This window comes from Sarcophilus harrisii, chromosome 3, assembly GCF_902635505.1.
Source record: "Sarcophilus harrisii chromosome 3, mSarHar1.11, whole genome shotgun sequence".
NCBI classification, from domain to species: domain Eukaryota; kingdom Metazoa; phylum Chordata; class Mammalia; order Dasyuromorphia; family Dasyuridae; genus Sarcophilus; species Sarcophilus harrisii.
In genome coordinates, this window is record NC_045428.1 from 223,002,306 (window position 1) to 223,146,484 (window position 144,179).

The window sequence follows — 144,179 nt, forward strand, 5'->3', positions numbered from 1 at the left end:
CTCAGCAGGTTCTCTTATCTAACGCATACACCACATGTTTGACATTATAAAGGATAGGAAGTGAAACAAAGAACACTTTTTTTTTTAAATTTTGCAATTCTTTAATTTACCTCAATTGATGGAAGACTAATTATTAAAACTTGAAGGGTAGGATACAAGTCCATCCTTCTCATTGTCATGGATAACTGAGAGCTAATTTTATCTAACTATCACACATATAACAATTACATCTTTAGAAGAAGTGTTGGAAGAATCAGGGTAATAGAAACCCATTATACTTTGTCTCATATGAATTCAGCTATAATGTTCAAAGTACATCTTCAAAGTATAGAGAGGTATATAAGTTGTTTTCATTCATAAGAAGAGACTGCAATTTTTTTTAATAAAACTGGTTTTATTTTAGTCCCAAGTAATTTAATATTTGAAAAATCTGTGATTTTGTCAATTTGAACATTCTAACTATTGCATTTTTTTCAACATACTAATTCCTTTTTCTCAAGAGTTTCTGGGACTATATATTGACTTTGTGGACAACTTAATGATGAGTGTCTCTAAAAATAGTTGTTACTCAAACAAAAGATACACATACCATGACTGGGACTTTGAGCTTTTGTCCATCATGAGCAGTTATAGGACTTTATAGAAATGTGAACTTTACTTGAAGTCTTCATCAATTTTTATACCATCAGTCAAAAAAAAATGCTTAGTTCTATTCTGTTTTTAAAATAGAGGAAAAACTAACACATATCTTGACTTTCTCTTTTATCTTATTCATGTGTTGAACCAACAACCAAAAAGTAGAAGAGAGCTTTTCATCAATATCTCATCTGAAAGTTTTCCCCAGATGCTGCTTTCCTATCTTGAAATAATTTTATCATATTAACATGGGGAGACAAATGAATTAAGAATAATAGATGATAACCTGAAGAATGTCTCATTGTATGCAAGGATACTCCTTCAGGGATTTCTCAAAAAATGACTGAATAATGTAGATAATAAATGAGAAAAACTATGAACGGTATGATTTTCTCAAGAAAATGAAGGAAACAATCTTTCATTTCTAGATTTTTAGTGAACTTATATAAATTTAATCTCCATCTTTGGAAAACTATATTTGTTACTAAGCATCATGAGAAATTAAATGAAAATGTGATCCAAAGAAATAAAGATGACCTGACAACAATTTGTCAAGCTATTTATTGAATGAGTTTTCTTCACGAATTTGTTTAAAAAATAACTCCAGCAAAATCTTAATGTTTGCCTATAAAAAATGACATTTTACCCACAAGAGTAGATTTTTTTTTATTTAATAAACATTTAAGATTAATTTACAAAAGCTACTAGAGCAATGAATCAGTCATGAATTACTTACAAGGCAATAAAATTGAAAATAACTAATTACAGATTCTCACCACTGAAGCAAAACACACTGGCAGTAGTGAGGAGATGATATGTCTCAGATACATTTAATACATGGGCCAAGATTCTAGTGTTGTCTCTGATCCATTCTTCTGCGCTCACATCTCACTTCTTTTCTATGGTATTTATTTTGGTTAATGGGAAGAAACATGATTTTTTTTCCCCAAAATAAATTTATCCAGAGTTGTTTGTTTTAGGGAGACTATTCTGTTAGTCTAACATATGGTATATTTGTCATTAAAGTTTGTCTGCATAAATATTTTCTTATTCTATTTCTTAACATAAGTTCATGCAGTACTTTTTAATTTTAGAACAAAGTGAAAATTAACAAAGGTACTTTATTCTGTATGTGAAAGCTTATAGTTTCTTTAAAATGAGAATTATGTTTTTACAGTCTTTATGACCTGGATTTTTATCAGCTGGGAAAATTAGTATGAATTGACATTTGAAATATAAAAAACATTGTTATGTAATACTTGGAGCAGTTAAAAAATATAACTTGTCTTGTTTGTAAACTAGCAAGGCAAAACCCTGAACAGTTGGGTGCTATTCAGCATTTTCTGATCTTCCAGAATATTGTGTAGCCGCCATTGTCAACTGTCACTTCTTTGAAATATCTGAGGTTACATGTAAAAACAATCAAGGCAATATTATTTGTACATATTATTAAACATGCAAAAATTTCCTGAAAGATGTCACCCAAATATCAAAAGTATTGTAGAGCTCAAATTTCTCCTTGTTATCCGTTTGTTGGAAGTATGGCTCTCATAGGGTTTGGGAGTCCTGAAACTTATTTTGGACGAGTGGCTCCTTTAATAACTGGTTCCCTATTCAAATACGTTGCCCAGTAGACTAAGTTGAAAGTGCCAAATAGGACTGGAAAAACAATTCGGGACATTTTGTCAATCTTGCTGATGCTATTGTAAGTCTTTTTACTTTCAGGAGGCTTCTCTTCTGCAGGTTTCACAGGGACAGGAGTTGCATTTGAGACACCTGAGGGAGTTGGATCTTTGGGGATGTTTGGGGGATGGGTCATCTTTCCAGTATTATAAGCATTTGTTGATTTGTTTATGAATATTTCACGCTCTTTTTTCTGCAAAATACAGTTAAAAAAGATAAAACAGATCATGTTGCTTATAACCTATTTGAAAGCACAAGGGAAGAAAGATGTAACAGATAAAATTATCTCTTTTCTCCCATTGCCATTTCAGTTGTTAAAATGTTTTTCCAATACTACCAGATGGAGGGTTTTTTTTAAATAAAATGTTTGTTGAATGATTAAATTGAGATTATTTCATGAATACACACATATATATCACATACACATAACACACATACATTGCTCAGTATTACTAGGGACCCCAGGTTTTAATTCCTTATAAGCCATATAATTATCTAGTAATTCAGCAGAACATAATGTAATCCCCATAAATGTAACAAAAGGTAAGATCTTATGAAAAGAGGAGAGAGAGAGAGAGAGAGAGAGAGAGAGAGAGAAACAGAGAGAGAGGGAGAGACAGATAGACAGAGAGACAGAGAGAGACAAAAACAGAGAGACAGAGACACAGAGAAAGACAGACACAGACACAGATACAGACACACAGAGAGAAATAGAGAGAGAAATTGAAGGAAAGAGGAAGGGAAGGAGGGAGGGAAAGAGGAAAGGGAAAAGGAAGGGAGAGAGGGAGAGAGAGAGAGAAAGGAAGAAAAGGAGGAAAGAAGATAGTTTAGCTGTGTGAATATAAAATCCTCCAAGTTGACTCAAGCCCACGGGCTCATTACTAGCTGTCAAGGAAAATGGTAAGAGACAAAGTCCTCTTGATCATTTCTAATTTTTGCCTAACATCAGTCTTAGTATCACTGGATTGTAGATGTCAATTTAGAAGATTATATGGAAATCATGAAGTCCAACTCTCTCATTTTATAGAAAAAGAAACAGCGGGCTAGAAAGGAAATAATTAAACCCAGGACTTACAATTTCAAGTTTCATTTAAAACCCTACCACATAATGCCTTTCCATTTTAGGTCAATTTTTTCTAAGTAGATAATATATAGAATATTAATTATTTATTAAGTGCCCAGCTAATTTCAGGGAATATGTATATAAGGGGGAAAACTATAGCTCTCCTGAGGAATTTACATTCTAATGGGAAAAATTATAAGATTATAATATTGTAACTTATTATAAAATAAAACCTATAACAAAATTAACAGTATAATCAAAACAATTAGAAATGCAAAATCTCATAAAAATCTTGCTTGATAATTTATTGGTATAAAATTATCTTTTAGAAAAGAGAAGTAAAGTATTATTTTGTGATTATCATTATTAAAGAGTCAACCTATTCCCCAAAGCTTTTATATTATAGACATTTTTGTTTATTTGTGTAATCAAAAATGAATACCACACTCACCCAATATTACTCATGCAATATTTCCCTAAGTTATCCCTCTCTCCAATTATATTTTATTTTGACATGTGATGGTCTCCTTCCTCAAGTAGATAGGACTACTATCATTATAGACTTCCTTTGGATTTTAGGAACTATGTGTAATCGATTAGTTGCTTCATTAGTTTGATGTAACACACTACATAAATATATTAATTCAAGAAAATAGGGAGTTTTATGTAATTGCTAACATCTACAAGGTTGAAGAATGGAAATTCAATGGTTAGAACTAAAAAGAATCTTCCCAAGATTATTACTCTTGATCATCCCTCAAAAATGATGATGCAGGAATTTGTGAGATCCATCTCTTTATTCATAAACTTAATTTTGTCCATTAATTTTAACCTCCTCTGCTAGCATATCTTTGGTCAGGGTTGTATTAAGTAGTAGTATTAGCTCAAGCTGTATCTAAATATAATTATTAATTTGTGATACTTGAATGGTCAATCTGTCATTTTTCACTTGTTCACTTGTCTGTAAGGTTTTTCTTTTTTTCTCACTATCATGCAAATAATAAGGATCCATTTTGCCTCAAACCTGAGTTAATGTAATAACACACTAATCAGATCCAGCAGTAGATAAAACACATTTTCTTAGTAGTGAAAAGGAAAAATCAAAATAAGTACCTTGTTTTTCGCTGCTTCCTGAGCTTTTTTTCCATCCCATGCCCAGCTTCTCTTTGTAAAATAGTTCACTGTTGCAAATTCAATCAATGCAGAAAATACAAAGGCATAGCACACAGCTATGAACCAGTCCATTGCTGTTGCATAAGCAACTTTGGGCAGAGAATTTCGGGCACTGATGCTCAAGGTTGTCATTGTCAGGACGGTAGTTACTCCTTTGGTCAGAAATACCAGGCAAAGAAGGTGGGATGAAAGAAAACAGATTAATTAATTAGCATCTTGAGCCCTCTGAGAAAAAAATAAAATCCAACTACAATCAATAAATGAATTAATGTGATCCATATCCTTTTGTCACACCGAGATTACTAGGGATGTATAACATTTAGTGTTATATAAAGTTTTGAGAATGATAACAAATTTAAAGTATTATCATCAGTACCACATACAAAGGTTAGATGTGCCTATATAAAGTGGGAGAGATTAATGGCCAGTGTAACAGCACAAGTGCATTTTATTTTTAAATATCTTAAATTCAAGTTAAATCTGCATACCTATGAGGCAAAATTAGAGTGAAGATACTGATTGAACCTCAGCTTTAATCTGCCATAGCCCTTCATTTTCCCAAGAACAGAATGCTAATCTGTCAGAAGATTGACTTATTATTTATTTCTTAAATTCAAAATAAAATAAATAAAAATAAGGTTGCAAAAGGTGATACTAGACATTTCTTCCTGGTTTTGGAGGAAGATGGGTATTTAACTGTAGAGACACTGCTCGTGACAGGTGGTATTGCTCAGATTTTTTGATTCCATGAAATTGGATAGTAACCCAATAAATAACTTTTGAAGTATCCATGTATTACTGTTGACATGAAAAGGTACAAGTTCCTTCTGAAATAATCTCTCCCTTTTACATTTTTCTCTTGATAGTTTCATTAATAAATTCAAAAATTCATTAATTTAAATAGTTTCATTAATTCTCTTGAAGTATATGGCAGAGAAAGGAGAACATTGCTATACCTTCCAAAACATGGAGGAGAAAATGTCTATGCCCCTCGCTACAATAAAGGAGATCCTAGTTGCTTCAACCAATAATATTTAACCTTTAAAAAGTAAACCACACAAGAAAAAAATTCCTAAGCATTCATTCATCTTTATACATTTTTGAAAGAAAAAGCAGGCAAGAAAAATGAATTAGACCCTCATAGGAACAGCAATACACAATCCGACAACAGACTTCCTGTATCCTAGACAAAGATCCCCTGTTCCCATAGCATAAAAGGGTAGCAATATATAAACTATATTCATTTATTTGACTTTGCATCATAGTATGAGGCTATTGAAATGCAATATTTGTAATATTTCAATATGCTATGATATGCAAAAGAAGACGGACTTGAAAAAAATTGATACATTCCTAAATATGTCAAATGATGCATCTTTGGTTCCCTTTGCAGTATTTTATTAGTTTTACTGATGAATATTTAAAATGTATCTTAGAGCTGAAAAGAACTCTAAGGAACATATAGTCTAAGGACTTCATTTTACAAATGAAGAAACTGAGGCCTAAAGTAGAAAAGGACTTACCTAAAGTTGCCTGAGTTAGTTAATAAAAGAATTAAGGCTAGACTTGAAGTATTGATTCCAAATCCACTATTTTTTTTTCTACTCCTGAATCATGTTACTTTTCATTTATGAAGTACGTTTTTTAGGTGAAGATAAAATTTTTCAAATTTTGTTGTAATAGTTTTGTTGATGTGTCATTTCTGATACTTTGTAACCTTATTTGAAGTTTTCTTGGCAAATAAACTGAAGTGTTATGCGACTTTTTTCTTCACAAAAATTAAATAACAAGTAAAACTAAGACCTTACTAGTGCTAGTTCCTTTCCATGTTAATTAAGAAATTAGATTTCCAATTACCCCAAGCTTATAGAATATAGTTAAGAACTCAGTATGTGCATAATAATGGAATATAATAATTACTTAATAAATGCTTATTGGATATAACTTGTTGCTAAATTTCAAAAATAAATTGAAGCGGTCTGGGTTTTTTTGAATAATTTTCACAAATCTCTGGCATATAAATCTTATAAATCTATCCTAAAATTCCAGAGGTCTCCAATTAAGTCCTAAATGTGGAGGAGTAGAAAGAACATTAATTTAAGAGTCAGAAGATCTAGATTGTAATTCTAGATGTGCCTTTAATTACCATTGGATAAGTTATTTAATCTCATACACCTGATGTCAAGAAGACTCATTTACCTGAATTCATATCTGGCCTCAGACACTTAATAGCTGGTGACCCTGGGCAAGTGACTTAACCCTGTTTGCCTCAGTTTCCTCATCTGTAAAATGAGCTGGAGAAGGAAATGGTAAATCATTTCAGTATCTTTGCCAAGAAAACCCTATTATTATATAACATAGCTTAACATAATGTATAATATTGTATTGTATTAATTTGACATATTTTACATGTATACATGTGTCCCTATGTAGCTTTGCATATATCTATGTAGAGCTTTCATTATGAGAGTTAATATATGCACATTTATATGCATCTGTATGATTTTTATATCTGTATGATTCATGGTTTTATATGTATGTGTGTATGTGTGCGTGATTCCTATAGTTCTTTTTTAAACATTACTTTCTGGCAAAGTAACAATGGAAACGTCTATTAACTTGCTTTTTTATCTTAATAATTTTATATATCAACACTTTACTAAGATAAAATATAGCTATCATCAGTATAAAATTACAAGGTGGTTTTCTACCAGGAGCAAAGAAATTTGACAATTGAAACCAATATAAATTTGTTGATCATCCATTGTGTGAAGAGATTTATTACTTTGAAAATAATGATAAAATAGCTCTAGTTAATAAAATAGAGAACTAAGATTTAAGTTAATGTTTTGAGATGATCTAAAAATGGCATTTTCAGAATCTTCCACCTCTTTTTTTCTGCTCTACCATCTTCTTTGCAGAAGTGGGTGATAGACTAAAGGATTATTTCTTATCTGTTACTTAGCCCAAAAAATTCATCATAGTAACTATACTCCTGGGGATGTCATCTGAGATAGATACGGACTAGGATGATGCCATAATGTAAATCATGCTACTGGCCTTAGGTTGAGGATTTCAAAATAGGTAAAAATTGCTCTTGGTACAGTGGGCAAAGAATTCCCAGTGTGGCAGAACTAGTCAGGGCATCTCAAAGCTAAAATCCATTTATACCACACTCTCCTCATTGGTGATAAGATTGATTACTTGATATTCCATTCTTTATATGGATAATGAGGAAAAATTTTACACAAATAGACTTCAGAGCTTGCTAAGGTAACATTGAAATGCTAAATGGATTCTAAAGAAAATATTCTTGAACTGAATATGTTAGCACACATGCAATAAAGGTCTCTAAACTTCTCCCTCTTATAACAAACTCCACACTCATTCTTTGTTTCTTTGACCATTAACTAACTAGGAAATTTCCATTAAAGAAAAATCCCAAGGGAAAGAAAAGTGTTAAAACCTGATTAAGAATACACCATAAAACCTGTGAAAATTTAGATAATGAAAGATATATAAGAAATAACTAGTCAAAGAAATGCTGCCTAGTACCTTATAAAAACACAGACATGAAAACTTACCAAAAACAGTTCTAGCTGGAACGGATTCTCTGTTCAGCCAAAATGACACTTGGGATAGGATCACTGTCATTATGCAGGGAAGATAAGTTTGAATGACAAAGTAACCAATCTTTCTTTTCAAATGGAAATGTGCTGTCATTATTGTGTATTCACCTAAAAATAAAAATAAATAAATAAACATGTCAACAGAAATTAGTAAATCCCTTATGTAGAGGACTTTAGAAAGCATATAATTTTTTTTCAGCTGCAGTATTAGGGCAAATGACAATGGAGGTGTTTATAGGATCTATTTAATAAGCAAAGTAAAGTTCATTTTCATAGCTTTTCAGCTTCACATTAAGCAGTGTTGTTTTTTTTTTTCTTTTTAAAAAAGAGTGGGGAAAAGGAGGCATATCACAAAAAGGTTGGAGGATAATGAAAGATTATGTAAAATTTCACATTGTGAATAATGGAAAGTTCATAGCCAGAGGAGTTTATAAAAGATAGAATAAATTAAATTACATTTTGTAATAGTGAATAGATTGAGGTCCTCAGAATTAGACATATCTAATTATGTGATTCTGGGCAAGATTTTTACCATTTACATGCCTTTAGCAATCCACTAAAGCTATACATTTCTGTGATGATCAATTTTGATGTATTTTGCTTTTTTCAACAATAAGATGATTCAAGGCAACCAATGGATTTGTGATGGAAAGAACCATCCTCATCCAAAGAGAGAACTATGGAGATTGAATGTGGATCAAAGTATGTCATTTTCATCTTGTATTGTTTTTGTTGTTGCTGTTTGTTTTATTTTTCTTTCTCATGTTTTCTCTTCTTTTGATGTGATTTTTTGGGTGCAGCATGATGAATAAGGGCACATTTAGAAGAATTACACTTTTAACACATGTTGGATTATATCTAAGCAATGGGAGGAGAAAAAAAAATTGGACCACAGTGTTTTGCAAAGGCAAATGTTGAAAAAAGTCTTTGCAGGTTTTTGAAAAAATAAAAAGCTATTATAAAAAATAAAGCTATAAGTTTCATGACTTTCATTGATGAGGGTGTGTGGATAAATAGAAATGGCCTGGATTTCCTCACAGAAATATGTATATATGCAAATAAATATTCCATTTATTGCTAATATAATACATACATGTGTGAATATGTTTATATGCATGTGTGTCTGCATGCATGATGGACCCTTTTGGAATAATTGTGAAGCCTTATCAGAATACTATTTTAAATAGATAAAATTAAATATATAGGACTATAAAGGAACTAATTATATTAGTTTCAATAATTATACTGAAAAACTTATCAAAATTTTTTGAGTTGACAAATTTAGTTTAAAAACTCTTTCTCTATGGAGTTTAATGACATCAAGAAAATACTTAAGTCATTTATACAAATTATTTTTACTACTATTATTTATAATAAGATCAAGTAGGAAACAATGGCTTCAGTGTTAGAGAATGTGAAATAAAATTAAATATAAAAGTAATGGTATAGTCTTGTGATGTATATTCTTGTGACATAAGCAATGAAGAAGATGAAGAAAATAGAAGAAAGAAGTAGGGGAAGGCTTGAATGAAGTGAAGCATACTGTAGCAAGCTCAGGCATAAGGACAATATACAAAAGATCCAATAACACATATAAAGACATAAAACCAATAGAAACAAGATTAAAAGGGAAGTACAAAGCTGGAGGAAAATCTTTACAGCCAATGTTTCTGATATAGTTCTTATTTCTAAAATATGTAAAGAAGTCTGTCAGATTTATAAAAATAATAAATGGTCAGAGGCTATGAACAGATAATTTTCAGATGATGAAATAAAAGCCATCTATAGTCATATAAAAAATGTTGTAAATGACTATTGATTAGAGAAATCAAATTAAAACAACTCTGAATTATCACTTCACACCTCTCCAATTGACTAAAATGACAGAAAAGATAATGATAAAAATTATTATCATGTGGGGAAGTGGGGAAACTGGGATAATAATGCATTATTGGTGAATTTGTGAAATGATCCAACCATTCTGGAGAGCAAGTTGGACTTGTGCTCAAAAGACTATCAAACTGTGCATTCCCTTTGACCCAGCATGCCACTACTGAGTCTGTATCCCAAGGAAATCATAAAGAAGGAAAACAGATTGGTGTGCAAAAATGTTTATAGCAGCTCTTTTTGTGGTAGCAAAGAATTGGAAAAAAGATGCCCATTAATTGGAGAATGGTTACATAAGTTGTGGTATTTAAAGGTAATAGAATATTATTTTTCTATGAAAAAATGATGAACAACCTTAGAAAGGCCTGGAAAGATTTACATGAACTATTGCTAAGTAAAACAAGCAGAACCAGGAATACATGTATACAATACAACAAGAATGTGTGATGGTCAACTATGAAAAAGTTATATCTTCTCAGTGATTCAGTATCCCAAAGCAATCCCTTTAGACTTTGGACAGAAAATGCTATGTGCATCCAGAAAAAGAACTATGGAAATTGAATATAAATCAACATATGCTATGTTCATATCTTTTTTTCTGTTTTTTTGTTCTCTCCCATGGTTTTTCTCTTTTGCTCTGCTTTTTGTCTCCCAAAATGATTCACAAAGCAATTTAAAAATTAAAAAAAAATTAAAAACACATAAAAAGACAGCACTACAGGGCATTAAAATTCATATCATATTCATTGGACAATGTTCATGCTAAATCATTTAAGTTAATGCATTCTTTCTTTCTGTTTCCTGGTACACAGTAAGTGCTTAATAAATACTTGTTGAATTCTAAAGACCTATCTCCAGAGAGACTAATGAAACCTATGTGCAGATTGAGTTTTCTTATTTTATTTCTTGTCTGTAACATAGCTAGTTTGGAGATATGTTTTGTGGGACCTCATATGTATAATATACATCAAATGGCTTGTCTTCTGAAGGAGGTGTGTGGGGCAGACAAAAAGGAGGGACAGAATTTGGAAATCATAACTTTAAAAACTTAATGCTAAAAAACATACATGCGATTTGGATGTATTTAGCAAAGTAAATAAAATGCATTAAAATAAATGTTTCTTAATTGGCTTACTGACTTTTACTACTGCTAAATTATAAAAGTAAAAAATGGCATGTGCTAAGTCCCAAACACTTAGGTTGGTTTGAGTGATTATGGTAATACACTGAAGACAATATTTCTTTAAATTATTTTCACTTTGAGTATTTGTTGGAAAGTATTGATTATATCCAAGCAAAATCCCTTCATTTAAAAAAATAGAGAATGGTTAGAGGAGAGAGAAGAATAAATGGAATTCCTTAGACCATATTTCCCAAGTGACCTTGATTACTGGCCTCTGGAGAGCTTGATGAAGACCACCAAATCCATTGCTGAATAAGGCTTTCCCTGGTTAAAATCGGATTTCTGTATTTTACTAATCCCTAGTTATAATCTGTGTCTTGCTCTCTGAGCTATCCACCCTGCAATCAAAATACAGCCTACCCAGATAAAACATCAATGCAAAACATCAATGCATATATAAACTAATATATATGGGGGTTCCCTCTTTTATTAATCTAAATCCAAAGACAAGAAAGTGGATGTGGATCTAAGCACTAGATTGTGAGTGCAAATTCCCAAGGATCCTACCTAAAGTTCCAGTATTCTTCCCTAGGGAAGAAGCAGAAGAGGAAGAAAACAGAAGCAGAAAAAGTCTTCAAGAGAAGAGATTGCTCACTATCAGTGAGGGTGGGGATCTGTTTCCTTCCCATTCTGCTTCTGGTGAAGTTTCCTTGGAGATGTACCAGTATCTTCTCTGGATCTTCTTTGTTTTGTGGGATGCAAGAGGTGAACTGCCATTCATTGCTGACAATAATGCTGTCCTCACAGTGAATTGGTAAGAAATGGGATTGGTGGATACTTAAGGGGTTGAGATTGCAATCATTTATACTTAGCTATTAGAAAGGTTCAATTTTAATATTGTACTGGAACTTTACCAGAGTACCAGGAGGTATGTGTTTTAGTGATGGAATTGTGGAGGGATAATGGGCAAAGGAAAAAAATGGTACACAAAATAGAAAAGTTAGGAAGGCAGTATATTGTCTTTTTCTGAATATATTTTCAATTAGTAATTGATTGAGTGAATCCTGATTATATGATTATCTAGAAAACAGGTATGTATTCTAGACCACAAGCAGATTGTCTCAAACAGATTTTTAATAAAAGGAAAAGATAAAAATGGTTGGTCAAGGGAGACAGTGGGACTTAGTGGGAAAGAACCATGGGTTCAGAGTCCAAGGACTTAGATTTTAATACTTACTGTGCAATTTATTATCATTATTTCCTCAAGTTAATCATTTAACTCATAGGCTCAGTTCCTTATTTCTAAAACAAAGAGTTTGGATTAAATGTTATTTGAAATCTCTTTCAGCTTTAGATTCCCAAATTTTTTGAGGGGAGGGAAGCAAGTTTTTTCATCCTTCCCCCCTGATTCTTACTAACATTCAATATCATAGTCACAGAGGCAATATTTTTAATGAGCAAATAGAGTATACCCTATATGCTGGACATTTGATCTATCATAATGTAGCCAATGAGATCTTGCTTGTGCTCTTCTGCCTACAACATCATAAAAGCTCTAATTTCCTGTAGTTCAATCCCTCAACTAATGACAAGAAAGGTAAGGCCCAGAAAGATGACATGATTGAGGTAGGTTCTTCTGACTCTAGAGCCAACACACTATGCCTAATCTTGTGCCTCCTAAGAGTATCCAATCTTTGGATCAAATTCTTGCTTTGCAGTAATTATCTACGTAACTTTGGAAAAATTGCTTGAATTCTTAAAGAATCTTCCATTTTTAAATCTTTGCTCCTTCACCTGAAATTCTCCTATGATGTTTTCTAATAGAAATTGCTTAGTTACTTAAATTTAATTTTGAAGGCAATATTAAAGCAGTGACATGCCTTCCTTCAAATCCTACTGCTAGCAGAGCCATAACAAACACCATTATCCCCTAATTCAAAATTCATTCCCTTCCCCCTGACATTCTGCTGCTATAATTCTAATACATTTGAGAAGAAAAAAAAAACATTTAGTAAAAGATTAATCTGGTTAAACTTGATAAAAAGAGGACATGTAGGTACAGGATAGGAATATATGTGATTGCATAGGAGAGATATAAGGTCATGGGGTAGGGAGTTGAAGGAATAAAAGTTAATTAAGATTGTGTATTTTGGAGATGGAGTGTGTAATATGCTAGATATACTATTACTAATATTGAGGGTTGATGTAGAATACAAAGATATTAATTGACAAGATACCATAAAACCATCTTGTTACTATTAAAAAAAACTGGCATACATTATTTCACAGTTATTTTACTTCCTCATTTCTTATGGAAATATATTTCCTAATTTTTTCTCACTTTCAAGTCAACATCCTCCTGAAATGGTGAAACTTGTATTATAGGTTTAATCATACTTCTCTAGACTACCTAACAAGCAGGTTATTATTAATAGGTAACCTACAAACTAGAAGTTAAAATATTATTTCATCCATGAACATAAAGAGAATATACACACATCAATTGAAACTTTCCCCATCATCCATTTCCTTTTTTGTTCCCCTTCACATTTCAATACAGAACAGTAATAATATAATAAAAATAATAATGAGGGTTATAGCCTAAATGTATGACTAAAGGGAATTGCCAAATGAGAAAAATATCTCTACCAGAGCAGATTGGCACCTCTCCTTCAACTAAAAGAATAAGAGACTTATAATCTCAGAGAATCTAATTGATATTTCTAGGATCATAAGGCAATATTTGTCAGAGAAAAGACTTGAACCCATGTCTTCTTGGCTAACTCTCTATCCAGTATTGTCCCTACCAACAATATAAACTATCATTTTCTGGCCCTTTTTCAGGTTTGTCAAGCAATTATGTACAATATTTAATTTGAGTCTTAGGAATATTTTGTGAAATAACTCATTTTCCAGAGGAGAAAAATGAGATTTGGGGAAATAAAATGTCTGGTTTCTGGTCACACATCTAATAAGTGTTGGAGAAAACAAGTCTTCCTAATTTTAGGGCCAGGATTCTATCTTCTATTTCATGCTGCCTAAGAACAAACAATTCAAATCCTTGATTTACCCACTTAATCACCTAAATTCCTTGGACCTCAATTTCTTCATGTTAAAAGTGAAAGGCTTGAACTAAATTATTTCTAATCTCTGCTTCTTTATCTGAAAGTCTCTGATAGTTTCCTATAGAACTTGCTTAATTAATGAAACAGTTATAAAGGTAGTCTTTAACACTCTCATATTCAGTGACCAGGAAGGCTGTATTTGGTCATAAATGGTTGGAATTTTTTAGAGAATTTATGACCTTTTACCATCTATTGATCCGCATTCTCTTTTATTATAATTTAATGACTACTGTGATTAACACTTTTCCTGTAATTTAGAGATTGTTGTTTTACAAATGGGGCAGGTAACAACTTCCCTTCCACAAACTGATACATTATCTCAACCCATCCCCCTAATAATGTTCCCATTCCTAATGGATGACCCCATCTCCAGACACTCAGAATGGAAAGCTTTGAATTACTTTTTAATTTTTTTAAAATAGTACTGAATTTTTTCCCCAATTACATAAGAAGAAAATTTTTAATATTTTTACAAGATTTTGAGTTCCAGATTGTTTTTCTTTATTTCTTTTCCTTTCCCTCTTCTAAAGAAGGTCTACAGTTTGATGTAGTATAAACATGTGCTATCATATGAAATTATTTCCATATTAGTCACAGTTGTGAAAGAAGAAACAGATCAAAAGGGAAAAATTATGAAGTAGAATAAAATATAAAATGTTTCTAACTTCTTTCAGACTTCTGAATCACTCTTGAATTTTTGCCTCTTACCACCTTTGCAAAATATTCAATCATTGACAAATTGTGTCAATTTTATCTCTGTAGACTATTATGCCTCATAATGATTCCTTTCTGCCCACTTTCTTAGCCAAAGTGTTACCTCAGCTCCACATAACCTCCTCCCTAGACTATTATAATAACCTATAACTTAATAAAACAATAATTGATCAAAATTTGAACTAATTTCAAGACAAATGTATTCATAGTTTAGTTCATTCCCTCATATCAATACCATCATTCCTGTTTCATTCATCCTCATTCACTTTCTATAATATTCTCTTAACTAACCCTCTGTCTCTAGTCTTTTCCTTCTACAAGTCAAATTTCATACAACTGCAAAATAAATAAAGCTTTTTCTATTACACAAGTGTGATCAAATCAGTTCCCTGTTCAAAAATCTTCATAGATTCCTCATTTTCATTAGTATAAAATAATAGCTCATTAGTTAGGCATTTAGCATATTCCATGAAATTTCTCCAAACTACCTTTCCAAATTTATTTCATTGCAATCACTTTCATCTTTTTTAATGAAACTTCTAAACTGGACTACTTATCATTCAGTCTTTTCCTGTACACTTGGCCCTAGATGCCTCTATGAATATAAGTATCATATCACCCTTTACCAAATCTTCTAAAGGTAACCTGTTCTCCATAAATTATTTCTTGATCTTCTAGATGGGATAATTTTTTTTCCTTCCTAAAACTGTTGGGCCACTTTGACTTTCCATCAATTCTTAATAAATAAGAAGTCCACTGGCCTTATGTAACTATCTCTATATTTTCCCTGGCAAAATAGAGCTGTCCATAAATCCTCCTCACCATTAATACCTACATCAACAAATGCACAAATATGCATGTGCCAGTCTGATGTTTCATTGCTATCCTGCTATATATGAGTACCTTAATTTCCTTCTACACAGAATAAGAATCCTGAAAGTCAGCACCTTCTTGGTGGCTAATATTTCACAGCAAAGAGTGCTCTTACTTTTAGTTTCTCTCTTTTCACTAGCTTGATTTTGTCCAAGAAACTAATGCTAGCTATGTAGTTCAAACATAACTTATGTAAACTTTCTCTTGATATCTTCCATTAAAAGTGGAAATGTGTTCTGAAAGCTAGTAAGTCAGAAACATAACCTATGCCTATGCAAACTGGCATTCATGTGCCACAGTCTATATGTCTTAAGAATAATTGCCAACCTATAGTCCATATTCTTCTGTAAAAATTCCATATGTTTGCTCTCTATTTCTATTATAAAGGAATGTAGATCTTGTAAGGAGGGCAAATCCTATATGGACTGAAAAGTGTCATGGGATTTTTTTTCTTGGAATTAATTTAAAAACAAATAGTGTTTTTTCTCATACCTGTGCTGGTACTGATGTTTTCTGTTCCCACAGTCTGCCCCATCAGATGGTACTGGTTTAGGCGGGATCCATCTTCTGCTACCACCACAGATTTAGCAGTGCCATTTGTCCAGATATAAATCACTTCAGAATTAGGGTATGCATCTGCAAAGAATAATCAAAAGTGACTGTTTAAAAATATTTTAATTTCCTGTCAGGTAGAACTTAGGATATTTTAACAATAATAAAGAATAATGATTTGAGTCATCAGGTCTAGTTCTGAAGTTATTAGGTCAAAGTCCTGTGATTTAATAAATATGTAGAGTAGTCAGAATGGACCAGATGCTAATCTATAATCCTTCAGTATCCTTATAGTTTAGATAGATTAAAGTACTCAGAAACCAATGTTTTTTGATGACCTTATAAAGGTATTAGTGTGTTATTTATTCTTCTATCTATCTGTCTATCTGTCTTGGTACAATTGGACCTAATGATGGACCTATTTATGAAAATATTGAATTTAAAGTTTTGGAATCTTCCATTCCAATTTCAGGTTTTTTGTATCCATTTAGGGTAATTATTTGGCTCCCTTATTATTCACCAAATCATGAAATCAGACAATGTTATTTGAAAATGACCTTAGGGATCATCTAATCTAACCCTTTCTCCTTTTTACAGATGAGAAAACTGAGGCCTAAAGAATAACTGTCCATTGTTACATAGACAGTATGAAGCAAAATTAAGATTTTAATCCACAAGACAGCGAGATGATGCAATGGAGAGATCACTGACCCTGGAGCTAGGAGAACCTGAGTTCAGAAGTGGCTTCAGATAGATAATCCTTACTATCTGTGTGACCCTAGGAAAGTCATTTAACCCCAATTGCCTCGCAAAAAAAAAATTTTAATCCATGTCTTCTGACTTTCAATTTTAGAGATTTTTATACTTCACTTGTAAACAGGAATAAAAGTGTACCACATGACCTAAATTCTGAATCAACATAAAGATAGCTATAAAAAGACCTTCAATAACTCTAGAAGAAAGTCATTATACTGTTTCCTTGTCATACATCTCGTCCACATTGAATGGGACCAAACACTATCTATATTTGTGACATTCCAAAGGAATGTTTTTAGGATCTATCCCTTATATGAGATTCTGACTGGCAACAGTTATATAACAGTTATACATTGTAATGGTTTTTGGTCATTCAATCTGACATTGCAACTTCTCTTGAAGTTATATGGCTAAAAGGTGTCAAATGTTCTTCTTTAAAAGAGACTGGCAGAAGTCCCTTTAGTGCAAAACAACTGTATTTGCAAAATGATAACCATATAAATGAGGTTGCAGGGTACATAAATATAAAAAATACTATTGTTTAGCATGTGTTGCTACATCAAATCTTTCAGTGTGCTAAGGATTTAAGAGCACTAATGTGAGCCAGCTAAAGTACTCCTAAAACATTTTATTCTTAGATAAGACAAACTGTAATCTAAGCCACTATGCATTTACATATTCTAAATACAGGGGTCCTCAAACTTTTTAAAGAGGGGGTCATTTCACTGTCCCTCAGACTGTTGGAGGGCCGGACTATAGTAAAAACAAAAACTTTGTTTTGTGGGCCTTTAAATAAACAAACTTCATAGTTCTGGGTGAGGGGGATAAACGTCCTTAGCTGCTGCATCTGGCCTGCGGGCTGTAGTTTGAGGACCCCTGTTCTAAAATATAGCTGGTACTTCAAGTCTGCAGGTAAATAGGGAAATGTATTCAAGGGGGTGGTGTGATAAAGAGGTGTTATAGAAACTCTGAGGAACGAACCAGATTAATAAACTGAAGAAATCTGAAAATTTTAAAGCTCCATTCAAAGGCATAAATTGTGCCTTCGCTAAGGAGAAAGGGAAAAAAAATAGTACCATAAGCTTAAAAAAAAAAGCATAATGATGATACCAATTATGTTTATTAAGAGTGCTTTGTGAAACCTGGAAGACTTTAGTCATTTCCAATTGAATTATTTTGTGAAATATTGGGGGTCTAATATTATTTTGGTAGGGTAGAGGTCATGCCTTTGAATGTTGCATTTGCCAACACATAGAGATTCAATAACTTTTTAGAGATGATTGATAAAATGGTCTCCAGTAAATTGTTCTTCCCCTAAAGGTTTTTTGTTTTTGTTTTTGTTTTTTGGTAAAACAAACAGAAAAATACAAAAGTACAAAGGGGTTTTTACAAACTTGTTTGCCAGATTGTCAGGGTTCATTTTTAGAAATGATTAATAGTATTATTCTAGGAAGGTTATACCATTACCAATAAAACATCTAGTTCAGTACTAGAGAATTTTTCTAGGATTTTTGTTTTGTTTTTGGATGGATATTATATCTACATGGCATTAGGATTGATTGGCTCAGTTGGTTAGATTATTATGGCAATGAAGAAATATAGTTTGAAACAAGAATTAATATAGTTAGCATTAGTATAAAAATTATGTCCCCAGACTATATGCTTATCCTGATTCTTAACCAGCTATTTTCCATGCCAGCAACACAAAGAAGCCTAGATAATAGTGTGAACATTGCCAGAAAAATGATACCAAATGTATGGACAACTTAAAATGAATGGAAGTCAACAAAATGATTTTCAACATGTCATATTGTATCTGCCCCCATTAGACAGTGAGCTCCATAAGGAGAAGTGCTCTTTTCTCCCTTCATTACATGCCCAATGATTACCACAGTGCATTCCCAAAGTAAGTACTTTAATAAATACATTATTAAGATCCAGCATTTACAAAGCATTTCAGGATTTGTAAACATTTTTGTCCTTTGTCCTTACAGCAACCAAGAGAGATGTCCTAATAATTGTCTGAGGCCAGATTTAAATTCAAATTTAACACATAATTTATTGTACTAGCTACCTGTCTATTAGAACCAATTGTTGCTTATTCTAGATGTCTTTTGTTCATAGAAGATAATCATATAAATATTAAATATTAAAATTAACTAAATATTAAAAGTAACTACAATGGAATGATAGAAACTATGTGCAGTTATACTATGTCATATTCTGAGTAGTAATGTGTACATGCCAAGTCTGGTGATATGCTGTGTGGTATATTTGACAGACACCTAGAACTGGATTCAGAAAGACTTGAGTTCAAATCCTACCTTAGCTGTGCAGAAGTCACTTAATATTTAATTGCCTCAGTTTTTTCATTGAAATGATGTTAACATATTCCATACAGGGTTGTTTGTGAGGACCAGAGATAATATATAGAAAGATCTTTGCAAAACTTTAAGTAATATATATTTTAGGCTTCATTATCATAGTCATCATCTTCATCATCATCATACATGACTAGAAAAGGAGGTTACTCAGTCATCCAGCAAGAATAAAAGATAATAAATGAGTTGTCTAAGTACTAAAATAATGCTACCTCGATAACAAAGTATCTGATGAAGATCTTTCATGACTTGGAAAGGGAAGGACAATATTCATACATGATTGGAAGTCACAGAGTTTGTTTTCTGCAGAGATAAACGGAATACATATAGAGATGAAACTATGAAGCCAACTAAATATCACAATATTAAGGAGAAAGCACTTTAACTTGACTGGTAAGCCACTCATTCATCAATGGCAAGACCATTTTGGAGCCTATGAATATCCCACTCTGAAGAATTGATTAGAATTATGTTTAATGTTAAGTTAATTCAACATATACATCTGTCACATTGTCCTTGAGTGCAACATTTTATTTTTGCCATATGCAGAACAAAAGTTACTTGAAAACAAATAACATCTTACCTATTTCTCCATATCTGTGGAGGGTAGGCTCTTAATACAGAGAATAATGGTGTTCATGAATGTCACAGTACAATGCTAGTAACAATATTTTGTGATTAAAATTGAAGTTGCTAGCATGTTTGTTTGTTTATTTTTTAATATTTTATTAAGATATGATGTCTCTACATCTTAGGTTTCTTACAAATATGCTTCTTTACCAGGTAAAAGTTGGTGGCTGTTTCATCAAAAACGTCCTAATTTTTACTTTATTCTTTAAATTGAATCCATGATATCATTGGTATAAAGAAGTATTTACTAATGCAGATTGGTTCCAGCTCTAACATATTCCTTGAGTATTTTCTGAGGCACCAAGACTTCGGTTTTTTTCCAGGTCATATAGTCAACATGAATCAGAGACAGAATTTGACTTTCCTGCCTCTGAAGCCAACTTCTTATTCTTTACAACAAACTATACCTAAGAGTATCTGAGAGTGTCTTCCTCCAACCTAAGAAGTACAATAACTTTTCTTCTTTTGGATTAAATAATGCTAGATTTTGTGAATCCTGGTATCACAATCATCACTGTAATTTTTTTTGGTGAAATTCCACAAGGAATGGCTTGCCAATTCTGATATAAATAATATTAGATACTTTTAAATAAGATTTGTGTCATTTCTACTTTCTGTAAATTTTACAGAATCCTCCTAAATTATGTAAAACAATGATATAAAGATATGGATTGTTTCCTATCCAAAATATATGTACCAAATTCTGTCCAAAAAGATTAATAAGTATTGAGACAGCAACCATGATGCTTCTATATAGTTAAGATGAGCTTCTTTAGCTCTTGGTTTCTTCTTGATCTGCTGAATTACTCATGATTCTATGACCCTTTCCATCTGCTGTCCTGTGTTCTTTCTCTTCCAAGTTCATCTATTCAAAAATATTGACACTCAGCGAAACCTATTTTTAGAACTCCCTCTGTGGAACAAGTTAATCCTAAATAGCAGTCATTTTTAATCACAACATACCTTTCAACCAGAGACAGGCTTCCTCAAAAATAGGGAAAGCATTAGGTTCTACAAATTTCTTCTCACCCATTCTTCCAGATATAATACAGGGAATCCCTCTAATTGGCTGACAAAAATCTTACTGAACACGTGGTTTCTTCTGGGGTCCCAAAAGATAAATAAGGGAAAGGAAATACATTTCAGATTTGGGAGGAGAATTTAAATTCAAGGGCTCTAAACCCAAAGCTTCTCTTTGGACCTGAGCAGCTGACTCAGCAACTACTAGGAAGTCTAGGGGAAAATGCATTCCTTTTGTGGCAAGTCATAGCCAATACCATCTTTAATTAAAAGCAAAACAACAGCAAAAAGAAAAAAGGAAGAAAAGGAAAGAAAGAAATACCCATTTACAGTCAACTAGGATTTATGCATTGAAAACTAAGGGACTAGGGGAAGAATGGGTCACTGTTTTTTGCTGTCCAGAATGCAGTGGAGGTATGGGAAACAGAAATATTCTCTACATTTCTGCTCTTTCATTTCGCCAATGAAAAAGAAAGCAAGTTTAATATAGAAAGGGAAAGAAGGGTGTGAGATACAGAGAATTAAAAAAAATAATACTTTTTTCCATGCTCAAAAAAATCTTTCCCATTTCACTTTCTTTAGATTTGTACAGGTATTTAAAAAAATATAAACCCTTAAGTTATACCATGAAACACAATCAAAGTAAGGCACCTCTCTTCTATTTTCCTTGTTCTTTATTGCACTGACTTGTCTAGTTGACTTAGTTTGTCCCTGATTATTACACTCTGTAAGTTTCCTTTTTGGTTCCCCTGAACTGCTCTTTACACATCTGGAATTTCAGGACAGTGATTTAAAGAATACTGTTTCTTGGACCTCAAATTTTCTAATCTACTTGATTTGTTGGACATGCCTTCCAATCTTCAGCATTAAATAAATCCTTCTTTCACTGTATTCCCCCTATTTCTGAGACAGAAAAGATTTCTAGACAAAGGATGAAATTTAGTTTCATTAAAAAGTCTATCTAACCTTATCAGGACCTTCAATGCTCAGAAACACTTTTATTCGTCCCTATTTAGCCAATTACTATTGATAGAATTGGTTATTTCAGGGTAAAGTGATGATTATACTAGGTTTGTAAAGTCATCAGGAAAAGAGGAAATTATATCCTGTAGTACTATAAAAACAAACTTTTAGATATGATTGTTGAGTAACCACAAGTAGTATTAAAAAAGACTATGCATCTTCTAAGACAGTATAGGACAGAAAAAGGCCAAATTTACAAGAGAGGTATCCTGCTTTGATTATGTTTGATGGTATAATTTAAAGGGTTATTTTTTTAAATACCTGTATAAATCTATAGATCTACTTTCCTTTTGAGACTATCAATTTTATTTATGTATATATGCATATATATGTACACATGTGTACATGCACAATCATATGTGTACATGTACAAAACTGTATATATATACATATATATATAAGATTGAAATTTTTCTCCTCATTAGATTGCAAGCTACTCAAGAGAAGGGATTTTTATTTTTTCCTCATTGCTTAGTACAGTACCTAGTATGTAGTAGCATTTAAAAAATGTTAGTTGCCTGCCTGATTGAATAATGATACAACCATTTCAGATTCTCAAGCTTAGAAACTGCTTTGGTTTTCTAAATTTTTACAAATCATATGCAATAGATTGGCAAGCTTTTTAAATTCTACTCCATCAATATATCTCAAAACTAAGCCTCTTTCTATTCACATGGTTACCTCCTAATTCAGCCCCTTATTACCTCTAGCATAGATGACTATAATTATCTTACTAATTTATGAACTTATTTCTCTTCTTCACAATCTATCCTTCACATTGTTACCAAAGTCATCTGACTAATGTGACACACAGAGAATTCATTCCTTTGCTCTGTTTCTACAAGTAGGTCTGAGAGCAGATCTTGGAGTCATGAGGACCTGAGCTCAAATTTGACCTCAGAGATTTATTAGCTGTATGATCCTCATCAAGTCACTTAACCCTGTTTTGCCTCAGTTTCCTCATCTGTAATATGATCTGGAGAAGGAAATTGTAAACTGCTCCATTTTCTCTGCCAAGAAAACCTAAAATAAGTTAAAGACGAGCCATACAAGACTAAATCCCCATAAAAATAGTAAGGCCCCTCTATATTGCATACCAAAAGAAAGAAAACAAAACAAACCCCTCTTTTCCCAAAACAATCCAACAACCTGACTTTCGATATGTTTTACAAACTGGTTCCAAACTATCTTTTCACCTTTATTTTGTACTATTCATTTTCATTCATTCTAAGTTTCAGGAAGACTGAATTGTACATTATCTGATCTCTTATTCTGAAATCTCCTGATTCAGTTATTTACATAAACTATTCCAAAAACCTGGAATGAATTCCTCTCAGTTCTCTGATTATTAAAATATTTGATCTTAGTGCTACATGGAAGAAATCTACTGTGAAGATCTTTTCAGTCAACCTAACTAGAAATTATCCTTAATCCTCGAATTACAAATACTACTATACTTGACTTTTTCAATGTATTTATTAATATTCTAATTTGTATTATAACTATCCCTCTGCACATCTTATTCTTCCCCTAAGAGTATATTGTTCCTAAAAGCAGCAATAATATAATCTTTTTTCTTTTCTTTTGTAAGATCCTAGAATGTTCCTTGCACACAATAAGTGTTTAATTAATGGTAATTAAATGTGCAATTAAATTGCTGTTTTATTCCTCTCTATAGAGTGCTTGTCATTTGGTGGATCTAATTCTTCATCAACTTACTCCTTAACCATTTCCATTCTATCTTTTATGCTCATCACTCTGATGAAGTCCTCTCTGGAAGGTTATTATTGACTTTCTAATGGCCATAATCTGTGTTAATTTTTAGCACCCATTCCTTTGTCTGAAAACTCTCAATTCTTCCTTAGCTTCTACAATACCTTATCTCCTTATTCTTCTAAAGATTTTAATGTTACTTCTGCCATTTAAAAAAAAATTCCTATATTCACTAGAATACCATACTCTTAAATTTTTGTCCACCCTCATAGTCAAGGAAATGTTGGTATTGTATAGGGGGAAAAAAGAAAAAAAAATCAGGTTCTTCTCCTCAAAATGTATAAACAAGAAGGAAAAAATTTAATGTTTATAATAAAATTATATTTTTGTACTTTGATTAATGTACAATGATAGAAATAATTTATTTTATTTTTCTTCATGTAATTGGTACAGCATTACAAATGTGGTTTAAGTTTTTTCTTCAGTATTCTAGATTTTAGAAGAGGATATTCAAAAAATTTTTTTTGAAAAGTTAACCTATGATTTTATATTATACAGAGGAGCTCAGTCTCAGAGAGATGACATGCTATTATAATATAAAAAAATGAAAAATAGCAAATGACTGATAAAAAGAGAATTATGAGGAGTCATAAAAGGGCAATACTTCTCTAAGGTTTGCTCAGTTTTACACACATTATCTTATGTGATGTAATCTTACAATAAGATTACTGAGGAATCTCATTAATAATAAGATTTCTAAAAGACAGACATACCTGAAGAAAAAAAAAAACCTAGGCAAGTAATTAATGAGTAGATAAACATTCTATAAATGATAGAAATGATAAAGCTCTGAAAGAATTGAGGATTTTATTCCTAAATACAATAACAACAACAAAAGTTATGTAAGATGAGGACAAGATGAATACCACATAAGGGACAAGATTTCTCCTGGGGATATATAAATTATAATAAAAATTCTCCTGTGTAATATTAGAATCTTTTCTCTAGAATATTAAGTAGTGTATAGTTTCTTTTGACAGAAAACTAAATACTCTTGTTAGCATATTCAAGTAGCAAGGTATATGTAAAAAAAATTACATTTCCTTTAATATTCAATTTAACTTGGGAGTAGAAAATAATCTTTAATTAAAATAACATTATATTTGTTTTTCTAAAGTTCCAACTTACCTTGAAAAGCATGTTGTCTTATAGCTTCTTTCAGAATCCGAATTCTATATCTTTTAGTCTTTAAACAACTGATTTGTGATATATTCTACAGTTTCAATAGGAGTGGGGTAGATAAAATTGACCTACAGTATTGAAAATGATGTATTCCTCATGTTTTGCTGACACTATTGGCAAGAGATACCTGTGAAAATTCTAGGAGACTTTGATAAAAGCTGTTCCTTCTTTTTTTTTTTTTTTTTTTTTTTAATGATGGAATCTATGGTAATGTAATCACTGTTACCCAAAGTCTTCTCTTGAGCTATTGTAAATGTCAAATATGTTACTGTCATGAGGTATTTTAATATGAACCCTGCTAAAAAAATGATTCTACAAGATACCTCTAAGAAAGTGTTAAATTTTATTATTGAATTAAATGTCCTGATATTTTCAGCAACAATTTGAATGCACATGTGAAATTTTTAAAATTTCATGCTCCTGATAGTGTTGACAATCTTTTAATGATTCTACAAGTTCCCAAAATGTAATTTCTTTTATAGGAAACAGAAAAAGTAAAAGATTTTATTAAGCTATGTGTTTAGGCTATAACAAGTGTCAGAGATATATTAATTTTCTGTTCATGACATTCTCTTTTAATTTCAATGGGCAGAAATTTTTCATAAAGATTTCAAGATGCTGGTTAGGTTATGTATAAATTTTCTATATGTCCCAAAACAACCATTTAATCTTCTCAGGTTCTGTGATGGAAAATACATTCAATTACTTACCAACTGCACTTGAACATGAAGTTATTCTGCCCATATTTTTCCACATTAATAGGATATGATTCTAGAATCCAGAAGAGTTATTTTTATGGGTATTAGTAAATAGGAAAAGGAAAAGCATTTGATCAATATGATTTCCCTTTTAGATGTAGAAACTACTCAAGAAATCAGTATATTATACAACTTTGGAACTCAAAAGATAAAATGCATCAATGAAGTCAACATGATATTGTAGAAGAAAAAGAGAGAAGCTGTATTTGGAGTAAGAAATCTTGAGATTCAATCTTTGTTTTTCCATTTACTAAATTGTGACAGTTGGCAGTATATTCTAGGTCCCGAATTTCCTTATTTATAAAATAAGGGGATTTGACTAAATAATCTCTAACAACTAGGCTCATTGTTTCCCACAGAAGAAACTTTGTTTTCTGCAGGAATTTTGTCTCTCCATGTCAATAAATTTCTTCTTTCCCAAATTAATATTTTGGCTGTCTTTGTTTCCTCCAAATTCCAACTAAAATCCTACCTTCTCAAGGTAGCCTTTCCTGATTTCTAGGCCTATAGTGAAGTTCAAACGTGATCATAGATATAAAGTATTTTTTAAACTATAAAATACTCTATGTGATAATGATGAGGATGAGGAGGATGAGGAGGAGGAGGAGAAGGAGGAAAAGGAGGAGAAGGAGGAGGAGGAGAAGGAGAAGGAGGAGGAGGAGAAGGAGAAGAAAGAAGAGGAGAAAGAGAAGGAGGAGGAGGAGGAGGAGGAGGAGAAGGAGGAGGAGGAGAAGGAGAAGGAGGAGGAGGAGAAGGAGAAGAAAGAAGAGGAGAAAGAGAAGGAAGAGAAGTCTCCTATTACTAGGCCTCTAGTCTGGTGATATCTTCATTCTCTGAGCCTTCCATTGAATTCAATGTTTAGAGAACTATATAAGAACAATCTTGTAATGTTTAACAACCCAGCAATCCAGAAACAAACATACTGCCCACACATTTTTAAACCTAATCTGCATCATTAAGAATTTCTAAAGTTTAGAAAATCAGCAAAACAATAAATTCATCTCTGATTTAGAACACTGTCATTTTTTAATTGTATAAATGCTCAATGTAAATATGCACACTGAAAATTTAGCAATCTCTCCTACTGATCAGCCTTTATGCAATCCCTTCCCTTTGTTGATTATCTCCACTTTAATTTATATTGTACATAATTGTTTTCACAGTTGTCTCTCCCATTAGATTGTGAGTTTTTCAAGAGCAAGGAATTTTTTTTTTGCCATTTTTTTTTTTGCATCCCTGTGCTTAGCACAATGCACTCCACTTTAATTTATATTGTACATAATTGTTTTCACAGTTGTCTCTCCCATTAGATTGTGAGTTTTTCAAGAGCAAGGAATTTTTTTTTGCCATTTTTTTTTTTGCATCCCTGTGCTTAGCACAATGCTAGGCATTAAATAAATGCTTAATAAATACTTATTCACTGATTTCAAGTTTTAAGTCTTTAAATCCATACATTAGAAAACACAATATTTTACCATAGATCTTAAAAGAAGTGGTTCCACTTCTACAGAAGGAAGAGTGTATTTTAATTTTCTCACTCTTAAGTGAATTCAACATAAAGATGCAGGATAATAATGTTATTGAAAACAGTTGAGTAAAGGCACCATACTAAAAAAATCCATGGTCCTTATTGTACAACTGCCAATATCTAAAATCAAATGAACCCTCAAAAAGTCAACTTAAGTATTAAATAAAAGGAGATCTGAAAAAATATGAAACAAAATACATAGTTTTGTCCCCATTGAATATAAGACATGGAGACAGAAGTAAATTCTGATGTTGTTTTGATTTATGAAAAATGGTAATACATAGACACAGTGGTAAAAAATGAGACAGTGTGACAATAATATGAATCAGGTTATAAAAGGATACCTATTATTAATGCTTGATATAAAAAGTGAATGCATCTGGATATGAAAGTAATGTAAAACTAGAATGTACTGATGGAAGAATAAATATGTGTTTCTGACATATAAAATCTTCTTAACCCCTTCTATGACATTCTTTGTTAGTCAGCATTTCTATTGACACAATCAGAAATACCTCTGAATTAGAAGTTCTGTCAAGGGAGAAAACAACATAATCATAGGACATAGAACATGGGATCACCAAACACACATTATGGGTAGAATTCAGAAAAAAGTAAGGTTTAAAAAGATGGAAGCCTAGATCTGAACAACATTCAACATTTGTCTGAGTAATATAGAAGGCAAGAAATATGTTGCTTTAAAAACAGTACACTTCACATCTATTCCAAAACACAGGAGTAAGAATTTTTGTGATTATTCAAAATTCCATAGTACTTCTATAGGCAAACCCAAGATATGTGAACATATTATGATTTATGGGTTGTCTACAAAATTGCTATGCAGAGATTGGATGGAAGTTACCCTAATAAACAATAAAATTAGGGTTTTTATGTGACAAACAAAACTATTTTGATAATTATATTTTAAAATAAATTATTTTCTTTAGATTTATGTGCACTAAATGCATTTAAACCCTTTATTCTGAGAAGGGATCCACAGACTGCACCAGATTGTAACACATACACACACAGAAAAATGATGACTAACTCCTGAACTAGAATAAGATGAGTCAGTCTAGAATTTAGTAATATGAGAACATGTAGTAATAGAATATTAAAAAAATTTTTTTTGAGACCTTCTGATTTAAAACATAGGTGGCAAAGAAAATAGAATGCTTTGGCTGGTGTCAGGAAGATATGAGTACAAATCCAGTTTCAGACACTTATTAGCCATGTACTGTTGGGGAAGTCACTTTATCCTGTTTGCCTCAGTTTTCTCATGTGCTTTAATATTCTATGTATAAAGAAGTGGCCAGAGATAATAATTTATTTGTAAATTTTTCCATGAATCACAGGTATCCCATTAGTTACTCTCTGATGTCTCAATAATTTAAATATTCTTTTCTATGTTTATAAAGAATCATAATATATAAGAATCATTGCTTTAATTACTTTCTTATTGTAAATCAATTCTTGCTTTCAATTTTATTATCTATTTTCAAAACTTGAAATTATCTATATTTATTTATATAATATAGTTCTAAGTTATTACCACTTACAAAGTTTTTCAAAGAAATCACTGAAATGTAACTAAGTTTTTTCAGTGGATCAGAGATTTCTATTTTATTCTTAATAGTCTTAATTATAATATTAAGTATAATTATTTAATTAATTAATAATTATTAAATTATTATTTTATTATTAATTAAATAATATTAAAGTGCTAAAGTATCCTAATATATAGACCAATGAGAAATTTCTCATAAAAATTTTGGAGCATATTTATATTTATATATATATAATATACATATATAGATAATTGTATGTATATATACAATTATATACAAATATATACAATTAAAATTAAAATGTGGTAGAAAAACATACTACTACTCATACTGAATGTTACTTCCAAATAGTTCTGTTATCATTGTTAAATAATTCCTTGAAGACATATTACTGTGTTTTTATAGACTCTCTAAATATAAAGTAAGGTATCAATACAACTAGAAATATATCCTATATATCCTGATCCCAAGTCCAAAGCTCCCTCTATGATACCAGTGAATATATCTAATTCTTTTTTGCCATATTTTAGAAAATTTCAAATTAAATTATAACATTCACAATCAATCACTCCCACTTGATGTAAGGTTATGACCATTTCCAAATAAGGAGAAATTTTCTAATAATGTGGCAATGCGACTAAGTCACGGGTAGCCTTAGAGCAGGGGAAAAGGCAAGCCTAAAAAAAAAGACATTAGTTAGAAAAAAAGAGCCTTTCCCTAATCAATCCCTCTATAGGTGAAGAGATTTTTTTTTCTTCCTCAAATCTTCCCATTGAATCATATCTAGAAATTTACTTTGCACATTGTACTTTCTTTCCCATTTTAGTTCAACAGATTATGTTTTATAACAATTTAAATCCAGTTTTGCACATAATCTACTCTAACAAGGCTGTACGTAGCTATACCTCCTTTATGAAGCATGTTCTGAGAGAGAAGGATTGCTTTTCAGTTTGTCTTATGAGAGTTTGTCTGATTCTTTCCTTTGCTTCTAATTCTCTTCATCTTGTTTTATACTTGACCATACATACCTGACCTATGCATTTTCTCTTTCCCCCATCTCTAGAAGAATATAAACACTTGAAAGACTGATAAAACAATATAACAGCAAAACCTTTGTATTCCTTAAAATAGCAGTGTGGTGTAATGGTTGGAGAAAGGGTCTTGTATTCAGGAAAACCAGGGTTCAAGTTCTGCCTCTCTTACCCATAATGGCTGAGTGACCTTCAATAAGTTACTTAATTTCTCCCTGTCCCAGAAATTCACTAAAGCTATGAACTAAAGAAATCACCAATCTTTATTGATAGCATTTTTGTTATAAAGTCCTCATAGCTATAAAATCATGTATGCAAAGCCTCTCTCATTCTTTATATCTGGTAGAGTCCTTTGCATATAAAAATATTTAATACACATTTGTTAATTTAATTAATGATACCATCTCCTTTATCTATGATGAATTGCATATATTGATTGACAAATATTAGTTGTCATTGAATAAGTACTTAAACCTGAGAAATGTCTATTTAGGTTCAACCCTAGTTGTTGATTTTAAAAATCTATACTAATGCTCAGATCTATAGAAAATGACTACAGAAAGTGAAAGGCAGGCAAAGATGATCTCAAGAATAGTTTTGAGTTTTTAATTCCATGTAAGGTATAACAGACTTCCACCAAGAAGAGCCTGAAATTAACTTCCTCAGTGTGCAAGCCTACTAAAACATTACAAAAAAGTAACAATAATAATAACAACCAAAAAAAAAAAAACCCTAATTCCCATAAGATATTTATATTGTTCTGAAATAAGAGGTGGCCTCCAGACTCAGAGCAATGCCACAGCTCTGTTCCAAACTATTTTAGACCTCTCACTGGTTTAGTATTAAAATATTTAAAAGCAGTGTGATGAAATAGAAAGACCATTGAACTTAAAGTCTGAAGACTTAAGTTGAAGAGAATTATTTAACCAGTTGCCTTCTATGAAATGAGGATCTTATCTCTTCTCTATCTTTTTAGGTTATTGTAAGACAGAGTTGTAGGAAAGTATGTTTTTCAAAGTACTAGGCAGATTTAAGATACATTGTCTTGCACATTTAGACACTCAGCCAAATGTTTTTTGGATAAATAAATGAGAGTCCAAATATATGAACAGGAAGGTATAAGTGAGCAAATTCTTATTTATCTTCTACTATATTTAATATAAAAAAAATCAAGTCCACCTGAATGTTATAGGGAAACCTACTGAGATTAGAGCCATAGCATAAAGAATGAGATTATAAATAAATTCGAGGAACATAGGATAGTTTATTTCTCAGACTTGTGGAGGAGGAAGAAATTTGTAACCAAAGATGAATTAGAGATCATTATTGATCACAAAATAGAAAATTTTGATTATATCAAATTAAAAAGCCTTTGTACATACAAAACCAATGCAAACAAAATTAGAAGGGAAGCACCAAACTGGGAAAACATTTTCACAGTTAAAAGTTCTGATAAAGGCCTCATTTCCAAAATATATAGAGAGACTCTAATTTGTAAGAAATCAAGCCATTCTCCAATTGATAAGTGATCAAAGGATATGAACAGACAATTTTCAGATGATGAAATTGAAACTATTTCCACTCATATGAAAGAGTGTTCCAAATCATTATTGATCAGAGAAATGCAAATTAAGACAACTCTGAGATACCACTACATACCTGTCAGATTGGCTAAGATGAATTTGATGATGAATTTTGGAGAGGATGCAGGAAAAATGGGACACTGATGCATTGTTGGTTGAGTTGTTAATGAATGCAACCATTCTAGAGAGCAATCTGGAATTATGCCCCAAAAGTTATCAAACTGTGCATACCCTTCGATCCAGAAGTGCTACTACTGGGTTGATACCCCAAAGAGATACTAAAGAAGGGAAAGAGACCTATATGTGCCAAAATGTTTGTGGCAGCCCTGTTTGTAGTGGCTAGAAACTGGAAAATGAATGGATGCTCAGCAATTAGAGAATGGCTGGGTAAATTGTGGTATATGAATGTTATGGAATATTATTGTTCTGTAAGAAATGACGAGGAAGATGAATACAGAGAGGCTTGGAGAGACTTACATGAACTGATGCTAAGTGAAATGAGCAGAACCAGGAGATCATTATTATATACCTCAACAACGACACTGTATGAGGATGTTTTCTGATGGAAGTGGATTTCTTCAACAAAGAGAAGATCTAACTCAGTTCCAATTGATCAATAATGGACAGAAACAGCTACACCCAGCGAAAGAACACTGGGAAATGAATGCAAACTGTTTGCATTTTTGTTTTTCTTCCCAGGTTATTTTAACCTTCTGAATCCAATTCTTCCTGTGCAACAAGAGAACTATTCAGTTCTGCACACATATATTGTTTCTAGGATATACTGTGACATATTTAACATGTATAGGACTGCTTGCCATTTAGGGGAGGGGATGGATGGAGGGAGGGGAAAAGTCAGAACAGAAATGAGTGGAAGGGATAATGTTGTAAAACATCACCCAGGCATGGGTTCTGTCAATAAAAAGTTATAATTATTAAAAAAAAAAGAGAGAGAGATTAGGGCCATAGTTTTTACTTGCAAAAAGAACTTACAGCTTCCAAATTTGAGAGGACAAGCATGTGCATCCATTGGGAAGTCTTCAAGTTGCATGGGACATTCAGCAGAGATGGTCAATCTAAAACAATAAAAACAAAAACAAATGAAAAAAATTAATTACCAAATAATGTTTAGGAATTATTCTCTCTGGATTTTGCAGTATAGTAATTAATGTTCATTATCTCACAACTTCCATAGTAATCATCTTTAACCAAGATTTTCCAAATGATTTGGTGGTAATGCCTTATGTAATTGGAAATCTGGTGAAATAGAGAAATTAGGATCAAAAGACCTAATTTACATTTGCATCATCAACTAACAGTGTGACTGGACAAATCATTTAGCCTCAGTAACCTCATCTGTAAAGTGGGATGATAATTATTTTTTAATGCAATTTTTCTGGCTCTCTCCCTGTCTGCCTAATTTCCTCCTCATTTCTTCTCTGAATTCCTCCAATACCCAACTCAAATTCTATCTTCTGCAGGAGAACGTCCACAATCTTCTTTAATGTTAGTGCTTTTGCTCTGATATCTCCAATGAATTTTTCAATTTTTTGTCAATATTGGTATTTGCATGTTGTCTATATCTATTGGAATGAGCTCCTTGACAACAGAGATTATTTTTGCCTTTCTTCATACATTCAGCACTGAGCATAGTGCCTAGCATATCTTAAATGTTATCAAATGCTTCTTGACACTATCAATTTTGGGGAAGGGATTAAATGAGATTATCTATGTTAATTTATAAAATGTTGTATAAATGTTATATTATTCATAAAATAATCTGATACCTTTGCTCTTCATGTTGTTTCTTCCAACCACACCTCCACCAAAATTGCCTGATATTTGATTTGGAAAGGGATGATTTAAATGTGTGTATATGTATGTATGTTAAAATACAAAACCAGATTTAAAAAAAATAAATTTTATTACTAACTTTTGATTTTAAATCATCTGTACTTTGTTCCTGTCCTAAAGTATCATTCTTTATAATAAAGAAAAATAAAATGCCAGCAAAATTAAGCAACATAACAAAAAAGTGTCTTTTTTCTCATTCAATATTATACATAATTTTACTGGATATGATATTTCTGGCCACGAGGTCAGTTCTTTTGATTGTCCATAGATATGATTCCAGGACCTATGGTCTTTTATTCTGGCTGCAAGAAGTCCTGTACAACCCTAATTGCAGCTCCAGCATGTCAATTATTTTTTTCTTGTTTCCTACAAAATGTTTTCTTTGATCTGGAGGTTTCAGAATTTGGCAATGGTATTACTATATGTTTCCCACAAAGAATCTTGTTGAGATGATGATTGTTGGATTTTTAAATTTTATTTCTACTTGCTCCTCATTTTCTATCACTACAGGAAATTTTTTTTGGATTATTTCCTTCATTATTGTTCCAAGATTTTCTTTTTAGTCACAACTTTCAGGCATTCCAATTATTCTATTTTTCCTCCTTGATCTGTTCTCCAAATCTGTCATTTTTCTGGTGTTTCACATTTTGTTCTATTTTTTTTTCATTCTTTATAACCTATTTTATTATTTCCTGGTCTCTTATAGCTTCACTGACTTCCCCTTGCTCAATTTTAATTTTCAAAGAGTTATTTTCATCTTTGAGACACTGTATCTCCTTTTCTAATTGATTAACTTTTTTTCAAAATCTTGTTTTCATAAAAAATTTTTAAATTTTTTTTAGTTTTGCCTCAATGTCTCTTATTTGATTTTGATATATATTTTTGAGTTTTTCTATAAATTCTTGGGGTAGAAACTTTTTTTTTTTACTTCAGCATCTGTAATGTTCTGCTTAGCTTTCTGGAAGGCCTTTGGACCAGCCTTGGTCTCACTAGAATAATCATCATAAGAATAGTCAGGGATAAAGTCCTAAGTCTTTATAGTCTCCTTCACAGTCTGTCTCCTTTGCCTGAGCTTTCTAGGGGATCTTCAGAAGGACCTTGGTCTTTTTAGTGGAGGAATACAGGAGGCAGGAGAGCCCCCATGAAGATGGTCAAGTCTTCTCTCCTGTGGCTGTTTGTCCCCAGTTTATATACTCTATTACAATTAAATCAATTCATCATACTGAGTATAAAGCAATCATTATATCACCAGGGAACCATTATTTGTTGTAAGAGTAAATCAATCAGACTGAACTAGAGAACTCACATGCTAAACTAGATAACCATTGTTTTATCAATTCCACTGAGTTAACACCTTATTGTAAGAATCCCCATTTCAAGCACATTTTTCCAGAATTCTGGCCCATTACAAGTATCCTCCTCTGAAGATAAACTGGGTCTTCTCTATTCTTGTACTAAGTTTCTATGGTTGGGTTCTTTCTTCTGTCAGTTCCTGATTTTTTTTCTTTTTGTCTGTTTGTTTGTTTAATAAGAGGTATTAGTATAAGCACCTCTAATCCTGGGGCTAGGGGGTAGTGCCTCTAGCTCCATTTCAGCTCTCCTCTCTCATCTGGAACCCCAAACCAAGAGCTCCACCATCCTGCAAGTGCCTGAAGCTGGCAGCATCCCTTCCCTAGTGTCTCTTGTTGCTTCTGGTCTGATGTTCCTAATCCACTTAGATTCACTCAGTATACCCTGACTCAGACCCTGAGTCTACAAACAATCAAGGAAGTGAAAATTTCTGTGATTCCTGCTTCACTAGCTCCAGCCAAACTTAGCTAGTTGCAGGACTCCCCAGTTCATATTTCTACAAAGTGAGCCTGGTGGTGTTTGTACTTCACTTAGGTTAATCCCTGGTTTGGGGTATTTCTTCTTATTTTCTTTGTTAGTACTAGGAAGACCCTAGTTCTGTACCAAATCATCTTGATTTTTCACCAGAGTATGTTCACACTGAGGTGAAAATTTGTTCTATTTGTGGGGGAAATCTAGAGAGCTTAAATTTTTCCAACCTATTCCAATATCTTCTCAGAATCCTCATATTCATTTTTTCTTGCAACACTTGTACTACAGTTTCTTCAGCCATCCCAGAGTTGATTGACATGGACTTTTGCTCCTGCTATAAAATGTGGGCACTTTCCTGTTAGCATTGATTTACTTGGTATACATGCTTAGCAACAGTGTCTGTAGATATAACTATTTTAGATTCTTTATTAGTACAAATCCAAATTCCTTCCCAGAATAGATAGATTCACTGACAGCTCCATCAAGTGTATATATATATAATCAAGTGTGTATATATATATATATATATATATATATATATATATAGGTCTATCTTTACCCACCCCCACCCACATTAACTATTTATTATCTTGTCAATTATCTGGGACTCTGGTAAAATCTCAAGATTATTTTGATTCATATCAATCATATTTTGAGCACTTTGGAACACTCTTTCATAGGATTATCTACTATTTTTAATTCTTTTGAGAATTGTACATTCAATAATTATGACCTCTTTTCTGTTTGGGAATAGTTCTTGGTTTTTGGTCTTAACATTTTTCATTTGTTGCCTATATATTTTGAATAATAGAATCTTATCAGATATGATTGGCAAAGGTCATAGTTCTACCAGCTCTTTGATTCTTCCTTAATAAATTTTCTTGTTCCATCTTAACTACCAAATTCTGTGTTGACAAAGATCATTTTGCAACAAATTTCCAGTGTACATAAGAGTTGGTAATATAAATTTGATTGTGATTTCTCTAAAGAATTCTATATATAGAAAATGACTTTTCATTTAAAAAAAATAAGGTTGGTTTATGCTTTTTAAAAGTTTCCTTTCCTTTGTTTTCAAAAGCAAAGGAAATTAAATGCAATAAGTTAATAGTAGAAGTTTTGAATTTAAGCATACATTAGGATTCTAATAGAAGCATAAGTTTTGCTGCAGAGTAGGTTCTCAAATTGTTCATTCCAAGTTAGAATTTTATATCTAAATGTGAATATGATGCATGTATGCCAAATGAGCAATTTATTATTGATACAAAACCTGTGCTATTTGCATTTCATGACTTCTTTATAACTAAATGTATTTACTATATGAAATTAGAACAGAGTCCCAGCATTTAAGCACTTAGAGATGTGAGACATGATCAGTCCAATATATATACTTCCTGTTAAAAAAAAAAACTGCTATTTTTGTTTTTACATTTCACTTCTAAAAGAAAAATCCAACCAAAACAAAACATTCTATCACTTCCAAATTGAACTCTGCTCAGTGAAAGAAACAATTAAAAGAAAAAAAGTACCAGTACTACTTCTATTCTGTGCTATGAGTTCTTTATTTTTATTTATTTGTTTGTTTTTGTTTCAGGCCAGAAAGGAGAAATGTTTCATTATTTGTCCTAGAGAATCTTTTTAATATGTTTCATCATTTGACAATCTTTTTATTTATTTTTTGTTCATTTTGCTGTACTCCATGTATGTATATGTACTCCATGCATATACATATATGCAAGTGTGCTTGGTATATATGTTTTTTTAAATTTTGATCTGCATCAATTTATTCAAATCCCCCTATAAATCTCTGAATTTCTATATATATGACCTCTTATACAATAATATTCCATGACATTGATTTACCAGAGGTTTTTTTTTTTTCCCTTTTCCTCCATTCCCCAATTACTGGAATTTATTTTTTTCAAGTTTTCAAAAAAAAACCTGTGGATATAAATATCTTGGTATATGTTGGACATTATTTTTATGTCTTTGATATCTTTGGGACAAAATGGCAGTTGTTGGCCATTTAGTCAATCAATCAACAATTTTTAAGTGTCCACTATAAATGAGCCTGGCACTATTCTAGTCACTGAGAATAAAAATACATTCAATAAAATAATCTCCACTTGAATTAATTATAGAAATGTTCTTTCTTGATATTAAACATGGTAGAAATATATGTTAAATCTAATGTATGCATACATATTTATACAATTATTGTTCTGCACAAGAAAAATCAAATCAAACAATAAAAAAGAAGCAGCAAAATAAAATGCAAGCAAGCAATAACAAAAAAGAGTGAAAAAGCTATATTGTGAACCACATTCAATCTCCACAGTCCTCTCTCTGGATGTAGATGGCTCTCTTCATAAATGGACATTTGGAATTGGTTTGAATCATCTCATTGCTGAAGGGAGCCACATCCATCAGAACTGATTATCTTATAGTCTTCTTGTTGCCGTGTATAATGATCTCTTGGTTCTTCTCATTTCACTTAGCATCAGTTCATGTGGGTCTCTCCAGGCTTCTCTGAAATCATTCTGCTGGTCATTTCTTACAGAACAATAATATCTCATAACATTCATATATTATAATTTATTCATCTATTCTCCAATAAGCCAAATCTGATGAGTCTAATAAGATTTGCAAAATGTTCATCCCCCTCCTTTCTTTCCCTCAATTATGTTTTCTTTGCCTCTTCATGAGATGTAATTTCCCACATTTTATCTGCACTTTCCCCTTTTTCCAGTACAATCCCATTTTCACCTCTAATTTATTTTTTTATATAATAACAGTAAAATCAAATTATACATGCACTCTCTATGTATGCCCATAATAGAAATATAGTTCTCAAGAGTTCTTTTCACCTGTCTATGCTTCTCTTGAGTTCTATATTTGGAGGCCACATTTTTTGTTTAACTGGTCTTTTCATTAGAAATAAATGGAATTCACCTGTTTTGTTGAATGTCCATCTTCTTCTCTGAAAGAAATTGCTCAGTTTAGTGGGATAGTTTATTCTTAGCTGCATTCCAAGTTCTTTTGCCTTTCAGAATATCAGATTCCAGACCCCTCGATCCTTTAAGCTGGAACTTGCTAAATCCTGAGTAATTCTTATTGCAGCTTCTTGGTATTTGAATTGTTTATTTTTTGTTTGTTTGTTTTGTTTTGTTTTGTTTTTTCTGGCTGATTGTTTTTTGAAGTTTTAATTTTAGGCTCTCTTTCAGGAGGTGTTTGATGAATTCTTTTAATGGTGATTTTACCTTCTGATTCTATGACATCAGGGCAGTTCTCTTTGATGATTTCCTGAAAAATAGTACCTACGTTCTTTTTTTCATCGTGGTTTTCAGGAAGTCCAGTAATCCTTAGATTTTCTCTCCTAGATCTATTTTACAAGTCAGTTGTTTTCCCAAGTAGGTATTTTACATTTTCTTCTATTTTTTTCATTTTTTTGGTTTTGCTTGACTGATTCTTGATGTCTCATTGAGTCATTCATTTCCATTTGTTCGGTACTGATTTTTAGTGAATTATTTTCTTCATCTACTTTCTAAACTTCTTTTTGTATTTGTCCAACTGAATTTTTAAATGAGTTGTTTTGTTCCATGGGTTTTTTTTTCATTTTACAAATTCTATTTTTCAGGAAGTTGTTTTCTTTTTCCATTTTGTCAAATCTATCTTTTAATGAGTTATATCTTTTCCCATTTCACTAAGTCTATTTTGTGGTGAATTTTCTTCATATAGTTTCTGTGTTGTCTTTTACAAATCCTCTTGCAAAATTTTTCATTTCCTTTCCCCATTTTTCTTCTAGCTCTCTTTTAAGATCCCTTTAATTTTTTTCTAAGAGAACCTTGTATGATGGGGACCAGGTTATACCATTTTTTGTGGCTTCATCTGGAGGTGATCTGCTTTTAGTCTCCTCAGGGTTTGAAATCTGTTCTTTTCTTTCACTATAAAAACTATCTATGGTCAGAGTTCATTTTGCTTTTTTTTACTCATTTTTTTTAAGTTGAGATCTGCTTTTAGGACAAAGGAGATTGTCCAAGCTTGCTCTACAAGCTGTAGCAGCTGCGCTGGATTAGTGCTGGCTGTGCTGAAGTTAGTGCTTACTGACTGCCAGTGCTGGGTGGGCATGACCAGATCCTGTGAAATTCTGGTGTTTTAGGGTTCACTATCTTTTGAGTTTGATGTTTTATCACTTCTCTGCTGATCTACTGACTTGCAACTAGGGCAGAGTAACTAACACTGCTGTAGATTTCTCCCCAAAGATTCTCTGGGGGGAAATCATAGTCCCTCACCGCCCAGGGACTATGCTGATTGTAGTTGGCATTTGTGCTTCACCTGTTTGCACTTGGCCTGCTTCCCTCTTATTGAAACAGATCTTTTCAGGAGAGCTTCGAAATTATCTTCTGCTGGTAATTTGTTACACTCTCAATATTCATGGGTTCTGCTAGTTCAGAACTAATTCAGAGGTTGGATTTGCTTGAGGGACATGGAACACATCAGAAACATGTGTCCTCTCTGCTACCTTGGCTCTGCCCCCAGAAATTTTCTTGTATATTTTCAATTTGCTATAGAGAAAGTTGGGCCAATTTGTAGTGTCATAAAAGTGTTGGGCTCTTCATTGCTAACATTGACTCTTTTCATGTTTTTTGATTTGCATTACTTGATTTGTGTTTCTCTTACTTTTTTAATGACTTGAAACATTTTCAAATGGTAGGTTACTTTTTACAATTTGTTTAAGGTTTTATTCATATCCTTTGATATCTTATTGAGGAGTAGTTCTAGGTTTTATATTTTTGTGTTTTAGGTATAAGAATTATAAATAAGAATTTGCTATAAATGTGATTTTTTTCCTATTTGGCCATTTTTTCTTAATCTATTTCCATTGATTTTTTTCATGTGAAAGCTTTTAATTATTTCTAACATGAAGGGAGAAACATTTGAAGACAATGGAGGAAGATAGAGCTCTGGAAAAATAATCTACTGTTGTTGCAAAAAAAAAAAATAGTACAGCGAATGAGTTCTGGATTATAAATTAGACTGTTTTTCTAATTACTACTCTTATGGAACTAGGTATAGAATATAACTATAAAACTTGAAACACATGACATTTTTGCCTCAACATTTCTATAGATCCAAAGGATAGTGTTAATGATAATAACTGTATTTTTTCACTTTTCTGAGGATTAAATTATATTATGTAAAATCACATTGAAAACTGTAAAAGTATTACATAAATGTAAGCTAGGATTACTTTCATTATTATGGACTTTTTATGCAGAAAATCTTCATAAACCATATACCATGTAACAGGCATTATGAAAAGTACTTTAAAATATTATCTCATTTGATTCTCACAATAACCATGAGGTTTTTACATTTTATACTTGGGGAAACAGAGGCAAATAGATTAAGTGATTTTCCTAGTCATACATCTCCTAAGTATCTCAGACATTAAGTTAGGTCTTTCTGACTTCTGACTTTTCTGACTTTCACTCTATACAAGTACTATGGTGCCTCAATTTGCACATGGGAGGCCAAGTTTTACATAAGGGGCAGAGTATTTCTGGATGAGAGAGGATTTGGGGGGGTTGTTTTTTTTGTTTTTTGCAAGATAGTTGGGGTAATGACTTACCGAGGATCACAAAACTAGAAAGTGAGAAGTACCTGAGATCAGAATTGAACTCTGGTCCTCCTGACTCCAAGGCTGATGCTTGATTCACTGCACCACCTATCTGCCCACCACTTTTTATTTTTTCAACCAAGATTCGTAAGTCTAGAAAGGTAAAGCCTTAATAGGGAGGATGTTTTTAATCAAATTATAATTGGATGAGGCATCTACCACAATATTAAATACTTTTATGATCATATTTCATTTACTTAATGCCTTCACATTTGCAAAGTGTTTTCCCAACAACTCCATGAAGTAGATAGTATAAGCATTATTATCAGCATTTTACATGCAGGAAAATTGAAGCTTAGAAACATTCATTGGTTGCATAGTGAAGAAATACTATAGTTGGAGCTTGAAACCAAATTTTCTTAACCAGTTGTTCTTTCCATTGTACAGTGTTGCTTTTCTCTTGAATCTTGAAATAATAATAATAATTCATAAAGTACTTTGAAGCTTACAAAGTGTTTTACATAGAGGCAGCTAGATGGCACAATGGATAGAATCCCAACCTTGAAATCAGTAGGATTGAAGTTTAAATCCAGCCTCAAATTCTTGCTTCCTAGCTATGTGACCTTGGGCAAATCATTTAACCCCAATTGTCTTGCCAAAAAAAAAAAAAAAAAAAAGAATTCTTTTACATATATTATCTCTTTTAAACCGTGCAACATTATCCTCTGTGGTGGATACTTTTATCATCTTCATTTAAAAAATGATGAAACTGAGACATGAAGAATGTGACTTACTCAGGGTCAAACAGCTTGTGAGTGTGTGAACCAGGAAATGAATTGAAGTATTCCTGACACCAAAACCAGAATTCTATACATGAAGGGTTCTTAATTTTTTTTTCTATTTGCAACTTGTTTTTGCCCAAGATATTTTTACATGATGCCTGGTATATGGATATATAAAATAGATAAACAAATCAAACATTTACTGAAGATGAATCATAAAGAAATTTATTTTAAAACAATTCGATGGAATATATATATATATAATTTTTACCATTTATTAAAGATGAAAACAAATTTTCTTGCTTAAGACAGATTGCTTGTTTATTTTAAAATAAAGAATGAAATCTTGATAGAATATTTAACTTGTCAATTTTTTTTGAAACTCACATGATCTTCAGTCACATGATCCCATATGGGATTGCAACACACAGTTTAAGAAGCTTTGCTTGGATGCTTGAATGAGGTTCCATACCACAGGAAAGAAAAGTTAGAAAAAAAAGAAAAATGACAATGGAGAGAAATCAGAGGAGGGGGAATAACTGGAGTGGAAGGAGTGGAAGAAGGAGTGTAGTTAAGTGGAATGGAAGGAATGTAGGAGGAGGAAAAAGCAGAATGAGAGGAGAAAAGAAAAAAAAATAAGGATTTCTTGTTACCTTGAAAAGTGGTACAGGTAAAAGCCTATATTGCTTACTCTTTATACATATTGCAAAAACTGAAACCATTAATAAATGTAAAAATATTTAAATATGTTAATTGAAGACAGATTCACAGCAATCAGCTATTTGAATAAACTAGAATCTGACCCATTCCAATATTGCTTTTTTCATGTGTTTTCCTCTTCTTTCTTTGTCAGAGGTTGAACTATAAATGGAGGACTACTGGGCTGTCAAAAATTTGGTAGTTCATTATAGATATTTTAGGACTAACGATTCATTAGTATAGAAATACCATGATACTTAAAATCATTGATGACAGAGGTAGTAATGCCCCTCCAAGAGATTTTAGAGATCATTCTTCCCATTTTCCTAGGTGGTACCTAGAAAATAGTCTCATCTATGTGAGGTACTGTTTCATATATATTACTTTCATATTTTATACCTTATTTTTTAAATTTGCCCAAGAAGACACAAAGGCATCACCTGGCTATCAGTGTGTTGGAGATGGAGAAATAAAGAGTTGTCTGAGTATTAAAAAGGAGAGTCTCCAATCCCAATCTAATCAATATCTTAATTAGTTCCTGACAAGTAGTATTCAAAAATCTCTTTACTATTAGCAAAACAAGAGGTGGGAATCCTGAAGAAACTGTATAATCCAGCCTGATGTAAAACAAATACTTTATGTAAATTATGTTTATGTAAATGTAAAACAAATAAATTATGTAAGAAAAAAATGGACATAGAAAAAGGAAATTGTGGAATATATAGTTTAGCTTAAAACTGAATTAAGACTTTGGAGACACCTTGTATTTGGTTTCTTAAAACTTTATCATATCAAAAAATTAGGAGGCAAATTATCTCATTCTCCTTTCTTTTTATAAAAAAGATAATTTGACTAATTTCTTTTCTGAATGAGCCCTTTATATTCAAAGGAAATCTTCCAATCAAAAGATGTTCATTGTAGTAGTATGGGAAATTTAGATTTGGGGTTGTTGAAAAGAGTCTCAGAAAGGGACATCTACCTCCTATTTTAATGATAAAAATTAATATCAGAAAAGAAACATTTCTTTTATACAATCAAGCTCCATTATTTTTTTTAAAGTGAGCACACTATATGAATACTCCAATATAAACATTTCATTGCTGCTTCCATTTTTCATTATGATATTCAAGCTCTGTTTTGTTTCATACCTATACTATCATTTGTGAATGGCACTCATTCTTTTTTTTTCCTGAGAAGAGTTCTAAAAACTATAAATAGGACATGGCATTGGTTATTGCTAATTGCATCAGTGAGGGTTTGCAAGTGCAAATAGTGGAAGAATTATTTCCTCATCACTGAAAACATTACATGTTTGTTTTTTTCTGCTGAAGGATAAAGTAATCTTGTGGAGGGAACACTTCATTTGGAGCCTAGGAAACCTGAGTCATAGGCCTGGGTCTGATGCTATATGACTTCTGGCAGGTAGCCCAAAATCACTGTGTTTAACACCTGTAAAACATAAATAATAATAGCAGTTTCCAATTCAGGAATATTGAAGAGATAAAATTAGGTGATAGATAACTTGTGCATTAAAAAACATTACCTTTAGTGAAAAAGCTAAGACAAAACCCCACCTGACTCATTGTCTGATATTTATCTTATAGGATTAAATTTTCACTCAACCTATAAATGTTCCATTTTATGAGGGGAAATGTTAATTTTCACTTACATTAAAATAAATGTACCAAAAAAAAAGGGTTATTTGAAATACAGTTATGTACTTCTCATCCAGTTTTCCTATTTAATCTGTATTAGACAATTTTTAAAATAGAATCTACTCATTGAATAAAAATAATTATGTAAATTTAATGTTATTAAGATTGTTACAGATGACAAAAAAGTTCCTGAATATATATATATATATATATATATATATACATACACACATATGGATATGATTCATATTAAATTGCCATGATATATGGCAATTTTCATAGACAAGTATATATATGTGTATGTGTGTGTGTTATATGTATAAATATATATATATATATATATTTATATGTGTATACACAAATATATTTAACATATATATATATATATATATATATATATATATATAAGTAGGTATGTGAATCAGAGAGCAGGATTTTGCAAAACAATTCATACTTTTTAATATTACTTTTGTCAGTTAAAATGTTCATAATCCTAATATAATTATTCATTTGTAAATTATATAAACATTCTATTATACTATAATTTGTGCACACTAGATAAGTTATACAAAATAAAAATTTTAAAAGAATGATATAAATATAAAATAATATTTGATTTTAGAATGTATAAAGCTTCATTAAGTAACCCAATCATGTCTGTGGTTTAGGAAAATTATTTTGTCAGTAACATAAAGTATATATTAAGAGAATAACAGATGTGTTTCTTGGGGACACAACTAAAATGGTAGAGTAGAGAAAACATTTAACTGGGCTTTCTCAAATTTCCTCCTCAAACTAACTTTCAGAGTGTAGGTAGCAAAAGTTCTGTGAGACATTTTTCAAGCCCCAGAAAATGTATGAAGTTAAAAGAGAAAGCTATGATAAAAGGGTGGAGGATGACCCATAGTCCATGTATAGAAATGGTGGTACTAGGTATTGATAACAGAAGCAACAGCAGCTTCAGCAGCTTTTTATGTAAGAAATGGCAAGGGGTTCAGGGGACTGGTCAGAAATAAATAACAGAAAGCTACTGTGTTAATACTTGATGCAGACCCAGACATTGTTTGGCCACTCCATTATGGATACCCACTTCTGAGCCAGAGTTCAAGTGTGAAGAGAAGCTCTCAGTCAAGAGGCAGAAGAAGCCTTGAGAAGTAACATTGCTTTTTGTCACAGAAAATCAGGAACCCTGAGGAACAGTATTGCTTCCAGTGCTAAGAAATCAGGGATCCTATGAAACAGTAATGTTCCTGTTCCTAAAGGAAGAGGTTCTGAAAAGTTTTACCAATTATAATCTCAAGGAATCAAGGGCCCTTCCTAAGTAAGGGATCAGAGTGCATACCAGTGACCACACATCTCCCCAAGATCATACAATTTTGGAAGGACCAAAATTTTCTGAATCCCCAGAACTAACTCTGAAAACAAAAATTCACAAAACTCTCTAAAGCTTGAAATAGTACTCCTCACTACCACCACCTCCAAGACTGGAACAGAACCCAACTTTAACACAAAATTCAAAGAAACAGGTTTGAAAATGAGCAAATAAGAAAAAAAAACAAACCATAAAAAACAAACAAACAAACAAACAAAAAAAAATAAACAAACAAAAAAAAAACTGACCATAAAGAACTTCTATTGTGTCAGAGAACATCAGGACACAAACTCAGAAGAAGCAATGAAGTCAAAGCAGCTTCAAACAAAGTCTCAAAGAAACAAAAGGTGAATGAAGCATAAGCCCAATAAGAATTTCTGGAAGAGCTAAAATAAATTTCAAAATCAAATAAAATTAATAAAGGAAAAATTAGGTAAGAAATAAAAGCAAAACTACTGGACTTATATCCTAAAGAGGTACTAAAGAAGGGAAAGGGACCTATATGTGCCAAAATGTTTGTGGCACTCCTGTTTATAGTGTCTAGAAACTGGAAAATGAATAGATGCCCAGCAATTGGAGAATGGCTAGGTAAATCGTGATATATGAATGTTATGGAATATTATTGTTCTGTAAGCAATGACCAGCAGGATGAATACAGAGAGGCTTGGAGAGACTTACATGAACTGATGCTAAGTGAAATGAGCAGAACCAGAAGATCATTATATAATTCAACAACGATACTGTATGAAGGTGTATTCTGATAAAAATGGATTTCTTCAACAAAGAGAAGATCTAACTCAGTTCCAATTGATCAATAATGGACAGAAACAGCTACACCCAAAAAAAGAACACTGGGAAATGAATGTAAACTGTTTGCATTTTGGTTTTTCTTCCTGGGTTATTTTTACTTTCTGAATCCAACTCTTCCTGTGCAACAAGAGAACTGTTCAGTTCTGCACACCTATATTGTATCTATGACATACTGTGACATATTTAACATGTATAGAACTGCTTGCCATCTGGGGGAGGGGATGGAGGGAGGGAGGGGAAAAGTTGGAACAGAAGTGAGTGCAAGGGAGAATGTTGTAAAAAAAAAAAAAATTACCCAGGCATGGGTTCTGTCAATAAAAAGTTATAATTATTTAAAAAAAAAAGAAATAAAAGCAAAGTAAGAAAATTATGAAAAGACAATGGATAGCTTCATAAATGAGGTGTAAAAATGCTGAAGAAAATATGTCCTTTAAAAGCAGAATTAACCAATGAAAATAATTGCTTAAAGATTAGCATTGGACAAGTAGAAGCTAATGACTCCATGAGACCTCAAGAAACAATAAACAAAATCAAAAGAATGAAAAAAATAAAAGAAAATGTGAGATATCTCATTAGGAATAAACAACTTACTAGGAAATAAATCAATTAAAAATAATTTTAAAATTATTGAAATACTTGAACCCATTTTCAAAGAAAGAGACATCACATTTCAAGAAATAATTGAGAATGTTTCCAACAAACTACACTGATCACCTCGTGAAAAATATTCTAAAAATGAAAATTTTCATAAGTATTATAGTCAAATTTTTGAGCTCCCAAAACAAAAAAAAATATTTCAAGCAGCCAGAAAGAAACTATTCAAATATCATGGAGCTCATAGTCAGGGTTACACCATATTTAGAAGCTATCACATGAAATGACTGAAAGGCTTGGAATATAACATTCTGGGAGGCAAAACATCTGAGACTACTACTAAGCATAATTTAATCAGCAAAACTTATTATAATCTTTCAAGGGAAATGAATATTTAAAGAAACAAGAACTTTCAAAAATTCCTGATGAAAATGCCAGAGCTTCATGGAAATTTTGGCTCCTGAATACAAGACTCAAGAAGAGCATAGAAGAATAAAAATAATGGAGGAATCATAAAGGACTCAACATGATAAAACTTTACTAAATAAGGTAAGACTTTATTTAGTAAGGTAAAACTTTATTTTTCTTTATGGAAAGATGACACATGAAACTTATAATAACTATCTAAGGCAGTTAGAAGATTCTACATAGAAAGAAAGTACAGGAGTAAAGTCATTAAAGTAATACCATTAAAAGAATGAATAGGTGAAAAAGAGGAAAGTCCTGGGAGATTCACATACACACATACACACACACACACACACACACACACACACATATATATATACATGTGATTATGCATGCATATAAACATATACATACATTCTCAATTCATATTAGAAATTTGCTTACCCAACAGTGAAGTAGGAGTAGAAGTAAATAAGAGAAAATGAGGATGGTAAAAGAGAAAGTAGATTTTTTAAAAGTCGGTAGTTTGAACAAAAAGAGGAAGAAAAGTATAAACAGAAAAAAAATGCTCAAGGAAAATGCACAAATAGTAATCATAACTGTTAATGTGAATGGAACGAACTCACTCATAAAATGGAAGCAAATGATAGCATGCATTAAGACCTAGAATTCATCTATTGTTGTTTACAAGAAACACTCTTGAATCAGAGAGAACCATAAAGAGTTAAAATAAAGGGCTGAGAACAGTGATTATACTTCAGTTGAAAAAAGAGGGCAGCTGCAGCAAACAAAATTTCTAACAAACCAAAAGCAAAAAAAAAAAAAAAAATTTAAAGGGATAAGAAGTGAAACTACATCCTACTAGGAGTCACCACAGAAAATGAAGTAGTATCAATATTAAATATGTGTGTGTATATATATGCAGATTATGTGTGTATGTGTTAAATGACAAAACATTCAAATTCTTCAAGGAAAAATTAAGTAAATTGTAGGAGGAAATAACAAAACTATAGTAATAGAGGATTTCAGTTTCTTTCTCCAAGAATTAGATAAATCTAATCATAAAATAAATAACAAAGAACTCAAAAAGATTATTAGAATCTGAGAAAAGGTAAATTATTATAAGCCTCTAGAGAAAATGGAATTGAAATTGAAAGGTTTGTGCCTTTTTCTTAGCTGTACATGGCACCTCCATAAAAGGTGCCATTGGTTAATTTGATTTAAAAAAAAAAGACAGAACACCAAATTACTAGTATCAAAAATGAAAAGGGGAAGACACCATTGATAAAAATGAAATTAAAACAACTACTTGTAATATTCTGGCTAGCTCTCTGGATGTCCTCCAAATGGGCCTTGGTTTATGCAGCATAATCATCACAAGAACAGTCAGAAATAAAGTCCAAAGTCTTTATTATCTCCTTCACAGTCTTGTCTCCTTCTCCTGGGGCCAGGTTAGTTTTCTGGGGGACCTTCAGATTGGCCTTGGTCTTGGTGGAGAAGTGAAGGAGACTGGAGACTGGAGGCTGGAGGACAGACTTGAAGATAAAGACCCTCATGGTGGCTGTCATGTCAAAATCTGCAGGAATCATTGGATTTCCTGACACATGATGAGATTATTACAGGACTTCAAAACTTACAAGAATCATTGGATTGCCTGACACATGAAGTAATGGACAATAGATTGGTTTTGGACTATCTCTAGGACTTATGGACATGTAAAATTCCTCATGTTGATTCATATTGTTTGTCATATCACTACTTGCATGTATAATTCATGTTTGTTACACCACTCTGAGCCTGCACCAGCTGTGGGGAGAGTCATCACTACTAGCCTGTGTTATATTACTATGCACTTTTGTAATACCTCCCATGCTGATGAATTTGTTTGTTTCAAGTGAGACCCTTCAGAAACCTGCTAACAAAATCTGGTTTGACTCTCCATTTCCCTTTGGTGTTTTCATCTCCCTTTCTGAGAAGTCAGGGAGGGCATGATCACCTCCTTTTTGGGGTTCTCTCCTCCTTGAGAAGTCAGGAAAGGCATGTCCACCTTTGTTCTAAACTAAAAGAAAAGTGGGAGATGTAATGGGCCAGAATTCTGGAGAAATATACTTAAGGCTCAGCATGATTGATTTAATCCTACAACAAGGTGTAAACTCAGTAGATTTGATGAGACAATGGTTTTCTAGTTTATAGCATGGTGATGTAATAATTTTACAACTGATATAATTGTAATAGGGTATTTAAATTCAGGACAAAGTCAGCCACAGACATTCCATCTTTGATCAGCCTCCTGAACTTTGGGCAAGACTGGTTCAAACTGGGAGACTGAAAGAGACAGGACAACTACCAAGAGGGTCTTTATCTTCGAGTCTGGCCTCCAGTCCTCTGTCTATCTCTGAGTTTGGCCTCCTCCAAGATCTCTCAGCTCTTATATACTCTAAGTACATCATCATAGGTGTCAACTTGTAGAACTGTACTAAGTACTTAGAACATGTAAACCAGAGAATCATTATGCCAATTCCACTGAGTTAATATCTTGTTTAAATTAATTAAATCAATCATACTGAGCCTTAAGGATACCTTTTTAGAGTTCCTGCCCTCTACAACTACTAATTACTATTTTGTTTGTTTTTTTCTATTTTTTAATTAATAAATTTATTTTAATACACATTGCTTTATAAATCATGTTGGGGGAGAAAAATCATAACAAAAGGGGAAAGCCATAGGAAAGAGAAAAAAAAAAAGAAGTGAACATAGCATGTGTTGATTTACATTCAATCTCCCCCGTTCTTTTTCTGGATGCAGATGGAATTTTCTATCCAAAGTCTATATCCAAAGTGGATCACTTAACCACTGAAAAGAACCAATTCTTTCAGAATTGATCATCGCACATTCTTGTTGTTATTATGTACAATGTATTTCTGGTTCTGCTTATTTCACTCAGCATCAGTTTGTGTAAATCTTTCTAGAACTTTCTAAATTCAGCTTCTTCATCATTTTTTATTCAACAATAATTTTTCATTATCTTCATATACCACAACTCATTCAGCCATTCCCCAATTGATAGGCATCTACTCATTTTCCATTTTTTTTTGCCAGCACAAAGAGACTGCTAAAAACATTTTTGCACCTGTAATTCCTTTTCCCTCTTTTATGATTTCTTTGGGATTCAGATCCAGTAGTGGCACTGTTGGGTCAAAGGATATGCAAAGTTTTTAGCCCCTATTAATTACTTTGACCAATTACATGATAGTAAATATGATCATTTAAGTGAAATTGATTTATTTTTAAAAATCAACTACCTAGATTGACAGAAAAGAAAAGAAAATGGAATACTTAGATAATTGTATATTTCTTTTACAATATACATTATTTAAGTATTATATTTTTTTTCAATGAGCTCCCTAAGACAAAATCCCCAGGACTAGATGTATTTACAAGTGAAATACATGAAACATTTACAGAATAATTAGGCTCAATATAAAAACTACTTGAAAAAATATGTTAAGGAGTCCTACCAAATTCCTTTTGTGATACATATATGGTTTTGATAACTAAACCAGGAGATATAAACAACTGAAGAAATACTAATTGTTCATAGGTAGGCTGAGGCAATATAATAAAAATGACTATTTTACTTAAGTTAACTTGTGTATTTAGTGCAATACCAACTAAAATACCAAAGAATTATTTTACAGAGCTAAAAACAAAAACAAAATCAATTTGGAATATGTCAAGAAACCAAGGGAATCAGTGAAAAAATATGAAAGAAGATGACCTAACAGTACCATATTTGAAACTATATTACAAAGTAGTAATCATCAAAAAAAAAAAAAACTGGTAATGGCTAAGAAATAGAGTAATGATGACTCAGTAAAATATATCAGTTACATAACACACAGTAATAAATGACCATAGTAATCTATTTGATTTTATCTATTTTTTATTTTTTAGTAATTTTATCTATTTGATAAAATCAAAGGTCCAAGTTTTGGGATAAGAATTCACTATTTGATGAAAGTTGCTGGGAAAATTGGAAGACAGTTTGACAAACACTAGGCATAGACCAATAATTCACATTATATGCCAAGACAAGGTTAAAATATATAAATGACTTAATCATAAAGGATAAGATAATAAGTAAATTAAGGGAACTTAAAAAAATGAATTTGTCAGATCCATGGATAAGGGGAGAGTTTAGGACCTAACAAGAGATTGAGATGATCATGGGAAATAAAATAGATAATTTTGATTCCATGACATTAAAAAGCTTTGGAACAAAACTAAACTAAGGCAGTTAAAATTTATAGGAAGCAGCAAATGGGAAATAATAGGAAGTTTCTTTGATAAAGGCTTCAGTTCTCAAATAGATAGAAAACTAAGGTAAATTTACAAAAGCAAGACATGGGAAACTAGATAGCAAAGGAGATACAGTACTGCCCTTGAAGTTAAAAGGAACTGAGTTCAAATCTGGCCTCAGACACTTAAAACTTCCCAGATGTGTGACCCTGGGCAAGTCACTTAACCCGAATTGCATAAGTAAAAAGAAAAATTTTTAAAAATCGACAAAAATAAGAGCATTCCTCAATGGTATATAATTGAAGAATATGAACAATAACTTTTTCAGACAAAGAAATCAAAGTTAGTCATATGAAAAGAGCAATAAATTGCTATTGATTAGAAAATGGAAATTAAATTAAAGCAACTTTGAATATTTCTCACCTATCATCTGTCATGCCTATTGTGACACAAAAGGACAATGACATATGTTAAAAAGGGATGTGGAAAAAATTGGATTCTAATGTACTTTTTGTGGAGTTATGAACTTTTCAAGGAAAATTTGGAGTTATGCTCAAAAAACTATAAAGCTGTGCATATTCTTTGACCTAGAAATATGTGTCTGACCCTTGCTAAGGTCAAATAACTTATATGTCACAGGTTCAAAGGTGGGATTTGAATGAGGGTCTTCCTGCCTCCCCCATGGGTCTCAATCCACTGTGCCAGGTTGCTTCTCTTCTTGATACATAGAATGTTTTCAATACATGAATGTTGATATAGATTGAATAAGGCCATGTAAAGATTAGGTGATACTTAATTTAGGCATATTTTATTGATATATCCTCCTAAAAATTCTTGTTCCACATCCATAATATTATTTAATTAGTTCCCCTATGTTATGTTCTTTCTAGTTTTCAGAAACTAATAGATTGAAAAATATAGTTAGAAGAGATCATATTAAGTCATCTACACTAAAGCTTCTTAAATTGTGCATAGCAACCTCATATAGAGTCACATAAGTGAAAATGGGAGTCTTAAAAAATTTGGCTACAGTAAAAGATGTTAAATATTCCACCAAGATTAATTCTTTATGTAAAAATAAATAAGCACATCCACTTCATTAACACGAAATTTGCTTTCATCTTTAATAGATGATAAAATTATATGTATAAAAAAGAATTGTTTTAAAATAAATTTCTTTATAATTTATAATTAGCAAATATTTTATTTGTATACCTATTTTATGTACCTATATATTCAGAATTGTGTAAAAATTTCTCAGGTGCAAAGGGGCCATGAATGGAAGTTTAAGTTTAATAGGAAGCCCTGAACTAGAAAACTGAGAGCCAAATTCAAACCTAGTTCCTTTGACTTCAAAGCCAATTTCTTTTTCAAACTGCATTTGGCAAACGCAGTGCTATGCAGTAGCCAGGGTAGAGTCAGTAATATCTAGGTTCAAATTCCACCTTTGATATGTATAAGCAGTATCTAAATGAACAAGTCTCAACTTCATAGGGCCTCAGTTTCTTTCTCTCTGACAAATGGGAATAATAATAAGGCCTATGCAGCATGATTGTTATAAGGTTCAACGTGAGAATTTATGTGCAGTATTCTGAAAAACTTAAAATGCTACCAAAATAACAATTACTGTTGTTAATTGCAATACTCTGAAATTTTCAAGACCTGAATATGATAAACATGATCTTGGCAAAACCATGAAGAAAACAGCTTCCTTCCCCTCAACTCATACTCATATGTATAAATACTTCATACTGGGCCTACTTCATAACTCTAAGTGGTAACAAGTGTCTAAGATGTGTTCAGGGAAAACTAGAACTTCTGCTCTGAAGGCTTGACAAAAACCTTTCAGGGCAGATCATGCACTTTTGCTGTCTGCCTGATTCATCCAACCCTCACCTATGGCTTCAAGAAACTTAGGCACCTACAGTAGCCATACCTTCATAAAATACCTTTGCAGATGGGCTATACAAGACTGAGAATAACTGATAGGACTTAAGTCTGTCAGTAAATTGGAGGGATTTGTACCCCAAGTTTTTGAAGACTTTTCCTAGTGAAATGGGCAGATAAGGACAATTCATTCCAGAGGTAACGAAGTCAACTGAAGCAATTATTTGAGAACTTTTTAAGTTTGTTGGGAACTTTCTGGGCCATCACTAGTTATCTTTTGTCTTGTCACTGGACTTCAGTGAATGAGGCTGAAAACTTCAAGCAACTAACCCATTTAAATCCAATTTACATATAGCTAATCATGATTTCACTCGCCCTTTTCACAAAAGAAGGACAAACAAGTGGTCACACTTGATATAGGGATCAGGAGTCTCATAAATACCACATTAGGCTCATAGATTATAACTCTAAAACTGGAAGGGACTTCAGAGGCCACTTAATCCCATCTTCTCTTTTTGAAGATAAGGGAACTGAGACATATGGAAATTATTGATTTGTTCAAGATCACATAGAAATAAGTATTCAAAGAGATATCTAAATACAGATATTTCAGAAAGAGTATGCTCTTTCTACATCATATTGCAATAACATTTGAGCCCATCTATGTCCTCTCCTAGACTATTCAAGTAAGTTTTCTTTAAACCAATCTTAGAGAAAGGTATATGGGCAATCATTGAGTTAGCAATATCTTATATAGCTAAGTGGCACACTGGTCCTGAAGTCAGGAACATTTCAGTTCAAATTCAGCCTCAAGTACTTACTAGAAGTATAACCCTAGTCAAATCATTTGACCTTGGCCTATTTCAGTTTCCTCATCTGTGAAACAGGGTTAATAATATCATTTGCTTTACTGGGCAGAATAAGATAATAGTAAAAGTCCTTTAAAAACTTTAAAGCACTTTATAAATGTTAATGATGTTAATGAATGTTAATCATTATATATTATATATATTGTTTGCACAAAATAAATGGGAACAATGATGTCTATGCTAATGATGAACAGTTTGTTTACAGAATTGGTGGTCAGGGAGTCTTCACTCTGGTCTTCCTACTTATTGGGATCAATTTCCAATTCTGAATACAGGGAATAATTGGCCTTCACAGCCTAGAAGAATAGGCAGCTTCTCTGAAAATAGATATTTTAAGCTTATCATGAAAATTCAATCCAACATTCATTAAGTACTTGATATGTATATAAAGCTTTATATAAAACAAAATTCTTACCTTGAGGAAGTATACATTGTACTAGAAATATCCACCTCATAACAAACTTTATAGATATGCAGTAAGAGTATTATTATTATCTCTATTTACAGGTGTGAAATTCAATTCAATAAGCATTTATTGGGCACCTACTATGTGCCAGGCACTATGCTATGTGCTTAAAATACAGAAAGAGGATAAAGGTTTTTGCCCTCAAAGAGCTTATAATGTATCCATTCTTCAGGTTTATCAACATATCTTATTATTTCAATAACAATAACTCATTTATGTAGGATTTTGTTTTTCACAAAGTATTTTCTTCATCATATTTCAATTTCATTCAATTGAATACATTTAACAAGTGCAGGTACTATATAGCCTACTTTATGAAATAAGTCCTAATAAAAATAATAGCTAGCACTCACATAACACTTTAGTTTTTGCAAAGTACATTACAAATATTATCACATTTTATTCTAAGAAAAACCCTGTGTCCCAATCCCTATATTTATGCACACCTGCATTTTTGATTTCCTTCACAAGCTAATTGTACAATATTTTAGAGTCTGATTCTTTTTGTACAGCAAAATAACGTTTTGGTCAGGTATACTTATTGTGTATCTAATTTATATTTTAATATATTTAACATCTACTGGTCATCCTGCCGTCTAGGGGAGGGGGTGGGGGGGTAAGAGGTGAAAAATTGGAACAAGAGGTTTGGCAATTGTTAATGCTGTAAAGTTACCCATGTATATATCCTGTAAATAAAAGGCTATTAAATTAAAAAAAAAACAAAAACCCTGTGAGGTAAATGTACTTAGTAACTTTAACTTAGAATCTTTAGTTGAGGAAACTGAGATAAATAGTGTTAAGTGATTTTCTTAGAATAATATAATTCCAATCTTCCTGAATTCAGGTTCAAAACTCTACACTTTTTATTGCTTCTATACCACCAGCTGCCCCTCTCAGTTACTAATACACACATACACAAAATTCAACCCCATTTTCTGTTATCCCCTGAATTGTCATGACCTGAATTTCTATTCCCTGAATAAAATTATTATAGCCCCCTACCTCCTGATGGAATATTCAGGAGCTATTGGAATATATGGGAGCCACCTGACAATGGCTGCTGGAGATCCAACCCAGAATGGATCTCCTCTTGTGAGAGGATGATACAAGGAGACTGAGAGGCAGTTATTGTTCTCTGACTTCTCTGACTGAGAGGCCATTGCATTGTCTGACCTCTCTCCTCTTCCCTCTGCCTCCAGTTTATTTCATTCCCAGTCCGCAACACCTGTGTCAGCAAAGGCTACGTTGCAACTCCTTCAGATGTTATGATCCACACAGCTGTGGAGGCTCTCGGAGAATTGACCTGTCCCTCAACCACCACCACCTTTTTTCTTGCCATTAGGACTGGGAGAATTGAGTTAGGAAAAACCTTGGATCTCTGGCCACTTTACATTTCATTGTATCATAAAATCAAGCTGCATTATCTTGATCCTTGATAGGATAATTCCCCTTCCATTTGAGTATTGCCCCACATCTTGTGGTCCCCTGCCCTAGATCTTATCTTGGCCCAGTTCCTGCCAGGATTAAGTTATAATCCTTTCCTGGAATTATGGTTTGTCTACTTATCCCAGTGTCCTTGCCCACCCCAGGCAATCTGCCTTGGTTTCTCCTCTAATATTGTATACTTAGGTTATTCTGTTTGCAAACTCTAGTTAGCTATAAAAGTTCCTTGCCTCTATTCCTAGGTGTTAAAATGATTTTTGAACATGAGTTCCATTTGGCCAGTTAGTCTAAAAAAACTCTCCACATTAAAAAGATTAAAAATTAATCTCTGTCTTGCCTCAGTTTCTCTGGCATTACAAGTCTTTTTTTCCAAAAGGGAGAGGAAAGTTTCTGTACTTATCTAAGAATAAATGTTAATGAATGAACCTTATTATTTAAATAGCAATGGTTGGGGCTGCAATAATACAATCTGTATAAAAAGTTAATAGTTTGATTAATTAATTGAGTGGTCTGAGAACCAAAGATAATTGATTAAATGCTTTCCATAGAAAAATACATTCTACTTCTCAAGCAAACAACAATGTAAACCTCACAATTTAAACCTGTTTATGCTTGGACTCATAATTGGACTACATGAACTATATGACCTTATTTTGCATATTGTTTCTTGAATTAGACTGTGAACCTCTTAGGAGTAAGGATCCTTGGAAGTATGGGAGAGGATAATGATAGGTAAGACTGAAGCTAGAGTCAAGAAGAACTAAGATTAAATCTAGCCTTAGACACTTATTAAATGTGGCTCTCTGGACAAGTCACTTAATCTTTGTTTGCCTTAATTCACTTGAGAAGGAAATGGAAAACTCTCCCAGTATCTCTGTCAAAAAAAAACCCGTATGGACAATATGGTGAATGGGGTCATGAGGAGTCTGAGTGATTGAACAATAACAATAAAAGAGATATGTGATTTATTTTTTCCTTTTCTTTGTATCCCTAGTACTTAATATTGGGGCTGATACATGGTAGATGTTAATAAATGCTAATTGACTTGCTATATGCTCATTATTACCTTTTTGGATTCTTTGAGCCTATAGGTCCCAAAGGCTACTTCTTTTAACCTTTCCCCAAAGATAATCACAATGTGGTTTAAAGTATAGAGTACTAAGGGTATGAAAATTCAATCCCAGAGAGGTAGATAATGCTTACTTTAAGGATAATATATATATATATATATATATATATATATATATATATATATATATAACTATGTCTGTCTCTTATTTTAAATAAATGAAGTAAATAAATAGGTCCTACACCAAGCCTATTTTAGTCATTGTTTAGGTCCTAATTGACTCACATTGAATGTAAATAGCAGTCATTTATGCTTTGGCCAGAAACTCTAAGGATCTTCCTCACCCAGATTCATTTATTTGTGTAGATATTTTGAGGGAGAGTACTAGGTGAAAGAGGAGATTCTTTGACTCAGTTGATACCTAGCTTTAGTCACTGAATGAATGGGTCTCAGTTAACCTGAAAACCATTGAAAATCTTAGCTTAAAAATGCTGAGGTCTCCCATTTCATCCAGGGCCAAATCCAGTTGCCATCTGCAAGACAGGGGACTTAGCCTAGGGCAGCCATAAATCTGCACAGTGGGTGGGGGGTCTCTTCCTGGGGCAGCCACAAATCTGCACAACAGGAGGGCTCTGCCCAGGGCAATAGAGATTCTGCAGTGTGGTTATGCTTCCCAGAGCATAGAAGCTTCTGGTGCAGGGCTCCTCCCAGGGTAGCTGCTGATCCACACAGAGGGGGTTCTGCCTGGGGCAGTGACACTTTTGATTCTCAGCAGCTAGTCCCAGGGCAGCTGTGGATCAGCACAGTCAGGCTCTTCCCAAGGCAGAGACACTTCCAATGTGGGGCTCTTCCAAGAGCATTCCTGCAGCTCCACCACTCTTAGCAGCCTGTTTGCAGGACAGTTATTGTCCATATATCTATCCCTGCACTGTAGAGGAAGCTGGTGAACTCTGTACCCTGAAGGCAGACCCTAAGGGCTTTTAAAGATAAAGAAGTGAATTGGAAAAGATAAAGAACTCTCAGGAAAGTAGGATTTGTGAATTGGAAAAAGAAAATAACTCAATTAAAAAAAATTAGTGAAATGGAAAAAAATTCCATTCAGCAAAACAACTCATTTAAAACCTCAATTGAACATATAAAAAAAGAAGTTTAAAAAGCTAATGAAGAAAATAACTCATTAAAAATCAGAACTGAACAAATAAAAATCAATGATTCAGTGAGACATCAAGAATCAGCCAAGCAAAACCAAATATATATATATATATATATATATATATATATATATATATATATATATGTATATATATGAAATAGAAAAAAAAATGTCAAATATCATTTTGGCAAAACAACAGACATGAAAAATGGACCTAGGAGAGATCCTTTGAGAATTATTGGACTTCCTAAAAATTATGATTAAAAAAAAAGAGCCTAGATACTATTTTAAAGGAAATAATCAAAGAGAACTGCCCAGATGTAATAGAATCAGAAGGTAAAATAGGCATTGAAAGAATTCATCGAACACCTTCTGAAAGAGACCCTAAAATAAAAACTCCAAGGAATATTGTGGCTATTTTTCAGAACTATCAGACTAAGGAAAAAATATTACAAGCAGCCAGAAAAAAACAATTCAAATACCGAGGAGCCACAATAAGGATCACTCAGGATCTAGCTGCCTCCACTTTAAAGGATCAAAAGTCCTGGAATCTGATATTCTGAAGACAAAAGAACTTGGAATGCAGCCAAGAATAAACTACCCAGCTAAGCTGAGTATTTTGTTCCAGGGAAGAAGATGGACATATAATGAAACAGGTGAATTCCATTTGTTTCTAAGGAAAAATAAAAACAGAGCTGAACAAAAAATTTGACCTTTAACTATAGTACTCAAGAGAAGCAGAAAAATGTAAAAAGAACTCTTGAAAACTGTATTTCTGTTATGGGCATACATAAAGAGTGTATGTATAATTTACGGAAGTAGAAATGGAAAGGGGATAGTATCAGAAAAAAAGGGATATAAAAAGAGGGAAACTAGATCCCAACAAGTGGCAAAGGAAACCTACCATATCTGAGGGAATTTAGGGAGAGGAAGGAACATTGTGTGAATCTTACTCTCATCAGATTTGGCTCAAAGAGAAAATAATTGACATATTTGGTTTACAAAGAAACTTCTCTCACCTCAGTAAAAATGGGAGAAGAAAAGGGAAAAAGAAAAGAGTAATAAGGGAAAGGTATAAGAAAGAGGAAGAGATACTTCCTTGTAGTATGAGGTGTGGGGGATTCTAAAGAGGGAGAGCTGTGTGAGGCAAGTGGTACCCATAAGTTTAATACTGGGGGGGGGGGGTAAGAAAAATAAAAGCATAATCTAGGGATAATAAGATGACAGGAAACATAGATTTAGCTATTTTAACCATGAATGTGAATGGGATGAACTCTCCCATAAAGCAAAGGTGGATAGCAAACTGGATCAAAAGCCAGAACTCTACAATATGTTGTTTACAGGAAACACATTTAAAGCAGGAAGATACATATATAGTAAAGGTAAAAGACTGGAGCAGAATCTGTTATGCTTCAGGTGAAGTCAAAAAAGCAGGAGTAGCAATCCTTATCTCAGATCAAGCAAAAGCAAAAATTGAGCTAATTAAAAGAGATAAGGAAGGAATCTATATCTTGCTAAAGGGTAGCATAGACAATGAAGCAATATCAATATTAAACATATATGCACCAAGTGGTATAGCATCTAACTTCCTAAAGGAGAAGTTAAGAGAGTTGCAAGAAGAAATAGACAGCAAAACTATAATAGTGGGAGATCTCAACCTTGCACTGTCAAAATTAGATAAATCAAACCGCAAAACAAATGAGAGAAGTTAAAGAAGCAAATAGAATATTAGAAAAGTTAGGTATGATAGATCTTTGGAGACAGAAATGGAGTACACTTTCTTCTCAGCAGTTCCTGGAACCTATACAAAAACTGACCAAATATTAGAACATAAAGACCTCAAAATTAAATGCAGAAAGGCAGAAATAGTAAATGCATTCTTTTCAGATCATGATGCAACAAAAACTACATTCAACAAAAAGCTAGAGGAAAATAGACCAAAAAGTAATTGGAAACTAAATAATCTCATCCTAAAGAATGATTGGGTAAAACAGCAAATCAGAGACACAATTAATAATTTCACTCAAGAGAATGACAACAATTAGACAACATACCAAAATTTGTGGAATGCAGCCAAAGCAGTTATAAGGGGAAATTTTATGTCTTTAGATGCTTACTTGAATAAAATAGAGAAAGAGAAGATCAATGAATTGAGCTTACAACTTAAAAAGCTAGAAAAAATTGAAAACTCCCAATCAAATACTGAACTTGAAATTATAAAATTAAAGGAGAAATTGATAAAATTGAACATAAAAAACTGTTGAATTAATAAAAAAAAACAAGAGTTGGTTCTATGAAAAAAACAATAAAATAGATAAACCTTTGGTAAATCTAATTAGAAAAAGGAAAGAGGACAATCAAATTCTTATTCTTAAAAATGGAAAGGGAGAACTTTCCACCAATGAAGAGAAAATTAAGAGCAATAATTAGGAGTTACTTTGCCCAACTTTATGCCAATAAATTTGATAATCTACATGAAATGGAGGAATATCTACAAAAATATAGGCTTCCCAAATTAACAGAGGAGGAAGCAAATTGTTTAAATAGTCCCATTTTAGAAAAAGAAATAGAACAAGCTATTAATCAGGTCTTTAAGAAAAAATCCCTAGATCCAAATGGCTTTACATGTGAATTCTACTAAACATTTACAGAACAATTAAGTCCAATGTTATATAAACTTTTTGAAAAAATAGGGAATGAAGGACTCCTATCAAATTCCTTTTATGACACAGACATGGCATTGATACTTAAACCATGTAGGTTGAAAACAGAGAAAGAAAATTATAGACCAATCTCCCTAATGAATATTGATGCTAAAATCTCAAATAAATATTAGCTAAAGGATTATAGAAAATCATCCCCAGGATAATATATCATGACCAAGTAGGATTTATACCAGGAATGTAGGGCTGTTTCAATATTAGGAAAACTATTAACATGATTGACTATATCAATAACCAAATTAACAAAAACTATATGATCATCTCAATAGATGTAAAAAAAAACATTTGATAAAATCCAACATCCATTCCTATTAAAAACTCTTGAGAGTATAGGAATAATTGACTTTTCCTTAAAATAATCAGTAGCAACTATTTAAAACCATCAGTAAGCATCATATGTAATTGGGATAAAGTGGGACCATTCCCAATAAGATCAGGAGTAAAACAAGGTTGCCCACTATCACCACTAATATTCAATATTATATTAGAAATGCTAGCTTTGGTGATAAGAGTTGAGAAAGAGATTAAAGGAATTAGAATAGGTAATAAGGAAACCAAATTATCACTCTTTGCAGATGATATGATGGTATATTTAGAGAACCCCAGAGACTCTACTAAAAAGCTCTTAGAAATAATCCACACCTTTAGCAAAGTTGCAGGATACAAAATAAACCCACATATACCATCAGCATTCTTATATATCACTAATAAAATCCAACAGTTAGAGTTACAAAGAGAAATTCCGTTTAAAGTAACTGCCAAGAGTATAAAATATTTGGGAATCTATCTGCCAAGGGAAAGTCAGGAACTATATGAGCAAAACTACAAAACATTTTCAACACAAATAAAGTCAGAGCTAACCAATTGGAAAAATATTAAGTGCTCTTCAATAGGTTGAGCAAATATAATAAAGATGACAATACTAACTAAATTAAGCTATTTATTTAGTTATACCAGTCAGACTCCAAAAAAACTATTTTAATGACCTAGAAAAAATAACAAAATTCATCTGGAAGAGCAAAAAGTCAAGGCTTTCAAGGGAACTAATGAAAAAAAAATCAAATGAAGATGGCCTAGCTGTACCTGACCTAAATCTATATTATAAAGCAGCGGTTAGCAAAACCATTTGGTATTGGCTAAGAAATAGACTAATTGATCAGTGGAATAGGTTAAATTCAAAGGACAAAACCATCAATAACTTTAATAATCTAGTATTTGACAAACTCAAAGACCCCAGGTTTTGGGATAAGAATTCACTGTTTGACAAAAACTGCTGGGAAATTTGGAAACTAGTATGGCAGAAACTAATCATTGACCCACACTTAACACTCTGCATCAAGATAAGGTCAAAATGGGTTCATGACCTAGGCATAAAGAATGAGATTACAAATAAATTGGAAGAACATAGGATAGTTTACCTCTCAGACCTGTGGAGGAGGAAGGAATTTGTGACCAAAGAAGAACTAGAGATCATTATTGTTCACAAAATAGAAAATTTTGATTATATCAAATTGAAAAGTTTTTGTACAAACAAAACTAATGCAGACAAGATGAGAAGGGAAGCAATAAACTGGGACAACATTTTTATAGTCAAAGGTTCTGATAAAGACCTCATTTCCAAAATATATAGAGAATTGACTCTAATTTATAAGAAATCAAGTCATTCTCCAATTGATAAATGGTCAAAGGATATGAAGGGACAATTCTCAGATGAAGAAATTGAAACCATTTCTAGCCATATGAAAAGATGCTCCAAGTCATTATTAATCAGAGAAATGCAAATTAAGACAACTCTGAGATACCACTACACACTTCTCAGATTGACTAGGATGACAGGAAAAGATAATGCTGAATGTTGGAGGGGATGTAGGAAAAGTAAGACAATGATACATTGTTGGTGGAATTGTGAATACATCCAGCCATTCTGGAGAGCGATTTGGAACTATGCTCAAAAAGTTATCAAACAGTGCAGTGCATACCCTTTGATCCAGCAGTGTTAATACTGGGCTTATATCTCAAACAGATTTTAAAGAAGGGAAAGGGACCTGTATGTGTACGAATGTTTTTGGCAGGTCTCTTTGTAGTGGCTAGAAACTGGAAACTGAATGGATGCTCATCAATTGGAGAATGGCTGAATAAATTGTGGTATATGAATGTTATGGAATATTATTGTTCTGTAAGAAATGACCAGCAACATGATTTCAGAAAGGCCTGGAGAGACTTACATGAACTAATGCTGAGTCAAATGAGCAGGACCAAGAGATCATTGTATACTTCAACAACAATACTATATGATGATCAATTCTGATGGACGTGGCTCTCTTCAACAATGAAATGAACCAAACCAGTTGCATTTGTTCAATTATGAATCGAACCAGCTACATCCAATAAGGGGACTCTGGGAATTGAATGTGAACCACTACATAGCATTTCCAATAACTCTGTTTTTGTCCTTTTGCATTTTTTATTTTCTTCATGGGTTAATTGTATATTATTTCAAAATCCAATTCTCCTTTGCAGCAAAATAACTTTATGGATATGTAAACATATATTGTATTTAACATATACTTTAACATATTTAACATGTATTGGTCTACCTGCCATCTGGGGGAGTGGGAGGGGGAAGGAGGGGAAAAATTGGAACAAAAGGTTTTGCAATTGTCAATGCTGAAAAATTACCCATGCATATATCTTGTAAATAAAAAGGTATAATACAAAATAGATTTCAATCTACCAACTGTAGGACTTTTATATAACAACCCCTAGTATACATTCTACCATGAGTAAAATAAAGTTTGCCTCAAAAAAAGGTTTGTAATAAAGCTTATCATGATGACCACCTAGAGAAGGGAATTAGGAAAGGAAGATAAAGAGAGAGGGACAATGGCAGAGACAGATAAGGGGGGGGGGGGAGGGGGAAATAGACAATGAGACTACCTAAGCTGGAAACTTAAGAAAAAAATTAAGTGATTTTCTTTATTGTGTAGCCAATTTTTCTCCAAGGATAAAATATAACATACTAGAGCAACAAAGATATTTTGAAGTCATGTGTCTTAGATTTGACTTTTTTGTGAATGATTTTCTTAATGTTTCAAGACTTAATCATATTCTTCTCTTACACCTCAATCTAATCCTATAAATAGTCAGAATTCAAACTCAGTGAAATGAAAATCTTGTAGAAAACAAAATTTGCATCACAAATATATTTTCCTCCATTTAATCATTTTTTGGGGATGGGAGATGGCTCCTTAAAAAGTCATCAGAAACAGTATGATATAGTGGATAGAGATTTAGTCTCAAAAAATGAAACCTGAGTTTAAATGTTGCCTCTGATTTCTAAAGGTAGGTCACAATTTGTGAAAATAATTAATGACACAAAAGTAGTTCTAGTATCTAAGTTCACTCTACATATTTCTATTTGGCTTAAACCAATTTCATTATTTTACATAATTTAAATTTAGAAAAATTCAAATACATATAACCAGTTAAGAAGATTAATTATTTTAACTAATTGAGACCTAGCTATATTTGGCTGTGTATCAAAGCAAATCATTTGCCCTCAGTTCTCTAAAAATATAAATTATGGAAAAGTTGCCAACTTGCATTGATTAGGGAATTGCCTTAACTAGAGTTTCCCTGTGAAATCCCAGTTCTAGTCCCTATCCTAAAATAAATGTAGGGAACATAAAGATGTTATGTTAAAACTTTGCAAATCCCAGCACTCTAAAAATAGGCTTTCTGGTCTATAAAAATCTAGTGTTCCCAATGTCAACTTTTTTTTTTTTTTTTTGTGGAAATGATCTAATGAATGTCATCTTCTAACAAAGTAGCCAAATTATGTGGCCTAATTATAATATGAGTTAGAATCTCCAGTGAGTCCAGAATTAATGGCTTAATTTTGTACCTCTCTTCATAATGGATTTGTCCATATGACTATCCTCAGTTCATATACTTGGGCTAAAAATTACTATGGAGAAAATATCCCATTTATTAATATTTGTACTGTATCTGTACAATTAGAAAAGGGTGTTGGAAATTCTTGCTAATTATGTTAGATGAACATAAGTTTCACAATTTTATTTAATTGTCAAATGAGTATTTTTCTTATTTGGTGAAGTGTCATAATCATAACAGTTCGATACTTTGGTTTGATAATGTGGCTTCAATAGGTAGTTGCTTTTTGCTTGGACAGGTATTAAGTTCCATAGGTAAATTAATAGTGTAATAGGCCAAGTAGATAGTTGTAGTTCAAACAGTTATAGAACTGGATCTGGAAGACACCAAAGTGGCCATCTAATTCACCCTATATTTTGAAGATAAGGAAACTGAGACTGATCATGGGCATTTAATTGACTTCTCCAACATCACTAAGTAATTATCAGAGTCCATCAGTTTGTCTCATTCCAGAATCAGTGTTCTTTCCACTCTACTATGCTACTTACTAAGTTTTCACTTTTTTATATGGTATATGTATACCCCAAATCCAAGGACATACGTATCTTCATAAATAAAATCCAGGTACACTGAAGTGAAAGAAAATGAAATGGCTTCAAATGAAAAACAATGCCAATACACACTAAAAAAAAGAATAATTAACATTTATATACCAAGGGTTTTACTATGAGGTAGGTGGTAAACACTTTCATCCCCATTTTACAGATAAATAGACTGAAATTTAGGGAGATTAATTGACTTGTCTAAATTACATAGAATGTGGCAAAACAAATACTCAAAAAAAAACCAAAAAAAAAAACAGATTTTCTGATTTCAATACTCTTTGAACTATTCCCCACTGTTTCTGCCTCAAAGGTGTGCCTCATCCAGAAAACTAAAGAAAATACTTCACACAACACTTTTAGCTTTTCAGTTCAGTTTCATGTCTATTCTATGAGTGAATCCTTATCATTTCTTTATGTAATAAATTACTATTTCACAACTAAAGAATTTGAGGCACAGAGAAAATAACTGAATTTTTCAATATTATACAAAATCTTCATGAAAGAATAGGGACTAGAAAGAAGGTTTCTTGGATTACAGCTCTAAATTCTTTCTATAGGACCCCATTGCCTCTCAAAATGAGATATGAAAGTCTAACATGGCAACAATTAATCAAACTTTTCCTATCATCAGTCTGTTTATAAAGATAACAAAGAAATTCAGTCTTGACATAGTGGATAGAGAGCTGGCCTCAGGGTCAGGAGTAATGATAATAATAATAAGAATTATAATTAAAATTATAATACGCATTTGATTTTTACAATTCTGTGGTAGGAAGATAGAAAAGGTAAACAGAAAGATAGATGTAAGATAGATAGAACAATTAATAAGCATGTACAATGTGCCAAGCTTTATGCTAAGGACTGAAGATACATGTATAAGCAACAATAGCCCCTGCCCTCAAGGAGTTTACATTCTAATACTGAAAATAACACCCAAACAAGCATGGGAAGTACATGTGGCACTATGATGTGGAGATAGCTGGGAAATAGAGGTTTTGTTTCCAGATAAGTTAAAGATCACTTCTCAGAACCAGAGGATGCAGGGGTCAACTTCATTGCCCATGAGGAAAAGGGAATGAGAATGATGACTACAGAATTCATCGTAATGAGATGTCCAGGAAATGTCTACATTTTATGAATGAAGAATAGGAGATTGGAAATTTAAGTAACTTACCCAGGACCACATGTTTGTTAAGTATCTATAGCAGGTTTCAAACTGACTCAAAACCAAGCACTTTATATGTTATACCACTTAGATTTGCATCATCCAGATTTTCCCTCTTCTGATATACACTGGATGTGTGACCCTGGGGATAACACTTAACATCTCAGTCACCTATGAAAACTTCCGAGAGATATAAGATGCATACATGTGATAATCTGTATATGGTAGAGGGGGGTTCTTCACAGGTAGTGCTCTGAAATACTAGATTAAACTCTCAAATAAAATGACAAAGGAAATCTGAGAACAAGGCAGATTGTAACATTTCTTGAGTATTATGGGTCTAAATTTTAAAATATCCATATTTACAATCTCAGGAAAAATGCATTGCAATAGGTTTTGTAGTACTTTTAGGATGTGTGGTGGCATCAGTGGAACTCTGTGATTTCACAACTGCCAAATACTAAGAAAGAAGGAAAGAGAGACTATGATTTTTAAAGAGGAGAAGGTTTATAAGATATGTAGGGAGAATGAATAAGAAGTATTATCTAATGAATCTGCATCTGGCACCCACACTTCAGAAGCTATTATTTTCAGTTTAATGATTCTTCTTTAAAAGAACTTTGAAAGTTGTATTTAATTTATCAGTATACTAAGAAGATTTAAGATTGCATTGTTGGTTTTACTTTTACCAATATGGCAACTATTGGGCAACTTTGCAGTGAGTTTTTTGGGAGAAGATCCCAAACAAATACCGGCTTTTGAATCTTTCTGGTAAAAAAAAAGCTGTATAAAGCAACAGGCAGCTACTTTGCAATCATAAAGTCTATCTTTAATAGAGACAACTCAGGGTTTGCTTTATTACTTATGCTTCTGTGCTTTTCTGCCAAACATAAAGTTGTATAATTAGAAATGAAAGGGACCTTGCAAGCCATCTCATTATAAATTATCATTCAATAAATAAGAAAAGTGATACAGAAATTATGCAATTTATGTAGGACCACTTAGATAGCAAGTAGTATGCAGGATTTAAACCCAGGTCTCTAACTCTAAATCTCTTACTATTTTCATTGTATCAAACTGTCTTCCCACCTTTAAAAAAATTATCATATTCAGATTGTGATTGGCTAATAGTTAAGGAACTTTTGGCTCTTTACATCACTGATTAATTGATACTGTTGTCTGACTTAAACCTGTGTTGCTAATACTCCTTCCTACCTAATATTTTAAAATGCTCATAGGAATCAGGCTGCAGGGGACTTTAGACACTAAAGGAAATTAGCTGAGGTTATATATGCTACATATTCATAGTAGAATTAAACCAGGTCTTGTCATTCCAGAGCTCAATGCTGTGTGTTTTTTTTCCCTAGTCTACTGTTATCCCAATTGCTGCAAATCTCTTAAACAGCAACTCATTTTGTCATTTATCACTTAGTATCACTATGTGTTTAAGTTAATGCTTTGTAACTAGCAGTGATAAGTGCTTGTAAAACACATCTTAAATAGGAAAGGAATGTTTTTTTGGTAATTTAATATTTACTGAAGACAATTCTTCTAGTGCCTAAATCATTTCATGTGGACACAACAGAAAAACAGCTTGCTTTAAAACCTGGGGACAGGAGGAATCTTCAGTAAGTTTGCTGCAATCAGTCAGCCAGTTAAAACTACAGGGAGCTATCCAATGTATTAGTGCTGATCCTATGATCATGCTAAAGCTTAATGATTATATATAAGAAGATGGGAATAAAATTTAGAACATTGTACAGAGAGCAGTATAGCTTCAGTGGTCTAAAGTTCATAGGCATCTCCCTTCTGTATATCTGTGAATTGTGCTACTAAACTGACCACTTTGGAAAGGTGGTCAAGACTATGACTGATGTTTGTATGTCTGGATGAGAGGAGAGAGAAAAAGAGAGAGAGAGAGAGAGAGAGAGAGAGAGAGAGAGAGAGAGAGAGAGTGCAAACTTTCATTTTGAAAAACAGTTCAATATATTTCACTGATTCCAGGACTGATATCATGGAGTGGTCTGCCGCTATTTTTTTAATTCTATTTGGATTTCTTTTTTTAAGGTCACTAAATGATGGTATCATCCATCAATAAGGATTCATTTCACATGTGATATATCCTCAACTTTATGTTAGATTTCAACTGAAAATTGCAATGAAAGCACAGGATTTGAATATTATTCAGAGGAGACTTAACATCTGGGTTAAGAAGACTAATGCATATGAAATGATTAGTGATATATATATATATATATATATATATATATATATGTATATAAAATATGCTACTGAGTACATAGTTATTAACACTGACCCAAACTGGCCCAGGAATTCCAAGAAGGGTGGTGGTGGTAAAATAAAACATTTGACTTAAAATTTAGGATAAAAGGCATTTTAGAAATCAAGTAATATTTGACTAGATGGAAGGGCAGGAGGAGTATATGTCAATAAGTGGAATAGCATGACATAAGAGAATTTGCGTCAAAAAAAGAAATATCTTGGTAATGTCATTGAGATGCATTAAGAAACAAAAGTAAACGTGAACAGAAGTGGTGAAGGATGGTTTTTGGATTGCCAAGTAAAGGAATTTGGAGTTGATGAAAATAGGCAAACATTTCTCCATTCAGTTCACAAAATCTTTTAATTCACTTACTTTATGTTAAGCTCTGTGTTCATTCTAAGAACATAAAGATAAAAAATCATACTGCTCTTTCCCTTAAGGAGTTTACATCCTTCTTGAAGAATATGACATTTACATGCAAAAATAATAATGTTTAAGTTGGAGTGTTTTGAAAGCAATAATGAGATACAGACAAAATGCACTGAGAAAATTTGAGGAAGAAAAAATAGTTTCTGTTGTAGGGAAGGCCATAGAAAAAGAAAGAAGAAGACTAAGGAAGATTTCTTAGTTTAAGTGAGGACTTGAAAAATAAGGATTCTGAAATGCATAGAGGAAGAATGAGTAAACTCTGGGTAGGCCTGGAGAATAGCCCTGAAATATATAATATGTAAAATACAACTGAGAAGGCAGGTGAAAATCAAACTGTGGGGGACTGCATGCAAATTACTTTATTAGTCATTGTGTTGAGCTAAAAGCAATGCTTGCTACTTCCTCAAGAAGATTATAACCTAATTAAAATTACAATTAATATACTCACATGAAAAGAAAAAATGTAAAATAATTTATAAAATAAATTAATGCAGTACAATTGACACATGAGTTACACAGCACAAATTAGTGGGATGAGGTTAATGATAGAAAACTTCCTGGGAGATTTGATTTTTTAAATGAGATTTTACAGGTAGTCTTTCATAAAAGTTTATTCCAATGCCAATAATAATGATTATGACGATAATCATAATCATAATAACATTTGAATAACACTTAATACATTAAAGGCACTGAGCTAAACTTTTTACAATTATTATCACAATAGATTCTCACTATAGTCTTGAGAGATAGATGCTATTATTATCCCCATTTTACGAATGAGGAAACTTGGCCAAACAAAAGGTAAGTGATTTATACAGAGCATACACCTAGTTAGTACCTGAGCTTAGATTTGCACTCAGTAAAGAATTTATCTATTGTGATATCTCTCTGTCCCATCTAAACATAAATTGTTGAAAATAATGCCAACTGAAAAGCTTTCAAAAATCAATATTGCAAAATAGGAAGAGCATTCTTCTTACAAGGAGAGGCCATAAATTCAAATCCTTCTTCTGGTTACTCACAGTATGACTCTATGCAAGATTATTAGTTTTCCTGAGTCTCGGTTGACTTATCTATAAAAAGAGGAGTTTACATATGGTTGATCTTTGAGGTATCTTTCAGATCTTGACACATGGTCTTATGATTTTAAATATGGTTCACACATTAGATGAAACTTTAATTTCCAGGGTCAACTTAGTGAAATAAGATGACAAATTCAATGGCAACAATAAAACACAAATAAAAGAAAAAAATAAACTGATCTTCAATCCTGTGTGACTTCATTCCATTTCTACAATCATAATGATATTGACAGGAAAGTCATTAGTCTGTCATAGTTAGCAAATAAATGCATGTAAATTAGAGAACAGAAGTAAATAGGAGTGTCTTGAATTCTCTGTGGTTTTTGATCAATTTATAACTGTAAAGTGCTAATAAAATTGTCTTCAATATGCTAAAGGAAGAAATAGAAATGATGCCAATGAAAATTAAGATGGTAAAAGCCACTGGATCGTGTATTCAGAGGAAATTCATGTTAGAGCCAACATGATTTTAAGGATGTTGAGGAAAATCTTCAAAATATATGAAGGGAAAAGACCGAATTAAAAATCCCCAATCAAATACTAAATTTGAAATTCTAAAATTAAAAGGAGAAATTAATAATATTTAAAGTAAAAAAAAACTATTGAACTAATAAATAAAACTAAGAGTTGGTTTTATGAAAAAACCAATAAAATAGATAAGCCTTTGGTAAATCTGTTTAGAAAAAGGAGAGAGGAAAATCAAATTAGTAGTCTTAGAAATGAAAAGGGAGAACTTTCCACCAATGAAGAGGAAATTAGAGAGATAATAAGGAGTTACTTTGCCCAACTTTATGCCAATAAATTTAATAACCTAAGTGAAATGGATGACTATCTCCAAAAATATAGGCTTCCCAGATTAACAGAGGAAGAAGTAAATTGCTTGAATAGTTCCATTTCAGAAAAAGCAATAGAACAAGCTATTAATCAACTCTTTAAGAAAAAATCCCTAGATCCAGATAGATTTACATGTGAATTCTACCAAACATTTAAAGAACAATTAGCCCCAATGCTATATAAACTATTTGATAAAATAGGGAATGAAGGAGTTCTACAAAATTCCTTTTATGACACAGACATGGTAGTGATCCCTAAACCAGGTAGGCTGAAAACAGATATAGAAAATTATAGACCAATCTCCCTAATGAATATTGATGCTAAAATCTTAAATAAGATATTAGCAAAAAGACTACAGAAAATCATCCCCAGGATAATACACCATGATCAAGTAGGATTTATACCAGGAATGCAAGGCTGGTTCAATATTAGGAAAACTATCAGTATAATTATCCATATTAATAACCAAATTAACAAAAACCATATGATCATCTCAATAGATGCAGAAAAAGCATCTGATAAAATCCAACATCCATTCCTATTAAAAAACACTTGAGAGTATAGGAATAAATGGACTTTTCCTTAAAATAATCAGTAGCATCTATTTAAAACCATCAGTAAGCATCATATGTAATGGGGATAAACTGCAACCATTCCCAATAAGATCAGGAGTAAAACAAGGTTGCCCACTATCACCATTACTATTTAATATTGTATCAGAAATGCTAGCTTTGGCAATAAGAGTTGAGAAAGAGATTAAAGGAATTAGAGTAGACAATGAGGAAACCAAACTATCACTCTTTGTTGATGATATGATGGTATACTTAGAGAATCCAAGAGATTCTACTAAAAATTTATTAGAAATAATCCACACCTTTAGCAAAGTTGCAGGACACAAACTAAACCCACATAAGTCATCAGCATTCTTATATATCACTAACAAAATCCAACAGTCAGAGTTACAAAGTGAAATTCCATTTAAAGTAACTACCGATGGTATAAAATACTTTGGAATCTATCTACCAAGAGAAAATCAGAAACTTCATGAGCAAAACTACAAAACACTTTCCACACAAATAAAGTCTGATCTAACCAATTGGAAAAATATTAAATGCTCTTGGCTAGGGTGAGCAAATATAATAAAGATGACATTACTACCTAAACTAATCTATTTGTGTAGCGCTATACCAATCAGACTCCCAAAAAACTATTTTAATGACCTAGAAAAAATAACAACAAAGTTCATCTGGAAAAACAAAAGATCAAGAATTTCAAGGGAATTAATGGGGAAAAAATTCAAATGAAGATAACCTAGCTGTATCAGATCTAAAATTACATTATAAAGCAGAGGTCACCAAAACTATTTGGTATTGGCTAAGTTAATTGATCAGTGGAATAGGTTAGATTCCAAGGACAAAACAGTCAATAACCTTAATACTCTATTGCTTGACAAACCCAAAGACCCCAGCTTTTGGGATAAGAACTCACTGTTTGACAAAAATTGCTGGGAAAATTGGAAACTAGTATGGCAGAAACTAATCATTGGCTCACACTTAACACCACACACCAAGATAAGGTCAAAATGGGTTCATAACCTAGGCATAAAGAATGAGATTACAAATAAATTAGAGGAACACAGGATAATTTACCTTTCAAACCTGTGGAAGAGGAAGGAATTTATGACCAAAGAAGAACTAGAGATCATTACTGATTACAAAATAGAAAATTTTGATTATATTAAATTGAAAAGTTTTTGTACAAATAAAACTAATGCAGACAAGATTAGAAGGGTAGCAATAAATTGGGAAAACATTTTTGCAGTCAAAGGTTCTGATAAAGGCCTCATATCCAAAATATATAGAGAATTGACTATAATTTCTAAAAAGTCAAACCATTCTCCAATTGATAAATGGTCAAAGGATATGAACAGACAATTCTCAGATGAAGGAATTGAAACTATATCTAGCCATATGAAAAGATGCTCCAAGTCATTATTAATCAGAGAAATGCAAATTAAGACAACTCTGAGATACCACTACATACCTATCAGACTGGCTAGAATGATAGGGAAAAAATAATGCAGAATGTTGGAGGGGATGTGGGAAAACAGGGACTCTAATACATTATTGCTGGAATTGTGAATACATACAGCCATTCTGGAGAGCAATTTGGAACTATACTCAAAAAAGTTATCAATCTGTCCATATCCTTTGACCCAGCAGTGTTACTACTGGACTTATATCCCAAAGAGATCTTAAAGAAGGGAAAAATGTGCAAGAATGTTTGTGGCAACCCTCTTTGTAATGACCAGAAACTGGAAACTGAGTAGATGCCCATCAATTGGAGAATGGCCAAATAAATTGTGGGATATGAATAATATGGAATATTATTGTTTGGTAAGAAACGCCCAACAGGATGATTTCAGAAAGGCCTGGACAGACTTACACAAACTGATGCTGAGTGAAATGAGCAGGACCAAGAGATCATTATATACTTCAACAACAACACTATATGATGATCAATTCTGATGGACCTGGCCATCTTCAGCAATGAGATGAACCAAATCAGTTCTAATGGAGCAGTAATGAACTGAACCAGCTACACCCAGTGAAAGAACTCTGGGAGATGACTAAAAACCATTACATTGAATTCCCAATCCCTATATTTTTGCCCACCTGCATTTTTTATTTCCTTCACAGGCTAACTGTACAATATTTCAGAGTCCGATTCTTTTTGTACAGCAAAATAATGGTTTGGACATGTATACTTATTTTGTATTTAATTTATCCTCTAATATATTTAACATGTATTGGTCATCCTGTCATCTAGGGGAGGGGGTGGGAGGAAGGAAGGGAAAAATTAAAACAAAAGGTTTGTCAATTGTCAAGGCTTTAATATTACCCATGCATATAACTTGTAAATAAAAAAGCTATTTATATATATATATATATATATATATATATATATATATATATATATATATATATATATGAAGGGTGGGATATTGAATAAGTATAAAAGTAAAGATATTGCAACAAAAAAGGGAACATTGAGAGCTTGAATAAGTATCATACTCTGCCTAACTTCTTCCCTCTACAGAATATTTATAAGAATGATCTCTATACACTTTGATAGCATACTCAATGAAAATATGAGGAGACTTGTGCAAACTATTCTTTGGCAGATCAAATTTTTACAGTTATAAATAGACTAAAAATGACAGAAAGACCTTCCTATCTACTTCTATTCTCTACTTTATTTGTTTGTTGACTATGACAGACTTTTGATTAGGCAGAATAAACTGCAGTTTTAACATCTTTTGCAACAATTACGTTCTAGAGAACCAATTAAAATTATACAAGTTTCCTTGATCCAGCAACAGCAGTAATTTTGATAATTCTCTGACTTTATTTCTAGCAAGGTAAAAAAGATGCCATTGCTTGTAAAATTTGTTTACCACTCCTGTGGAATGTATTCTACACAGAATCCAAATGAAAGATGGATTCTTTATAGATGGTAAGGCCCTGCAAATATTCATTGGTAGATGACATTTTGCTGTTTGAACAAAGCACCAAGAGGTGGAAGATCTTCCTAAATGAGATTTGTACCCACTTAAAAGAGTTCTACCCAGAAACCCAAGAGATAAAAGTCAAATGATGATGTATGCTGATTGTCCAGATTATTTTTCAAGTGAAAATACACTTGAATGTATGGGTTTTGATGTGGTACATTGGCAACGAGGTAACACAGTGGATAAAACATTAAACCTAATGTATTCAAATCGAATACAGAACTTCCTGACTTTAGGTTTAATGTTTTATCCAGTATGCTTAACCACTTAACCATTGTCTACCTTAGTTTTTTCATCTATACAAGAGATATAATAATAACACCAATTTCCTGTATTGCTATAATGGTCAAGTAAGTTAAGACTTGAAAAGACCTCTATAAGATTTAAAGCAAAATAAAAATACTATTTAAGCAATGAATTATGGTCTCAGTTAAGTAGGACAAATAGAGCAGACTGATATCAAATGTGAACTCATTTAGTACTTTAGACAACCTCAAGATTCTCATTAGGATTGAAATATAAACCCATTTTTTTGAATACCAACTTTCTCCTTATAATTAATTCCATATGCCTAAAAGCATGTGGGCCATCAAAAGAAAAAAAGAGATGTATGGCAGTGTAAATAATCTGTTATATGATGTCTTATTGAATTTTACACATAAGGTAGCATTAAAATACCCTGTTGCAAGAATGAGTGATAACAGAAAGATAATCCGAAAGCATAGAATTTTAAGAAACATAGAGGAAAGCCACTAGCAATTTGAATGGAAGACTTATAGGAAGAAGCAGACAAGAATCACACAGGATAAGAGTTTCAATTGTAATTCCTATTAGAGGAAACAATGATATCCATTCGATTCTAGTACCACTGAAGTATTACAATATTTAAGCATGGATTGGGGGAAGATGACAGGAGATACGGGAGAGACAATAGATAATTAATGTAAAAGGAATGGTATGGGGAAATGCATAGCATCTCAATACATTAAATCATAAGATGAACAATACAAACAGATTTTTCTTGCTTAGAGTCATATAAGAGACAAATAAATTGGTGGAAAGCAGAATTGGGGATTTGACATAAGAAACCACAGTTTTATACATAGGAATGTATAGTGTGTGGGGAACAGTAGTTAGGTAAAAGAGCTCAATTCAGCAAGAGTATTCAAAGTTCAGATCCTGGTATTTCTGCCTATTAGCTATGTGAAATTGGGCATACTTCACCTATCCATTTATATCATGACAGATCTAAACCCAATACCTTTGAGATCAGTCTTATTTCTAGTTCAGTCCCCTCAGCCATCATCCTGTGAAGAAACTCTTACTGAGGTACATGATGGCAATTGCTCCTGTTTGTACTGTAGCCACAGTCACTTAAGACTTAAGTGAGATCATTGTAATTGTCAAATGGATTAACATCAGAAAATGCTATTGTTTTTATTAGTAGAAATAACATTTTAGAAGAGAAATAACATTTACATGGTGATTCAAGACACTTCCAAAAGACGTGGGATCTGAATCAAGAGAAAACTATGGAGACTGTGAATGTGGATCAAAACATAATATTTTCACCCTTTTGTTTGTTTGTTTGTGCCTTTTTTCCCTTTGAGTTTTATTTTTCTTGCACAACATGACAAACATGTAAATATGTTTAAAAGGACTGCACATATTTAACCTATATCAGATTGCTTACTGTTTTGGGGAAGAGAGTTGGAAAAGAGGGAGAAAAAAACCGGAACACAAAGTCTTACCAAAATGAATGTTGAAAACAATTTTACATGTGTTTGGAAAAAATAAAATCCTAGTGAGTAAAAAAGAAGAAAGAAAAAGGAGACAATTTGCTTTTCTGTCTAAAGAGGTAGAATTTTTCCATTTCTTCCTTACAGATGAAAGCTGTCATATGTGTTATCTCCTTCAATGAAATGTGAGGTCCTTGAAAGCAGGGACTTTCTTATTTTTCTGCATTTATCCCCAGAGCCTAGTACGGTGCTTTGCACAGAGTAAGAACTTAACAAATTCCTCATTCATTTTCCATTCATTCACGTCAAGCTAAACAATGACAGCTTTTCTCAAAAATTGCCAATAAAACCATTCATTCATAATCTTTTTACATTGATAAAGCATTTGACATCCATAAACGAATTCACTCTAAAAGTATTTTTGAACAAGTCTTTGAATGCTTAAAAATACTTTGATAACTCCATCTGAATACAATTTTTCAAATTGTAATTTCATGTATTTTATTTTTTTGCATTTATATGTTACTTTCTGAAATTCCACTGGATTCATAAACTACCAAGCAGTCCATGAAACTCAAAAAAAGTTAGAAATGTCTGCTGCACATGCACCATTTACATTAATTCTTCTGATACAAGTTTTTTTTCTCTTTGCAGTTTTCAGAATTCCCTGCCACAAAATTTACTAGCTAAAGTGTGCTCTTACTAGAGCTTTAAATATCTTACAAGATAAACATCTATTATGTGACTTTAAAGTAGTACTTATTTTATCCATATGTAATAATTATCATTCACTATTCATGTCTTCATGAGCAAATATTTTTTTATAAATTAAGTATTTTATTCTCATTAAAAATATTTTGCCCGAAATAGTTATTTAGAGGTAAAACAATGGTAATATGTTTGAAAACTCTTTCTCTCTTTTTTTCAATAGGAAGAGTGCCTCCGTGTGGAAAATATTTTCAAAAAATTTGGTTGGTTGAAAAAAAGTTTGTAATAGAAACACAACTCTTGCATAGGGCATAGAAAAGATCAGTATGTAATTGTATTAATTAAAAATGCATCAATAGGGATGCTTACATATGGTTTAGTGCCCCCATTTTTAATTGAGTTTAATATCTCTGATCTAGTCCATCTCCTCACTCTAAAAAAGTGAATCAAGATCCAAGTAAGTCAGAATATTCCAAAAGTCATTTGAATAGTAAGTAACCAAACTGAGAATTAAGCTCAGTTCCAATTTTTGTATTCTTCCTGTTTCATTAAACTATAACCATTGGTTATCTACCTCCTTCACTTCTCTGAACAGTCAAGAGTCATAGTCAATAAATATTTTTAAGGACCTACTATGTACCAGACACTGTGCTGACTACTGGGTTTATAAATAAAGGCAAGAAAAAAAAGACAGTCTTTAATCTCTAGGAGCTCACAAAACAATCTCATTCATTACTGACAAATCTATTTGTCAGTGGCACTAGCCTCTGATTAATCAATAAATAAAGTATGTTCTGAGGGTAAAATAAGTGAAGCCCTATATGATGTTGGGGATACTTTCTCCAATGTTCTGTTTCTTCTTCCTTGGCCATCTCAACAAATTTTATGTTCCATTCCTATGGAAGAAGTAGTATGAGGGACACCATCAAGTAAATATAAGATTTGAAAAGGACAAAGGATATGAAAAAATCAAAATGATCAGAATGCATATATAATTTCAGTTTGTCCAAGTGAAAGCAATTTCCACATTGGTGACATATGCAGATTCATTGAAATATTAAAGTCTATACAACCAAACATTCAATTCCAACATAAATAAGAGCCAATATTCTATTAGTATAATGAGATTAATAATTAGCATTCATATAGTACTTTGATATTTGCAAAATGCTTTACAGTTATTATCTCATGTGATCCTTATGACAATATTGGAAACTAGTTTCTACTATTACCTTCCATTTTATACATGAGAAAATTGAAGCAATCTGAAGGTGTGATTTGCTCACCATAGCTAGTAAATGTTGGGCTAGGTTTTGTGCTCTGGTCTTCTTAATTCTATTCCCAACAACTCCTTATCTATTCTACCACCTAACTCTCAAACACACACACTCACAAACACACTTATATCCACACACACACACACACACATACATATACATTCAGAGTTATTCAATCTTGCCTGACTCAAATTATCCTTTTATATACAAGTGTATGCATATTCATATGCACATGCTCAGATCTATTGCACACATATGTGGGTACATATGTCTAAGTAAATGTCAACATCTACATAAAAAATGTGTATAAACATATACACATACTTTTGCACCCATAAGGAATTTAGACAATAGACAAGTTTATAATTGCTTAATTAATTAATTGGTTTTCTGATGCTTTCTCCTTACCTTATACTTAGAAACTGTTATTGTCATTACTTTTGTATTCTGGATATGGCAATTAACCCCAAAACCATACCTGTGAATACTTTTATAGATCCCAACAATTTAATTCTGTCTTCTATATTGCTGGAAATGATTAGATTCCTCTTCATCTCTTGGCTGATAAATTCTCTATGAGCTAAGAACAGATAATGTAAATACTACTTGATTTTTTAAAACTCAATTATATTTATGATAGTATCACAATCTCATTTTAAACTTTTAAAAATACTTTCCATGGGATAGAATCTGGAAGACACAATTGAGAGCAAGTTGGATTCTAATTCTAATGATAATTCCCATTATCAATCAGAAGCATACCATATGGTTTAAAGTGCAATCAGAGATGTAGAGTCATTAGTCAGGTCTCAATGAATGCAAGATAGTGATGAAAAAGGAAAATATTTAAGATGAAAACAAGTTTGTTACTTATAGATTGATGAAACTCTGCTTGAAAACCAGTCTCTTAGTTCAATTTAATTTAGTTCAATATGATTTGATGGCTATGCCTATGCAACCAAAACGAAGTTTCCAACTGTCTGAAGAATCTGAGAGTATTTCTCCATTAATTGTTTTACTGATTAACCAAAATAAATTTGTCATCTCCAGCCCTGTAGTTCTTTACCAATACATTAAATATGAGAACAACCCATATTTATGTCATGTCCCTAGACTGAAAGAGTTGCAGAGTTCAACCTAGAAGTATCAACAGTCTGTCTATATCATAGTCTTCTATGAATATTAAACAAAGTACATTTACTGAGTTTTATTAAGAACACTAAGACTTCACAGAACATTTAGATTATGTTCAATATTCTGTTTAGATAAGGGAAATTGACTTGTTGAAGTGACTGTACTAAGCTTAATGAGATTGAATTATAAGTTGAGGTCTACATAGTAAAACCATAATAGCTAATGAAAAATAAGCTGGAGAAAGAAAAAAGGTCCTAATCAATTATTATATGTGTGTATATGTATATACATATATATGTGTATGTATAAATGTATAGTGTGTGTATAAATATATGCATGTGTATAGTGTGTGTATAAATATGTGTATGCTTCCTTAATACGTAATAGTATAAAAGAAAATCATTGTGTCATTAACAAAAGGTAATGTAGTCTTCCATAAAGTTTTTGTTTAAGTTTCTCATATTACAAAGTATGCCATTGTTTAGGTTATGACAAAGTCTAAACTGCCCTTCTTCTCTCAATGACTAAGACCTTGTCTATTCTAAGGAAAGAAATGAACAAGATTATTTTTATTCTTGTCATTACATGGTAATTCATGCTAAGACAAACCCTCTTCCATCTCCACAATTATACATACAGATAATATGGAAAATCTCATATTAATTTTTACCATTGAAATGAGACACTGAGTTTCAGTTAATGAGATAAAATTAGAAACTTTATTTGTATCTCCAAAATTGAATAAAATTCTTTGAAGGAAGAAAACATTTTAAAGTTATCCTAAAACTGATGAACAGGACACTAAATAATGAACATGTTTTAAAAGCAGTTCTTTGGACAAGGCTTCCAAGCTCAGGTTTTGGGCGGTATGATAGATCTTTCTGAAAGCAAAGGCTATGCTAGTTCTGCTCATTAAGCATAAAATATATTCTGTCATAATAAGGTAGGGTTTTTTCCCCTTTTTTCCAAAAAGGTCAGGATTTCATTAACCAAAGTTTTTATGAATCCTACAATTAACCATTCTTCATTATACTCTGAATGATTTTAGAGCTAATTACATGTTATCTAGATTAATATGCTCATCTATAATTTTCTTTAAAAATTATTACACAGTTAATACAATGCATTAAATTAAAAGTCTAACCCCTAAATAAATTTCCTTTTAAATGCAAAAACATAATGAATTTTGAACACTCAATTAAGATACTGAAATGATTTCCATACACCTATAACTATGGTTATGCTGCCATCTAATGGTTGATCAAGAAATATGAACACCCCATCTAATTTCAAGTGCTTTAAAGGTTTTCTTTGTGTGTGTGTGTGTGTGTGTGTATGTGTGCATGTGTTCTAATTTATCATCATAGTGTGAAAATGACCTCACTTCCTTTAAATTTATACTAGTTTCATAAAATTATGACAAATAATAACAAGTTGGAAATGTGTCATGTAGTATTCAGTCTAGCTAAGTTTTAATAGTCTTATCACCAAAAAAGAGACCAAGTGATTTATTTGTTCCAGTGATCTATGAAAATTACTCACAGAATTATAGTCAGAGAGATGGAAGAGATCTCTGAGCCCCAAAACATAATTTTATATATTAAAAACCTGAGACCCAAGAAAGTTTAGTTCTTTGCTTCTCGTATGTACAATAAACATTAGAGGCAAGATTTTAATTTAATTCCTCTAATTCAATCTGCAAAGCTTAGAAAGATTATCACAAACATGAGTAAAAAGAGATCTCATATCAGTGAAATCATGGATTATTTCAAGAATTAAAAGTTATAGAAAAATCAATAACATAGCTATATTGAATTAGAATAATATATGGCAATGCTATATCATCTGTGATGCATAGTTCTCAGTCATCTGAAGAGATTGACAATGTAAGCAATCAGCCAGCATTTCTCTAAATTTTTATTGGTAATATTCTTCACTGGAAAGATTAAAAAGAAACTTAAAAGAGTTTTTAAAAAATAATTCGGGGGGAGGGGTGGAGCTAGATGGTGTGGTGGATAGAGAGCTAACTCTGGAGTTAGGAGGACCTGAGTTCAAAATTAGCCTGAGACAATTAATGTTTCCCAGCTGTGTAACTTTGGCAAGTCATTAACTCCAATTGCTACATAAAACAAAACAAAAGTAATTCTGTCTGTTCTAATCACATGCTGCAATATGTATATATACATATATATGTGGGTGTATGTATATATATATACATACATATATATAGTCTGTATTTAAGTACTTTTCCACTCTTCTTATATTGTCTGTACTAAAAATCATTATTTTTCATTATTAATAGAAAGATCTATATGTCTCTATATGATCTTGTGCTATTTAGCATCTTAATCAATCATTTGAATTATAAGCATAAACGATGTTCTTATGAAAATTTCAAGTGTCATAAACCCAGGACAGTTAACATACTAGATGTCACAATAAAGATCCAAAAAGAACTTACCAGATTAAAATGATAGAAAAAATTAAATATGATGAGCTTTACTATAAGTATGAGCTATCCCAGCTGGCTTAAAAAGAATTAGTTCAGAGTGAAGTAGATGTGGTAGCTAAATAAATAATAACATGAAAAAAAACTAAAGATTTAGAAGATTCCAATGGTAAAGAATGTAGAATAAGGTGATATTATTACATCAGCTCTGGTACAGAATAAATCTAAAATGCCATGTTTGGTTCTGGAGGAAATATTTTGACCAGCATATTGACAAACTTTTAAAATTAGATAGAGAAGTAAAAAAAAAAAAATGATTGCAAGGGAAAGATGTTTAGTCTGAAAACAGAGAATTTAGGAATGAAGTAAAAGGTGTTTTCAAGTATTTGAACTACCATCATGTCAAAGATAATGTAGATCTTTCCTTGGACCAAGAAAGCAATTTGGAGGAATGGGTAAAAATTCCAGATAGGTAAGTTTAAATTTGATTTGAGAAAAAAAAGTATAATAATTACACATGTCCAAATGTGGAATCAGATTCCTTGCTAAGTAGTGATTTATTGTCTTAGAGGTTCTTAAGGAGAGATTAGGTGATTACTTGTCAAGGATTTTATAAAGATGATTCCTTTTTCACATATAGGTTGGAACAAATAACCTCTGAAGGCTCTTTCAACTCTGATTTTTTTCATTGCTTTGCTGAGAGAAATATATTACATCCATCTCTTCTGATCCCCTTACAAATGACTGGCTGCATCTTTCTATTATATTAGAAAACAACAGGTTGTAGAATATATGTCAAGGTGGCACAAAAATTAAATGAAAGTTGTAAGAAAGCCAGAATCAGAGGGGGAAGAGAAGAGAAGAGAAGAGAGAGAGAGAGAGACAGAGAGAGAGAGAGAGAGAGAGAGACAGAGAGACTAGAGAATTTGTGTGTGTGTATTTGTTATGGTAAAGCCTTCTTCATTATCTTCCTTTCCTTTCTAATTCTGTCTCCTTTTCCTGAACTAGCTAGCATAAGGAACTGAATTGCTGTGATGCTCAGAAACATAAAGAATAGGAAAAAAAAAAAAAAACTCAAAGCAATCCCTAATCATATAGTTGGATTTTTTCCTTTTCTTTTGTTTTTCTTTTTTAATTTCAATACTATTTTATTTTTCTAATTAAATGTAAACATAGTTTTCAACATTACTTTTTATAAAATTTTGAGTTCCAATTTTTTCCTCTCTCCCTTACCTCCCTCTCTTTGAGAAAGCAGCATTATAATATGTTATATAGTACAATCATTTTAAACATAGTTCCATATTGTCATGTTGTGAAAGAAAAATCAGAACAAAAAGGGAAAAACTATGAGGAAAAAAAGCAAACAAAACAACTAAAAGGTGAAAATAGTATGATTCAATTTGCATTGGGTCTCCATAATTCTCTTTCTGGATGAGTATGGCATTTTCTTTTTTTAAATTATTATTATAGCTTTTTATTTACAAGATATATGCATGAATAATTTTTTCAGCATTGAAAATTGCAAAACCTTTTGTTCCAATTTTTCCCCACCTTATCCCACCCCCTCACCCAGATGGCAGGTTGACCAATACATGTTAAATATGCTAAAGTATAGGTTAAATACAATATATGTATAACATGTCCATACAGTTATTTTGCTGTACAAAAAGAATCGAACTTTGAAATCGTGTACAATTAACATGTGAAGGAAATCAAAAATGAAGGTGGACAAAAATAGAGGGATTGGGAATTCTATGTAGTGGTTCAGAGTATGGCATTTTCTACACCAAGTCTTTTGAAATTGTCTTAGTACATTATTGCTGAGAAGAGCTAAGAATATCATAACTGATCACAAAATCTCACTGTTACTGCATACACAATGTTCTCCTGGTTCTGCTTACTTCACTCAGCATCAGTTCATGTACGTCTTTCTAGACTTTTTCGGCTCATCCTTTCTTATAGAAAAATATTCCATTGCATTCATATACCACAACTTATTCGGTCAGTCCACAATTGGCAAGCATCCACTCAATTTCTAATTTTTTGCCACTACAAAAAAGCTGCTACAAATATTTTTTACACATGTGGGTTTTTTCCTCTTTTTTATAATATTCTGAGGATACATATCCAGTAAGAACACTGCTAGATCGAAGGGTATGTATAGTTTTATATTCTCTTTGAGCATAATTCCAAATTGATTATTCTAAAGTTCATAATTTTACCATACTTTTTTTTCAGCACTATTTCTTTATAGAAGAAAGTTAAAGATTATGTGAGGTATGTTTTCTTTTAACTGACTGGTAACTGGAAAATACATTTAAAATTTGAAGAACTCCTGGATTACAAGTTATAGCACAGCCTTCATTCAATAACCCTTTCAAAAATTGGATGACCTTGAATCCTAAACATATAGCATTACCTGTAGCTATTCATATGAAGAAATTTTCCTGATAAATTGCTGACTTAAAAAGAAAAGAAATCATTTATATTTCTCAATTTTTTAATTGTCACAGTTATGAAAATTCCATTTCTGAATGTTTTGACTTGCAAGTTAGAAGAAGATGAGAGTTTTTTTTTTTTTTAAGAACATGACAGAATTCCAAAGGAGGAGCCAAGATGGCAAAGTAGAGAAAACATTTAGCTGAGCCCTTCCAATTTTCCTCTCTAAATAATCTTAAAATAATGTCTCAAATAAAAATTCTAGAGTGTCAGAGTCAACAAAAGTTCAGAGTGAGAAGAGGTTAGAAAGAGAGATCTGTATGTAACACATGTTTGAAATACCAATCATGGGAATAAGTGGCAGCACCAAAAGAAGCATTAGCTTCAGGAATTCTCAAGCCAGAGATGGTAAGGGGACCAGAAAGCTAAACAGAAAGAGATTATACAGGAACTTTGTGCCAGTTGTAGATTCAGGACTAGGCACTTCATGGCAGCTCCATTATGTATACCTACTTCTCAATCATAATACAAGAGTAGAGTGGAGCATTTTTAGTCAAGCAGGAGCAGAAACCATTAGGAGTAGTATCACTTTGGTCATTTTGGTCACATGGGACCAGAGTCCCTGAAGAACAAGATCACTTCTGGTCCCAGGGGAACAGGGCTCCTGAGGAACAGCATTGTAATACTCTTCTCTAAATTGTAAGCTTCTCTGGGAGCAGGTTTCTTGGGGGGCTTCTGGGAGCAGCCTTCCTTTCAGCTCAGTAATCAGAAGGGTAGCCAGGGATTAAAGTCCAAATTCTTTATTGTCTCTTTCCAAGTCTTGTCTCCTTTTCTGTGGCCTGGTTAGCTTTCTTAGAGGCCTTCTGTAGTCTTGGTTCTGAGAGCTTGAACTCTGGCTTCTGACTTCCAAATCTCCCTGACTTATATATGCTCTCTTAAAGGTGTGAATCTTGTAGAACTCTAGTAAGTACTAAGTACTGAACTAGAGAACTGTTAAGCACTATGCTAAACAACCATTGTTTCTATCAATTCCACTGACTTAGCACCTTGTTTCAAGTTCTGATCCATAACACATCCTTTCTTAGGTGAAAACTAAAGAGATTTAGTGTTCTTATTGTTTTTCTGGAAGTCTTGGAGCAGCCTTCCTTTCTGCAGATTAATCACCAGAAGAATAGCCAGATGTTAAAGTCCAAATTATTTATTCTCTCCTTGCCTGGGGCCCAAGTTAGCTTGGTCTCAGTGAAGGAAATGCAGGAAGACAGGCCAGCCATGAAGGTGGTATGAGATGGCGTGAATCTCACTCTGACTCCAAGGACTTGTGCTCCAGCCTCCAGCCACCACAAAGGTGGGAAATTGAATGAATGTGTCTCTGAGTTCAACCCTGGCTGAGTTTGTCCTAGTTTATATGCTCTATTATAATTAGATCATTTACAGTATACTGAGTATAATCCAATCATTATATCACTAGGGAACCATTATTTGTAGTAAGATTAAATCAGTCACACTGAACTAGAGAACTATTAATCACCATGCTAAACTAGATAACTATTGTTTTATCAATTCCACTGAGTTAGTATCTTGTAAGAATCCTTGTTTCAAGTACAGAGTTCCAGCCCATAACAACAGACCAGAAGAACAGTGACCACAACTGTCTCCAGATAGCAGACCACCTTGGAACCACCAAAAATCCCAGACCCCCCAGAACAAGTTCAGAAAATATCAGTGCAAAAAAGCCTGAGCTTGAAACTTCCTTCACCCCTAACACCAGGAATAGAACCCAATTTTTATATAAAATTCAAAATCAGGAAATGTGGTAAGAAAATTAGTAAACAAAAACTTAAAAAAATGAACTGACCTTTAAAATTACTATGGTGACAGAAAAGATCAAGACACAAAATAAGAAAACAATGAAGTCAAAGCATCTACAATCAAAGCTTCAAAGGAAAAAATATGAAATAGATACAAGGGAATAGAAAAGAGCAGGGTTCATCTTCAGAGGAGGATAAAGAAGCAAAAAAGGTCTTTCTTACCCCAAAGAAAATGGCAAATGGCCATCTGCCCCAAAAGAATTCATAAAATAAATTTAAAAAGACTTAAAATAAACTGAGAGAAATTAAGAAAAAAATTTTAATTAGCACAATTCCAAGAAAAGCAAGATTATGAAAGAAAATCAAACAACTGGAAAAGAAGATCCAAAATTTTAAGGAAAATTAGATTTTGGAAGGGGGGTTCAACTAAGTTATAAGAGAACAAGAAATAATGAAACAAAATATAAAGAATAAAAAAGAATGTGAAACATCTCATAAGAAAAACAACTCATCTGGAGAACAGATCAAGAAGAGAAAACATAAGAATGATCAGATTTCTTTAAAGTTATGATCAAAAATTATTGATACAATAATGCAAAAAATAATTAAAGTTGTCATGAAGTGTTAGAACAAGAGTGAAAAGTAAAAAAAAAAAATCCCTTGATCACCATCTGAAAGCGTTCCTCTGATGAAAACTTTCAGGAATTTCTTATCCAAAATGTAAAACTCCCAGGAGAAAATATTATGAACCACAAGAAAAAAATATTCAAATATGGTGGAGTATTGATGAGAATCATACAAGATCAATACATCATATAAGTGGAGCAGCAGCTCCACTAAAAGACCACAGGTGTTTATTTGAGAAAGCAAAAGAATTGGGGTTATCACCAAAAGTAACATAGTCAGCAAAGTTAAGCATAATCCTGAACAACAATAAAGGGGTATTTGATGAATTGTCAGACTTTCAGGATTTTGTTGTAAAAAAATCTGAACTTTATATAATATTTGACATACAAGATCCAAGGTAAACATCAAAAACTAATTACAAGGGATTCAAGAAAAACAAATGTTTTTAAACATGGAAATATAAACCATATATCTAAAATTGTCATTAGGTAGTTGAGTAGTTCAAAAGAATTATTGAGATAGAGATGAGTATGATATGATTCTAAAAGTAAAACTATATAGGAAAAGGTAAAAAGAGTAATTATATACATAAGGTGTTAGAGGAAGAACTGACAAAGAGAAATTAGATGGGGCAGAAGAACTGGTAGTTCTAAAACTCTCTTATCAAAAATATATTAAAGAGGGAATAATACATATATATCTAGAAAAGTATAGAAGTCTTCTAAATTCAGAAAGAAAGAAAAGTGTAAGGGGATAAGGAAAGGACAAAGAATAAAGGAAGGATTTGTAGAAAGAGCTTTGCTCACCTTAGATATATAGATTAAAGAGAAAACAACATATACATTGAGAAGAGAATAAAAGTCTTCTAAATTATTAAAGAAATAAAAGGGTGAGGGAGTAGAATAATGATGGTATAAAAAGGTGTGTAGATAAGGTGTGTAGAGTAATCAGAAAGTGATAAGAGGAAACAACATATGTACTTGAAAAGTTATTTGTCTTCTAAATTCAGACAGAAACAAGAGAGCAAAGGGAAAGAGTAGGAATAGAGGATAAGGAAGGAATCCCTGAAAGGGGTTAGGTTAAGTAATAGGAGAGCAAGGAAGTGGATAGATATCAGATAGAGCTTTACTTTTAGAAGGTAAAGCAAATGAGGCAGGCAGGATAGGAAATAAGAGATACACACAAACATAAAAATAAATATTAAGAGAAGAATTTATTATGTAAAAAAATCAGGAGTAGTAATCATGATCTCAGACAAAGTTAAAGCTAAAATAGATTTAATCAAAAGAAAAAACAGGGAAACTACATTGTATGTAAGTCATTAATCAATACTGTTTTAGACTGTTTAAAGTAATTAGACAGTATAAGATTGGAATATTGCTGTGGGGTAGGAAATTATGATTTGTTGGGGTAAGAAAAATATGAAAAAATTTGAATTTATAAAGGAAGATGTTATCCACCTTGAGAGAAACAGAGAACCAATCAGCATAATATGGTTTCCACAGATGCGTGTAAGTCTTTAAGTGAATATATATGTGTGATAATAGATATCTATGCACAAAAATGTGTCTATACAAATATATGCACACATATGTGTGTATACATATACACATATGTGTATACATATATACATAGTTTGTGTATATATTTATAGGTATATGTGTGTGTGGATATTGATAACAATATTGATATTGGTATCTATCTATCCATCCACACTTAATCATAGCTTTCTTGGTAGGAGAGAGGAAGAAAGGGGAAAAATAAAGTGAGAAGTACACAGCTTGAAATGGTAATAAAGTGTTTTATATTTTGAATCTTCTCATATGTTCTATGTGCCCATGGCAATTTTTTTTCTTTTAAGCTTAAAATAAATAAATAAATAAATATAAATCCAGTAAGAGTGGTAAAAGGAAAGTTAGATAAAGAAATGAGAGAAGAGAAAGAAAATAATAATTAAGTTTGGGAAAGAGGAACAAAACATGCTGAGGAAAATAAAATAACACTTTCAAAAACACAATTGGTCAAATTGAAAAAGAATTAGAAAAATTCACTAATGAAAATTATTCCTTAAAAAGCAGAATTGGTCCAGTGGGTTCCCCTGATATCCTAGAGAGAGGGAGTAAAATAAAAATTTAAAGAAGCTACCAATCACCATATGAAAGATATCTTCGAATGAAAACTCCAAGGAATATTATAGGCAAATTCCAGACGTTCCAGGTCAAAGAGAAAATACTTTGAGCAGTCAGAAAGCAATTATTGAAATACCAGAGAACTACATCAGGATCACACAAGATTTAGTAGCTACTATGTTAAGGGAGTCTAGGGTTAGAATATGGTAGTCTATAAGGCAAAAGAACTGGGATTATGCCCAGAATAACCTACCCAGAAAAAAACTAAGTATACTATTTCAAGGAAAGAATGGATATATAATGAAATAGAGGACCCGCAAATATTCCTAATGAAAAGAACAGAATAGAAAAATCTAACTTTCAAATATAAGACTCATGGGGAAGCATAAAAAGGTAAAGATGAAAAAGAAATCATAAGAAATGCAATAAGGTTAAACTGTTTACCTTTCTTTTTGGGAAGATGATATATGAAGCTTCTAAAAATTTTTATAATTAGGACAGTTAGAAATATTCTACTTTAAAAGCGGTCACAGAAAGAGAGCATTTATGTTGCAAAGATGTGAACAAACAATGGATAGATAAGGAAGAAGGATGAAATGGGAGAAGGGGAAGAGATTAATGAAATTAAAGTTTTTACATGAACAAAACTAAAATTAGAAGGAAACCAGAAAAGGAAAAAGATATAGAAAGTTTCTCTGATAATGACCTCATTTCTGATCATATAGGGAAGAGCTAAATTTATACAATAATAATACTACTACTCAAAATAATAAGCATAGTTTCTTAGTTCATAAATAGTAAAAGAAAATGAACAGACATTTTTCAGAAGAATATATCAAAACTATCAATAGATGTGAAAAAATGTTCTAAATCACTATGGGAAATGAAAATTAAACTCTAAGATAACACCTCAGACACAATAACAATCATTATTGATTAAGATGACAGAAAATAATAACAACAAATTCTGCAGAGGATGTGAAAAAACTGGACACCAATACAACTCTGGTTGGAGTTGTCCACTACTCCAGTGATTTTAGAGAACAATTTGGAACTCTACACAAAGAGCTATAAAATTGTCTATATCCTTTGATCCCAAAATAACACTAGTAGGTCTATGTTCCAGAGATTCAAGAAAAAAGAAAATGATCTATTTATGTAAAAATATTTCTAGTAGTTCTTTTTGTGATGGCAAAGAATTGGAAATCAAGGAGATACCTATCAGTAGGAAAATGGTTGAACAAATTGTGGTATATGATTTTAATGGTGTACTATTGTGTGATAAGAAATGACAAACAGGTTGGTGTCAGAAAAACTCAGGAAGATTTATGAACTGATATGAGTGAAGTAGAACCAAGAAAACAGGGTACTATATAGTAAAAGCAATATTATAAAGATGATCAACTAAGAAAGATTTAGCTACACTGTTCAAGGCAAGCCAATTTCAAAGAAGTCACTATGAAAACTGTTGTCCACTTATGTTGACAGAACAATGTGAATGCAGATTGAAGAATATTTTTTAAACTTTCTTTTTTTTCTGTTTTCTTTTGCAAGATGGCTGATCTAAATATATGTTTTGCCTTACTTCACATATACAATTGATATCAAATAGCTTTCAAGAAATAGGAGAGTGGAAAGAAGGAAAATAATTTGGAATGCAATTTTTAAAGGAAGGCTATTTTTAAATGCATATTTTTGAAAATTGATGAAATAAATACATATTTTTCAAAAGGTCCAAAGAGTTTAGCCCTCACAAATATGCTCCCTTTTCAAAGATGAAAACATTTTATGTTGATTTTTAAAAATATGCTTATCATCTTATTTCAAAGATTCTGCTGTTATTGTTATTGTTCAGTTATTTGAGTTATGTCTTAGTCTTCACAACTCCATTTGAGTTTTTTAAAATGTCATTAGAATAGATTTCTCATTCCTTTCTCCAGTTTCTTTTATGGATAAAGAATTGAGACAAACAAGATTAATTGACTTGCCCAGGGTCACACAATATGACCCTGAAGGCAGAAGTGTCTGAGGTCCTTATTCTATTCACTGCACCACCTAGATGCTTCAGCAGCTATAGAAGATTCTGTAAGTGAATTATATTTCAAGGAATGTATCTCTAGAATATATGACCTCCTTAGCATCTTTTAAGTCCCAACTAAAATTCTACTTTCTATAGGAAGCTTTCCCCAGTCCTTTTTTAATTCCAGGGCCTTCCTTCTGTTAACCATCTTTTATTTAACAAACACACATACTGAGCTTGTTTTGTAAAGGCCTCTTTTGGAAATATGAGTTCAGTCCCACAATAATGTGAATTATACAATAAAGCGAGTCATGAATTTTTTTGGTTTCCCAGAACATATAAAGTTATATTTATACTATACTGTAATCTATTAAGTGTAAAATAGTATAATGTCTAAAAAATCAATGTACATACCTTAATTAAAAATATTTATTGCTAAAAAATGCTAATCGTCATCTGAGCCATCAGTCATAATCTTTTTTTGCTGGTAGAAGGTCTTGCCTTGATGTTGATGGCTGCTGACTGATCAGGGTGGTGGTTGCTGAAGTTTGGGGTAGCTGTGGCAATTTCTTGAAATAAGAAAACAATGAAGTTTGCCACATCAATTGACTCTTTTATTTGAATACAGAGGCCATTGTAGGGTTAGTAATTTCAATATTGTTGTATCTCGGGAATAGGGAGAGAGTGAGGGAATAGCCCATTTGGTGGAGCAGTCTGTATACACAATAGATATGTTTTTAGTCTACTGTCTTATATGGGTGAGATTCATGGTTCCCCGAAATAATGATAATAGTATTATCAAAAATCACTGATCGTAGATCACCATAATAGATATAATACTAATGAAAAAGTTTGAAATATTAAGTGAATTACCAAAATCTGACAGACATGATATGAAGACTTTGGGAAAATTGCCATCAATAAACTAGACTCAATCCAGGGTTACCACAAACTTTCAATTTATGGGATAATAAAATGAGGTGGGACGCTACATATTCAACTGAATATTATTTCTCCCAAGTGATTGTAATTTCCTTCAGGACAGAGAGAATCTTTTGTCTCTTTTGTTTCCCCAGTGCCTAGCATGCTGCCAGTTACATAGCTGGAACTTAGTAAATGTTACTTGTTTGTTTGGTCAAAATTAGGGGGAACAGTGAATTAATATGTTTTTATTCAACAAATATTTATTAGGCTCATACTTTATATAATTCAGTCACTTTCCTAAAGGAGTGTATCTAAAACCATTAACAGAGTAGGTAGTGGGCAAGGAAGAGAGGATTTTATGGAAGAGTTTCAAAGCAATTTGACTGAAGACTCCTCCCTCTGAGTACTATAACCTTCAGGGCTCTAGGCCTAAACCTTACTCATATTTCTAGTCCTATTTTAGAGTCTAAGCCTAAATGTATTTTTAGTCAAGGGGATTATAAGTAGACCTACATCAATTAAAATCAAAACATTTAAGTAAAATCATATTTAAAATAAAATCAAAGTAACAATTTGATGCTAATGTTCTGGCTGTCCCTTAGTGTAATAGTTATGATGTAAGGAGAAAAATCCTTTTTTATATAGTTGGAGTATAGAGCTGATATTGTAGTCACTTTTTTTGAAGAATTATCCATATTTAAAATATGCAAGATATTACTTATGGCATAACAGTCAGAATTCAAAGAATATTAATTGCCAATGTGAGTTTAGATCTCTATTCAAACACTCATTAAACAAATGAAGATAAGATATTGAGACCTGGAGTTAGGGAGTGATTTGCTTTTTAATGATAAAGGGAAGAAAATAGAATTAACATCTAAAGCTTATGAAAATCCCCTGTTTTCTTTTTTAACTAAACTACATTTCCTCTCTATGGGCAAGATAGGCAAATTTAAAATCCAAGACAATGGAAATAGAATAGAGAGAATTAACATCTCCTTGAAGTATTGTTACTTAATATTCTTTCGGTAATATCATTCTTTTTAAAAAGATCAAGTGCCCATTTTGAACGATCCTCATTCTTCTGTGTGAGATTATGAGATAAAGGGAAGGAATTCAACACACTTAATTTTCTTATGTATATAAATATCTTCTTAGGTCAAATATTTTTTCTGTACTTTTCCTTAGTCTTTCCTATATACTTTGTGCAAATGGAGGTTTTTAATGGAAACCTTGTTAAGTCATCTTTTGTCTTAAATTGTTCAATTGATTGATTTAATGATAGATTTACTTAGAGTTAATTAACAATTCACAGTATGAAATTAAGTGAGATCATTCCAGATGAAAAATAATGAGATATCCAGCATGAAAATATTACAAAATTAGATGTTAAACATTAGATGTTAAAAGGACCTTAAGATATAAAATATTAAATGGGCTTTTTGAAAAGCAAATATAAGATGGTTCCTATAGTTTTTAAAATAGACACAATTAATGACTTGCTTACTCTACTAAATCTAGGTCATCTTTTTAATATTAGACTTGTAACTAAAGAAATAAATATGTATTGCAAGAATAGCAAATTTATAATAACTCAAGAAAACAATTTATATGTCCTGTGAGATTTCCTTGTTAAAATATAATAATAATATTAATGTATATATAGTGCCTGTTATGTGTCAGGCACTATGCTAAGTGCTTTATAATTATTATCTCCTTTGATCCTTAAAACAATCCCTGGAGGTAGGTATTTCCATTACCTTTATTTTATAGATGAGAAAACTACAAATAACAAAAGTTAGTAGGTGCTATTATTATCTCCATTTTGCAAATGAGAAAAGTTGAAGAAATATAAGTTAAGTGACTTGCCCAGAGATACATAGTAAATGTCTGAGGACAAATTTTAATTGAGGTTTTACTGACTCCAGGTCAGACTATTCACTGCCCTACCTTAGAAAAGACATGAATGGTTTTGTAATAGCAATAAGAAAAGCACTAGAAAGTGAGTTTTAAATTCCATCTAATAATCAGTCAATTAATGAGATTTTTAACTAAATGTCTATTATATGCCAGGCATTGCACTAGGCCCTGGGGATAAATCTAAATAAGAACAAGCACTTTAAGCTGTATAGCTATAAGCAAGTTAACTATATACCTTTTCTGTATTGTTTTTTCATTTGTAAAATGAGACTGGTTTGGAGGAGTTCTAAATTTCCTTGTTTTAAATTCTTTATTTCTATGATTCCATGAATGCCTAAGGTTCTTCCAATTCTAAGACTATGAGAACTAAGTATAAGTAAAAATGGAATCTTTAAACAGAATTTGAATTGATGTAAGATGTAAGAGACTTGTTGAAAGGAGATCTTATTGACTATGTTTCCATAGTAGCTAGTACAGAATTGTGTGCTCAATGGTCATTCTACAAATAATTAATAATTATTATCATATAGTGTTTAAATGTTTTCAAAGAGCTTTTACACAATTATCTTTTTTTATCCTCATAACAACCCAACAAAGTAGGTTTTATTACAATTCCCATTTAAGAAATTAAGATTGAAAGAAATTAAAATGACTTTTCCAGGGTCATATAAGTCTAAGGGATATTTTTGAACCCAGGTCTTCCTGACTCAAAGTCCAGTATTGTCTGGTCTGTGATACCTAGATGCATTAATTATTCTTAGAAGGGCTTCATAGGAGATACTGCATTTAATGAATAATACTAACTATATAATCTTAAAGAAGAAGCTCATTGCAGAAAAACAATGAGAAATTAGTCTCCTTTCCCTAGAGGAGAAACAAAAGGCTCCAGAAATAAGTGATGTTAAGAAAGAACTCTTCAAAAGGTCAGTATTCTAAAGAAATGCATAAATGGGACTTTACCTCATAGTATAGAGCAAGGTACCATCATCCTCCAGCCTTAAGAGCTTGTTTGGTGTAGTCATGTTGTGAGCTATGGACTTCTTTCCATTGTGAAAGAATGTGTCTGGAGTCCAAATCTTGCTGGCCAAAAGGTTGTTGAGAGGGAGTCGCTGCATTGGTCCTTTAAAACGAAGTCTTTCATCTTTCCAACTTTGTCGGAAAAATACATCAATGGTATACTCCTAAGTCAAAGAAAGGGAATTAAAGTTATTATCTTTCAATAAACTCTCCCTTGGAGATATCATTTAATTTGGGGCTTGATAAGGTCCATGCCCTGTATCCTACCATTTCTGTGTCAGACACTGGGCCAAAGCTGGTAACATAGATGTCTGTTCTCACTTGAGTTATTCTCTCTGAAATATAGAAAGATGAAACCTAATTTAGTCATTTTCATAAAGATGAACAACTAAACAATGAAGATATATTTTATTTTCTAATTAATGAATATCTAATCTTCTAATCTATGAGTATTATATTTTTTAAAAAAAACTATTGCTTTGTTTCCAAAAATAGGTACAAATTAAATTACACTAAAATGTGTACTAGACCCAGAGTATTTTTTTATATTTCAACTCAGAAAATTACAATCTGTCAATACATCAAGGATCAGTTATATCATAGGACTAGGGAATCCTTCCATTTATACGATGCTCACCACAACTTTCTACATAAATCTTAAAGAACTGTCTTAAATGTTGAGTGCATAATTAACTTACTGGTTCTATTAGCTAGTGAAAAAAGAAGGATTCAAATTTAAGTCACTTTTATCCAAAATCCTATAATCTATCTCTGTACCACAGGATGATGCTATTAAATCTATAATAAAAAGAAAAAGTTTCTATAATTTTTGATATGTAGTATTACATTGTACATTCCAGGATGCATTCACTATACACTAAGAAACAGAGACAGAATGGATGGCCAATGATAAAAAGCATTTTAGTTTGGTACTCTCACACAATGAATTGTCACACAGAAAGGAAGATAGAGGGTATGAATGCAAGAGAAAAAGAGACAGATGGAGACAGATATAAACAAAGAAATAGAAAGATGGAGAGAGATGGGGAGTTTCCATAGACAAAATAAAATAGAAAAAGAGGTTTGTATATGAAAATGCAGCATTTCTTTTTTTTCTCATTAACTGCCATTCAGTTAATATGAGTGGTAAAGCAGTATTTTAAAAAACTAATCAAAATGGAGTAGCTAGATGGCATAATGGATAGAAAACTAATCTTGGAAGTCCGAAGGACCTGAGTCCAAATCAGAACTCAGACACTTAACACTTAAGAGCTGTGTGTCCCTGAACAAGTCACTTAACCCCAATGACCTCAAATTAAAAAAAAAACTAATCACAAAAGATAATTTGATGTAATGGAAAGAATATTATATTTGATGTCAAAAATTCTGGGACTAAAAGATCTTATTTCCTTACTTATAAATTATGTGACTTTGCCCAGGAAATATTTCTGATAATATTTTTGAGTCTCAGTTTCTAAATTTGTCTGGTTGGGATAAATATATTTGACCTCTATATCTCATGTGGATGGTTGCAAGAAAATAAAATAATGGATATAAAATGCTTTGAATAATATTGAACTCACTATCAGGATTCATGTTAAATACTTCATTTCTTCCTCATCACTGTCCTTCTATGCTTCAACAATGCAATTTGTGACTACTTGACAACTCATATTCTTTCAGAATAATTTTGGGCAAAAATTCACCACCATCACTCCGAGTATAAACCTCTCCAAATTCTGAGCTTTTAGCAATAAACATGTTGCTTGTCCAACACAGCCATAATCTTTCTAACAAAGCCCTTGAGACTCCAGCTTCTCAGCCACCAAACACAACAGATATAGGAGCAAGATTATAATGGAAGCAAAAGTGATTTTTAATTTTATAATAATTAAATTATTCCATAAATAATTGAATAATCACATAATAATTGAAACTAATATAATCAATTCATCAATTAATAGTTATTAAGAGCATATTATGTGTCAGATATTGTGCTAAGCACTGGGGATACAAAAAGAGGCAAAGCATATTTTCCATCCTCAAGAAGCTTGCAATCCAATGGAGGGAAACAACACACAAACAAATATATACAAAGCAAGTTATATACAAGAAGATAAGAGATAATTAACAGAGGGAAGGCACTGGAATTAAGACAGGGTGGTGAGGAGAAGATGATTAGCAAAGGCTTCCTGTAGAGGATGAAATTTTAGTTGACACTTAAAGTGGCTAGTAGTCAGAGCAAAGGAAAAAGTGTATTTCAGGCATGGAGGTATTAAAAAAAATGCCCACCATTGAGATGAGGTGTCTTGTTCTTGAATACCCAAGAGGCTGATGCCATTGGATCAAAGAATATCTGTTGGGGAGTAAGATATAATGACAGGAAAGGAAGTAGAAAGCTAGATTATGAAGGCCTTTTAATGCCAAATACCATGGTTTGATTCTGAAGGCAATAAGAAATCAAGGGAGTTTTCTCTTGGCAGAAGGGTGCTATATGAATGGACCTGGTTAAGAAAATCACTTTAGTGGAGTGGACTGGGGAGAGACTAGAGTCATTCAAACCCAGTAACAGGCTATTACAATAATATAGAACAAAAGGGAGAATGGCATGCAACAAGGTTATGGCACAGGAAAAATGGAGTGTATATGAGAGACATGGCAAAAGGGAAAATAATAGACCTTGGCAACATATTATATATGAAAGGTGAGAGATAGTGAATACGGGATGACTCCTAGTATTGATAGACTGGCATTGCCCTCTATATTAATAGAGAAAGCAGAAGAGGAGATTTTTAAGAAAAGATAATGAGTTCTATTTTAGACATAATGAGTTTAAGATGTCTACTGGATAACTAGTTTGAAATGCCGGAAAGACAATTGGAGATATAAAACAGATGATTGTTTCAATATATAATTCTTTAATAGTTTTGCACTTTTAAAAATGTTGTTTCAAAAGAGGCTCTAGAATTTCTTTTGGTTTATGAACTATAATTTAGTATAATCATATTCAATCCTACCTAAGTTTATATTACTACTGAAGCAGCATTAGGACTTTACTTTAAAGTGCTATCTTATAAGAAGACTTCAGCATATTTCCATTTACTTGGAATATATTTGGTATTCCTGAGAAATATCTTAAAATAATCTATGTCATAGAATTAGGAAGAGAATTATATCTGATCATTTTGTTCCCCTTATTCTTTACTCAAATCTTTCCCATCTTTGATGACTGAGCTCTGATCCCATGTCTTTCATATAACTTTCCATTCATCATCATTTACCAAGTACTTATTAGGTAAAAAATACCTCATTACTTTAATCCACCCTAAATGAATTCTTTCAAATCTATACTCTGATAGTATTTATAGCCTAAGTACTACACTTACTACTGGTCATATATTGCTGATATTGTCATATTGTTAAATCTTTACATGTGCATGTCTTATTTCCTCATGTACATTGCATTCTCTTTGAAAATTAGAATAATGCTTTAATGTTTCTGTATTCTGCATGGGATCTAAGTTAATGCTTTATACACAATACACATGCACATACATTTAGATATAGGTATAAATATATGTATGTGTGCACATATACATATATGTATATATGTGTGTATGTAAATCATTGATATTATACTCAGAAATAAAATTCAGTAACCTTTGCAACATTAAATCTTTAGATAAGTAGTTTTATTGGGAATGCTAATTGGGAAGCTCTCCTTCTAATAATTTCATCACATACCAGTTATTGCTTCCTACAATTTCTCTTTTGAGTGTGTGTTTTATAAATTAGCACTGGATGTTATTTGAATAGCAAATGAGTACTTTGCAAACCAAACCACATAAAGGGAAATTAAAGTTACTATCCCCTTTTTCTTAGTTTTTTAATAAATTACTTTTCATCACTAATGCTGCATGTTATTAAGGAATATCATAATCTGTCCTATTCTGCAGAACATCTATTTTTTCTCTATTGGTTATTCACTTGATAGGAAATTATTTTCTCATCAAATCTTTGAAAGGCTGAGTTTGTAAAATTGATTTGTAAAAGATCCATCCATTCAGGGTTGTCCTAAATTTTTGTTTTTCTTTAAATGTCCCAGAAAAAGTGATTCTCTTTGGACAAGGATACTATCAGGAACATTTGCTCTCCGAAACCAATAAATTTACTCTAAAACAGTTAAGACCTAGAAAATGGAAAGTAAGGTACATGTATCCCTGGAATAGTTTAGTTAAGATCACTGGATTCATTGAGTCCTAGCTAAACCATTAATTATCTGTGTGATATTAGCCTAATAACTTAACCTTAATGACCCTCAGTTTTCTAATTTGTAAATTTTTAAGATAATACTTCGCACTGGACTTTGCATAACTTGTTGTGAGAATGAAAGGAGTCAACATATAGCAAGAATTTTGTAACTTGGATAGTAAATGACCTTTCTTTAAAATTAAGCATATCATTTCCTGTTTCTAGTCCAAATATGTCTTATTACAATGATTTATCTGTTCAGTATAAGGCTGAAAGGTTATTTAGGAACGTAAAAGGAGCCACTCCATAGAGTTTCTTGTACAAGTTTCTTTAGTACAAGAAATAAAGAAGTATAATTCTTCCCAGTATTCACCTCTCTTCATAAAAGGATCACATACCCACCTCCAAGTCCTGGGCGTAGTCTGTTGTCATATCCATCCAAGAGACCATCCAGGATCCTGGTAAATATTGTAATATTATCATTGGTCTCATCCTTCACTGAACTTGTTGGCATTTGTGAATAGCTGTTTAAGAAAAGGAATTTTTTTTTTTTAAAGCAAGACCCTGCTAAAGCTAGGAAATTGATTTCCTATGAGTTCCCTTGCAAATTTCCCAACAAGTGAGAAAGTGACATATAATGCCTAATGCAATAATTCCAAAAAGGAAGAGTAATATATAGAGTGATTTGTTTTAGGAATCTTAGAATCCATACTACTTTAAATAGTAAAGTTGAAAGGAGGTCTTAGATTACTTTACCTTCCATAATCCAATATTACTTTTTGCTTTAATAAGTCTATTCTGAGATTTCCTGAAATATTCTTAACAATTTCAAAGAGAAGAAATACTATTTAATTACTAGCTTTCACTGCTAGGTAATCACAGGCAAAGTACATACAAGTAAACATTGTTAAAAGTTTTTATGTCCCCTGTTGGTTGGATCTCTCAATCTTTTGGTCTATGTCTAATTTTTCTGATGTGATCAATTATCCAATTATATCATTTAAAAATATTTAATATAGAGATTGAAGTACTCACAGTATGATGAAAACACACACACACACACATATATATATACATACATATATATGTATTCACAGAGAGAGCTAAATAGTTTAAGAAAATAAGAATTTTAAACTACCACAAAGTTGCATATTGATGAAATGACATTAAATGGTTAACTAGAATATGAATAGTTTTGATAATTGAAGAACAGATATTGTAGATCAAGAATTAAATATATTTAATACTCAGACTGCTTTGTATCTATACAAAAGTAATGTGATGCCTCTGGTGTATCCTCTTTATTCTTTGTGAGAGTTAAGTTGTGTGGGAGTTTGGGGGAGAAGTAACAATGGAAGAGAACTTTCTTTGTAAATCTCCAAATACTCTGAATGATCTGAAAGGTCCACGGAAGTCTTAAGTAAAGATTTCTCACTATTAAAGGTGAGAAGAAAAGTTTTCTAACTTCTAACATGATTGTAACAAGGTTAGGAGTCTCTTTGATTCTACTTTTGTATTTTGTTTTTTTATTAATTGTTTCCTAAATATATCATAAGTATAACAACTCTAGTAAATATCAGTGATTCCATCAGGGGCTTTGAAAAGAAGATGATTTTCAGAGATGTCTCTTGACTTTTAAATTTCAAACTGATTAATTAAGAGATGCATTTCATATATCTTAACACTTTTTTCCTTTTTCAAATAGGAAGCACACATCCTTTTTCTCTTGCTTGTTCTGACTCATTGTTCAATCGACTGCCAGATGAAGCTGGCAGATAGAGATGTAACTTCACTCCCAATGTCACACTGATTAGTTGTCATGCTATGTTTAACTAACTGCCTATTGACATGAAGAATGTTCCTAACTTCTTGATAAGGCATACACTTAGGAATTATTTTCTTTCATTAGCTTTATTGTTTCCCTAATTATTAAGTCCCATGGGTGGATTAAGCTTTAAATTAGGTGTTTGTTTTTTTTTTTTTAAGTGCACAGAGATGACTCAGATTGACAGATTGACTCTAGACTTGTTTTCCTTTATGTTGTTTTTATTTTCATGATAAAACTTCAAATTATACCAACCCTACAAACTTATGGCACTATCTTCTAACAAATACCCTCTTTTAAAAAAATAACTTTTTTTAGATTTGATAGTTTGGTAAAAGTATGTGTGTGTGTGTTTGTATGCATGCACTATGTATGTGTACAGCACATGTAGTATCTACAACGGCCCCAAGAATCAACATCCTTAAGTATTGTGTTTGAATAAAGATAACAAAGTAACAATATGTAAAAAGAGAAAATTCAAACATCTATCAAATAAATTAGGAAGATTTTTTTTTTTTTTAATATTAAGATCTGTTCCAAAAACAGAAATAGATTTGGAATTTTTAGGATAATGGAAAGGCAGGAGAAATCAGAGCTGTCATCATATCTCCTACTTTAATTTATCATCATATTGATTCAGGACATTTTCATGTATTTTTCATATTTCCAATCCTTTTACTAAGAACAAAAAATAAATTCCTATACATATTTCACATTAATTTTTTATAAATATAATATTTTTAAAATTGTATCATTTCCTTCATCCTCATTCCCCTCCTTATTTTCTATAAAGTTTTTCTCTCTTTCAGGTAGTTCTCTTAATTCTAGATGTGTGAGTTTCAACATTTTTGTTACTTAGGGAGTGGATCTTTATTCTTCGACTATCAGCCTTTGTCCTTCCTCATTCTCTCTTAATTTTAATAAGATAACTTAATATCCTTCTTTGTGACCATAGCTTGTCACTTTTTTCTAAACCCTCTCCTCCATGATGATCTAAAGCAAATGACTCCGTCATTCAGACACTAAGTGGTTCCATATTCATTTACTCCACATTCTGTACTTTTAATATCTATATGCCAGGAATGATCTTCACCATTTTGCATATTTAAAAACAAAAACAAAATCCTTGAATCACAAGAACATAAAATGATTTTTCCAAGATCAAATAATTAGTTAGACCAAGGACCAGAAACCAGAGTATTTGACTGCTCAGTTTCTACTTTTTTCTCCTGACCTAGCCTACTTTCCAAATTATTCAGATATTTTCATTTTGCATTTAAGGTGATTCAGAGTTATGAGCACTTTTTCATTATAACACAAACTTTGACCACTAAAGTAATGTCATAGTTGCATATAGCCCTGAAATATTCTGAGACACTTGATCATTTTATTCAAGATTCAACTTAACAAAGAAAATAACACAGAGTTTGAATAAGGGATATATATTTCCCTATATCAGATTCAAAAGTTGGAATACTAAAATTCCTCCAGCCTCTTTTTTAATGGGTGAACAAGATGATTTCTGCCATTTTTACTGCATTAATTTACTGTTTTTAAAAAAGCCATCACATTTCACAAAATTCTATATGTAGGAATGCATAGCACCACTTCCCAATAGTTCATTTTTTATACATTTGGTGTATATTCCTTCTACCGAGACAGACTACAATCACTGCCTTTGACTTAATAGATTATTTTTAGACCATTTCCTTAGGATAAAAATCGTTACCTTGATGGCTAACTTTCTGGGGATGTGCCATTCAGAATTTTGCTAGGCTAATGCTTGGACCACAAACAGGGATGCTACTTGGCATCCCGCATATTTTTCCTTCCAGCTAAGATTAGAACAAAGGATTAGTTCCCAGAATTTCATATTCAAATATCTTAAATTTGTATAGACTGAAAACCGCATCTTGAACTTATGCAATGAACATATATACATGTGAAGTAATGCAAGTAATCTTTGCAATATCTAAATGTCTTTATGACAACTGCAGAGTTTAAAGGAATTAAAGTTTATATTCTTATGAAAGAATCAACAAAGGGAATGACAGAAGAAGGATTGTGGAAATATTAATAGTGTGAAATACAGACTTTCAAATCATCTTAGACCTGCTTGTTTTTCTTTAAAATATGAAAATAGGAAACTAAAGAATATGATTGGTGTGACTGATGAAGACTGAAGATGAACATTCTGTAATTTATAAAGATGAAACATAAACCCTAAATGGGCTAAATTTGTGAATAGACAGCTAATCTCCCAAACAATTAAATAACAGAACCAAAATGTTTCAAGAAAAAGATATTTTCCTAATCCTAACTATAACTTTCACCACTAGAGTGCTAATTCCCTAAATAATTGTTAATCATGAGCCAGTCAACAAACTAATGGATTTCAACATTAATTATATGTTAAAATGAATATATGCATGTTAGTATATATGTAGGTGTGTAAAATTAGCATATTTATGCATGTTTATACATGCATATGTGCACAAAGGTATCTATATGTTTGCCAGATATACTCATGTATTATTTTAGCTACAAAATAAGTGGGTGTTTAACTTTTATTGCATTGGATGTATATGTATTTTATATAATACTTACATAAACACATAAATTCTTAAATCTTTTGATTCCTGAAATTTAGAACAATTCCCTAATAGTTAAGTTGTTCATCTAGTTAAATGAATATTCTAGTATTATTTAAGAACTCAAAGTACTTGTCCAAAAAGGGGGGGGGGGTTGAAGTAATTTTCCATGGACCACTATATCAGAGAAATCTATTCTTGAAATATATATATATATATATATATATACACAGCATATTTCTTATACTAAAGATTTGTTGCAAGGTAGTTTAATATAAAAAATTAATGACAGTAAAAATTCAGTAAAGATGCCTACTAATTTCATTTCTGCCAATAACTAGCTGTCATATCTATGTCATAACTATATCATAACTATGTCACTATGCTGTCATATGCCTCAATATCCTCCTCTACATAAGGGAGAGAGGGGTGATTTTCTCTGGTTTACAGAGCCTGTATGAAGAGTAGAGGTTGATAGAACTATACTTGTTTTAATTTAGAGCTGGAAGAAATCTTAAAGATTCTTGAGTTCAATTCTCTTCTTTTAAAAATGAGAGAACTAAGATTCACAAATGTTAAATGACTTCTTCAAGATAAAAAAATACAGTCAGTTGCAGAGCCCAATGTAGAACCCAGATGTCACACTTTGCAAGGCAGAAATCATTGAAAAGTAAAGTGTACTATATAAAGTAAGGTAATATTACCAACAATGTGTCATATATATCTTTTCCTTCCTTCCAAACTGGTATTTAAAGTTTGGTATTTAAGCCTTGTATTTAAAACTTCTCTATCTCTGGTAATGGCACACCAGATTTTGGAGTCAGTTTTGATTCTTCCTTCTCTTTATCATAAGTCACCACATCAAAACAACTGGGAAACCCTGTTGTGTCTATCCTCACAATATTTCTAGCATTTCTCCTCATCATTTCATTTACAGAGGCATCACCCTACTTCAGAATTCAGTTACTCTTTCCTAATTAGGCTTAGTGCCATCAGGCTCTACTACTTTCCATCATCCATCCTTCACAGTATTTCCAAAAGAATTTGCCTAATGTGGATGGTCGAGGTAGCTCAGTGGCTAGAGTACCAGGCCTGAAGTCTGGAAGACTCATGTTTATGAATTTATTTCAGACACATCAGCTATGTGACCCTCAACAAGTCACTTAACTCTGTTTGCCTCAGTTGCCTCATGTATAAAATGAACTGGAGAAGGAAATGACAAACCACTCTGGCAGCTACCAAAAAAGCCCCAAAAGGAGTCATGGAGAGTTATTATACAACTGAAAAACAACTCAACAACAACAATGTAAAGAGTCATGTTTCCTCCTTATTTAAAAACCTCTGTTGGTTTCCATTTGGCTAAAGGAAATGATACAAACTCCTTAGCTTGGTATTTAAGAGTCACTGGGATCCGGTTCAAACATATCCCTCCAGTCTTATTTTACATGAATCTTCTTCATCCAAGCTATTTTATAGCTACAATGAATTATTTGTTTTCTGCTCTCCTAATATGACTTCAGTATCTCTATGTTCACAAGGGTAATGCACCAAAAACTGCCCCCCTCCTTATCCCCACCTGTAAAATTCTCCTTTTCCTTAAAAATCCACCTTGAGTATAACCTACTCTATAAAATTTCCCTTTTCTGATTCTCTACACTGATTCACTGCCTCCTCAGATTTTACTTGATCACTATACTTTGATCTCTGGTATTCTATATCATGCTTCTTTTTGTAGATATCATCCATTCCTAATTAAGTCCTATGTTCTTTAACGAACAGGACTACAATTTTTTACCTCTACACCTTCAAGATTTAACATTGTCTTGAATATAATAAAAACCTGGGTTAGCTAGATAGTGCAGTAGATAGAGTTCCAGTTCTGGAGTGAGAAGGAGCTGAGTTCAAATTTAGTCTTAGACACAGCTGTGTGACTCTGGGCAAGTTACTTAACCCCAATTGCTGTAAAAAAAGAATATAATAGATGGTTGTGAATTAATCTAATATCATATTAAGAGATGGGTAATGAAGTATAACAGGAAAAAAGAATACTGGGATTTGAAGTTTGAGGCCTTCAAAATCTTCACTGCCATTTACTACAATAGTTTTACTGACCTTCAGTCATCTCATCTAATAATAGTAACAAAAATGGTGACAATAACAATAGCATTTATGTAGCACTATAAAGAAAAGTGCTTTACAAGTGGTATCTAATTTTATCCTTACACTAACACTGGCAAGCCAGTACTATTATTAGCTACATTTTACATAGAGTAAAGTGAGATGAAAATGAAATGACTTGCCCACAATCACACCACTTGTAAGGGTCTGAGGTAATATTTGCACTAAGGTACTCTTAACTCTAGATTTAGTACTCTAACTAGGTGCCTTTGTAAATGGCTTCTAAGGTTCCTTCCACTTCTAAATTTCTGCTCCTATATTGATATTTAAGCCTTACTAGAGATGACTACTCTAACTTACTGACTTAACTCTAAGTTAAGGTGTTTCCTGAAGAAAACTAAAGAGTAAATATTAAAACATATATTTCCTTTATTAATTAGGTATAATTCTCAACATAGAGTTAAGATTCCAGAGAAATCACAAGATTTCCAAATGGGTCATGGTACATATAATTCAAAATCCTGATAAGTGTTTGATGGTAAGCCTCCTTTAGGATTTTTAAAAATGGATTTAAGGTTTTAAAAATGTTTTTGAGGGGTGATATGGCAACTATGGTGATACATCCTCTGGGGATATCTAAGAGGAGAAAGAGGAAAAAAGGAAAAGCATAAGTTGAAAAAAAACTATAGCTATAAATAACTTCAATAATATTAATTAAGATGTATATGACTCTCACAGAATAACTGTTTACAGTGAATTCCAAAAACAATTGGTACATATTCCAAAATTCTATTGCAAATTTCCTAGGAACACTAATTTTTTAACTGAAAACGATGTGCATGCAAAAATGTTAGATTACAAGCAGATGGGATTAAATATTAGGAAAAATATGAATAATTGCATTAGAGGTCAGAAAAAGTGTTTTCTACCCTAACGTTCTCAGTATTTTTGTCCATTTTAGTTTTAAAAGAGTCACTCAGAGGGCAATTCTTTGGTCTGACAGTTCTATAGCTATGGAATCTTTCTGTGATACTCTTTAATTACTTTTCTTAATTTCATCAGTGCTAAGAAATTCTCACTTCCCTTATTGGTCTGAACAACACAAAATGAGTGTGAAGACCTGTATGGAAAGAATGAGTTTCTCTGGCATGATAAAAATGTCATTTTGGAGAAAAGGACATTTTTAAAATACCCATAATGTTGACCCTATAAGTCACACAAATGATAATAACAGAACTAAGAATGCAAGGAATCTTTCATCATGTAAGACTTCAAGGTGACTTTTCAAATACTCAAAGTTAACATAAATTCAAGATAATTGAGTAAATTTAGCACAATTTTTTAATGCCATAAGCAGTTAATCACAACCTTCAAATGACACCACATGTTTCATAAACTATTGTGAATAAGAGAACAATAAGTATTAAATTTTGTGAATCATATTTTCTAACAATTTTTTTCAAATGAGTATTAAACTTCTAAGTGTGGTTTTAACCTGTATAGGAAGAAGCACTGCTGATTTTGAATCAATTTTTTTCTATCCTTAAGATTATGGATTCATCAATATTCCCTTTGCTAGTCTTCTTTCCTTGACTCACTTCAGAAACTACACTTCAGGTGGTCAAGCTATCAAAGTCTCATTGAATGCTATTTCTAGGGCTAAAACATTGAAGGTACTGAATCTCTTAGATTGGTATAAAATTCTGGACTTATTCAGTGCACTGCATTTGAAGTAAGAGAATATGAGTTCAAATCCCAGCTCTGCATTGATAAGACTTTTAATATCCCTTGACATCTATAATTCATCTTTCTCTTCAGTAAAATCTGAAGAATAGATTAGAGGACATTAGATGTCTTTTAGTTCTATATCTATGATCTGGTGAATAAATATTTTTAACTGAATGTGTTTGTTGCTGATACAAAGCATAATAATTGGGAAAAAAAACCATGACTTACCCAAAGTGACTGGCTAAATTCATGGAAATGCAAAAGAGGAGGAGGTTTTTAATCATGACAAAACTAGAAAACATTCCATTGTCCATTCCCAATAAAAACGATAAGTGAGATGGTTGAATTTTGGAGGGAAATGCTCTTTTCCACCTTGATTCTTAGGCTGGAATGAATAAAAAGAAAAGAACATATGCCCATGAACGTCTTGGTGATAAACAACTTGGAACCCAACCATACTGCAAATACTCATTTTTTAACTATTCATAAATAAAGAAACATTGGGATACATTTTGGTGTCATTATACAAATACAGTTTCATACACATTCCCTCATGATTTTCATTTTCAGAAGACAATAAAATACAGTACAAAGAAATTATCATAATGCTTTATTTTTCACACTTAAACATAAAACAAAATGCAGAATCATGCTTCTAATTTTAAACCATTAATACAATTTAATTTTAACCTCATAGTCTTTGTTAAAGTAATAAATATCCAAATGGTCCCCACATTAAATACATTGTATTTTCTGAGAAAATGAATTATGCACTTTCCAGCTTATTCCTTTTACTGCAAGGTATCAGGAGAAATTTTGGGCAAAGAGGACAAAGGTCATTTTTTTGGAGCATTCAAAGGAGCAAGATTGCTATAATATAATAACTGCTTATTAGAAAGGTTGCCACTTTCTTGGATGGCTGCCTCAGTGACTAAATAACCTCATAATTATTATATTTTGAAGAAATCTGTCTCTTAGCTCTGCTCTGATCCCTAATTAACGTTTTAAAGAATTGGAGGCTGTAGTTCTCCTCTTTGGTTAAGGACTCAGATCCAGGCAATGTGCTTCTCTTTGTGCTATCCAAATCAACACACATCTGCACATACATGCAGCCTGCCTGCTTTCATTGTACTTTGTTTCTGAGAATCGCAGATGGCAATTCCCCAAAATGAAGGACCACAATAACGAATTTTAACGAAAATGCTAAAATATTTCCTAGTGTCTACCCAAAGCAAGTTTAAATGCAGAAGGTCTCCGGAGTCAGAGGTCACCTACACCCTGCCTTTTCACCTTTCGATCTCCCTGTAACTGGCATGTAACCAGGCATATAACAAACAGGAAAGGGGAGGTGATGAGGAGCAAAAAAAGAAGGGGGCTTCTTTCTCTTCTAGCATCCTATGCACTAGGTGCTGAAGGAAAGAGGTAAGGAGCCCCAGGGGGTCTTCAGTTCGCTGCGTAAGCTCTCTAGTCGAGAACATCATCCTCGTGTGTGCCAGGGTGTGTGGAGGTGGGAGGGAAGCGGGAGGAGGATTGCGGAGTCGGAGCACTGTATTCACTCCAGTCTTCTCTTTTGGCTAACTCGACCCCTGCTTCTCCCTCCTGGGAAAATTTTACCGATCTTTAGATAATCTACCCCACCTTTGGATTCTACCTCACCTTGCTTTTCTTTTCTCACTTCTCTTCCCGGTTTCCTATCTAGTTCTAGACCTGCCTTTTCCTCTGCATCTCATTGAATTACTCAATGTTATTTTATCCGTAGGTTTCCCTCCTTGCAAATGCCCAATGTGCAAAGGGCGGGTAGAGGCTCCACAGCCAAAGCATCTGCCAATTGATCCGTGGGTTAGCCGCCCCTCTGAATCGCACTGCAATACACCAGGCTGCACCTAGTCCCAGTCTCCCAACCTCAACTCTTCAAAAGCAAGCAAGCCAAAAAAGGGAAAACTTACCCAGGTGCCCAGAAGAGAAGGCAAAGAAAGGGAAGGAGGGAGGCTGACAAATTCAATAAGCGCATACTATGGGCTAAACATTGGGAGATATACAAAAGATAAATAGGCAGTTTGGGGCCATATCCCTTAGCGCGCTAAATACCCTCAGCACTTTAAACATCAAGGGCACTGGAGGTGGGGGATGAAGTGGGGAGACCCGGGGGAGAGGAAGCCGAGAAAACATTGATATTTCCAAGATCGACACCGCCTCCTAACAGCACCCCTTCCAGCCTTTTCTCGCTCTGCAGCTGCGGTCTCTGGACTGGGGGAGGTGGGCAAAAGCAACCCCTTTGGAAGCGATTCCGCACCTCGGTAGCAATTCTCTATCTTTGTACTCATTCAATGCAGGCTGCGCTATCTTCTGTCTCAATCCTTCTCCCTTCTCTGGGATCCGATTTGCCCCCGGAGTCTGGCTAGGCAAAGTTTATACTCTTCCCGGGCTCTCCCGGGTTCCTTTCTTCCGTCAATTCCCTTCTCTCTCTACCAGATACTGCTTTGCTCCGGGTTCTAGGCACTTCCCAATAGGAAAGGCGACACATTGTTCCCTCTGTCTGGGGTCTGTCTTTCCCTTAACCAAAAACACTCCAGCCAGCACTGACCAGGCTCTCTCTCCCTGTCCCAATGGGTCATTTGTTCCCCTGAGAAGGAGATTGAGAACCAGCCCTCTCCATTCCGTGCCCTTTTTCCATCCTCGCCACCCCACTCATCTCTTCCCCATGAGGTCGAATTGTGTTCCAACCCTCGTCCTCTTCCAGTATTTACCCCACACGGAGCCCCCACCCCCACTCCCTCACCCCGCTTACCAACTGCGCTGGACATGGGAAGACAGGTTAGTAGATGTTCTGCAAATTCCTTTCTCTTCCCTTCCCCTCCCCGGACCCTTTTGCTCCCCAGCCCGAGCTGCCTGGTGCATATGTCTCAGTTGTCACCAGCACATCCTGTATCTCTTGAAGTTCCCACCGCTTCCCCAAGTGGAACGGGATGGAGGGAGGGTAGGCTCACCCGCTCTCTGCCTTGATTCCCAGCGGCTCCCTCCACAGTTCCTCCTTCCAGGATGCACTGCTTCCCTCTTGCAGATTCTCTCTCTCTCTCTCTCTCTCTCTCTCTCTCTCTCTCTCTCTCTCTCCCTTTCCCTCCCTCCCCCCAACCCCCCCATATACACACACTCTTTTTCTCTTACCTCTCCTAAGCCTCCACATGTCGTCTTCTTAGGCTAGAGTAATGTTTGAATGCAGCTGTATCCCAGCAGAGGCCGCCACACACTCAACAAATGGGCTGACAAGCCAATACAGTGTGCGTGTGTGTAATAAAGAGTCAGATCTCAGATCTCTTTTTTAGAGAAGGAGCCAGGAGTCTCATAAGTCCTCTATGGGAAGGGTTCATGTACCTCTCTTTAAGTGAACTGATGGCCTTAGGTGACATTTTTGGCTGTCTTCTAATAATGGTAGGTGGGGATATATGTAGGAATGAAGGGAGGGAAATTCACTAAATGCAACTGAAGCTGTCACCCAATCAGACACTGCAAAGACCTTACTAGTGGCAGAGGCCAGAAGGAGATCGTTGCAACATGACAGGATGCTCGTCCAAGACTTCTCTAAAATTTAAACAATCTTTTCCCACAGATTTTATTAGCTTCCTAGAGACTTTGTTTTCTATCTCTAGTTCTGAGTCAATAAAATACAAGTTTATAAACACTTTTCCTGTTCCTTTAAATAGCAGTAACTTCATTAACTGCAAGACAGCGAAAAAAGTTGACCTAGAATAAAATACTTAGCAGTTGGTAGTCATTTTATGCAATTAGTAGTTTCCTTATTTTCCTATTTCACAAAACTGAGATTGCTATGGTAGAAGGAAGCATTTAAGTAACTTTCTCATCAGTATTGGATTTCAGGGCACCTTAAGGTTTTTGAGTCATGCTTTTGCTGTTAACCCATTATTAGATTAAATAAGCTGTTTAATCACATTTTGCCTCAGTATTCTAATCTATAAAATGGGAATCCTTAATTAATAATGCTTGTCTCTTGTCTAGAACATGATGGAGAAAGGGAAGCATACTAAGAATGATGTGATGAAAGGGAATATTATATGAATAAAAAGGATCCTTCTCAAAAAATTGATTTTAAGTACTTCTTTATAGGATCAAAACTTTTAAAATTATGAAAGCCAAAATGGACATACTTTGGCTCTATAAATACCTGGTGAAAAATACAAACAGCATGAAAAATTATGCATAACTCTTCAGTATTTTTATATAAGTTTTGCAAGAATTTTAAAAATCATACTGCTGATAATATAACTGTCGGTCAAATCTGTTTTCTATCTCATGTTACAGAAATGCAGGAATTTTTGTTATGAGGAATTTTTTGTTTATTTTTAACATTCACTATAGAATAATAACAGATCTTTTACTGTCTAATTATCCATATACTTAAAGCAGAGCACTTGTCAGTGTCACTACATATTCACATAAAATCCTGTAACACTTCATTACCTTATTAGAAATGCAAATCAAGACTAGAGCATACAAATATGAATGTCTAAAATACAGTTTGTGCCCTTGTAAATTTGCATGTATTCACAGCCTTCAATAATTAGTATCTATCAATGCCAAATTAAATTAACATGTAACCAATAATAGTTTGAAAGCCTCCCAGTTCTAAAATGAATAAATTGAACAATTGTTACTCTCTACTCCTTTTAAATAATTTCAGAAGTCGGTAATGGCAGAGGGAATTTTTTAACCAGGACTTTACTAAGGAAAACATAGATCTGGACTAATAATAATAATAATAATAATAATAAATTATAGACCTGTGTATATGTGTTTAGGGTAGTGAATGAAATAATGAATTTAAAAGATTTTTAAAGTGTTTAACATGTGTTAGGCAGTTTAATGTAAGTACTATTAATATAAAAAGCAAAACCATTCCTGCCCCCAAAAAGTTTGTATTCTAATAGTTAAAGATAACACATTTGAGGTATGTGGCCTAAGAGTTTAGTTTTGGTCAAGAAAGTTACAGGGATGTTGAATGTAGTCATAGGGCAATTGGAATAACATTCTCTAAGGGCCATAGTATTGATTTGACTATTGTTTCCAGAACTGTTTTTGGAGAGAGAGAGAGAGAGAGAGAGAAAGAGAGAGAGAGAGAGAGAGAGAGAGAGAGAGAGAGAGAGTATGTGTTAGGGTGGAAGGAGGACAGGAGAGAGATATATGCTTTCATGGCATGGTGTGGAGACTGTCAAGAATAGAAGCATTGAGTTTATGTTGGAATAAAAATGTTGAAATATCACGATTTTAAAACCAAGCATTCAGAGAAGATTGGCAATTAAGATAAAAGTTTCTTAGATAGCCATAAAATAAAGAAAAATACAGCATGTATAATAATATTTATTAATATCAAACCTAAACAATCTCATTTTTCTCATTAGCACAATGAAGAACATTGACTATGTCAGTCAACAAGGACTTATTAAGTGTATTATATGACAGACACTGTGCGAATTTGGAAAAACTACTTGTCCCTAAGGAGTTCACAATCTGATGGGAGATGCAAAAAATCTATTTACAAATAAGATATTTACAGGATAAATTGGAGGTGATCAACAGAGTAAAGGCTCCAAGGATAAAGTACACTAGAAAAAGTTTCTTGTAGATTCAGTGATCAGTAAAGTCTTTTGAGTCAGTCTCAATTCTAATATCCTATGATCTATGAAACATTGGTATTTCAAGATTTTGAATTATTAGTGAATTGAAAATCAGGTTTGATTACTATAAAAAAGTGTGATAGATTTTAAAATAAAAAAAACTGGGTTCAAATATTGGCTATTTTCAATTACTTCCTGTATAAATATGAATGTCATTTAACATATCCAAATATGTTTTGTCCTCTATAAAATAACAAAGTTTGACTGGGTGAATCAAAGGTATTTTGCAATTCCAAATATAATGAAATGACGCTTCAGGCAGTTTGTATATTTGCACTTTAAGAATAACAAAATAATTTTAAATGAATATATCTTGTTTTATAGCTTTTAACCAATAGTAAGCAAAAGGATGTAAGAACAAGGGATTTATATTTGCAACAATGGGAAGGTCTCAAAATAATTCTCAACAAAATTAACTATAAATGGAAACATCATATGGAGGGAGAAAAATAAAATTTGAGTTCTGGTTGTGATTATTTTATTCTTTTTCATTTAGATAAATATTTTCCTTGTTTTTGTGCATTTTATTTTGCCAAAATGTATAAATGAAATCAAATAAAAATGGGTTTTCATTAAGTGAAAATTATTTTTAACTCTGAAACAAAGTATACAATCCAAGAATACTGACTTCATGGTAGAAAATTTCCATTTCCACTATCCATTTAATATTAATGAATGTAAATACAATTTTATGAAAGTTATTCCTAAGTCAGATATGATTCTGACAAATATGTATCTAAATAAATTTATTTAGATATCCAATTGAATTTAGCCACTAGATAAAGAAGATCTTGGAGAAATTTTCATTTTCTGAAAATAATTCATAATTATTTATTAAATATTATTGCTTGACAAATATATTTCTTGGACTGAAAGAGCCACCTGATCAGTACTAATCTAATTTGTTGCCAACATTTCCCTCTCATAAGAACAAAACAAAAAAACAATTTCCCTCTCAAATTCAATGTACAGAAAAGTGTAAGTTTTAAATAGTCCATCAGAGGGCATTATAGTTCCATATAACCACAGCTGTGTGTAGCTAATTTTTTTTATTGAAAACAATATCACTGTGGGTTTTAAAATAATGAGTTGGTTAAGATGCTTGGTGCTGTGGGTGGAGCACTTGCCCTAGAACATCTATTGTTTACATTCATCAGGAGGTTAGCAGGTTAGTGCCTTTGTGTATGATTTGGGGAAGAATGAGTAAAACATAAAAATAATTTATGTCTTTGCCAAAAACATAAACTGCACCTGTTTATCAAGCAGAGTCATTCTAACATTCTAGTCATTCTTAATAATCCAAGGCATCTGCCATATTTTTCCTCTCCAGGACTCTTGATCTAGATTTGGATTTTAGGAAAAATATGTAACTAGAAAAGAAGTTGTCAGGAGGAGATTTATGCAAAATAGAGCTCTTAATATGACATAGATAGCCCTCTATAGGCAGAAATCTCTCTGTACTTTGGTGTGGGCCAAATCTAATTTCAATGAAACCATAAAACTGATTCCCTCACTTCTCTACCAATCCTCCCAACTCCTCATCTTCTCCCTCTCTATAAACCCCTCAATAGAATAGTAATCATTACGTCCAGGAACACAGACCTTTATCAGAAATTATGTAATTGTTAATGAATAATCAGCTGTCATTGACAGAGTAAAGAAAGCTAATAATCCTTCAATAAGTCTCTTTATCATAATACAGTGCTTCAAATGTGAATGTTATAATAATTACGACAACTGACATTTATGTAGCACATTACACTTTGCAAAGCATCTTATATAAATTATTTCATTTAATCCTCAAAACAACATTGTGAGGTCAGTGCTATTATTTTCTCCATTTGACAGGTAAGGAAACTGCAGATCAGAGATGTTAAGCAATTCACTTAGGATCACAATCAAGCAATCAACAAATGTCTGTTTTCTAAGTTTACTGTATGCTATGTATGAGACACTGCTAAGGAAAAGGCAACACAATTATAAAAAATGAAATAATGCCTAATCATAAGGAATTTATATTCTACCAGGGAAACAATTACAAATACAATTATGTACAAAATAAATATAAAGTAAAACAAATGTAGATAAATACAAAGTTTTTAAATATAAAATAGTTTGATATGGAAGACCAGCAATTGAGGGAAAAGGGTTAAGAATGAATTCATGTGAAATATCATTATTGAATTATAGTTTAAAGGAAAGATTTTTATGAAGCAAAAAATGGGTGGGATAGTATTTCAAGTATGGGGGAAGTTAATGGAAAAGAATGGAGATTAAAGATGAATTTTTTTTTTTTGAGGAACAATAAGGATGATGGCACCTTGAAAAGATATAGAGAAATTTTAGAGAAAGGAAAGTTCAGTAGTAAAGATGAGTTGATTTTTGGCCATAGTAAGTTTGAGATATCTCCAAAAAACACATTTTAACTGTCTAATAGACAATTAAGGGTATGATACTAAAATTCAAGGGAAAAATTGGGATTAGATTTGTAGATTAGTGAGTGATCTGCATAGAGATGATAATTAAACCTTTGATAATTAATAAGGTCACCAAGAAATAATATGGGAAATTATAAAAGGACACAGGACACATTGCAATTCCAGGAATATCCACAATTAGAGGGTATGCGATATATGATGAGCAAACTAAGGAGATAAAGAATGTGTAATCAGACAGTATTAAATATTTGTTTATGATTCAAATCTGAACTCCAATTTTTTAACCACTTTCAAAAAGACAGAAGAAGAAGCTAGATTTCAAAAACTTACTTGAAGAATATCAATTACATTTAAGAGTTTATTCAGATAAGGAAAGAAAATCTATATGTATAGCTTCACTATCGGCATTACTTAAGGTAGTGTCAAGAATTATACTTTCAAAGAAATGGTTCAAAGGTCTCAAAGAATCAATAGATATATTTACAGTTGGAAGGAAAAAGAGGGAAAGTTTTCTGAGAAAACATGACAACTTCCCATAAACAATTCTTCCTAGAAGTTTATAATGTATGCCTAATATTGTCAGGCCTGCACATGCTCCTAGCTTCTTTTCCCTTTAGTGTGGTCATTCAGTATATGTCTATTAATCCATCACTTATGATTGTTCCTTACCAATATTTACCACCTTTGACTATTTGCATGTTTGTTTGTTTTATAATCTCATCTTTCTAGCTCCCAGAAGATGGAAGGATTTTTTTCATTTCTCCATTCCCATAGTGGATTCCCTTGTTGTTCACATAAGGTTTATATTTCTCCAACAGATAATAATGGTCCTCTTTTGCTACCCTCTGCCCATCATGTTACTATGAGAATTCAGTGCCATAGTTTTTGACCATATTCCAGTGTTTCCTTATTTTGGCCTTCCTCTGACCGGTTTTCAGTGCAATGTCAAATAAAGCACTCTTTTTCATTCTATCTCCTTGTTCTATAGTATATAAAGTTTGAAAGTTTATAATATATAAAGTATGAAAGCACAACCTTATCCAGTGATCAAGAACACACTGCCCATCTCATTGTCTAAGTGAATTTCCATCTATATTGGATGAAGGGTAGTTCTATAGACAATGGATTATATATTTAAGGATGAAAAGGAATTTAGTAGTTATCGATCCATAGATTCATTATAGTGGCATAATAAAGCTAGAACCTGGAAGGCACCTTGCAAGACTAGTCCAACTACCTAATCTTGAAGAAATCAATAGCGTCTTCTAGACTTGGGATTAGATGCTTATTAGAATTCCCAGAATTCATCTATCACTCTCTCTTGCACATACCTTTTTTTCTGTATCAGAGTCCCTCTAGAGCCCAATGGGTGAGATTATTCAAATTACAGTAAACTGTCATTCAGTCTAGAGAAATTGATTGGAGGAGAATCCAAGTACTTGCTCATCATTGTTGTACACAAGTAAATTAGAATTTTAACATTTATTACTGTTAATGATGCAAGAAAAAGAAAAGTAGGATAAATATTTTTTCATTAAATAATGAAAAACACATATAGTAGCATTTAAAATTGTATTTCAAACCAAAAGTAATTGTATTTTAAACAAAACCAAAGTAAAGTGGAATACTGTTATAATTAATTACAGAATTCAGGACCAAAATATCATTATGATACATAGAAAACTCAATAATCAATTTAGGCTTGAAGTTATTAAATTGACTTTAAGATTCTGTTATTTTCTTGATGTGAGAATACTCTATAGTCAGGTATTGAAACAGTGTTATATCTTTCAGAATTGCTCTGTATGAGCAGTCTTGTGGCTAATTTTTGATAAGCCTTTCTGAACATGAGTAGATGGATCTTTGAGTTACAGATACAGATATTTCTTCATACTAAAAGTCTTTGTAGTTTTGGCAGTGTAGGTATAGCTACTGAAATCCAAAGTTCCCTTTATACCATAAGGATGCATCATACTTAAGACAGGTCAATAATTAATTTTGATTGTTGTTGTTTAGTCATTTCCAATCATGTCTAATTCTTTATAATCCTTTTTTTTTTTTTTTGGAGTTTTATTGGAAAAGATACTGAAGTAATTTGCCATTTTATTTAGTTCATCTTATAGACGAGGAAACTGAGACAGAGTTAAGTGATTTGCACAGGGCTATATAGCTAATAAGTATCTGAGACGTGATTTGAACTTAAGTGTTCCTGACTTCAGGCCTGGCACTCTATTCACTGTTCCACCTGGTTGCTCTAGATGTACTATGAACCTGTTAAAGATTTTATAGTAAAAGATGAACAGGTTTCACACTTATGACATTAGAATACTATATTAATAGTTGTGTAGGACTAGATCAGAGCAGAACCTAAGAAACCTAAGTTTTAAATTAGAGTTTATCAAATATCTGTACCCACACATAACACTTAAGATGCAGCACTGGCATTCAATTCAACAAAGAAACAAGAAGAACAGTTTAAATCAAGCCCTTGGATATTTAGTCCTATCAGAAATCATTTAATTGGATTGCTTCAGTTTTTATTATCTATAAAAGAGGGGTATTAATAGAATCTATCTCCTAGGATGATTGCTATGAAAGTGAAATTAGATTTGTGTAAAGTACTTTGCAAAGCTTAAAGAATCCTGTAGTAACAGTAGTAATAGTAGTAGTAGTAGTAGTAGTAGCAGCAGCAGCAGCAGCAGCAATAGTAGTAGAATTCAGAGGGCTGTTGTGTTGGTAAGAAGAGATAAGAGCTGTGAAAATGTTTGGAAAATGTATAAAGTATTAGACATATTTACATAGTCTTGACTTCAGTCTTTTTCTGATTCCTCATCATTTCATTAAAATGATCCTGATTTCTCAGTGGTTAGCTCAAAAAATGTGAGATCTGGTAGATTCCACAAAACTAGAAAGACAACAATGATAATATTAATGGCAGTTAATATTTACACAACCTCTACTATGTACCAGGCACTTTGCTAAGTACTTTACAATATTATCTCATTCCAATCCTCATAAAACCCTAGGAGATAGATGCCTTTATTATTACCATTTTGCATATGAAGAAACTGAGGTTAACAGAGACTTTCCCATGTGGTTACATGGATAGTGAACTTGAATATATATCTTTCTGACTCTAGGTTAAGTGTTCTAGTCATTATGTCACCCATGATGGTCCTGGTGATGGAATCCTTGTCTGAGATTCTTCCTGGTTATCTTCATAAAGGTGCATAAAAAGCACAAAAGTTGGTCTAATAGATAATGATTTTTATGATCACAGTGGTACATAGAATCCTCTATGAAAATGTGGAGAGACAATGAATAACACTGAAGGATAGTGTACCTCTATTGATGTCATAAATCTATTGAAAGTACTTCAAAATATGTGATGTATTATTATGGTCATAAAGTAGAAACTGGAATTTAAGCACATTCTTTTTAAACTTACATATTTCCTTCGTCCAAAAACTTGGATGTCAAATCACCAAATTACTGTTTAAAATAACTGCTTCTGAATTTTCCTGCATGTGAGTAGTTTCCATCTAAGAGACATGAATCTAAGTGGTCTTGTTAGGATTCTATATATCTACTTTTTTCACCAAATGTTGTATTTTTATAAATATTCAATTCCAAGGAAACATGAAGCTTCAGTAAAATGAATATATGATCATATTTTCCTTAGAATGAATAAGTAGTGTAAGACAAACATACACACACACACATGCATACATATGTACATCATTAATTTTGGTCAAATTATTGAGGTGCAGTTGTGATCCATAAAATACAAAATCATTTAAAAGTTTTACTGAATTCACAGTACTTTAATAAGACAGATAAGTATTTTCATTTGGATAAAATATGGTGTGGAAGCCAACGTAGGGATTTTGCTTCTGATTGATATTTACAATGAATGTAGAAGTGTAGATTAAAATGCCTTATATCTTTTGTTTACACATTTTTGAGGGCAAAACTTCATTTGCATTAAAAACCAGAGAAGATCATAGCAATTTCTAATTCTAACACAATACAAAGAACTATACTTTCACTACAAGAAATCAGAGTTAAAAGACAAAATATTGATTTCAAAGAGAGGGACTTTTTTTTAACTCAAAGTACTTGAATATGGTGGTTCTTTTCCTCTGATTTTGTTTAAAGAGATGTTAGTTTATCCTTCCTGTGGAGATATTTTTTAATTACCTTAGCCAAGAAGAAATGAGTTGAAATAGCCCAGAGGCAACCCTGAGGAAATGATGTCCAAAAATTAGTAATGGGAAGCAATAAATAGCAATAATCACAAGACCATAGAATTCAAAAACCCAGTACAGAGCAGAGAAGACCAAAGTAGCAAAGAGAGGTGAGAATACTAGCTTGTGGGAAGCTATTGGGGTCTTTAGAAGACTATGACAGCTTGAGTCATCAGAAGCTTGAAATATGCCTTTATATTTAACTACATATTTAATTATTCCTACATATTAAACTTCAACCTCTCTATATATGCTTCATCATGAGTATGTCTTGATCAAAAGTGTCTCTATAAAAATGCCCTATTTGTATGAATTCTCTAGTTCATGTAAAGCTCCTATTCTTTGTCTGTGATTAGCATCTTTGTGGAAGGGAATGCCTCAGATTTAGAGTAATAGAAGATTTTTTTTTCTGTTATTCATTGTAAATTTGATTTTGTTAAGTGTTCTTTGCTTTGAACTAATTGCATCCTCTGACTCACTAGTAAATCTGTAAACATCAATAGGAAGTTGTGAATTGTGGTCCTTAATGATACCAAATAGCCTTTTGTCAGCCATTCCAACAATTCTACACTGATTATTTTGTTTGTATTTGTAACAAAGTTAATAATAATAATAACAGTGATAGTTTAAAGAAGACAGATCTACAGAAGACTTTGAACTCAAGATAACTTTTCTGGGTTCCTATATTTCTAAGAGTGGATGCTCTACATAATAACTGTAGCTTTTTTATTAGCATGAAAATTTTTATCAATAGATATTATCAGCATAATTATTGTCATGGATCTAATTATCAGAGACATTTTTGGATATTCTTGGTTTACAAACCATTTTTTTTTTTTTGACAAGGGGATGTCAAGATATAAGGTGAATTTTTTTTATTGATTCATGATTTTATTGTCCCTAACACATTTTTCTAAGTAAAATATATTATCAAGCTTGACAAGTATAGGAATTTGTTTCCCAAGCTGGAAAAGTTAGTGTTCAGATCTGATGACAATACTTATTCCTGCTGTCCATGGACTAGCTAGCTTAGTTTACTGAGCCTTATCACTACGGTTGCTGCTTCTGAATTCTATGGAAAGAAGTTGTGAGAGGAAAGAAGAGAATTTGAGTTGAACAAGATGAAATTGCCCAGGTCGCTGGAGGGATTCAGACTGGAAAATTGAATCAGAGAAAAAATTTTAAAAAAGAGAAATTTGTGAAATTTGAAGTTAATTGAAGAAAATTTGAAAAATAAAAACAATATACAAGAAATGATTCCAGATTCTACTTTGAGATGGGAAGAGGAAGACAATCCAGGAGTGTTAAAGAGATCATAAAAGTAATGAAAATAAATAAATAAATCATAAATAAGTGAAAAGCATTTAAGGATTAACTATGGTCTAAGCATTGTGGTAAATCCTGGAGATAAAAATAAAAAAGAGACTACCTAACCACAAAGAACTTATATTTTAAATAACTAGAGGAAGACAGATAGAAAATGGTGGCCAGGGTGTTACTAAAATAAAGAGAATCTTCAAAGCAATTAGCATTCGTGTTATTTAAAGGAATGGTTGTGTTAATTTGATCATTGTTCCCTAACCTGCAGATGGAAAGGTAGAAAAGGAGGCAGAATGGGGTATTCATGGAACTATCATATGAAGATATCAAGGTAGTAGCATGTTGTGTCTAGGTCAGGCTAGATATGGTGATTTTTTTTAAATAGTATTATATTTTTCCAAATACATACAAAGATAGTTTTCAGCATTCACTTTTGAAAAATCTTGTGTTCAAAATTTTTCTCCTCCCTTTTGCAAGACAGAAAGCATTCTGATACAGCTTATATATGTGCAATTCTTCTAAATATATTTTCAATATGATGAATTCTCAACATTACGTTGAGGGACTAATGAAATGAAATGAAGCATAGAGTTGGAAATGCAAATTGATTGCATGGAGATAGTAGGTAAGAGTGAGTTTGAATTGGGTTATCTATTGCAAATTTTCAGCAACCAGAAGTCTATGGATTTCCAGGGACAATTTAGGGAAACCATTAAGTAGAAAGCTCATGTACAAAAAATGAGAAGGTAGGTTGTTAAAGGGAAGAAAGAAAAGGTAAATGGAAATAATAGAGGACAGACCAAACTGATAGAGTGAATTTATGGGTGAGACAAATAGGTAAAACAAATATTCTAAGAGAGCAGTTATCTGCCCTAAACCATATGAAGTATGGCATTGAATATCGAAAGAAATGAAAAATGTGATTATTTGGAAAAAATGAAAACATGAGTTATCATGGGATTGGAGAAGGGAAAATTTTTTCTTAATCAAAAAAAAATCAAGGAAAATGTCTGCAAGCTATAGACTAGTAAGTCTTTGATTCTTGGAAAAATCTATAGATTATAGAGATGCTTGACTATTTTGCTTCATGAGAAGTCTTTAATCACACAGACTCATTATACCTTCAAGAACAGTTCATGCTAGACTAGCCTTTCTTTTTTCTTTAAAACAAGTTACTTGAACTAGTAGATTAGAGAAAGGTCATACATATAGTTTGTTTAGATTTTAGCAAAACATTTGATGAACTATCATACTATTATTGTGAAGAATTTTAATATAAGGTGCGTACAGTAAATTGTTGTGTGCTGCATGGTATGACAAAAATACTAAACAGACTTAACACTCATAAGTGCTTGTAATCAAATTTTATTATTCTTTGGTGTGCAATTATCTACTCAACAATAGAACACCAACTCCTCTATAGGAACAAGTCACTCATTTGAATCCTAGAAGGCCAATAATAGTATCCCATGTCAGTGTTCAAAACAAGGCTTCCTTACTGTCTGGCCAAGGACCATATGTTTCTATCTAACATAGACTTCTTACAAGTTTTCATGAATCATTACTTCCTTGCGCTAAAACAGAGTATGCTAGTTTCAAGTGCAGGGAATGTAGAAGTTTGTCCTTGACATGACTCAGTCACAAGTTGATAAGTGGTACCTCTGACTAGCTTTCATAATTCTAGGGAGAAATATTAGGTGGTAACATTCAATTACTGATTGGCTTGATTTGCTTGTCATATAATTTTCTTGGTTGGTAGCTATGTAAGAAATTGTTAAAAATTATCTCCAATATTTTATATTGGTAGTCTATGCTCTCTGAGACTTCAAATATGTTTATCAGTTGCTTATGGGGCCCAAATACAAAGTCTGCTGAATCAAAATAAACAACTATTTATATTGTTATCAAAAACAAGAGACAGAAAACAAGCTAATAGCAAAATTGCTTAACCAAAACATTTCAATCACAAAATGGAGGCTTTAAACAAAAAGGAGCCAATTATGATAAATTAACATACTTAGTATTTCTATAGAAAGATGGAGAATTTAAGTAGATAGAGAATTGGTTAAGTGGCCACATTCAAAGAGATGTTGATGGCTTCATGTTAATATGACTGGAAATCTCCTGTGGAGTACTCTAAGGATCTGTATTTGGCCCTATGCTATTTAACATTTATCAGTGATTTTGATTAAGTTATAGACAGTATACTCATCAAATCCCTGATGATATAAAGGATCAAGGAATAGATTACACAATTGAATCAGAATCCAAATATCAGGATCTCTAGCTCAAAGGGACTATGTTTAATAAGATGACATTAAAAGGAAATATAAAGGCAGTTAAATGGACAGAGGACAAGGCCTAGAATAAGAAGTCCTGATTTCAAATCTAGTTTCAAACATTTAGTAGGTATTTGACCTAGGTAAGTTACTTAACCATGTTTGCCTCCATTTCTTCATAGGAAAATGGAGAAGGAAATTACAAACCCACTTAGTATCTTTGCCAAGAAACCTCAAATGTAGTTTTTAAAAAAGTCAGAAAGAAAAAAAACAAAACTAGCATCTATAGGACTGTAATTTCCCTATCAGTTGTGTGATGAAGCAAAAAAGAAGAAGCTAATACCATCTTAGGCAATATTAAGAAAGAAGTAGCTTCTAGAAATAAAGAAATGATAATATATCTGTACTTTGCCTTGAAAATTCTTATTGTATTCTGGGCCCTATGATTTTATATGAATAATAATAAGATAGAAGGCATCCAAATATTGGTAATTAGAATGGGGAATAAGTTTTAAGTCCTTGTCATATGAGGAATCAATGAAATCATTGACCATGTTTACATTGAAGAAGAGAAGATTCAAGGAGACTTAATAGCCATTTTCAAATATTTAAAGGACGCTCATTTGAAGAGGGATCATGATTCTGTGTGGATGAAAAGGCAGCACCCATAAAAATGGATAGAAGTTACCCAAAAAGTCAATTTAGCTCTGATGTATGGAAAAAATTTCCTCAAAATTAGAAATGTCCAAAAATTGAGTGGGATGCTATTAGATAGTTCCCCATCATCATTTATCTTGAGACAAAAGATGGTTGACCACTTCTTGGATAAGCTGTGGTGGAAATTCTTTTTGTAAATGTATTGTACTAGAAATCCCTTTTTAATTTTAAATTCTATGATTCTGATGAATTGGTCTGACAAAATGAATCACAAATACTAGATATCAAGCCCCTCAGGGGTTGTGATATGTAACTATAAAGAGAGTACCCACAAAGATATAATGCTAGAGCTTTGAAATAGTATGCAAAGGTATACAAAAGCTTTATTTATACATATATGCATATACACATACATTTATGATAATAAAAAGAAAGCTCTAGCATAAAAGCATAAAACAAAGATTATTATATTCTGTTGTCTTTTCACTTAAAATTTTAGGTAATGGCTGTTAAAACTTGTTTCCTTGTCATTTGTATCACATTTTAATTATTTGTTCCAATTAATAAAGCAATATACAAATATTTTACACACCTTCTATGTGCCAAATATTGAACTAGATGTTGGTGATACAACAACAAAGAGTTTACATTTTAATAGGGGAGATTACAAACCCTCATAAAAGTATAAATACAATATATATCTATATCTATATCTAAATGTATACACATGTAAATATAGAGAGAGACATATGTATGTATATATAGTTATATACAAAATAAAAATTTTGTGTGGTATGGGGTATTTGTGTGCGTATACACATATACAACATAGAAATGAAATTATATATATATATATATATATATATATATATATATATATATATAAAACCCCCAAATTCTTAATGGGGGTATAAAATAATATCAAAGAGCTACACTAAGACTTTTGGGATGCTTTGTAAAAAATAATATAAGTTTGATTAAGAAGTAAGTATGCAAGAACTTGAAGTCTGGGAGGAGGGGTGTCAGGAATACCTTAAGGTAAACAGAAGGTGATGCTTGAATTAAATCTTTTTTGGAAACTAAGGATTCTAAGATGATGAGATTAGAATAAAGTCTATTCCAGACAAAGAAATAGGATATGAATTTTATGAAATAGAAAGCTAGAGAGGTTGGGTTGAAGAATGGTAAGATAGAAAGAGGTTAGGTAATAAAGACCTTTAATGCTAAATAGAAAATTTTAAATTTCATCCTGAGGGTAACAGAGCAAGAAGGAGATGAGATATGACATGATCAGATATGTATTTTAAGAAAATCACTTTGGTTACTATGTGGAGGATAAATCAGAATGACGAGACCTTTGAAGGATAGAAAATAACTGGATTCTTATAGTAATTTATTTGAGATGTGATTAGAAATTGAACTAGTGATGTGTCTGAGTAAAGAGAAGGAAATATTTGAAATATTATTGTAGAAATGGAAAGGAAAATATTTGATAACAAACTGGTATGTAGGATGAATGACAGCAAAGAATCAAGGATAAGTGAGATTTTTGAGTCTTGATTATTTGAAAGGTGACCGTGTCTTTGACAGTAATAGTAAAACTTAGACGATTGGGTTTGAGGGGCGAGGAAATAGTTCTATTCTATATATGTTGAATTTGAATTTTAAATTCAATGCCCATTGTGAATATCCAAAATATCCAATAAATATCCAAGTGAAAATTAAGACAGTTTATGATTGGAGATTGGAGTTCAGAAGATGGACCAAGGCTAAATAAATAAATGTGAAAGTCATTCAAATAAAGAAAGTAATTGAACCTATGGGAGTAGATGATGTCTGCAAGAAAAAATATGGAAAAATTGTATAGAGAAAAGAAAATAAAAGAGCTTGAGAAAGATAACTTGAAGTTAATAACATTGAAATAAATAATGAGCAAGCCAAGGAGTCTAAGAATGAATTTTCATAAAGGAAGGAAAGAAACTAGCATAAAGCAAAGTCTTGAAAACCCAAAGAAGAAAAAAGACTCAGGAGAAATTAGACAATAAAGGCAATCAAGGAGGATGAGAATTGAGACCAGACAGTTTGATAAAGCAGTTAGAAGATTGTTGATGACTTTGAAAAGAGAACATTTGGTTGTGTAATGAAGTTGAAAGTCATATTTTAACTGATCTAGAAAAATAACAACAAAATTCATCTGGAAGAACAAAAAGTCAAGAATTTCAAGGCAATTAATGAAAAGAAAAGCAAATGAAGTTGGTCTAGCTGTACCAGATCTAAAACTATATTATAAAACAGTGGTCATCAAAACCATTTGATACTGGCTAAGAAACAGAGCAGTTGATCAGTGGAATAGGTTAGATTCAGAGAACAAATTAGTCAATGACTATAGCAATCTAGTATTTGACAAATCCAAAGACCCAGCTTTTGGGATAAGAATCCACTATTTGACAAAAACTGCTGGGAAAATTGGAAACTAGTATGGCAGAAACTAGGCATTGACCCACACCTAACATCATTATACCAAGATAAGCTTGAAATATGTTCAAGATCTAAACATAAAGAATGATTTTATAAACAAATTAGAAGAACATGGTATATTTTACCTCTCATCTGTGGAAGAGGAAAGAATTTGCAACCAAAGAAGAATTAGAAATCATTATTGATCACAAAATAGATAATTTTGATTATATTAAATTAAAAAGATTTTGTAAAAACAAAACTAATGCAGACAATATTAGAAGGGAAGCAATGAATTGGGAAAACATTTTTTCATTCAAAAGTTCTGATAAAGGCATCATTTCTAAAATATATAGAGAATTGACTCAAATTTATAATAGTTCCAGTTCTCCTCCAGTTGATAAATGTTCAAAAATGAACAGATAATTTTCAGATAAAGAAATTTGTGGTCATATGAAAAAGTGCTCCAAATTACTATTGATCAGAGAAATGCAAATTAAGACAACACTGAGATACCATTATACATCTGTCAGATTGGCTAAGAAGACAAGAAATGATAATGAAAAAAGTTGGAGGGGATGTGGAAAAACTGGGACACTGATACATTGTTGGTGAAACTGAATGGATCCAACCATTCTGGAGAGCAATTTGGAACTATGCTCAAAAACTTGTCAAACTGTGCATACCTTTTGATCCAGCAGTGTTTCTACTGGGATTATGTCCCAAAGAAATCTTAAAGGAGAGAATGGGACCCACATGTGTGAAAATGTCTGTAAGAGCCCTTTTTTTGTTAGTCACAAGAAACTGGAAACTGAGTGGATGCCTATCAATTGGAGAATGGCTGAATAAATTATGGTATATGAATGTTATGGAATATTATTGTTCTGTAAGAAATGACCACCAGGATGATTTCAGAGAGGCCTGGAGAGACTTATATGAACTGATGCTAAGTGAAATAAGCAGAATCAGGGGATCATTATACATGACAGAAACAAGACTATACAACTATCAATTCTAATGGATGTGGCTCTCTTCAACAATGAGATGATTCAAACCAGTGCCATTTGTTCAGTGATGAAGAGAGCCATTTACAACCAGAGAGAGGATTGTGGGAACCGAGTGTGGACCACAGAGTAGCATTTTTCACTCTCTCTTGCTGTCTGCTTGCATTTTGTTTTCTTTCTCATTTTTTTCCTTCCTTCTTGATCTGTTTTTTTTTTTTTTTTTGCAGCAAGATATCTATCTATCTATCTATCTATCTATACACATATTGGGATTTAACATATAATTTGACATATTTAACATGTATTGGACTACCTGTCAGCTAGAAGAGGGGATGGGGAAAGGAGTGGAAAAATTTGAAACAAAAGTTTTTGCAAAGTTCAATATTAAAAACTTACCATGCATATGTTTTGTAAATTAAAAAGCTTTAAAAAAAGAAATGATGAACATGATGACTACAGAAAAAAAAAAGAAAGTCATATTTTAAAAAGTTAAGAAAAGGGAGAGAAGAGGCAATGATGGCATCTATTATATGTTTAGAAGTTTTGCTGAGAAAAGAATGAAAGATATTGAAAAATAGAAAATATGGGAGAGGAGGAGACTAGATGGTACAGGAATCATAAGTTTATAAGCTTGTGACCCTGGGAAAGTCTCCTGTTTGCTTCAGTTTCCTCATCTGAAAATGAGTTAGAGAAGGCAATAACAAACCATTAGAGTATTTCTGCCAAGAAAATCCCAAATCAGGTATTAAAGAGGCATTCACAACTGAAATAACTGAACACTAAGGAAAATATGATATAGTCTGGTGAAAGGCATCTGTGTGTGTGTAGTGTGTTTATACACAGCGATGGAACCATTCGATCAGAAGACAAATGTGCTTATTTATCTGTCCTGCTTAAGTAAGGTTTATTTTGAACTTGTAATCTAAATTGGAAAATTAAAATCAAGTTTGACCAAATAAATGCCCTTAATAGACTGATAAATATGAGCTAGACTGTAACTCACTTCATATAATCACTTATTGTTCCTTAAATATGCTTAATCATGAGAAAGTTGAGATGGTAACAATAAAATTTTATGTAGTTCCTAAATGGGAGTATGGAGAGAAAAGGGGGGAGAGAGAAGAAAAGAGAAGGAGAGACAAAGAGAGAGAATTCAGATCTCACCCTGGGTCATGATTCCTTGAAGTCTTAGGAATGGTCAGCTTCTTCCTGGACGCTTTCTTCTTGGCCTTGAAGAGAAGTTAAAATCCAACACATATTCTATCTCAATATGGTAAGCTAAAATCATTCAAAAGTCTGAAGGGCCTAAAACTCTCTTTTAGTCCCTTCTCAACAACTCAATCTTATCCCTTTGTTAGGGACAGGACATAAATCTCTACCAATGAGGAAAGAATTTCATACCAATGAGTTTTAGTGCTCAAATTACACTTGTTTTTATTAACTTGACTGGGTGAGGGGAATTAAAATAGCTAGTAATTAGAAAAAAATGTAACATATATTTAGAGAGGATTACCAAATATGGCATCATAGTATTCTAGGATTTTATTATATGAAGTGATGTCATTTTATGGAAGTCGGAGAAGGAAGAATACTCAGAGAAAAGTGATTTGGGATGGCATGAAAAAAAGAAATATTTGAGGGCAAAGATGAAGCTCAATTGGATCTCATTCAAGAAGCAGCTGTTGCCTTAGTTAGCTGAAGTGGTTCAATAAGATCTAAAGCTCAGGGTTTGATTGTGTGCTCCACACAATGCATCATCACTTTGTAAGTCAATACAAATATCAGGGTAATGATCTTCTGAAGACTAACTAATTGTTTTAAGACTTCTTTAAAATTAGATGGAAAATATTTATTAGTCATTATCATCATCCATCTAGTGGCAATCATTTCCAGAAATGGTAGTCATAAGTACAATTTTTAAGCAGAGACATTTATGATTTATACACAGACTGTTGATTTTTCTAATATTTCAATGAATAATCTTATGCCAATGAAGTAACATATTTGCTTCAATAATATATTGATCTGTTATTTAATTGTTGTGGATCCTTTTCAAGTCCAGATTACAAATCTTCCAAACCTAAGCAGATATTTTTGTGAGTTGCTCTTTAAAAAATCATTACCTGAGGATTAAACTTCAAATGATGAGTTCTTTTAAATTTGGGTGGTCTTCAGATGACAGAAGTTACTGGCCCTAGATCTAAAATATTTCCAGCTTGATGAGAGTTGCTAAAGTCTCTGATTCTATGACATAACCCTTGAGAAGGTTATAAGTGTGATAACAGTGTACATCTATGTTGAAACAAGTGAAATATATTAACCTATAAATATGGCCAGTAGATATTTTTTGATTTTATCACAATATTAAAAATATGTTATGCATTTCTGATATGTGATAATTATTAAGTAATAAATAATTATAAAGAATTAAATCCCATCATAAAATATGATTTTGAATATTATTCTTTGTTATCTTCCTACCAAGGAAAAGCTTTAGTAAAATAGATATCAATATAAGTGAAGCTCCCAAACATTAAAATATCATGAATCTCTTATAGGTTTGTGACCGTTTCTTAATTCATTATGCAATTCCTTCTTCTCTACAGAATATATATAGTTAAAACTACAATAATATTAGTTCTGCATTTCTTTTTTTTTCATCTAATAAGTTTGCTTCATGATGCTTTCTCTCTTTCCTTCCTAGATTTGCTTACATAATATTTCCTATATTCTGCTTCTACTCTCCATCATCCCTTCACCTATTCTATTCTGTTAATTTGAATAAGATATATCTTTATCAACCCATACACTATTCAAGAATCCCATACCATTGAATCTCAATTAATCCAAAAAATGAAATTTGCCATCTTATACTTTGATATCCAGTTCACCTTACAGTTTAATCAGATTTTATGCATTTATATTTAGACATATTAGACTATGGATTTTATTGCTATCTCCATTCTAGAAAACTGAATTATAATTTATTACTCATCTCTTGTGATAGCCTTCTTTTTTCCTAAAGCTTTTTATTTAAAAAAATATATATGCACAGATGATTTGACAATATTGACCCTCGAATAGCCTTGTGTTTCAGATTTTCTCCTCCTTCCTCCCACCCACTCCCCTAGATGGCAAGCAATCCAATATATGTTAAATATGTTAAAATATGTGTTAAATCCAATATGTATAAATATGTTCTACAGTTCTCTTACTGCACAAGAGAAATCAGATCAAAGAAAGAAAGCAAATGAATAAGAAAACAAATTGCAAGAAAACAACAGCAAAAAAAGTGGGGATGTTATGTTGTGATCCACATTCAGTTCTCGCAGTCCTCTCTTTGGATGTAGATTGTCTCTTCATCATTGGATCTGACATTAATCATCTCATTGTTGGAAAGTCATATTCATCAGAATTGATCGATATATAATATTGATGTTGCCATGTACAATGATCTCCTAGTTCTGCTCATTTCACTTAGCATCAGTTCATGTAAGTCTCTCCAGGCCTCTCTGAAACCATCCTGCTGGTTGTTTCTTACAGAACAATAATATTTCATAACATTCATATACCATAACTTATTCAGCCATTCTCCAACTGATGGGCATCCACTCAGTTTCCAGTTTCTTGCCATTACAAAAAGGGCTGCTATAAACATTTTTGTACATATGGGGCTCTTTCCTTCCTTTAATATCTCTTTGAGATATAGGTCCAATAGGAATTCTGCTGGGTCAAAGCTTATGCACAGTTTGATAATTTTTTTTTAACATAGTTCCAAACTGCTCTCCAGAATGGCTTAATCTGTTCACAACTCCAACAACAATGTATTAGTGTGCCAGTTTTCCTGCTCCCCTCCAACATTTCATCCTTGTCTTTTTCTGTCATTTTAGCCAATGTGAGAGATTTGTAGTGGAATCTGCATTTCCCTGATCAATAGCAATTTAGAATACCTTCTCATATAATTAGAAAGTTTTAATTTCTTCATTTGAAAATTGTTTACATCTTTTGATCATTTATCAATTGAAGAATGACTTGGACTCATAAATTTGAATTAAATCTCTATATATTTTAGAAATAAGGCCTCTATCAGAATCTTTAAATGTAAAAATGATCTCCTAATTTATTGCTTCCCTTCTGATTTTGTCTGCATTAGTTTTGTTTATACACAAACTTTTTTAACTTATTATAATGAAAATTATCTATGTGGTGGTCAATTATGAGTTCCAGTCCTTCTTTGGACAAAAAATTCCTTCCTTTTCCACACATCTGAGAGGTTAATTATTCTATATTTTCTAATTTGTTTATAATATCATTATTTATGTCTAAATTATGAACCCATTTAGAACTTATCTTGGTAGGTGGTGTTAGGTGTGGGTTGAGTTTTAATTATTTTCATACTATTTTCCAATTTTCCCAGCAGTTTTTGACAAATAGTGAGTTCTTATTCCAAAAGCTGGGGTCTTTGGGTTTCTCAAACACTAGATTGCTGTAGTTATTAGCTATTTTGTCCTGTGATCCTAACCTATTCCACTGATTGAGTACTCTATTTCTTATCCAGTACCAAATGGTTTTGATGACTGCTGCTTTATAATATAGTTTTAGGTCTGGCACAACTAAGCTACCTTCAGTAGCATTTTTCATTAATTCCCTTAAAATTCTTGACCTTTTGTTCTTTCACATGAACTTTGTTACTATTTTTTCTGTATCTGTAAAATAATTTCTGGGGAGTTTGATTGGTATGGAACTAAATAAGTAGATTATTTTAGACAGTATTGTCATTTTTATTTTATAAAATGCTGATGATTTATGTGGATTTATTTTGTATTCTGCAACTTTACTAAAGTTGTGAATTGTTTCTAGTAGTTTTTTAGTTGATTCTTTAAGGTTCTCTAAGTATACCATCATATCATCATCAAAGAGTGATAATTTGGTTTCCTCATGATTTACTCAATCCTTTAATCTCGTTTTCTTTTCTTATTGCCAAAGCTAACATTTTTAATACAAAATTGAATAGTAATGGTGATAGTGGACAACCTTGTTTTATTCCTAATCTTATTGGGAATGGTACTAGTTTTTCCCCATTGTGTATGATGTTTGGTGATGATTTTAAATAAATGCTACTGATCATTTTAAGGAAAAGTCCATTTATTCCTACACTCTTTAGTGTTTTTAATAGGAATGGGTGTTGGATTTTGTCAAATGCTTTTTCTTTATCTATTGATATAAATCATATGATTTTTGTTAGTTTGGTTATTGATAAATTTGATTACACTGACAGTTTTCCTAATATTAAACCAGCCCTGCAATCTTGGTATAAATCCTACTAGTTTATAGTGTATTATCCTGGGGATAATGTTCTGTAAACTTGTTGCTAAAATTTTATTTAAGATTTTTGCTTCAATATTCATTAGGGAAATTGGTCCATAATTTTCTGTCTCTGTTTTCACTCTACCTGATTTAGGTATCAGTACCATGTCTGTGTCATAAAAGGAATTTGGTACGAGTCCTATCTATGGTAACCTTTAGCAAAATATACTTTCCTTCCTTATCTCTTTTAATTATATCTACCTTTGCTTTTACTTGATCTGAGATCAGGATTGCTACCCCTGCTATGTTTTCCTTCTCCTGAAGCATAATAGATTATGCTCCAGTTTTTTATCTTCACTCTGTATATATCACTATGTTTTAAATGTGTTTCTTGTAAACAACGTATTGTGGGATTCTGGCTTTTAATTCAGTCTGCTATCTGCTTATGTTTTATGGGAGAGTTCATCCCATTCCCATTCAAAGTTAATATAACTAATTCTGTATTTCTTACCATCTTATTTACCCTAAATTATGCTTTTCTCTTTACTTTCTCCCTTCCCTCCATCCAAGTATTTTGTTTTTGATTGATGACCACCTCCTTCAAATTGTCCTTCCCTTTTAGAGCTCCTCCCTCATTTTTATACCTTTTTCCTATTTTTTTCTTCTATTAGTCTTTTCTTTTCTTCCCCCATTTCCCTCCCACTTATCTATAAGGTGAGACAAGTTTCTTTGTGAAACCAAATTTGTCTGATATTCTCTCTTTGAGCAAAATCTGATAAGAAGAAGATTCACATAATGCTCATCCTCCTCCTTTCTTTCCCTCAGTTATAATAGGTTTTCTTTGCTTCTTCATGAGATGTAATTTCTCTTATGTAACTCCTTTTTCCTCTTTTTCCAGTATGATCTCCTTTCCACCTCTAGTATCATTTTCATATTATCAAAATAAAATCAAATTATTCCTGCATTATCTAAATATATGCATAACAGAAATATAGTTCTCAGGAGTTCTTTCCTTTTTCCTTTTTTGTATTTCTCTTGATTTCTATATTTGGAAGTTAAATATTTTATTCAGCTCTGCTCTTTTCATCAGAAATAAATGGAATTCACCTGTTTAATTTAATATCTGTCTTCTTCCCTGAAAGGCAATGTTCATTTTACCTGGATAACTTATTACCTGTTTAATTGAATATCCGTCTTCTTCCCTGAAAGGCAATGCTCATTTTACCTGGATAACTTATTCTTGGCTGTAATACAGGTTTTTTTGTCTTTTGGATCATTCCAGGCCCTTCCATTTTTTAATGTGGAAGCTGCTAGGTCCAGGGTATCCAGGGTAATTGTGGCTCTTTAATATTTAAATTGTTTCTTTCTGGTTGCTTGCCATATTTTTTCCTTGATGCAATAGTTCTGAAATTTAATCATGATATTCCTTCAGGATTTAATTTTGTGATCTTTTTCAGGAGGTGATTGGTGAATTCTTTCAATGGCTGTTTTACCTTCTGATTCTAAAATATCAGGGCAGTTTTCTTTTATGATTTCCTGGAAGATAGTGTCTAGGTTATTTTTTTCATCATGGCTTTCAGGAAGTCCAATGATCCTTACATTGTCTCTCCAAGAACTATTTTCCAGATGAGTTGTTTTTCCTAGGAGATATTTCATATTTTCTTCTATTTTTTCTTTTTTTTTTTTTTGGTTTTTGTTTTATTCTTGAAGTTGTATTGAGCCATTCACTTCCATTTGTTCAATTCTAATTTTTAGTGTATTATTTTCTTCAGTTATCTTTTTTAGCTCCTTTTATAATTGACCAATTGAATATTTTTGTTCACTTCATTCTTTTTCCATTTCAGGAATTTTGTTTTTCAGTGAATTGGTGTCTTTTTCATATCTCTTTTGTAGGGCATTTTATGTGTTTTGCATTCCTTCTTGCAATGATCTCATTTCATTTCCTGATTTTTCTTCTAACTTTCTCTTAAGATTCTTTATGCAATCTTCCAAGAAAGCCTTGTGAAATGGAGAGCAGCTCGTGTCTCCCTTTGGGGCTTCATCTGGAGTTGCTTTGCCTTTAGGAACCTCAGGATTTTAGGTCTGTTCTTCTCTCTCTCCATAAAAGCTGTCTATGGTGAGAGTTCTCTTTGGTTTTTTAATTCATTTTTTAAAGCTTGAAGTCTATTCAATGCAAAGGATCAACAGCTGCTTTAATTTGTCGTTGGACAGTTCTGTTGATTGTTTTCCAGTGCTAGGTTATCATGGCTAGGTCTGGCAGTTTCCAGGGCTCAGTGGTTTACATTTGCTTTTTACAAAAGGCAAATATGCCAAACTACCTGCTTCAACCAGGACAAAGTGGCCTAATAAGCTCACAGAAGATTACCAGGTGCATGGAAACTGCAATGCTTTGATTCCTGGCTGCAGCTTCTTGCCTTGGTCTCCCTGTGCTGCAGTCTGTGCTTGGCAGACTGTGCCCCTGCCCATTTGAAACACCTGTTCTGAACTTCTTCCGAGATAATTTCTTCTAGAAATGTGTTGTATTCCAAATATTTGTGGATTCTTTGACTACAAAACCACTTTTGGGACTTAATCTGCTATTGGTTTGAGGGAAAGTCAGAGGAGGTCACAGAGAGTCATATCTGCTCTTGGCCATCTTGGTGCCATCCATGATAGCCTTCTTTTACTCCATTTCCTTCAAGAATTGATCAAGTTCTTCCTATGTTTCATAGATTGTGCTATGCATCAGGGACATGGATCCAAAATAAAGTAATTTTGTTCTCAAGAAACTTGTATTCTACTTGGCAAGTAAGACAAGACATACCTGCCTAAGGCTTAGATTTATGTTCTAGGTTAGCTTTTACCCTTCCTTCATTTTTTTCATTTTAAAGTCTTTTCTGTCTGATTCTTAAGAACTTAGGAAAGCATATTCTTATTTTGTTTCAAAAACAGAATTCCATTTTTATCCATGAACCAATATTGTATTTTAAGGTGTAGCCCGGGAATCTAAATTATTTTTAGACATCATCTGCTTATCTAATTTTAAATTTTCAAAATATGCTTTTCTTTAGTGTAGTCTCTCTAAAGAAGTCTTGGATCTTCAATTGGCAGCTGTGATTGTAGCACTCTAAATTTTACATTGCTATTGTTGTGGCTTTTGTTGTTTTTCTCAGGCCTATATAATCCTTTTCAGTATTCTAAGTCTCTTCTCATGGAATCATATGTCTCAATATAAATTATCATAAGTGTACACTAATTGTAAGATTTGACAATTCTAAAAAGGTTCTCCAATATGATTCAAATTAATGTTCTAGGAAAATGGCAGATATCACCACCATTTATCCCAGATTGACAAATAACAACTTAGTTATATTTCAAGAGGAAGTTACCCACTGCTACTGTTCATTGGTTCTTCTTCTGAGCATTTCAGAATCATAAGATTCAATAGTTTCTGACTGACCAATCAAGCCAACTCATGCTTTTAAATAATTCCTTTTGAAGTACTGATATCATGGCATAAAAGCCTCAAGTTCAATTGCATAAAAGCAGAAATAGTAAATGTACCTTTTTCAGACAATGCAATAAAAATTACATTCAAAAGAGACCTATTTAACCACAGATTAAAATTGATTGGAAACTAAATAATTTGATCCTATAGATCTAGAGGATCAAAGAACAAATCATAGAAACATTCAATAATTTCATTAAAATGAATGGAAATGATGAGACAATATGCCAAAATTTGTGAGATGCAGCTAAAGCAATATTTCTAAGTGTATACAAGAAGAAAAAAGAAAGGAAAGAAGGAAGAAAGGAAGGAAGGCAAGAAGGAAGGAAGGAAGGAAGGGGAAGGAAGGAAGGAAGGAAGGAGGAAAGGAAGAAAGGAAAAGAAGGAAGGAAGAAAATAATGAAAAGAAGGGAAGGAAGAAGAAGAAAGAACACATCAGTAAATTAGGCATGAAACCCAGAAAATAGAAAAGGATCAAATTTTAAGTCCCAATTAAACACTAGAATAGGAATCTTGAAAATAAAAAAATAATAAACTTGAAAATTAAAAATTAAATTAATAAATAAAATTGGTATCTCACTTTATGAAATAAAATTATAAAGCTTTAGTTAATTTGCTTCAAAAAAATAAGAAAACCACAGTAGTAGTATCAGAAATGAAAATAATGACTTCATTCTCATTCAATATGAAATTAAATTATTAGGTGATATTTTGCCTAATTACATGGACATAAAACTGAAAGTGAAATATATAAATATGTTTTAAAATATCAACTTCCAGATTAAGAGAAATAGAATGCTTAAATAGCCTTATGACAGAAAAAGAAATTGGACAAGCTATCAACGAGCTATATAAGAACAAATTCTCAGCACTAGACGGATTTACAAATGAATTCTATCCAACATGTAAAGAATAATTGATTCCAACACTACAGAAACTATTTTTTTAAATATGTAAAGAAGTAGTTCTGCCATGAATAATCTTTTGTTACCCAAATCATTGAGCATTAAAACAGAGAAAGAAAATAATAGACTACTTTCTTTAATGAACATTGATGCAAAAAAAGTGTGTATTTAAATAAAACACAAGCAACTAGATTATAGCAATGTGTCACAAACGATACAATGTGATCAGGTGGGATTTATAATAGAATGAAAAGATAATTTAATATTAATAAAACAATCACCATATTAAAAACTAAATGAAAATATATGATTATATCAATAGGTAAATAAAAAGCCTTTGACCAAATGCAATTCATTCCTATTACAAGCACTAGAAATCTTAGGAATAAATGGAGTTTTCCTTAAAATGATAAATTTGAGTTCCAATAAGATCAGGGATGAAACAAGATGTCCATGTTGATAATACAAGAAAAAATAGAGAAATAAAAATAGGCAATCACTTTTTTGCATATTGGATAATTGTATACTTAGATGATTTTAGAAAATTAACTAAAAAAGCTAGTTGAAACAATTAGCAGCTTAGCAAAGCTGCTGAAAAGAAAATAAATCCACATAAATAATCAGCATTTCTGTATACAACAAAACCCAACAGTAAGAGATAAAAGGAAAGGTGTTATTAAAAACAACTGCAAACAATAAAAACTACCTGTCAAGATAAATCAAGAGACTGTACAAAAACATTTATAAAATCTTTTCAACAAAAACAAAAATACATCTAAATAATTGAAGAAATTTAATTGTTCAGGAGTAGGCCAAGTCACTCTAGTAACATGACAATTTTATCCAAGTTAATTTACTTATTTGGTACTATACTAATCAAACTAATAAAGACTTGTTTTATAGAGCTAAAAAATTCATCTTGAAGAAAATAAAAGGTCAAGAATACCAAGGTAATTAAAAATATAAAAAACAAGTATTAGATTTCAAACTATATTATGAAGAGATAATCATGAAAACAATCTGTTTGTAGTTAAGAAATAGAGTGGTGGAGCAGTGGAATAGAGTAATTATACAACATGACCATAGCTATCTGATGTTTGATAAACCTAAAGATCTAAGCTTTGTGGGTAAAACCTAACCATCTAACATAAATTTCTGGGAAATCTGGAAAAATATGGCAGAGCTTTGGCATAGATCAACATCTCGCTCTGTATTCCAATTGGATAAAAGTTAAAATAGATAAAGAATTTAGACATAAAGTAGGATACATAAATTAATTAATTAGCATGGGGGGAAAAATCTGTTAGATCTTTGGTTAAGAGAAGAGTTTGTGACCAAAGATGAGACAGATTATGGGAAGCAAAAAGGATAATTTTGATTACATGGAATTAAAAGCTCTTGCACAAACAAAACTAATGCAGCCAGAATTAGAAGAAAGCAGGAAAATGGTGGAGGGGGACACTTTACATCAAGTTTCTCTTATAAAAGCCTCATTTATGAACTATATAAGAAAAAAAGCCAAATTTGGGAAAAAAATAGGAACCATCCCCATATTGACAAAAGGTCAAAAAACATGTATCAGCAATTTTCAGATAAAAAAATCAAAGCTATTCAGTCACATAAAAGAATGCTCCAAATCACTAGCAGTCAAAAAAAAGATGAGAATTAAACAACCCTGAAATACTAGCCTACACACCTGTTATATTGACTAACATGACAGAAAAAAAAATGACAAATTCTGGAGGACATGTGGAAAAATTGGCACACTAATGCATTGTTATTGAAGTTGTGAGCTAGTCAAACCATTCTGGAGAACAATATGTAATTATGCCCAAAGAACTATTAAAATATGAATACCCTCTGACTCAGTTATATTATTACTAGATCCATATCCCAAAGAAAATAAAAAAGTATCTATTTGTATAAAAGTTTTTATAGTAGTCTTTTTGTGGTGGCTAGAATTAGATATTTAGGAGATTTCCATCAGCTGCAGAAAGGCTATACAAGATGTGATGTACGATTGCAATGGAAGACTATTGTTCTATAAGAAATGACAAACAGCATGGTTTCAGAAAAATTCTTGAAAAAATCTTATATGAATTGATAAAAAAAATAAGTGAGTGAAATCAGACAAAACATTGTATATAGAATTGTAAAGATGATTAACTATGAAAAACTCAGCTAGTCTCATTAAAACAATTTCAATGGACCTATGTTGTACAATACTAGAGAACTGATGAATTCTGAGTATCAATCAAAGCATACTTTGTTTTTTATTTGTTTGTTTTTCTTGTTTGTGTGTAGGTGTTTTCTTTTACAACATGGTCAATATGGAAATATATTTTGCCTGACTTCACTTGTCTGATATCATAATTCTCGCCTTCTCAATGGATGGGGAAGTGATGGGACAAAGTGAGAACATTTGGATTTTCAAAATAAATTTTAAAGTTTTTTTACATATAATTAGGAAACATATAATGAAATAAATAAAAAATATTATTATTTAGAAGAATACCTGACAAGTAGTTAAATAACCTTTGTTTGCAGATCTCCAATAAGGGGGAGGGGGATCACTAAATCTGATCTATTCCATTTATCATTAGCTTTAATTGTTCTAAGTAGCAAGTCAAATTTGCCTCTTTAGAATAGTTTACTAGGGGGCACTTATCACTCTTAATTTGAATACATTTGTCTCATTCTTCCTTGTGAGAGTTCTATAAATATTTTAGTAGAGCTATCATGATGCCTGAAATATTCTTTGCATCTAACCATTCCCAGTTCTTTAAATGTATTTTCATATAACATTTATTTAAATGTAATGGAGTCCCATTGCTTTTCTTTATTAATATTTTGAATTTTACTTTTTCATTTTATGATTAGACATATTGCAACTGCTATTTGGATTTTCCTTTTTTAAATAGCTAATGCATTTTAAATTCAGTCCCAACTTCTATATCTTCTTTTTACATATATTTGTAGTACATAGCAGATTTTGGGATTTGTTTTTCTATCTATCTGCCATTTTCTTTCATGGTATTGCATGATTTAATTGAATTATAAGTAATTACATTTTGTTTTCTTTAGTATTTAGTACTTTATTTAGTATTGCTTTTTTTAAAAAAAAAATCATGTCCTTGTGATTACTTTCTTGATATTCTTCATCATTCTGGCTATTTTCACTTAGCCTCTAAATAATTTGTTAATATCCTTCTTAAAATATGACATGAAGAACTGAATACAGTATTCTAGATTTGAAATAACTGGACAGAGTAAAATATAATTCTCAATGTTATCTTCAGATTTCATCAGTTTTCTTTGCTTTATCTCATTATGGACTGAAATTGAGCTTTATGTCCACTGAAAGTCCCAGATATTTTCCCCAAGAATTATTTTTAAGTCAGGCTTCTATTTTAGATGATGATGTGAAAAGGTATGCATGAACCATGCTGCCCCACATATAACCCAGAAAATATCTGAAAATGACTTCCATATTTTTTCACCAGAGAAATGATTAAGAAAATAAAAGAAAGCTTCCATATTCATTTCAGTCCTGAACAAAAAAAAAAAAAAAAAAAAACTAATCTGGCAGTGATTATGTCAAGAAATCCAGCATTAATTGTGGCAAATTAGCCTGAAGCCTATTGACTCAGCAAATGGTTTACTTTTTTTTTTTTTAATGTACTTTTGGGTAGTACCTTAGTACCTTAGATCTGCACTTCAAAAGAAACTGTTAGCTTTAGCAATTGGGTACTTGAAGCCAGATCCTAAGCCTGACCTATTAAAAAAAAAAAGGAAGTGAGGGTCAGAACTTATTTCACTACAAGGGGAAGACATGTCTGTTTACTGCTCCAAAATCTGAAAAAGAGAGCATAATCAATGCATCAATGCCTAGGTATTCACACCTGGAGACTCTCACTAAGGCCTAAGGTCAGTACTACTTGAAGCATTCAAATAGGGTCTATCAGAATTGCAACAGAAGATGTGATCAACCAACAATAGATGATGGTGAAAGTACAGGACGACAGGGAGAGACAAAAATCTACACTCCTAGTTGGCCCTGAAGGGGCTGAAAAAAAATAAGAGATTGAGACAGAGTTGCTGGTTAACAGTCACCCCAGCATCCAGACAACAGAAAGTACGATACCAAACAGAACTTTTGCCTTTGAGTTATTCCAAATAGATTTATTCAGAATAATAACAGAGAGTTGAGCTTGGCCCTGATATATTGTACTAATTCAAAAACTGAGGGTAAACATATGAATAAACAGAAGAAAACAATGAATATAATGATATAATATGGATTACAATTTACGCTAGAGTAAACTCAAAAAAAAATCTAATTCTCTGTGCAAATACAGGCAAAAATAATAGAGGGTAAAAACAGTGACTACTGAACTACAAAAGCAGCTGGAAAAAATAAAGCAACAATATCTCATTAGAGTCTTGAAAGCTAAAGTCAAATAAAATATGTTTTCATGGTCTGGAATTCCATAACCAAAGGAACCCAAAGTCTCTTCTCCTCTCCCCCCAATCAAGGACAAGCTAATTTTACCAAAGAAAGAGAGAGTGTGTAGTGTTCTCTTCTTTTGTATATTATGATCATTCTCTGGAAGCAAGTTTCTTAGGAGGGAGGGGTTTCTGGAGGCAGCCTTAGTTTCAGTTCAAATTAATAATCACCTCAAATACAGCCAGGAGTTAAAACCCAATCTTTTATTGTCTCTTCCAAAATAGCCCTGTAAGCTTTCCTTGGTTCCGAGAACTCCTGCTGCTAGTCCTTTGCCTCTGCCTCTGCCAGCTTCAGCCTCTCCTCTTCTGAATCCTTCATTTTGCCCGACTGCAGTCTCTGGCTTTTCAATCTCCCCAGTTGACTTCAGGAGCTCCTTATATATGATCTCTTAAAGCTGTGAACCCAAAGGTTGACTCCTCCTCTGAGAGAGTGGGATTGTGGGTTTCTAACTTGTGAATCTCCTGAACTTGTGAACTCTAACGTGTGAGCTAATGTGTGAACTCTCAAAGGTGTAAACTTAAGAATTGTTTCTATCAATTCCAGTGAGTTATCACCTTGTTTCAAGTTCTTGTCCATAACAAGAGAGCTCCATTATGATTATGAATGGTTAAATAATCATAATGGGTTACTTACATAGGAACTATCTGAGAACAGCTGCCAGACAATTCATTAGACCTCAGATCACTGCATGCAATTTGTGGTAAAAGCCAGACTAGTGGATTTAGTGGATCCCCAAAAAGATCCCCAAAAAGTCCCATGGTAAACCTAGAAGTCAAAGAAAAAGAAGAGGTGCTGCAAAGCATCATTATAAATGCCATTAAAGATTGGCATCATGCTTAGCAAGCAATTCTAATTTTGGACCTGAGTCCTAGGGCTCAGGCATTATCCCAGAATCCTTGGGTGAGTGTCTAAACACCAAGACTATGTGGTGGAAACAGTGAAAATTGTACTTTGGCCACTATGTCTTTGTTATGTCTTGCCATGAAGGTTGTATTCTGGTCACTATGTCTTTGTTAGGTCTTATGATAGCTTCCACCTGATTATTATATCCTTGTTATGGCTCTTAGCCTAATAAGTACCTTATAAAACCATGTGATGCTCAATTTGAAGACATTCTCAGACACACAAAAATTATTTACTAGACACAGTGTGCTTATAATAGCTTTTCCTACCCTTCTCAGAATGGCTTTTACCAATTGGAACCCCATAATGTTTATACAATATTTCAAGAAATCATAATACAAAACTATGAGATTCAGAGATCAGAATGAAATCAGAAAGAATCCAATGATAACATTTAGAATGAAATATGGAGTGGAAGTAGAGCCAGGAAGGCGGAGAGTGAACAGATCTTTGTCTGAGCTCTCCTGGCTTACCTCAGATTACCACCAGATCAAGCCACTGAACAGGTTTTGGAGGGACAGAACCCACAAATATTTTGTATGGCAGGTAAATCAACTGGGAGGCTCTTAACTGAAATACAGCAGCATTGGCTACTCTGTCCTGATACAGAAGCCAGTGGATAAACAGATTAGCTGTAGGACATCCAAAACAATTACAAAAGGCAAATAGTTGAACCCCTCAACTTCAGCATAACATGAGACTTGGCCACATTCACTCAGAAGCCAGCAGCACCAGCCCAAGGACAGCATAAAGCCACAGTTGTCTGTAGAGGAAGCTTGGGGAAATCTCCCCTTTGACTTACATGCAGAACTCAACTTTTAAAAATGTGCAAAAGAACAAAAAAATCACTGACTATGGAAAGATTTTATGAAGACAGAGAAGGAAAGATCTCAAACCCTGAGAACACTAAACATAAATCATCTCCAGATGAAGCTGCAAATAGTGATACAAATTGATCTCTATTATCACAAAACTCTCTGGTAAGAATTTTAAAAGGATTATAAAGTTAGAAGAAAAATAGGAAAAGGAAATGTGACCTCTGGAAAAGGAAACACAGAAATTATCTAAAGAAAATTACTCCTTAAAGAATAGTTTTGGTAAAATGGAAAACAAAATCAAGTTCTTGAAAAACAGAATATTTGAAATGGAAAAAAATCCAATGAACAAAAAGAACTCATTTAAAAGTTCAATTGAC

The 144,179-nt window shown here is 32.4% G+C and overlaps 1 protein-coding gene across 3 annotated transcripts; it reads right to left on the minus strand.

Annotated features, from left to right (window-relative positions):
- Window positions 1-623: 623 nt before the first annotated feature.
- GABRA5 (gamma-aminobutyric acid type A receptor subunit alpha5) lies at window positions 624-111,060 on the minus strand. 3 transcript variants are annotated; one of them, XM_031959098.1, is made up of 10 exons: window positions 110,949-111,060; window positions 108,012-108,168; window positions 99,924-100,045; window positions 95,538-95,605; window positions 95,214-95,434; window positions 32,685-32,767; window positions 16,399-16,542; window positions 8,140-8,292; window positions 4,496-4,707; window positions 624-2,512 (listed from the first exon to the last, which is right to left on the minus strand). In XM_031959098.1, exons 2-10 carry the CDS (start codon window positions 108,095-108,097, stop codon window positions 2,210-2,212), a joined length of 1,392 nt encoding a protein of 463 aa, XP_031814958.1. In that variant the 5' UTR covers window positions 108,098-108,168; window positions 110,949-111,060; the 3' UTR covers window positions 624-2,209. The 3 variants fall into 3 exon arrangements, with proteins under 3 accessions (XP_031814958.1, XP_031814957.1, XP_031814956.1); XM_031959097.1 differs by lacking the exon at window positions 110,949-111,060 and adding an exon at window positions 110,771-110,873; XM_031959096.1 differs by lacking the exon at window positions 110,949-111,060 and adding an exon at window positions 110,572-110,749.
- Window positions 111,061-144,179: the final 33,119 nt, after the last annotated feature.

Coding starts and splice junctions, on each gene's coding strand:
- GABRA5 (XM_031959098.1), bottom strand. CDS start 108,097: ATGGACAATGGAATGTTTTCTAGTTTTGTCATGATTAAAAACCTCCTC. Junction 100,046..108,011: donor AATTTAGCCAGTCACTTTGG/GTAAGTCATGGT, acceptor TTTCTTAAACAG/CTATTCACAAATGCCAACAA. Junction 4,708..8,139: donor TCCAGCTAGAACTGTTTTTG/GTAAGTTTTCAT, acceptor TTCTGACCAAAG/GAGTAACTACCGTCCTGACA.